General features: G+C 56.3%; 1 protein-coding gene across 2 annotated transcripts; it reads right to left on the reverse strand.

Moving 5' to 3' along the window:
* Positions 1 to 3,379: 3,379 nt before the first annotated feature.
* Positions 3,380 to 111,583, reverse strand: IQCA1 (IQ motif containing with AAA domain 1). Of its 2 annotated transcripts, XM_053919246.1 has the most exons (19): positions 111,314 to 111,583; positions 103,913 to 104,237; positions 100,320 to 100,439; positions 98,713 to 98,907; positions 96,577 to 96,648; positions 84,593 to 84,798; positions 66,777 to 66,861; positions 57,909 to 58,031; positions 52,042 to 52,117; positions 47,740 to 47,846; positions 47,476 to 47,577; positions 43,566 to 43,627; positions 41,819 to 41,901; positions 34,333 to 34,440; positions 30,577 to 30,776; positions 21,130 to 21,216; positions 13,340 to 13,517; positions 8,041 to 8,279; positions 3,380 to 3,660 (listed from the first exon to the last, which is right to left on the reverse strand). In XM_053919246.1, exons 1-19 carry the CDS (start codon positions 111,322 to 111,324, stop codon positions 3,535 to 3,537), a joined length of 2,505 nt encoding a protein of 834 aa, XP_053775221.1. In that variant the 5' UTR covers positions 111,325 to 111,583; the 3' UTR covers positions 3,380 to 3,534. The 2 variants fall into 2 exon arrangements, with proteins under 2 accessions (XP_053775221.1, XP_053775222.1); XM_053919247.1 differs by lacking the exon at positions 100,320 to 100,439.
* Between the last annotated feature and the right edge of the window lie 20,793 nt (positions 111,584 to 132,376).

Below are 132,376 nucleotides of genomic sequence, written 5' to 3' on the forward strand. Positions count from 1 at the left end.
CCCACCCCATGGGTGGCAGCCAAAGGGGTGGCCCTCCTGCTGCAAGGCAGCTGTGATGAGCCCCTCCTCCAGGATGTCAGACACCATGTCCCTCAGCAGTCTGGGTCCCCTAGTGGGGTTCCTGGGGAAGAGCCCTGTGACACCCTGCACACTCGCTGCTCTGCGTTAACTGTTAACTGCGGACCGGTGTTTGGGGAGAGTCTCCGAAGCCAACTTCAGCCCTGGGTGTTCTAACGCCGCTGGTTTGACCGCAGAGGTTTAAGCCCTGAGGGTCTTGTCTCTCAGGAGCATCACGCCGTCACCCAGGGCTCTGGGGCTACAACCCGCTCGCCCTCGGGGTGGGCCAAGGGCAGAGCCTCCAGCTCCAATTCCATCTAATCGGGTTTCATTCCATCCAACGCTTCCTTAATGAGGGCTAACGACATTAATTACTGTCCTCTTCACTACAGACGTGCTGGAGAGGAGCTAATTATCGCATGATGGCTCAAGAATAGCCCATACTTAGGCAGAACTCCCGGATGAGGGTGTCATCCCTTCTTTCCGCTGGTCCCCCACACCCCCTCCCTCCGCCATGCCAGCCCCTCACTTCCCTTCTCTCACCCCGGGGCTGGCATCTTTCCTGTCTCCGCATCAGTGACAACAGGAGGTACAGACCGCTGTCCCATCCCCTGTCCAGGGGGTCCTGCCCTGCGGGTGGTGACACAAGGGGCAGCCATCCCCCCGTATGGTGGCTGGGACGAGCTCCTCCTTGGAGGCCATTCCGGCCAGAGCTGCTGACCAAATGGAAAATCCACGGGTAACTTGACCCAGTAATGTCTCTTCCGGGAACGGATCCCACAGACTCTGTCCCCTGGCCACGGCCCGGAAAGAACGGAGGCAGGAATTTACGGCAGCATGGGCGGCGGGAGAGCCAAGGGCGGGCACAGTCTGCGTGTCTATCCCCGAGGGGATGGGAGAAATCAGGGGTGCTCCCTCCGTAAAGCGGGGTGTTGCACAGCGAGCACAGCGTGAGGCCACGCGCACAGCACTCAGTGAAACAGCGGAACGTGTCTCTGTGCCGCACATCTGGCCACACGCAGCGCAGGAGGCCGTGTGGCGGTGCTGTGGGTGCTGGGCCGCGGCCTGTCGGCTCTCGTGGACTCTGTGCCCACACAAGAGGGGTCCACTCCGCGTGCAGAGCAGGGGTCGTCCATGAGCAGGGCAGAGCCCGCTGGCGAGGAAGGAGAAGTTTCGTTCTTGGTAAGCGGAGGGCGGGCGGGCAGGCGGGCGGGCGGGCGGGCTGGCGTGAGCCCCGTGGCCCCGGGAGAAGGCGTAGCGAGAGAACAGAGTGAGCGGCGGAGGTCGGTCCCAGGGTGCGTGCGTGTGAGAGCGAGCGCGTGGGGACTGCGTTCGGGCCTCACGGGTTCTTAGGCTCGGCCTGCTCTCAGCGCACCATTTTGCACCCCAGCCACGTGGGCCCCACACGGCTACTGAAACGTAAACTACCCGAAAATAAGAAAGAGTCCAGTCGCACCAGCCATGTGTGACTCGGGGCCACCCCCAGGGGACAGCACAGGTCAGACCGTTCCCAGCGCCACAGGAAGTTGATCGGACGGGGCTGCCGGAAAGCTCGTGGACTGGTTGAGCTTCTGTCATTAGCTGTTGTTTATTACTGTTGTTTACTATTGTACGAGTCCCGATAAAGCTTGCTTGTCATTAAACGGAGACCAAGTTCAATGGCCTTGTCTTTTATGACAGAGTTCATAATGTCCATGTTTTTACAATCCTACTATTCGTTTTTTACTCTCCAGGTCCTATTATTTTGCAAAAGACATCAAATCCTAGCATCTTGAAGTTCTGTTCTTGGGTCCTAAGCGAGGGTCTGTTTCCCGTGAAGTATGAGAGAAAGGGCCTCGGCTCAGCTGGCCTGGAGCTCTAGAGTACGCTGCTGTCTGGGGCTAGGGCGGGGGGTCTGTCCGCCCCTCGGGTCCCTCTGGGCCTCGGCAGGCGCAGTGTGAAGCGGGTAAGGGGAGGCCAGGCCCACCACCTGGACACTCCTTTGGCCTAAGGTGAGTCGTGGCAGGGCCCTCAGACAGCAGTTTGTCTGGGGCCCGGGCTCGGGGGGACAGCTTCCTGGGGGGCTCTGAACGTGTCCGGAGCTCGCAGAGCTGCAGCCGTCTCCCTCCGTCCTGGCTTGCGCTGGTCTCCTGCACAGACGCCGGCGGCGGGTATGTGCTGGCCACTGGGAGACACTGGGAACCCCTGGTGGTTCTGGGCATTGGAGGCCCAGCCTGCTGGGGATCCCAGGAAAACCTTGACCTCCACTGTGGCCCACAGCGTAGGGGGCTGGCCACGTTCTGTCAGGGAGGGTACTCGTGAGTCCCAAATCAAGCACACACCGGCCTCCACTTAAGTCCCCTCCCCCACCCCGGGGTTCTCACCACGATGACGCCTTTCAGAGTCCCACACAATCTCGATTTCCCTTTGAGTCCCTAGTCTTCTCTTCTTTAACCGGTTTCTTAGCATTTTTTTTACCTCTTGTTTCAGGCCTTCTCTTCCCCTCTTTACCCTATTTTTATGTTTCGTTTCCGGCAGCTGCTGGCCCACCACGTTCCGGGTGCTTCTCGGGAACGAAAGGCGGCCACGGAGGCCCAGGGTTGCAGAGTCCGAGAGCCCATGCCTTTCATTCCGGAAGGTCCTCGGCAAGCTTGTCTCCCAACTACCGTTCCTTTGCTGTTTCTTCTTTTCTTCTAGACTTCTGTCTTTAAAGGGTCCTCCCTGTAGGTTGTAGATTTGATCTTTTTGTCTTCTGGGCTGCCCTGTGGGGCGGCGGGGGGTGTGTGTCCCCAAGGACCACCTCCAGTTCACTAACCTGTTCTTTGACTGTGTCTAGTCCGGAGTTCATACCTCTTTTATTTTTCCCATTTCATGTAAATCACTGTATTTTTAATGTCTGAGTTTTCTTCTTATGACTTTTTCCCCACAACTCTCTCTTCTTATTCTATTTCTGTATGACCCCCGGGCCTCGGCGTCCCCCCCTCCAGCGTCAAAAGGTTGACAGATCATTTTCAAGTTTGTTTGTTTGTTTTTTAGCTCAAGCAATCAAATTACTGAGTCAGTTCAAGGACAAGAGAATTTTATTCCATTATACAAAGTCTGTGCCTTAGTGCAAAGAATCAATTCACTAAAGTGTGTGCAAGAGAACATACTGCACACGTGGACGAGTCAGAAGCTGGGGCGCTGATGACAGACTGCAGGGTGCTACCTGTTGTCAAATGAGAGTGCGTCCTGACTGCCACACGCGACACTTGGCAACTGGTACCGATGAGCTGACGTGTCCGATCACGGAGACTGTGAGTGAGTTTCGGTTACGTACAAACTTCTGGAGGCTAAGGGACAATCGCGGTGGGCCGCCGACACGGTGGGCGGCCCAGCGAAGTCGAACTGCGAGGATTCGGAGGCGGCGGGGCTGGCGGCGTGGGCGCGGGTCTTCTTCAGACTGGAGTGGGGGCCGCCATCGCTGAGCGGGACCCAGGATGGCTCCTCAGAAAGGTGTTACTTATTCTTCTTCTCCTTTTTCCCTTTCTTTCCATTCTTCCCTTTATCCTTGGCCTTGCCTGCATTCCCTCCCTGCAAGGCCAAGCTGCGCCTTTTACCCAGAGGGGTTTTGGCATACCAGTTCTGAAAGAAAACAGATGTTCAGGAAAATGTCAGAAGGTCACGAATTAACGGGAGTGCTCTTAGAAACACAGAAGACCTTGCTAAGACGGAAGGGGCAGGCAGGCACTGAACTGTGGGCATCCCCCGTGTGTCCCAGTCTGACCCATGGCCCCTCCCAGTGAAGCCGCCTGTTGCCCCGGGGGTCCTACTCTGCCCCAAGGGCGTGGGTTTCCTTGGTAACGTGCATGGCCCCGGAGGTGCCTTCTGGCAGGGCTGGTGGCATCGAGGGGGCCATACACACACACGCTGGGGGAGGCTGCCGGAACCACAGCAGACACGGTGAAGCCACAAAACCCACCCCGCACTTGGCCGTTGCCAGCCGGCCCCGACGGCGTTTTCTCAGCCTTCCCATTTTAGCTGGAACCTGCGAAGCATTTTGGTTTACAAATGTCAAGGTGGGACCCCTCACTGCTGAATATACTACACATTCTTTACCGTTCTCTTATTAGTGACGGAGAGGCCATTTCCACTTTCTTATCCCTGTGAACGATGCCGCGATTCACGATTTTGACGCCTCTCCTTCCACACGCACGAGAAAACTTCTCCCGGACGCACGCACGGAGGGAGCGTTCCGGGGTGTGGGCGAGGCAGGGCATCTGCGATTTTGCTGTTTTCAACTTGCCCTGTGTCAGTGGCTGTGAGGGGACCGTCTCAGGCTGGGCGTGTCTTGAAGTGCCTTTATTTTCTCAGGTCTCGGGGTGCCGGCTTGGCTGGGTGCAATTTTAGGCAGACAGTTAGCTTTCCTCAGCACTTCGCAGGCGGGGCCGCCCTGAATTCTGGCGTCTGCGGCGGTCCCAGCGCTGTCTGATTTCCTAGCCGTTGCTTCTCCGCAGGTGGTCTGGTGTCTTCTGAGACTGGCCCGTGGCCTTGTTCTCAGGTTCGCCGTGGTGGACGCGGGGGGGCTTATCGTTACTTGGCCTGCTGGTCCCTCGGAGAGCGTTTTTCACCTGAGAACTCGTGCCTGTAATTCAGGAAGATCCTCAGCAAGTGTCTCCTCAAATTATTGTCCCTCTGATGTTCCTTCTGGTCCTTTCTTCAAGGTCATCTCTTGGTGGGATGAAATGTCTTTAAAGGCTCTTAATTACAGTTCATAGACTTTACCTTTTTGTTTTGCTGGGCTGCCTTTTTGGGGTCCCCCCAGAACCACCCCCCGGTTCACCAATTTGCTCTTCGAGGCTACAGTTCATACCTCTTTTGTTTTTTCCTGTTTTAAGTTAGTAACTGTATTTTTAATCTCTAAGCTTTCTTTTTTATGATTCTTAAAATAAGTATCTCTTCTTATTCTATTTCTGCCGGTCCGTGTTCCCAAACTTTGAGCACACCTCTCGTGGAAAGTCGTGCCTTCATTTGTTACCTGCATTAGATTAATTTCAACATTTTGTCAGATTTCACTTAATACTGCATTCCCTAAACTGGAATTTTGATTTTATTTTTAGATTCGTTTTGGGTAGGGGCTGTGTTTGGGTCTCTCTCCCCCTTCTTCCCGCTCCCCCAGCGGTACTGCAGTTGCCTCTCAGCCGCACCTGGGACTCGATGTGTGGAAGTGAGGCCGCCCCAGCTATGGGAGACCCGGCGGCCGTGGAGCAGCGGGCTCGCTGTTTCGTCCTGCGTGACTCAGTCTTCCTTTGAGTCTGTCCCTCTTCTCTCTGCTGTGCGCCAGGCACAGGACTGTCGCCGGGTTCGAGGGTCTGTTTCCGGCACTCGGGGATTTTCTCAGCTTTCTGTAGCTTCGGCTCTGTTTTCCCTGGGAGGTGTGGTGGCCAAGTCCTCAGGGGGTGAACTCCTTGTTTATGGGGACCCAGGATGGAACACGGTTAATAAAATCGGCTTTTAGCTCCAGAGTAAGGCTTGAATTCAGCTGTCCATTTTAGCCGTGTGACCTGGAACAGAAGTCACTTTGCCTCTTGGCTTTTTTTTTTTTTCTCCTGCAATAGCAAAGTACCACAAACTTGTGGTTTAACCAAAATGTGATGTCACATTCCTGCAGGTCAGACACCCAGTCTGCAGGCCGTGCTGCCTTCTGAAGGGGCCGGGGTGGGCAGGGCCCGGCTTTCCCGGACCGCAGCCCCTCCTGCGTCCTCCCGCTGGCTGGCGGTGTTGGGTGCCCACGTCCTTCTCACGCCGAGCTCTCTCTCTCTTCGTTCTTCTGATCCCCTCTTTCCTGTCTTCCGGCTCCACTGGACTCACAAGGATAATCCAGGACAGCCTGCCTATTTCAAGGTCAACTAATTAGCAACCTTAATCCCACCAGCATCTGGAACCCTCTTTCCCCTGGAAACTCACATACTGGCCCGTTCCAGGGACTCGGGTGTAGCTGTCGTTGGGGCCGTTATTCTGCCTCCCACCTCCCTAGAGCTCCATTTCCTCCTTCCTAAGATGGGGGCTGAGGGAGCTAATAGGGTGCCTGGCACATACCTGGTCAGTATGCACCAGCCAATGGTATGCGGATTACTACCACCGTCATCATTAAATATGTTCCCCGTCATGCCCACGGAGCGCTTGCCGACTCCGTGAGGCCTTAGTCTGACACGTTGTCAGAGGCACAGTTAGGTCAAATTTCTCAGGACAAACGTGATCGGGCTGATTACAAGCAAGGACAGCCGCAGCGGCACCCAGGCAGGAGTGTGACACGGCCGTGCCCTCCGTGTGCCTGCGCAGCGATTTGCCACTGCGCAAGCTTATTGAACACGCAGGTGGGGCGGGCGCCCGCCCTGCAGCTACGAGAGGGCAGCAGGACGGGTGGGGCGGGCTGGTGGGGACTGGTGAAAGGGTCCGGTTTCCTTAGGGAACCACGTGACCAAACACGCCCAGAACGAGAGGGAGAATCCGGCGTTCTCGCCGCAGGTGGTAGTTGGTAGCGTCTCCTTCTCCTGCATCGCGCGGTCGGCTCCTGGACCACCAGCGCCTAAAACGCACAGAAGGACTTGCAGAGAACGTGGAGAGACTTTAAAGTGAAAAACACGGCCAAGAGAAAGCATAGGAGTCATCACCCTCCACATAGCTCCTCAAAACAAGGAAGAATATTGTCTTTTTAGAAAAAAGGAGAAGAAAAACGGGAATTTCAGAAAAAAATGATTTATCACGTGAAGAAGATAAATATTTACAATTAATACTACCAAGATTTAAACAGTGACAAGAATATTAATGCAAATGCTTGGCACAAAGTTGGAAATGTTTTTCTCAGCTCTGCTGGAGTCAGCAAGGCGTGGCCTCAGCCTAAGCCGGCCTGCTTCTGCCAGCGAAGTTTCCCGGGACGCAGCCACGCGCGCCGTTCCTGTGCCGGGCGCGTGTGCACCACGATGAAAAGTCGGACAGTTGTGACTGTGAGTCCGTGCCAGCTCACCACCGCAGGTCTCAGCGTAGCGACTGTTTTCCAGCTTCCCCTGAAGCGCAGGCAGCAAAGCCGGAGCCCAGGAGTTTTGGAGGGGGTGGGAAAGGTGCCATGGTGGAGCGAGCTTCCTCGCCCCAAGCTGGCCTCTGGAGGCCCGAGCTGGAAGGAGGACTCGGCTCCTCTTTCTGACGCTGGCACGGCCGACGCCGCGGTGGGCGTAATTGCGTGGGTGTGACTCTCCTCCCTTGCCTTCCCAGCTGGGTGAGAGCACTCTGCCCAGGTCCTGAAATCGCACCCACTGCACTCCGTTGGAGGAGAGGGGTTTTGAGGAATGCCCGCTGGCCCGGCCTTGGGGTCAGGGCGCTAAGCTCGTGCTTGGGTGAGGAGGACGTGAGTCCCTGCCATTTCTTCTCCTCCCATAAAAGACGGGGTTGGAGGAGTTGATTCCCGAAGTTTCCTCCAGATTGAGAACGTTCTGTGACCATCTCAGAACATATTCAAAAATTAGAAAACAGCATTCTGGCGTGTTCTCCTAACAGGCGTGATTTCCTCTGGTGAGTGCCCTGGCGGGGAAGCAGACCACGGCAACGGTGGCCCAACCAGCACTGGCCTGCGGTACATCACTCGGGGGCGCTCTTCTCCAAGTGAGACTCGCTCCAACACGTGAAACACGAAGTGAAGACGAGAGAGAAGCAGGGCAAGGGGGTGCACATGTGTGTACATGTGTGCACATATACCTGTGCACACACAGGCATGTGCACACCCGTGTGCATGTGTGAACCCAGGGGGTTTGAAGCTGCTGCTCAATTCTGTAATCTGGCTGTTAATTTATAAGGTCACGGGCCATGATTTTCTTAAAATTTGGAAGACACATTTTATAGCTAAGCCTGAAAAGATTTTATAATCCCAAAATTTCGAGTTTCCAAATTTCATCACATATGGCAGAGTTCAAATCCCTGAAGCTCGGGAGCCCCGGGGGATGGGGGACAGAGACCGCACGCTCCCCTCACCTTAAAGCTGTCTTCCTCCTCCTGGTAGACGGGGCTCTGGCTGCTCAGGGCCGCCACGAACTCCACGGCGACGAGCGGCTTGCGCGGCTGCTGCCGCAGCCTGCGGTCCGTGAGCACGCTTCTCACCGCCTGCACGACGTGGCCCTGGGTGAAGCCGTCGCTGACCTTCGCCAGGCAGCTTATGTTCAGGGTGTTCGTGATGACCCCTCCGTGGCGCTGAATGATGTGTCTCCACAGGACTGTTGTGTCGGAGATGGCGGAAAAGACAGAGAGGACAGGGTCACTCAGGGAAGGCGGCCTGACCCGCGTCCCCGCACCAAGGGGCCTCTCGTGGAGAAAGGAGGGCCTGGGGCGCCTGCTCTGTAACTCTGACGGGCAGGGTGCCGCGCACCGAAACACTTTCCTCCACTGACCTTTTCTCAGCCCACGACACGCACGTCGAGGTCTGCAGATGCACAGACGCGTTGCGAAGGGACAAGGAAAACGGAACCGCGGGCAGTGCGGTTTCAGTGCAGGGCCTTTACCGATGTTCAGAACCCTTCAGAACGGAAATGCTCCCCGGTGGGTACGGGTCCCTGCTCCTCGGAACATTCTGTTTTCCAGAATGTGGGCAAGGAAGAGCGTGGTTTTTTAACAAGTACTTATTTTTATACACAGATTCTACTGTCCCTCAGCGCTCGCCACCGGGCTCGGCTCCCTTGGGGTGTGAGGCACTGGGTGGGACCCCATGTTAGATAGAACGGCCTGCCCCTTTGTCCCCCCACCCCAGCAACTGCGCACGCATCGCCTGGCTGATCTGCTTGCTGCCTGGGTGCCTGGTCGTTCGCTGGGCGAGTGGGGCGTGGGGAAACCGAGGCTCTCGGGGCACAGGGGCGGGGTGAACATGAACGACGGCACAACCCTTGAGGCTTACTGAACGCTGGAGACAGGACGGACTCCCGCACGGCGCCCGGGACAGCATCCCGTTAGAGAGCCACGCCCGTGCTGCACAGAGCGGGAGGGGGCTGTACCCCCACGGCGAGGCCGCCGGGCTCCGAGCCGGGCAAGACCGGGTCAGCCGTCTCTGAAGCCTTCGACCTTGTGTGGGGAATGTCTGAAGCGCTTGCTTAAATGGCGACCATTAATTACCACCCGCACCGCGCACAGTTGGGTTTCTTACGAAGCTACCTCACCCAAGTACATAGGTTCAAGGCCGACATCCCAACAGTTAACCCCCCGCCCGTCCTCTTTGGCGGGGCCCCGGGCCCTGCAGAGAGCTGGGGCGCTGGGAAGGGCACGTGTGCACGGGGCCCGTGGTGGCCCCACAGTGCAGAAGGCAGGGGCCGAGTTACAGGAAGGAGGCCAGCCAGGGCTGCGAGGGCCTCAGCCAGACCCCTAAAGCCACATTGGAGCCCCTGGATCCACTTCTGGGTGGGCTTAGTTCGGCTTGAGGCCAGCTTCGTCCCGCCTGCAAACGGGAGGGAAGACTGGACCCCCGGCCGTGGTGAGGGTCTGAGTGGGCACCAGGCGCTGCGGAGGGCACTGCGCGCACACATGGCCCACACTTCACTTCGCTGCTGCGTGGCTGTTGTCTCTGATAACAATTATTACCAGCTTTTCATTTTTGTGCCGGGGTTCCCTGCTGCTCATCAACACATCAGCTCCAGAGGAGCACACAGAACAGGCCACAGAACACGTGAAACCCATCCGTGTGAAGACGGGCCGTATCGGGTGCGAGGCATCCTTGTCCCGACGCCGCTGCTGCAGGGTTAGAGGTCAGGCGCTGCAGCCCATGGTGAGAATAAACCGCCGCCACTACCACCAGATGACAGCGTCCCCCGGGACGGAGTGTGTCTCCTGCCCACACCTGTGGCATCCCAAAAAGGCACGACAGGCCTGAGAGGTGCCCGTGGAGGCTGAGATGGGAACACGTGCCGTGGGGGAGGCTCAGGGGACAGTCCCGACAGCTGAGGGCCCGGTAGGCACCCCAGGCTGGGAACCCAGAACAACGTTAGCTGTGGGCACCGTGGGCCAATTCCCACCCGCAGCACAGAGCGGGCCCGCCAGTGGGCCATAGTGAGGGCCAAGGGCGCCCAGCCACACACGCTCCGCGCTCTCCCCGCCTCGCTGTTAAGCTACGGCAGTCCCTGCCATCCCACCTCCTGACACGAGGGGACTCCACAAGCAAACACGCATGACCAGTGGGGTAAAAAACGTCAGGCCCTCCGGGCTGGCGTGTCCATATGCACGCACCACTGCCCATTGAAGCGTGGGATCCCTGGGATTCATGTGGAGTGCTGGGCAGGCCTCCTCCAGACACCTGAGCCGGTGGTCACTCCCAAAGCTCACCCACCAGTGCTTCATGGAGGTGAGCACGGGCTCTGTGGCTGTATCACGGCCACCGCGGGATGTCACGGGACATCACAGCCACTGTGGGACATCATGGCCACCGCGGGACTTGCCCACTTGCCCAGAGCCACCTCCAGCTCTGGAGAACGGGAAGGCAACCAGACTTGACTTCCTTTCTGTGTCAGGGGCAGAGTGAGCCATAGGCTGGCGGCTCGGGCTGCCGAGGCCTCAGCCCAGTTGTGTGCACTGAGAACTCAGGCCCTGAGCAGGCTCTGGGCCACAGCGCTGCGGCCGTGAGGCCTGGGGGCCAGGGAAACGAGGGGCTGAGGGCAGCAGAGGTGCCCTCCCCACTGAGTGACGTATTTTACTTTCCTCTCTTGGATTGAAAAGGCACCCCAGTTCTCCAGACTAATCTAATTATCCCCCCTCCTTTAGAGCGGAGGGACCCGCACTCCGGGTCACCTTCCCTGCTTTGGCGTCCCAGACTGATTCTGTCCAGGCGAGTGCTCCAGGTGACACGGTATCTTAAAGTCCGATTTTACTTGGGATTTTGCAAAAGCACAGAGGTGAATATGATATGGATGAGCTTCTGGCCTCTGGAGCCTGGAATTCCAGAAAAATCAGAAGACACGGCTTGACTCACCCGAGCGCACACTGGGTCCTGGGTGGGGCCGTGATGAATGGGGTTTTAGCGAAGCAGACCCCAGGGGAGGAGAGGCCAGAGGAGGCAGCGTCGGGAAAGTGGAGAGAAGGAAGCACGAAGGGGTTTCTGGGGACCAGACAGGCATTAATCACCCTTGGGGGTGGATTTTCTTCGCTGAGACATTTTGAAGGCAATTGCTTGATGTGTTGGGGGGGAGAAAGATAGCTGCTGAATTATATTTGGCAGTCCTCGGGCGGATCCACCCTTCTCCTCTCCCGCCAGCCCCTGCCTGAGGCTGCCTGGAGGAACCTGGCAGGGGGGCTGCAACCCCACCCCCGCCCCTTCCGCTCGGCTGCCGGCAGATGGACAGAGAAGCAGAGCCCCACGCCGTGACTCGCAGCCCACGCTTCATGGGCTGGGAGAGACCGCTTCTGGTCACTGCAAAGACAGGAACAGGCTCCCTTTAAGACGGATGCCCCAGCCACCGTGGCCACCAGAGCTTCTGGCTCATGGGGGGAAACGCGGCCAGCATTTATGACGGCGGCAAACGTGGCAGCCCACACAGACCGCCCCCCGAGAGGAACATGTGTGAGAGCATGTGCATTAGTGGCCAGAGCCCTGGGGCCAGGACAACAGCTGTGCACAGGTTCGTCATCTGCCCACAGGTGCGGGATGCTCCCTCCTTCCTCTCCCTCAACACTGCCTGAGGGGACACAGGCTGGGACTCGTGACATGATCTAGTCCTTAGAGGTGATTGGCAAGTTGTCAAAAAACAGGACTGCCTTTGCTAGGCATCAGTAGCCATGGTTTTGCCAAACTACAGACACTATTCAACCTGAAGTCAAGGACAATGCTCTAGCCCTTTAAATTACTAACACCCTCCCGTATTCCAGAAGATAACATTGTGAAGGAGAAGGGGGGGGAGGAGGAGGAGGAGGAAGAGGAGGAGGAACAGAAGGAGGAGGAGGAGCGGGATGGATGAGAAGGACCTGGGACCGCAGCCGTCCCATGCTTTGGGTGTAGCTTTGGGTGTAGTGGGGTCCGCGAAGCCGGGACCACAGTTTAGTGGGACAGGAACGAGCACACACTGCAAACGGGGCGGCTGAGCGAGGAGCTCACAGGACGTGGGGGGGTGTCGCCCTCGTAGCTGACGGGAGCCGAAGACCCACCCGAAGGGCGTACAGCCCCTCTGTCTCCGCGGTGCTGTGGCGATGGGCTAAGGATGAGCGGGAGCGACGCCAGCTGGGTCACCCCTGTGGCCACCTCCTCTGCCTCTACCGCCACTGTGGTCCTGGCACCTCCGTCACAGCCACGCTGCCACCCCCATCACCACGGGAGGCGAAGGCGGCCCCGCAAGGAGCCTCATCTGTGGTGTTCGCGCCCTGGGGAGCCCACTGCCCGTGGATCTGGGCTGGCCTTGGGGCTGGCCACACACAGTGACAGTGAGTCTCTGTGACTCTGATGCGGGGTCACAAGACTCCTTCCTGCTTCTGCCTGGACCTCTGGAGATGTCTGCCCTTAGGGTGCTCCCCTCGGGACCAGGTGCTGGGCAGAGCCATGGGCAGGGGGCGGGGGCGGGTGTCTGCTAACCACCCCCCAGTCGGCTCACAGCAGGCCCGCGGACGAGCCCTTCTCCCCCGCTGCAGAGGAGGGAGTGCCGCCTCAGACGGTCATCCGAGTGGCCGAGTCACCCAGCTGCCGCGCCCTGGCAGGGGCGGGGGTCAGAGCCGGGTCAGTCAGAGCCCAGGTCTGGCGGCTCTTCCCCATGTCATGGTGCCACCCCTCAGGGCCTCCTACTGTACGGTCCCCATCCAAAAATGGTTCTACAGCGGTGCTGTTTGAATCGTCTGTTCAAGAACAAAAAGTTGAAGAAAGTGAGCTTCTGCTGTGTTCCATGTTTATCTGAAGTGAGTGAACATGTCCCTGCACTCACACTTGTGGAGACTGGAAAAGCGACAAACCCACCCCGGCGAACAGAAACGGTTTTGTGCGAGAAAGACACTGTCACCACCGGTGCGACCCGGGTGGTCCCAATCCGCCGGTCCGAAGGGAAACCCGCACGCACGAGGGCTCGTGTCCCCTCCGGGGCGCAGAACCTCGTCCCCGTCTAGTTCCCCTCGGTCTCGGGGGAAGGAGTGTGTTGACCACGGAACAGAGGTGTGCGCTCTGCCCTTGCAGCCCGGTGGCCTGGCCGTGGTGCTGGGCCCGGCCGCCGTCCGGGTGTGCGTGCCGCCGCAGTGACATCACCTGGTGCCGACTGGGTGACGAGGGCCAGCCCTCTCCCCCACAACGCCCGACAGCCCGGATTCGGGGCCCAGGGGTACTTGCCGTATCTGGACGCGTAGTCTGGCCTGGGGACCAAGATAATTTTCTGGTACACCCTGCAGAAAGACTGCAGCTCGGCATCGAAAGGGCGGCGGGTGGTCCCCACAATCAGAATCCTGTCGTTTGGTCTCAGGAGTTTCAGGATTTTGGGAAGCTGTTTCTTCAGGCGTTTCGGTTCCATCTGGGGGCAGGAGAGAGGGGAATGAATGAGCCCCCCGGAAAGAAAAGAGTTAAGAGGAGAAGGCTCTGCGGCACGGTGGGAGGGACTGCCGCCCCACAGGCAGTTCTTGAAGGGCCTGCTCCCTCGTTTCGGTGAGTGTGATGGCAGGAGCTTCCTGTCCTCAGTCTCTGGAATGCAGATTTGGAAGGGGGAAGGAAGGAAGCACCTGCAGAACATTCTAGCACCTTGGCCCTGAGAACGGGAAAGAGTGGCAGGTTTCCAAGCGCAGGGGAGCTGTCTGGGATTGAGTCAGCGTGTGGGGCTCCAAGTCCCTCTGAGCTGCTCTGGGGGTGAGCCCGACATTCCCTTGCCAACCGGAGCGGCACGCAGGGACCGAGGCGCTCGGTCCCAAGTCTGGAAAACCCCCGGTCACATGAAGGGGAAGCTGCCTTCTCTGGGGAGCTGTTAGCTGAGTCTAATCCAAGCACTAACGAGGGACAGACGCATGACACAGGGACCTTGAGCCAAGGGGGTCAGATGTGGCCACATCACCATGGAAACACCTGACTTCCAGTGAACCTTGCCCAGGGAGGAGGAGGCCTCGGGGTGATGGGGACACCCAGGCGCGGCCTTGGCCGATTCTGCTCTCAGCTGGTTCAGGGGTGTGTGGGAGGGTCGCAGTGTGAGCGTTGAGCTGAGGATGCCGCTGCCGGCTTCCCTGGAGCAGCCTGCAGGGCAGACCAGGGCCTCTGTGTCCCTGCCTGTCCTGGGGTGGGGGGGGTGGCAGCGAGCCTGCCCACAGGACAGGCTGGGGCACCTAGGGGAGGGCAGGGGCGTGTGACGAATTCTACCCTCAGGAATAAAAGTGGACAGCAGGGTGTCAGGGTCACAGTTGGTGCCGGGGTGACAGAGCTGCGTACGGCTTGCAGGCCTTTCGGATGGGGGACAGGGATGGCCTGTGCTCTGGAACCGTGCTCCCCGGGAGGCCCTGGGGTCGGCCCAGAGTCTGTCTCTCCAAGTCCGGCCCACAAGGCTGGGCGTCAGGGCCTCGGCGGCCAAACTGCTCCAGGTGCACCCTGGAGGGCAGGGGTGCCGAGCGCGGCTGGTGACAGAGGAGGCTTTCCAGGGCCGTGGCAGGGAGGCGCAACGGGACTGGCAGAAACCCAGGGGAGCCGTGGCCCTGACAAGCCGTGAGATGGGGCGGCCCTGACCCCCAAGGGCAGGCCGGGGAGTCAGCTCTCCCTTGCGTCCACCTGGCGCTCATCACGCCTCTCACCCGCCTGCGCATAAATCTTCAACCTAACGCTGCCAGTGAGCAGGCCAACTGGGCGCCGGTGGCCCTGATGTGGCCTGTCTCTCAGTCCCAACCAGCTCCTGGGGGACTGACCAGTCCCCACCCTCACTCGGGAGATGACGACCTGAGACCCAGAGAGGCCCAGTGATGCCCCCAGGTCCCGGAGTTCGTGAGCAGGACCCCAGCCTCAGGCACAGTGGCAGTGACCCCCGAATGTCTCCCTCCTCTATGCTGGAGCCCCCCCTCACAGCAGGGATGTGCCGGGGGGCTTGTTCTCCCCAATCTCCTCCCTGGGTTAGGGCCCACCCCAACTGAAGGCTGCAAAGGAGACCTAAATATGTGTTATTATTATATCACATGATGATGTGTCCGCTTGATTGAGATGGGACCCACATACCCACCATTCACCCACGTAAGGGTATTATTCGATGTTTTAGCACCATCGCCGAGATGTACGACCATCGGCACACTCAAGCGAGAATGCTTCACCCCTGCCCCCCCAGCCCGTATCTGTTGGCGTCACGGCCCCTGTCCCCGCCCCTTCCTTAGACCCACATGAGCACTGACCTACTCTCTCCCCCCAACAGGTGTGTATACTCTGCGTGGTCCATACACACAGAACCACACGGTATGTGCCGGGTGTGCGTGTGCAGCTCCTTTCCTCTAGCTAATGTTTCCGGGGCGCGCCGTGCCGTCACGAGCGGCGCCCTGCATTGCGGCCGAGAGTGACACGCAGCGGGCCACAGCTCGCTCACCCACTCATCGGCTGATGGACGTCCGGGTGTCTCCGCTGTGTGGCCGCCGTGAATGGCGCCACTATGAAACCCACGTAGGCACGTCTTTATTTCTCCTGGGGACACGCACGGGAATTGAACCGCTGGGCCGTGCGGCGATGCCAGGCTCACCCTTTGTCAGAATGTCAGGCTGCTCTCCCAAGTGGCTGCCCGGTTCCCAGCCCAGGGCCCGAGGGTCTCTGCATCCTTGCCCTTGCCGGGTGTGGTCTGTTTCCTTTTCCCTTCTCTTCAGCCATCCTAGCGGGCCGACGTGGCCTGCACTGTGGTTTCGATTTGTGTGTCTCTGCTGGCTAATGACCTTTGGCATCTTTTCAAGTGCCTATTGACGATTCACTGTCTTCTTTGGGAAGACGTGCATGCAGACCCCTCACCTGCTTTTTCAGGGGGCTACTTGTCCTTTTACCGTTGAGTCGTGAGAGCCTTTCACATGCTCCCATGCAAGTCAACTTAGCGGACGGAGCGTTCCGCAAAGATTTCCTCCCGTCTGAGTTGTCTTTGCACTTGTGTGACATTTGTACAGCAGTTTTTTTAGTTTTGATGAGACACAATGTAACTTTTCTGTTGTCACTTGTGCTTTCGGTGTCATATCTGAGACACCATCGCTGCTATCGTTTTTCCGAGGGTTTTACAGTTTTAGTTCTCACATCTAGGTCTCTGGGGCACGATGGATTGGGTTTTGCGCCCTGTGCGAGGCAGGGGTCCGACTTCGTTCTTCTGCAGGTGGCCATCCAATTGTCCCAGCGCCATTTGTTCAAAAGACTGTTCTTTCTCCGTTACATTGCCATGGCATCTTTATGAAAAAATCAATTGATTGCAAACAGAAGGGTTGGCCCCTGGAGTCTCGATTCCATTCCATTGATCTGTACGTCTCTCCTTATCCAGCATCACACTTGCCTGGTCGCTCGGCGTTGGGGCGAGCTTTGAACCTGGGAGGTGTGAGTCCCTGACTCTGCTGTTTCCTAAGTGCTTTGGCTGCTCTGAGTCCCTCGACTGTCCATGTGGATTTTAGGGTCAGCTTGTCAGTCTGTTCAAAGCAGCCAGCTGGGATTTTGATGGGGACTGTGCTGAATCTGTAGATGGGTCAGGGGATTCCGGCCGTGCTGACAGCAGTACGGTTTTCAATCCGGGAACGTGATGGCGTGTCCTTCCACTTGTCTAGGTCTTTGACTGGTCAACACTGTTTTGTCCTCTTTACAGCAGAAGTCTTGCACTCATTTGTTAAATTCATGCCTAAATATTTCATTCTTTTTGATGTCATTACAAATGGAGTTATTTTCTTAACTTCAATCTTTGATTTCCCACTGCAGGTGTGTGAATCCTTCTTTACGCATCTTGTGTCCTGAAACCTTGCTGCTCTTAGCTGTGGATTCCAATACTTTCTAGTGGACTCCTTAGGATTTCTGATACACAAGCTCACGTCCTCTGCAGCAGAGAGTCTTACTTCTTCCTTCCCGACGACACGGTGACTTTCACTTCATGTCCTGGTGAGAACTCCCCCGAACGCCGGGAGCAGAGATCCGAAGGGCGAAGCGCCCAGGCTTTTACATTAGCTGGTGGGTTTTCTGTAGGTGCCCTTCTCACGGTGAAGCTCCCTTCTCTTCCTACTTGGTTCGTTTTTTTAAAATCATAGAGGGGTGTTAGATTTTGTCAGATGGTTTTCTGTACCTATTGAGATGCTGACGTGGCTCTGTCCCGTATTCTACTGACACAGGATATTGCCTTAGCTGATTTGGGGCGTTACACCTGGGATCAGTCCCACCTGGTCGGGGGGACAGTCCTCCTTCTCAGTTGGTGGATTCAGCCCAGGGGGGGGCCTTCGTCACGTTGTCTTGGCAGAGACGGAGATGGGATTCCCACAGCGGCATGAACCTCACGCGCCGGCCCGAGGCCAGACCGCGAGGCATCTTCCTGTCCTGTCCTCTCCTGCGCCCACGGGGTCCATCCGGCTCTGGTCCTCTGGCCCCCACACCAACCACTCCAGCAGCTCCAGGTCCGGGCGCAGGAGAACAGAGGGGCCTGCAAGGGGGCGGAGTGCGGGAGAGGGACCATCCAGAAGGAGACTTCCTGAAATCCTAGGAGCGGGCAGCCCTGCTCCTGAGCGGGCTGCTCCCCGACCCCCACCGCACCCCAGGTCTTTGCAGAAACCTGCTGTTGCTCAGAGCCACCTCTCAGGACTGGCTGGGACAGGGAAGAGTTTGCTGGGCCTGAACTCTGATGACTGAACTTCCCCTGGGGGCAGGCTGTGTGTCAAAACGGAAAAGCCCAGGGGAAAACCCCACAGTGACAGGCAGAGGGCAGAGCAAATGGTGGACGGCACAGGCTTTGCTGCAGACAGATTGGTTCTCGGTCTTGGCTCTGCTCCTAACGGCTGTGCGACTTTGGGCAGGTCGCTCAGCGTCTCTGAACTTTAGTCCCTGGCCCTGAGAGATGGGACAATCACAGACCACGAGGCACAGCATGTCTGACGGAGCCCTTGATGAGGAGCCGTTGTTCTGAAACGCGGGTGCTGGTGGGAAGCTGACGCCAGGTCTGCTCTGTGGAGGAGGAAGGTTTACGCAGGGGAGAGGCAGAGAACGGGGGCTTTGGGATTTGGAGGAAACCAGTAATATTGCCCAAAATGGGTGCATAAAAGCCTTCCACCAGTTCCCCTGCACTAGGTGAGCCTTCAACTGAGAAGCCACCTCTGAGCATCCAGCCCCGGGGGTACCTCCTGCTGGGATTCTGAGGGAGGCCCCTCACAGGAGTGCCCTCGTCGGTGCGGGGACCCGGCACGCTGCACCTGGACAGGGCTGAAGGGCGTGGCTATCCTTGAAGTTTATCCCACCAGGCGGATCCAAAGCCCTCTTACAGAAGGTGGTCCTATTACAAAAACGAAACAACTCTTAGGAATGAAGAAGGAGCGGGAGCTTGGGGTGGGGGTCGTGATGGAGGAGGACATTGTGGGTGGGCCCTGCTTGGGTCTGCAGCATTGTGGGGGAGGGGTCCTGGGTGATCCGGGTGATTTCGAGTGATTGCATCGGGGTCCCAGGGGAGAACCTGGGTTGGGGACAGGCTAGGGCAGGCACTAGTTTAGGGGTGACTTTGAAGCCAAGAGAGGGTGAAGGCAAGGAGAGAGAAAAGGGATCCCCGACATCCTTCAGGGGTGGGTGGGGGTGGGTGCAGGAGACCCAGCAGGTAGGGCTGGTGGGGCAGCAGGTTAAGGGTGTCGAGGACGAGGGCAGGGGACAGAGGCGTGGTCGGGCTGCGGGGGTCTGGAGCCTGTGCCTTGGCTATGAGACGAGAAGGCCCACAGGTGTGTAGTTTCAGGACGTGGTCTACAGTGGCCCCAGGCTGAGGAAGGGTGGCTGGTGGACAGACGGAAAGCCAGGCACTGGGGCTCAGATGTCACCGCAGTGGGGAGGAAGGTGTGGCCTCGGCACCCGGGTGTACCTGTGTCTGGGTCCCAGGGCAGCTCTGGGCAGCTCTGCGCCCTGTGGAGCCCTTTCCCCTCCTGCAGCCCAGGGAGGCCGCTTCCCTGACACGTGTGCCGGGCCGAGGGGCTCGGCTTCCGCTGGGGCTCTGCAGCTAGCACGCTGCCTGGCTTTCTCCCTCGCCTCCCTGCTCAGCGCTGCGTGAGCCTCGCGCATGCACTTCACCGCTGAGTGACCTTCACTGAGGTCGTGGCTTCCAGGGTGCAGGTGGTCACTGGGGGTGAGACTTCTTCCGAGTGTGATTCCGGAATCGCTCCAATCCAGCAGGCGGTCGCCCGGGGTGCCGCTTGTGCCGTGGCTGGGGAGGGCGGAGGCCCCGCTGCCTCCTGGCTCCTTTGCAGGTGCAATTCTTCTCTGTGGCTCAGTGCCTTTGGGGTCAAGGGACCTTAGGGACAGAGGCTGGGACGGTGGGTTCCCGGGGTGGCTGAGTGATGCAGGAGCCTCCTGGTTCCTCTCGTCGGAAGATGCAGCTAGGCGTTTGGTGTCCCTTCAGAATGTGCGTGGAGGGTGGGTGCTCACTGCAGCCCCAGGCCCTGCAGACTTGGCCGAGGGTAGAAGCCAGAGGCTGGGGGAGCTGGAGAGCGGAGCTGGCCCAGCCTGGTCCCCAAGTCCCAGGAAGGCGGCAGGAACCAGCAGCCCTGCTCTCCAAGGGGCGGGTCCAGGACGTGGGGGTGAGGGGACCGTGTTCCCGTGTGCAGCTGGAGGAAACGCACACAGTGGTTCCCTCCCCACGGTGTTCTCGCCTGCGGGGTGAGGCGCGCATGCATCCTGCAGCCCAGGGTGTGTCTGGGATCGCTCAGGTCCCCCGCTGGCCTTGCGGATGATGGGGACCCTGTGTTCATCAGGCTGTCCGGGATGCCCCCCAGGACACGATCCACGGGCTTCAGTGTTGCGAGTCCCCCAGTGGACGGCAGACTCTTCTCATGCGGAGGCGGACAGAATAAACGTCCGCCACGGCTGCTGACAGCGTGGGGGCTCATGCCCCTGGGGGGCTTCACGAACTGTGGGGCTGTTCACTCTGAAACCCTTCAGGCTCAGAGAGGTTAAGTTCCTTAGTCAAGGACACACAGCCAGCTAAGGTGAACGGCAGAGCAGGCCAGGTGTCCTGAGTCCCCACGGCCCACGGTCTTCCTCCTGCCCAGGCTGCCGTCCAGGGACCATCAAGGACCCCTTGCCCACGAATGAGACGAAGCTTCCGATGACATCGGGGTGGATTAAGCAGCGCCCTGCACTCCCCTTAGGTCTGTGATCTGGTTCGTGTTTTAACGAACTCCAGCCCTCCGGGCTGCATCTTCACCAGCAGAGGGAGCTAACGACCCGCTCCGCAGACGAAATAATAAATGAGTCCTCTAAGTTTCTACTGTGACAAGCAATCAGGGCTCGTGGGGGGAAGAAAAGATGGAGCTTTCATTCTTTATCCAAGTCATCCTACCTGCTCACGGTGATGTTTAATACATAAGGATCCAAAGTGATTAAAACCCTTGCGGATTTAATCAGAAAGTCACAGTTAACCACTATTTGCTTTGGTGCAAATTGATGTGGAATAACAATCACGTGTATCTGCAAATTTTTTTTAACTTGTGGGAAATTTGCTGGTGATTTGTGGGGGGAAGTGTGGGGGACGGGCCGAGGAGAGGAGAGAAAAGGAGGAAGGAAGCAATTGCAGGGGGCCCCCAGCTCCGCTGAGGGACGGCCTTTGTGTGTGAACTTCGGGCCTCCTGCTGTTCATTAGTATGAACAATAGGAAGTCCTAATAATAACTCCTGTGTGGGCCATTTCTTTTTAAACAGATCCGAGTTCTCTCAGTGCTTCTCACCTCTGAATCAGGTGTCTGGGCTTCCCACTCCCCTCCCCCTTCTTCTACACTGTCCTTCTTTTTCTAAATTATGCCCCAGAAAAGCAGCCCACCGGTCCCTTCCCACACAGACAAGCCCTGGGGATGGAGGGAGAGGCTGCCCCTCGGTACCTTCCTCCCGTGGAAAAGCGGGACCTTCTCGAAAAGCAGAGGCAGCCCTGGCAAGGGCCCCCCTGGAGAAAAGGAAGGCCCCGACCAAGACAGGGCGGAGGGTCCTCACCATCCTTTCCGTGTTGGGGACTTTCTTGTAGAAGGTTTTCTCCGTGTCTCCGATCCACACCACGGACGGCTGGAGCTGCCGGGCCACCTGCAAGGAGAGGGAAGAGCCTCGGCTGTAAGTGTGTCTCGGCCCAGGGTGCACGGTGGGGCCCCAAGGGACAGCAGGACGCGAGAGCTCTCCGTGTTTGCTCTCAGGGTGGCGGGGCCTGGTGGTCGCTGCTGCGTTTGAGTAGCCGAACCCTCCTTCACTGCCTCCTGCCACTCCCACCCCCTGGGCAGGGCACAGGGGGCGCTTGCATGGTCTGCTCTGGGTCCCCAGGCCTTGACTCCAACTCCATTTGGCTTCAAGTCAGCCAATGAATAATTTTCTGCTGCCGATGAATGGGGGCCTGAGCCTCGAGCTTGAATGACAGGTGGCCCGGTGCACCCGGGTTCCTGCAGGTCTGCTCACCAGGAGAAAAGCGGTTTCAGCACAAGGCTCCCCGCGCTTTCCCAGTGTGGCCTGCTCCCTGCCACTGAGGGACTGGGACCGGCTCAGTGCCCGAGGGCGCAGCTCCAAGGAGTCATTGTTCCCTAGAAGCTATTTTGAGTTTAAATCTATAGCTTCCCTACTTCCTGCCCTGAAGGAATATAAGAAAATGAGGTTCTGTGGGGTAAAGGTCCTCAGCTTCTTAGGAAAAAAGACACTTTACTATAACAGAGGCAAGACCTTATTCTTTTCAGCCCCTCTTAAAAATCTCGGTTTTAGCACCAAAACCCTTGGACAATTTTCACGTGACCCGCTGTCCCGGTCATGGGCACACTCCCGTGCTGGTGGCAGGCCCCTCCTCTTCCATGTCCACTTGTGAGAGACGGGATTTCGGAGCCTCTACCTGTGAGCTTCTGCTCGTTCAGTCCAGCTCGTCCTGATGGGGGTGGGGACGGCGGGTGGGCGTTCCGGGGACTTCAGTGTGGCTTCTCTTCCTGCTCCTCACAGACCGAGCCACACGGACGGGCTGGAAACAGGCGTCTCACCAGCTCAGGGCCGGCCACACCACGCCACGCAACCCGAAGGTGACCGCTCGTTCCCTGGACGGCCCGCTCTTTCCACGCTTCCTGCGCCCCAGCTGCAGCTGTGCCGGGACTCCTCCCACGACGGTCGGTCACCTGCTTCGGGCACCCGGTGCCGTGGGGAGGACGGCGCTTTGGAAAGGCGCAGTTGTTGTCGAGTGAAACGAGTGAGTTCTGAGGCGTCAACAGTAGAGAACAACACAGGGAACGACCCTTTGCCAAGGGCCCTGATGTCCAGGACACCCCTCACTCGTCATGTGCCATATGCTATGCTGAGCGCATCCACACGTTGTCCCCTTTTACAGAGGAGGTCACTGAGGCAGAGAGAGGGGTCAGCAATGTGCCCGGCAGCACTGCAGAGGCGGTGGAGCCAGAGTCGGACCTGCGTCTGCCTGGCACCCGGGCCGGCGCCCCACACACCCAGGCGGCCTGCACGTCACCGTGATAGACAGATGCCTGTTCCATACCCTTCGTCACCCTGGAGCCGCATCCTCCTGGTCACCTTTCGTCCAGGGGAAGAGCTCCAAAACCACCACTGTCCAGCCCCCCGAGCAAGGGTCTCTGACCTTCCTGACCGTCCTCCATGGCGGGCTGGCCAGGGAGCACATGATGAGCATGCTCAGTCCCAGGCAGATAGGGAAGGCCTGGAAACCCGGGCCCTTGAGGAGGAGCCCTCTCCCGCCAGGAGGGGTCTGAGGGACGGAGGCTCCTTCCTTGGAGAAAAGGAGTCTCGGCGGGGAGTTGGCTGTTTCCAACGAGACTGTTGTGGGAGGGAACCCGGTTTTACCATGTGGAGCCCAGTATGCACGCAGGGAACCGGTCCCTCCTTTCGTCACTCGTGAAATGTTTCTGGAGGGGCTGGGATGCACCGGACAGGGTGCCAGGCTGGGCCTTGTCCTCAAGGAGCCTGCCAATGGCGGGGCAGGCAGACCTGAGGCCGTGAGGGTGACCCAGGGAGAGAGGGCATCAGAGTGCTGGGGAGGGCCAGGCCTACCCTCCGGGGGCTGCTCGGTCACTCTGGGAGGCTCACAAAGGCCTTGGCCAGCCTGCCAGGTTTGCTCTTACCCGGGAAGCGGTGGGGAGTCTGTCAGGGACTTTAACAATCGGCCCTTGGATGCTGGCTGTGTGTGTGGAGCACCAGGCAGCGGGCGGCGGTGCCTCCAGGCACTGGGAAATCGAGGGCAAGTGTGTGCAGAGGGCGTGAGGTGAGGCTGAAAGTGAGGGGGCGAAATGACGCTGCGGTGCCCACCTGACCCTGGATTTGCAAAAACGAGACGGCCCCTCCAGCGCTGACGTCACACGTACTCACCCAGCGTCACCCTGTGACGGGGTCCCCGTAACCTACTGACCCGGCCCCCGGGTTTCTGATCGTCTGGGCGGGTTCCGCCTTCTGACTCAAGCAAACAGCGCTTGGGGGAGGAGCCCTTCCGGCACAAGTGGTCCATTCCCGGGAATGGTGGTGGCCGTGACGCCAATGGGATGCGGGCCCATGTGTCCTTCACGCTCCCACAGGCGTCGCCAACCTGCTGGCCGGGAGGTTCCGTTTCCCTCCCCCGCCCTAAGGAAGTGGGACTGTTTCTCCACTCTTCTCAGTGAGTGTTAACAGTAAAAAAACTCTTTGCCAATTTGTTAATGAAAAATGGCATCCTTTGCTCTTTTAATTTTCATGTGGCAGTGACGAGGCTTTGCTGAAATTACCCACAGACAGTTTGAGGTCACGGACAATTAAATGTAATTAATGCGTAATTGGACCTCACAGGTTCCATGGGAGCGTTCACTTCAACAGCCACTAGGGGGCTCTTCAGTCCCATCAAATGTCACTGTAGGTTTCAATTTTTGTCAATTCTGGAATGGAGACCAATTTCCACCAACACGTGCCTTTTCAGATTCCGGGAAGTTCTGTCAAAGACTTAAAGACTCTCCACCCTTGTCAATTTTACAAGTTTGAACTTTGGCGTTCTCCAAACAAACACTATTAAACGCTCAGCACCAGAACTGGGCTCCCAGGGTTGGGCGTGGTGGCTTCACGGTGAAAACCTGCGTCTGGCCGGTCAGATCTGCCCAAAGACCCCAGAAGCTCTGGAGGTTCTTTCTGAAAGGGTCCTACTTTGCTCGCCATAGAAAACCCGGGAGAAAAGTGGCTACTTTTCTCAGTACTTGCGTATCAGTTCACCAAACTGAAAAGGACCACCCGTCCACCCGTCCAGCCCCCCGCGCACCCGCGCACCCACACACTCTCCCACACGTATCTGCTGGGCATCAGTGAGGGGTCAGGCTCCGTGGTGGGAGGCAGGGGACATCTGGGAACAGAGAGAGGGGTCACGGCCTGCAGAGGGCGGAGCCCCCATGTCTGCTCGGGGTCGCTTGGGCGTGGGGCACCACCGGGGCGGTGCTGCCGCTCTGGGGAGGGGCGGGGGGGCGGTGATGGGAGGGCAATTCTGTTCAAATACTATATGTGGGACACTTTATACTTCTACTGTTATTTTAAACTATTTTAAACTTCTCTTCCTTGCGTTGCCTTCTGTGAGACCGTGGGGCTGAGACCTCGAGTCCTGACTGGCTGTCAGCTGGGACAGACTGCAAGCGACTAAGAGTCAGGAGCGCGCTGGGCTGACCCCGTGTGGAAAGGGAGGTAAACTGAGGCAGCGGAGAGGAGAAGGCTGGGGACGAGGTGCTGTGGACAGACTCCGACAGGCGACATGGTGGGGGAGCAGACTGGTAACAGGACACGTTAGGGCTACTGCTAAGGACCAGGCTGGGTTCACAGGGGAGGGGCCTGGAGGGCAGCCGGCCTGCACAGCACCCGGGTTTCCCTCTGAACCACCTCTCCTTCCCGACCCACCCCTCTCCTGGTGCCAACTTCAACTTTGAGAGGCAGGGGCGTTCTCGCCTGCGTGCGGGGCCACACCCAACTGCTCCCGGCACATTTTAGCCTCATTTAAGGCCTCCCCCCGCCCCCCCCCCCCCCCCCCCCGGGCCCAAGTGTTTCCAAACCAGCTAAAAACTCTTCAATGGCTGCAGCATCGACCCCGGTCCCAGCTCGTCCCTGTGACCCCAGCCCCGAACAAACACCGAGGTGCCCTGTACTGACGGAGATTCACAGCCCCCGAGCGCCCTCCCACACCTTCCCAATGCCGGTGCCTTGGGCACCCCGGCCTGGTGCCCCCACCTCCCCGCGGAGCCCACCTGCACTGCTCGTCGGCTTTCCCGTGAACCCAAGCTGCCCTGCAATGTGATGTCTGGGTTTAAAGAAAACAAGCAGAAGCGGGAACGCCGGCGTGCGCTCCGGGCCTCAGCCCGGCACAGCGCAGGTGACCTGGCTTTCTGACAGCGGCCCCCTCTATTTTCACACCTGAGGCTGCACCCCCTCTGCTCCCTCTCCTGCTCTCGCTCACTGGAGAAGCTCTGTTTTGTGGGTCAGGTACAGGTCTTTGCTCTCTCTGTATTGAATTTCACCTTGTAAAGGTGGGACTAACATATTTATTACATTTGTTACACATCTGTGTCTGTGTTGTTTTAAATCACTCCCGAACAGCAACGCGGCCTTTGTTTGGGTTGCCAGCTTGGAGGGGAAGCCTCCACACCCGACTCCAGCCCAGCTGTTGACTCCGGCACATCTGGACAGGGTCCCCTGGTGCGCGGCTCTGGCTTCTGGCTCCGAGCCCAGCGATAAGCTGGGGCGGCACCAAGGCAGGGGCAGCATTGTGGCCTCCCTTTGTCCAGGCCCGCGGGCCATGTGGCCCAGGCCTCACCCTGGCTGGGCGGCCTCCTTAGCCCGTTCTCCCAGGCCTCAGCCCGATTTGTACGAAGAAAGAAAGGGAGGACCCGAGGACCACAGGGCAGGAGAGGACACCCTTCGAGATCTGACACCCAGGACAGAGCTCTCTGCTCCGGCCTCGCTCCCTGGGCCCTCGGGTCTGCCCTGGCCTGCTCTTGGGTGGCCTGGAGGGCTGGGGAAGATGGGGTGCTGGGGAAGCGGGACCCTGCTGGAGGGTGCCAGCAGGACCCAAAGGCTCCCGGGTCCTTCTCCGTCTACATGGAGAAGCCCCCAGCTGACACTGACCGAGGCGTGGCCTTGCTCTTGGGTCACCATGAGAACACAGGTCCCCAGGGCAGGGTGCGAGGGAGCCTTCTGTGCCCTGGAGGCCAGCTGGGGCCAGGAGCAGCTATGGGGACAGACCTTAAACCCAGAGGCCAGGCCCTAAATTCCTTTGCGTTGTTTGCTGAATGAAGCTTTTCTGTGTAAATGGGGACGTCAATTCTTGCCTCATGAGGGGTGTGGGCCAACAGAAAGGGAGGGTGCGTGTAAAACCCCTCAGCGTGTGCCGCCTTCCCGGCCGGGGTCGAAGCAATCCTTCCTGCACGCCCACCCCAACGTACTGTCATGAAAACCCAAGGAGGCCGAGGCTTGTTGAGTGACGGTCTCGCCTCGGTGCCTTCTTTTGTGCAGGAGACACGCATTAAATAGTCATCGTTTGCCACATTTCTCAGTTGGTTAGCTGACTATGTTTCTCATATTTCCGCACTGAAGAGATGCATATTGTTTTCCACATGTAGCTTTAGTAGAAGAAAGACTTTTACGTGAGTTGTTCGGTAGAAGAGGACATTCTAAATAACAGTAACACACTTCTTGAAGGAACCCAAATTGCTATTCCATTGGAGTTCCTGGGCGTAAAATGGAAGAACCCTCCGGAAATGCAGGAGCAGAGGGGACTCGAATGTGTGGCCGTGAAACAAATCAGAGGCTTGCCTTCTCAGCGTGTCGTCCACGTGCGGGTGCAGCGGGGGAGGCAAGGCCACCGGCCGGACCTGACCTTGTGGGCGCGTCCCTGGCTGTGGCAGCCTTTGCTCTCCAGGGACTAGCTCGGTAACAGGGACGCTTTCTAAGAAGACATGACGAGTAACCGGGCCTTCTGTTACTTCACCTCCTCAGCAAATGCCACAGGCCCACCTCTGCGGCCCCCGAGCTGCGGCCCACGGGCACAGGACGCGCGCAGGGTGCCTCCCTGCCCGTGCTTCACCAGCTCTCTTTCGCTTAATTAAAAGCAAATAGCTCTCTGCCATGCAGACAGCTGCGCTGTCACGCATGCCAGGATGCGGCGTCCTCACGGCACGTGCCTTTTAATTGAATGACTCCCACGCCCGGGCCTCTGGGCCTCTGGTTAATCAGTTACACACAGTGGAGGTGCGGCGTGACCAGGTGTGCGTCAGGCGCTCTCACACAGAGCGGCCTCAGTGGGCAAGGGCGCTGCCCCGCCCCGAAGTCCGACACTTTGACACGTAGTATTCTGTGGGCCGTGTGAAGTCAGGTTGCAGTGATTCCAAAAAATGCCAGCGTAGCTTATCCGATATGAAGAAAACTACCTCTCTGCAGCAGAGACAGTTTCCCGAGTACAGCATGGGCGTGCCCTGCTGTCCCAGAGTCCCACCAGGAGCGCCAAGCCACATGGTGCGTGGGAGCAGCCAGGCTGAAATCAGCCAGGCTGAAATCAGTGAGAGGCTGGTAATGCCCTTAAACCTGGAGGCTCCGGATGCAGAAGGGCGCTCACGTGGCAACATTGTAACCTAGGGAGTGACTTAAATGCCCTGCGCCTCAGACAACAGAATAGGAATAACGTCTTTAAAGGGCTGAGAGGAGCATACGTCAGCCCAGAACTCTATACCCAGTAAAACTACCCTTCAGAAATGGAGGTGATGTAAAGACATTTTGAACTAAGTAAAATGAAAGCTAAGGGAATTTGTTGCCAGCAGACCTAAAGTAAATATGAAAGGAAGTTCTTCAGCTAAAAAGGAAATTACACCAAGTGGGAAGTTGGATCAACAGCAGGGAATAAAAAGTACTGAAGATGGGAAAGATGTAACTAAGGGTAAAATACTAATTTTTCCCTCTTATTTTCTTTAAAAGGCAAATGACTCATGCAAAAATAACAACTCTATTGTGGTGTTTGTCACATTTCTAGATGTAAAACGTATGATAAAATCATGAAAGATTATGCTGCTGTGAGTTCTCGCATTTTATGTAAAACCGCACCGCGTTAACCCCGTGCAGACTGTGATAAATTAAAAATGGCTACTTCGATCTGGAGAGCAACCATTAAAAAGTAAGACGGAGGCACCGCTACAGTACGTGACCGTCCAAACTGACACGAATTCAAAACAGAGTTGAGTGCAAACGGTCCCTGAAAAATAACATTTAAAAGAGAAAGTGACGTTGCTGCAAAGACGCGGAGGAATTCGAGTGACACGGCGGACCTGACGCAGCCATGCGAGTGGCTGCCCTCCCTGGGACGGGCGGACACTCCAGCGCCACAGCACATGCATGAGATGGTGCGGGGAAGCCGGACCCACCGGGTGCCGCCCACAGAGGCGCACCTTCACTGCCAAGACACTGAGCATGGAGGAGGGTCAAGGAGGTGGCTGTGGCTGTGTTCAGGCGGTTCTTCAAGGCAAGGAGTGTCACTAGAGACAAAGGGGACATCGCATCGGGACCAGACCACCGATCGGGAAGACCGAACAGTCCAGAGCGTGGGACATCTCGTAAGGGCGCTTCCACATCCGCAGGGCAAAAACCGACCGCTCCAGGGAGAAAGGGAGAATCCCACAGTCCTGGCTGGAGTGTAACATCCCCTTTCGGCGGTCAGCTGGTCACGTAAACAATAAAAAGGGACAGAGAGACAGCGAAGGAGCAGGTGACGGGGAACATCCGTAATGCGCGTGTCCGACCCGGGACTCTGGTAAATCGTGAGACCCACGGTCCAGTGAAAACTGGCAACGGACTTGAACAGATACTTTACAAAATGAGTAAAAGGGACCAAAAAGCGCATGAAAGTGAAGGTTCCACAGTGTGTACCTTTTTCAAAGCCCACACTTAAAGTGTATGCTTAAGATCTGCGCAGGGTCTCGGATGCAAATTCTCCCGCATGTAAATTTTACTGTGCTACCGAGAGCAGGAGGACGAGGGAAAGAAGGACCTCGGTTTGAATCTCACTCAGCCACCTGACCTGGGTGGCCTCGGGTAAACTGTGACGCCTCTCAGACCCCGTTTCTCTCTGTAAAAGTGGGGCAAGGGTGAACCTCACCTAATGGTGCAAAGGTGTGGGACACCTCCCCCGTGCGGGGCGCTGTGGTGAACACCTCAGCGCTCTTTCTTCATTCCCCCCCTCCTCTTCTCCGCACCCCCAGCCCTTCAGAATCCTCTGTGCACAGACCCCTCCGGACCAGCAGGGAGGGAAGGGGAGCGGACCATCCTGCCTTGCCGCAGTGTTGGGTCCACGTGGCCAAGGAAGAACCCCCCTGCTCTCACTTCCTCGCTGGGGCCACTGGGACAACAGGGACAAGGAGCCGTCCCTGTGAGCCACCGTCTGCGGTGCCATCGCTGGTGCTCGAGGCCCCCGGGAAAGCCCACGCTCGGCTAAGGCCCAGACCCGAGCACAGACAGTTCTTGCTGTGCGGCTGCGATGCGGTGGGAGCTGCCTCATCGGCCGCTCCGGCCGCTCCGGTGAACTGAACGGCACACAGTCTGCCTTGCGGGATTCAACCCGTAACAATGGAATCGCGCGAGTTTTAGTATTGTGTACAGATACTCTGTATCAAAACGCTTCAAACCTGAATAATCCTGGTGTGCACACACGTGTCCATCCGCCCGTCTATCGATCGTCTGTATCTATCATCTGTCTGTCCTCTGTCTCTCTGTCCATCACCACCCCCATCTGCAGACAGACCGTCTCAGAGAACCGTCACTTCGGGGCTGACAGAGCCCCTCCCGCCATCTAGTCTGGCTCGTTCACCGGGACAGTGACAGCGAGAGCCCGGGAAGTGCAGAGCTTATCTAAGGTCGCAGAGCTGGTGGCACACGGACCTCTCAGGACACTGTCCGCTGGCCTGAGACACAACCCAGCATTTGCATCGCTGTGGTCGGCGTGGCTGCCTTCGGGCGCCCCCTTGCTCCCCGTGTGAGGCCCTATGTGCAGAAGGCACCAGCCCGCGACAGCTCCGGCGTGTGGTGTGAGAAGGGACCACAGCATGCAGGTGCGGATGCTGCTACTGGAGGGAAGTGGGCTGAAGAAGAAACCAGATTCAATTTCCAATGAGAGGCGGGAGTGATTCAGAGAGCGTGCCTGAGGTCCTGGCAAGGAGGCCGCTCTGGGAGGCAGAGCGAGTGATCACGCAAAGGGAGAAGCTGTTTCTAACTGCTGGGTACCCAGCCTGACGCAGCAACTACGAACTCTGCAGGAAGATGCCAGGGTAACCTTGAGGAAGGAGGCTCACCCGGCCTGGCCTGTGGAGCTGATCAGCAGGGCCAGCCCCAGTCGGCTCAAGGAGACCACCCGCACGGTCTGACGTGCAAACTGGAAGAGGGACGAGAGCGGGGCCCAGAAGCGGGAGGCGCAGCGCGTACCTTGAGGACCAGGTGCACCATCATCTGCAGGCCGCTCTTGCCGGGGTACTTCCCTGCGATGTTGTCTGCGGACAAGTTGAAGAGGTTGGCCCCCGTCTCGCTGCAGATGGCGTGGACCAGCATTTTCTTCCCGACCCCCGAGGGCCCGGCCAGCAGCAGGGACTTCACCAGAGGCGCCTTCTCGTGCACCTCCGCGGAGCCTGAAAGAGGCGGGGCCGAGGCTGTAAGTCCCGCCAGCGAGTGAGCGGTCCTCGACTCGAGGCCCCGACTCCACGGCAGGACCCCGTTTCTGCCACCGCGATGGACGCGTCGGAAGCACTGCAGACCAGAGGCCTGCCGTCCGGCTCAGCTGGCTCTGTGGCGCTGATCTGTGGTCAGGGCTGGAGGCGGAGCCCTGGGGTCTCCTTGGGTGGTCCGCACATCGTTTCCCCTCCACCCCCACCCCAGACTTCCCCCACACTCATAGTTTTAAAGAACGTCCCTGCATTAACTTACCTCTGACAACTGTGGGGGTGTAGAGGGGGGTTTCCTGCTTGTCAGCAGCATCTCATCCTTTGAGAGCTTGGGAAGGGGGCGTGGAGGTGGCCAGGAGCGGGGCTGACCCATGCCCATCAGTGATTCTTAGGGGACAAGGGGGAACCTGAGATCCAGTGGCTGGAGCCGGATTTGTTCTCCTGCCGGCTTCCAGCCCGCCGGCCGGGCGAATCCACCTGACCCTTGACAGGGAGTGACTCGAGTTATTGTGCCATCGCTCAGGGTCCACGCCTCGTGCACTCAACCACGCAGCCCCGGTGTCTTCCACTGTCCTCACCGCCAGTGGCACCCACGGTACACCGTGTCATTCTACAGCGAGTGGAGTCACGGCCCAGGAAGGGCCGTCACCAAGATGGCCGTCCCTCTGCTTTGCTTTTGCGCCACTCCGGGGCACTTTCTGAGCAGCCGTAAATATGTCAACGTTGTGATTAGCGTGGTGCTTTTTTTTTTTTTCTTTTCTCGTGCACTTGAAAAGGTGTTGTGAATTTACCATACGCTTAGAAACAGTTTCTGTGGTTACCTAACGTGCCCCTCATACACTTGGAAATAACTTGGAGCAGGTTCTCTGTAAGATGAAATTAAACAGGCAAGCTTTATCTGTGGTGAGCGGCAGATCAAGGAGACCGTTTTCCATGCAGGAGAGAGACGCCTGTTCATTGGGCCTTCTCGGCACCTGGGTGCCAAGGGCCGCTCAGCTCCTGGTCCGGCTGGTGGCCTTCGGGTTCCAAGGCGCAGGGCGTCTGGCAGTGCTGTAAAGCACTTATTCACCCTGAGTGGGCGTGGCCAGAATGGACGGCAGGTAATGCTGGGATCCTCGAGCACCCCCGGAGAGTTCAGAGAAGCTGCTACAGTGAGTGTGGAGGGCGCTGGGTGGGGGCGGGGCTCAGGCGGACTTCCAGGAGGAGGTGGCGTCTGGGCCAGCTCTACAGCACAGGCAGAATTGGAGCCTGCAGGGAAGGGGTCCTGTGGGAAGACTCCAAGAGAGGGGCCGCAGGCCTGGCCTGGGGAGTCAGGCGGTGCCAGGAGAGGCAGATGTCTGATGGGTGAAGTGGCGGGGGCAGCAGGGGTGGCGGGAGACAGGAAATGGTGCCTGCCGCCGGCCGCAGGGGTCCCTGCAAGGCGGTCAGGGCTGCAGACTAGCCAAGGTGTTGGCTGAGGCTGGGGTGGAGAGTGCTGGGGACAGAATCTGGGGCAGTGCGGGGGTGGGGGGACAATTGGAGGGAGGAGCGGGGGTGGGGGAGACTCAGGAGAAGGTGCATATTTGTTCCAGGGAAATGACTTTGCTGGAAGGAAGAGGGTGTTCGCCAAGGTCTCTCAGGCAGGTAAAGGAGGGGGCTGGGAAGGCCTCTGCACCTGGGGCCTTGCTGACCTCTGAACCGCTGATCGGCGGCGACTGGCATAGGTAGTTGAGGGGGACATGCCTGCCACAGCATCCAGGGCTCTTTCTGCCCATCTCAACTTTCAGGGGCAGTTTTGAAAAATGACAGAGGATTGCTAAGAGACAGACTAAATCCCCAGGCTCGCCGGTGTTCTGAGGGTCAAGGTCACGAGGGGCTGTGTCCATGTCTGGAGCCAACACTGGGCTCTGTGAGGCTCACTTGTCTGGAAAAGCAGGTTTGGCGCTGACACACTGGGAGCAGCAGGCCACTCTGCTCCGTGGGCTCCCCCCTCCGCCCTCTGCCCTCCCTGTGCGGGGACAGCAGCATTTCCGGGAGGGAGGCGGCTGCTGGGCAGGGGCCTGCCGGGCATTCCTTTATCTGCCCAGGGGCTCAGAGAGCTCGGACCCCATCCCAGAAGCCCAGGCAGCGGCCAGCAGAGCCTGTGGGGTGGGGCCATGCGTGGGCAGTGGCTTTGGCCCGTGGCCTCGGTACCTTCTGCCCAGCGGCTCAGTCCTGGCAGCGGTGACCGGAACCACCGGGGCAACAAACACATTCCTTTTTGTAACTCAACACTGGTTTCAACGGCTGACATTTAAATTGAGCACTTGAAAGGCAGGCGTGGACACGTTCTCTGTGTGTCCCGGTTGTGCCGGGCACGCACACGGGCCACGAGGGCGAAGGCCTGCCAGCCTGCGGCCTGGGGAGGCAGCAGCCAGAAGCAACCTCAGGTTCCTTGCTGACGAAAGAGGGTCCGGGCAGACGCTTCCTGAGCATCCTCCTCCTCACGCTCTCAAGGCGGCTTGGAAACGGCATCTGTCCCCGCACCCAGGAGCAGAGGGTGCAGGCACTTGCCTGCCCGTCTGTGAGGAGTTCCCTTAAAACCTTGCCAGCTCCTGGCCTCTCGGCTCCAGAGCCTTCCGGTCCACTGGGACGGCCTGGGGGGACTAAGCTCTCTACCTTACTTACACGGACCTGTAGGTGTCATACATTATTGTGCTGACCCCACATTGTGTGGGCCCCCCAGGACCACCTGTTTGTTTACGGTGTTTGTTTTATCAGTGCCAAACCCAAGTTCCATGTACGGCCTCCGACATTAAGTTAAAGGAGGAACAAACTATTTCTTGCCAATAGGTTGAAGTTCCTACTTAAGTCCGAGTGCCCAAACTATTCCCATCTCGTTTCAAAGCAAATGAAACAAAAGAAAAGCGATTCCTAGTTCAGAATGGTCATCGGAGCTGCACCTGGCCGGGCTCCTGCCCCGGCCCCGGCCAACTCCGGCCATGTGCAGATTCAAGTGGTGGAAGCAGAAGTGAACAAGAGCAGTGGTGCTCTGTCCCAGAGAGCCTGCCAGCCCAGCCCCGGGCATGCCGAGGGGCTTGCCTCCGTGGTCTGAACGGTCGGTCGTGACCGTGCCTCCCTCCACAGTGAGAGTGGACCTCAGGGAAGCCGGCAGAGCCTCGCTACCGGAGAGCCAGGAAAGACCCTGTCAGTGACTCTGGGAGGGGCCGAGGGACAGCGGCCTGGGTGTGAAGGCGCGCCATAACCCCCGCCCTGGTCTAATGTGATGCGTTCTCATCACAGGTGCTTGCTTTGGCTGTTCTCGCTCCAGATGGCGGCCACAGGACCTTCCATCCGTGGTGTGAAGCAGGTGCTCAGCTGCACCCCCTGGGGTGCCTCTTGGGGTGCTCTGAAGGCACCATCGTGATGGGACTGCCCCCACTCAAAACTCGGGAGGGAGGGGGAAGCCACCGTGCACGACGATGACACCCAGGATGACAAGGTCAAAGCTGGCGCGCGGTGCACCCGGCTTCTGGAAAGGGCACGCAGGGCGCGGGGTCCTTACCTAGCGGCAGGATCCCATACAGGGCGACGAGCTGCCTGACATCCAGGAGGGAAGGCATGGGCTCCACCAACACCTGGCGGAGCGTGGTCCCCAGGTAGCTGTACTCCCCTGGGGAGGAGAAACGGGGGACAGATGAGTGCACACTCCGGTCTGAGCTGCCTGCTTGGGCACCTGCAAACCTAACACGGGACACAAGTTCAGCCGTTCCGAGCAAAGTCAACCGTGGGGCGGAGGGTCAGGGTGGAGGGCACATCTGTTCTCAGAGGAAGGCTTCAGGAAGGACTTCAGGAAGGCTCCCGGTGCAGGAGCCAGCTGGTGTGGTCACCGGGCCTTGGGCCGACTGCTTCGCCTTTCAGAAAATACCCTTTGAACACTGGGCTTGCGGCGAGGAGCAGAGCTCTAGAACGAGGGGCGTGCAGGGAAGACTGCAGTCCAGCGGGCCACGCTTCATTTACATCCCGAGAGACCGTCTAACACACACATGGACTTCAGAACTGAGTTATTCCAGGCCGCCCCGTGGAACCTGTATCGGGGCGGTGAACCCGGGTCTACAAGGCCGTCGTGAGAGGGGAGGGACGTGGGCCTCATTCGGGATAAATAGAAACATCTCCTTTTCAGGGTGATATTCATTTACATTTTTAAAGGCTCGCCACAGGAATAATAAAGAAATAAATCTTCACAGATTTAATTAGAAGGCATCAGAGGGCTTAATTGTAACTAGTCATAATTCTAAAGCGCTATTTTCGAAGTACTTCAGATAAGGTCACCATGGAAAGTAGCCCGGCTGTCTTCATCCGTCAGGAGGAGGGACCCTGACGCGCTCCCAACACCCTCTCTTGATTCGCACCGGAATCTGAAGGAACGATACCAAATGGTCTCTTTTCCTGACTCTGTAACGAGTGCAGTTCTGGCCGAGTTTGATGGTACGTATGTAACACAAATAGATTTGCGTGTGCGTGTAAAAACACTGAAAAACACACTTTGCGTGTATGAAATACTGCAAGCACCAAACGCTTTAAAGCCCGTGCAGATGCTAAGAAAGCTGGAGGTGAAAGCCGCCAGGTGATGCTTGCTGTTTGGCAGTGGGGGGCGGCCTTTCAAAGCCGCTGTGTGGCTGAGTGAAGCCAATGTCAAGGGCGGCGCTGGCAGCAGTGTGAGTGATAGCACAGTGTCTGTCGTGGCTGCCGGTCCCACACTCTCTGCCCAGCAGTCGATAAACCAGACGGTGGCTCATTTTGGCATCGCTAAGCCGGGAGAGGCCCCACGCCGGTGTCAAACCCAGAGCTCACTGCTGCACACACGGCATTGGAGGCGGGGAAAGGGACCCCCATTGCCCTGCGTAACTACAGCCACGTTTGCACCCGATGCACCCTGTCTTCTAGCACCAAACAGACTTTATCTGGACAGATTATGTGAGGCTGAAGAGTGGGGGGTGGTTCGGACGGAGTGGGGGACACACTGGCCGGGGCGTCGGCCAGGTGGCCCGACATCCTGAAAGCCCGGGAGGGCATTCGCCGTCGTCCAGCATGGACGCCACACGCCTGAGCCATCTCCTCAGCCAGAACCCGGGACCCCTCCCTGCGTGAGACCAGCTGCCCCCCAGGGAGGGAGAGGGACACGGAGGGCGAAAGGGTGCTGAGACGGGGGCAGGCAAAGAACCGGGGAGTGTGTTGGGGGTCGGACTGTGTCCCCGTACCCTTCCTCTGCTGAAGTCTTCACCCCCAGCATCTCAGAATGTCACCGGACTGGGAAACGGTGACGCTGCCCTTGTAGTTAGCTAAGACGAGGTCGGTGGGGTGGGTCCTAATCCAATCGGACTGGCGTCCTTTGGGGGAAGGACACAGACACACACAGACAGGGAGAAGGCCCCAGTAGGAGGGACAGAGATCCAGTGACGCGGCAGATGCCAAGGAACGCCAGGGCTGCCAGCAGACCACCAGGGACCAGAGGAGGGAAGTCCTGTGAGGTCAGTTCTGGCCGCGGAGCCCGAGGGCAGCTGGGCACGCAGGCTGGCGGGACCGGGGGTCCGGGCTACAGGGGAGAGAGGGTGCAGCCAAGGAGCTGCTTCTGCCTCGGCCTCTGCGGAAGGAACAGCCCTGCCGACACCTTGACCTTGGACCTGTGGCCTCCAAACCGAGAGGCCCCAAATTTCTGCTGTGTGGGCCCCTCGGCGTGTGGCTGTAACGGCAGCCCCAGCCAACCAATGAAGACGGAGTCGGGTGACTGAGGGGAGCAGGGGCACAAAGGCATGGTCACAGATAATGAGCATGGTAGAGACACATGAGAAAGAAAGGTGGAATCCGCCTCTAATGTTCCCGTCTACCCCACACAGCATTAAAGAGAGAATGCAGATTGGAGCGATTTATTAAAAAAAACCCAACAAAACCCAAAACCTAACTTAAATAAGTCACCCAAAGAAAAGGGGCTGTGAGAGCACAGGAGGCCCCCAGCAGACAGACGGTGCCTGCTGGTCTGTGGCTCCCGTCCCCGCCCCCCTACAAGGACGCCCCCCACCCAAACTGCAGGGACTGCACAAAGCATCATGGGACTCATGCAAGCTGGTTAAAACCCAGGGGTACTGACTTGTTTATAAAAATTTTTTTGACATTAAAAAAATGTTGTTTGCCCTTGAGATTGACTGCCAGTTGATCGATGATGAGCTATGATTTGACCCCTGACTTTTTTCTTCACCCTAGGACATTTTTTAAATTGCTTTTAGAGAGAGAGGAAGGGAGAGCGAGAAACAGCAATGTGAGAAAACTCCTGTTTGCACCCTGACCGGGGATGGAACCTGTGCCCTGACCAGGAGTCGAACCCACTAGCTTTCGGTCACAGGAGGACGCTCCGACCAGCTGGGCCCCACCGGCCAGGACTGCAACACCTGTGCTGAACACAGCTGCCCGGCCTCCAGAACGAGTCAGCAGAGATCCGCTGCAGGCTGACTTTGGTGCCCGGCGCTGCCGCGGCACATGTTCCGGAGCCGCTCGGGGGAGCTGGCCACTCGGGGGAGCTCCGACAGCGACCAACAGGGACGCTGCGGGGTGGCCACGGGCAGACCCACCGGACTCTGGCCCGGGCCGACAACTGTACTGCTGGGGGAAACTGAGGTCAGTGATGCCGCCGCCACTGCCAGGGCAGGGACTCGGGGACCTGTCACCACGCAGGCGGGTGGGGGTGCGCTTACAGGTGTGTAGGACGAACCGCCTCAGGGGTGAGGATCACATCGCTGCACTTGTACCACATCTGTACCTCCTTCCTCCACACACAGGGAGCATTAGCCCCCGAGGACACAAGATCCCACACCGCTCCGGCGTTTCCCATTCGCTCCATCCCGCGTGACACCCTGTGGCATGTCACAGCAAAGCCGGTGCTGTCAGTGCCCCCATGGCGACCGAAATGTGGCTGCTGAAGAGTGTGATGGGAGCCTCATCTTCCCCCACTGTAAGCCACGGGGTCTCCCCACCCCATTACTCTAAAGTCTGGCGTGTTTGTTAAAACGTCTGGCTGTTGGTTAGTTGGAGGGATGGTCTCAGACACAGTGAGGTCTTTCACTGCACGGCTTGCGTCTATGCTCCAGGCAGCGTCTCAGGAACAGCAGTTCTTAGTGTCTGTCTGTCCTTCCTTCTGCCTCCTTTCTCAGGGGCCCGCCGTCTGTAGGGGGCTCTTCTTTGCCGACCCTCAGTCGGAGTCCATTCACGCTTGCTCTTCCTCAACAGTTTCACCTCCTAAAGTTTCCTTCACACTTTATTTCTCTTAAAGCATTATCTGTGGACTTTATCATTATAATTCAGTTTTTTAAAAAATAATTTCCCCTATTACTGACATTCCTTAAGTTTTGCCAACTCATACCTGAATTGCTCTAATTCTATTTTATATATTCTCACATACAAAGTCAATATTCAGAAATCAAAGGCATTTTTGTACACCAACAACAAAATATCAGGAAAAAAATCCCATTTAATATAACAATAAGAAAAATAAAGTACCTAGGAATAAACCTAACCAAGGAGGTAAAAGACCTGTACTCAGAAAACTACACAACACTGAAGAAAGAAATTAAGGAAGACACAAACAAATGGAAGCATGTACCGTGTTCATGGATTGGAAGAATTAACATCATTAAAATGGCCATACTACCCAAAGCGATTTATAGATTCAATGCAATCCCTATTAGAGTACCAATGACATATTCCACAGATATAGAACAAACACTTCAAAAATTTATATGGAACCACAAACGACCCTGAATAGCTGCAGCAACTTTGAGAAAGAGGAACAATGTAGGAGGGATCACAACACCTGATATCAAACTGTATTACGAGGCCACGGTAATCAAAACGGTCTGGTACTGGCATAAAAACAGGCACATGGACCAATGGAACAGAACAGAGAGCCCAGGAATAAACCCAAGTCTCTGTGGTCAATTAATATTTGATGAAGGGGGCAGGAGCATAAAATGGAGCAAAAATAGCCTCTTCAACAAATGGTGTTGGGAGATCTGGACAGCTACGTGCAAAAAAATGAAACTCGATCACCAGCTTACACCATACACAAAAATAAATTCAAGGTGGGAAAAAGACTTAAATATAAGTCGTGGCACCATGAAAGTCCTAGAGGAAAACATAGGCAGGAAAAGCTCAGATATTCTAAATAGCAATATTTTCGCTGATATGTCCCCTAAAGCAAGGGACATAAAGGAAAGAATAACCAAATGGGAGCTCATCAAAGTAAAAATCTCCTGCACGGCTAAAGAAAACATCAGCAAAATGAAAAGGGAACCAACCGTATGGGAAAATGTATTTGCCAATGGTACCTCGGACAAGGGCCTGATCTCCAAAATATATAAGAACTCACACGAGCCCACCCCAGGAAGACAGACAGCCCAATAAACAACGGGCAACGGACAACTTCTGTGACGTTCTCCAGGCACGTTAGCATGGCGTGAAAGTGTGGGCTCCGGTTCTGCCTGCTGTACGGGCGTGTCTTGCTGGGATGTAGATTTCTCCCTACTCTTTCTTTTTCACCGATGAACATTCTCCCTGGCGGAAAGTTATGTGCGATGGCATGCCTTATTTTTAGAAGTTCAGGGTAGCTTTTAAAATGCCAGCGCCTCCTTTCTGTTGTTTTCGTTTCTGTTCGACGCATGCTGGTGGCTTGCGTCCTCAGACGTCCTGGCTCTGTGCCCCTTCCCCAGTCCCCCTGGACCTGCTCTTTGATCTCTAGCGTCCTCGTCCTGTGCGATGGTGACTCTGATCCCGAGAGTGTCCTCCCCGAGTCGGGCCTTCTTGTAAGGGGCCGTGGTCACAGGTCACAGGGGCCGACTGCCCCCCGCCGCCACGTGCGCTCCTATATTACCCCTCGGCGCTCATCTGCGAGTTAGGTGGGCAACCCCCTCCCTGTCCCGCTGTACTTTCCAGGGAGTGCCCCTTCTGTCCCCTGTCCCCGTGGCCTGTACTTTCAGACCTGGGGGCAAACCCTGCCACACAGTCTGGTTTCTGTATTTGCGACCTAGTCGGGCCGCCTTTTCAATGGGGGGATCGGGAAGACCCACCATCACCTTTCAAGCTAAGGGTCTCACCTGGAAAAGGTGAGGGACCATGGGAGAGACCAAAGGGCGTCAGCCCTTGTGGCAGTGTGAATGGTGTCGGCAGACGGGGCCGTTTCCACTGACAGCCACTCTTTGGCGTTGGCCCTGCTCACTGGGGCCTCAGGCAGCTCAAGGGAACTGACCGAGCGATCGCTGAGAAAGTCCAGATGGGCAAGGAATTAAGAAGAAGGTGAGGCATGGGTCCATGAGTTTGCGAGACCGCCGGGTGCCAGGCGCCGCACTAAACAAACACAAGGAGTCCGGTGGCAGACGAGACCTACCCAACGTGGAAGGAGAGCGCAGGCTGGGAGGCGGGGACTCGTCCCACCCACGCGTGCAGAGACAGGGTTCTGTTAAAGACGTTATTTTGTTCATGTTAACAGAATCAACAGTATAATCAAGGGGATCTGGGCAAAAACCCCAGGGCACTTGGACAAGAAACACATAAAATAAACAGAAACCTGAAAAAAGGTCCAATATCTACCCCGGTAAAATTCTTACGCTCTCAGGAAATATGGAGGCCCTTCCGAGGCCTCGAGAAGAAGACGTGCCTTCAGGGGAGTGGCCAAGTGGTCGTTTCTGACCAGAGGGCGGCATCGGCCTTTTCGCTCCCACAGACCTGGCCGGGGAATGTAAACTGAGGAAGAATAAGGTGGAACTGAATCGTAACATAATCACAAACAAAAAGAGACAGGAGTGCCAGAGCCCACGATGAAACCACCAATCCACAGGGAGGGCGGGGAACGTCTCTCCCAGACAAATGGGGTGAACGAATGCAGAAGTGGGGCTGGAAACAGAGGGTCCCCTTCTGACACCCGCCACGCAATGCCCGATGCAGCGAAACCCACCCGCGGGCGCCCACCCCGTCAAGACGGCTGCGCACAGAGCCTCCAGGGTCTCCCAGCGACCCCACCCTCATTACCCACAATTAAAGAGTGGACAATGAAGCTTCACACGTGGGCGAGCTGGGGAACAGCTCCCTCGCGACTAAACTTGTCCCCAGAGACGGGACGAGTGTCACTGTGCGTCCCCAGCATGAAAGGCGGAGGACACGGCATCACCCATGTGGCTCTCCTGGTGCCACTCCGATGCTTGCTGTGAGTCACGTCCTAAGAAAGCCATCGGGCCAAGGCAGCTGAAGCGTGGTCTGCGAGAACTCAGACTGTGTGAAAGGCCAGTACCGGGGAGGACGGAAAGGCCAGCCGTTGTCCTGGGGAGGAGGACGGAAAGGAGGCGGAAAAGATGCGGTCGTCTCGCCTGAGGTTCTCGACGGGATTTGGGTTGGAAAACACCAACAGTGACACCGGACACTGTGAGGACCCCTGGTGAAACCGATTAGCGACTTTGAGTTACCCAGGCGTGACTGCCGTCCTGCGGCTGCACCGGAGAAGGTCCTCGTCCTCTGAGGACGCGCCAGTGAAAACGACACCTGCATTAGGTCGGGGGATGGTGCCGAGTTTCAAGCTTTAACTGGGTTTTCGGGGCATCGTGTTGAGGATGGTGACAACCAGTGTTCCCACTGCCCCCCTCCCAACCACTTCTGCAGCGGCCCCTCCGGAAGGACCCACCCAGAAGGGTCAAGCTGTGGCAGGGCCTACTGCGGTCCCCTCGGCGTGCGTGCGCACACACAACCAAGTCCTTCACTCGGCGCAGACCAGAGAGAACACCCCGGGGACCTGGCCAGGAGGTTCCAAAACCTGCTGCTGGACCCCCGGGCTCACAGCACAGAACGTGTCACGTCAATTCAGACCCAGCAAACACTACCAGCCGCTCTGGGCTGGGTCGGGGGGTGGTCCCAAACACTCATGGGGCACAGTTCCAGCTTCGGGGAACTCTAAGCCCATGGGAGGCCGCACGGGCCACATGCATGCACGGTTCACGGTTCCCCGTGTACCTTACCGATGTAATCCGAGAGGTTGACCTTCAGGGCCTGGACCAGCAGCCCCTCTTCCACCAGCTCCTTGTACAGAGACTCGATGGTTCTGGAAAGGGAGCGGACCGTCAGTGGCGTTGGGGCCAGCCGCCACGTCTGCAGGGTGCCGTCAGCAGCCCGGGCTCGAAGGGCCTCTGCACACAGGCAATGGAATGGGCCGCTGGGGCGTTTCTACAATTGGGGGATAAACTAGGCTTTTCAGGGATAATGCTTCCACGCATCCGTGTGTCCAGCTGACGTCCCCATTAGTAAGTGACGTCTTTGGGCAGCGGAGAGCAGCGGTCACGCCTGCAGCCTGCCCTTCCGTCAGCCTTCACCATGGCACGGACGTGAATCAGCAATTACCCACTAACAGTACCACAAGGAGCCCGCGATTACATATTCAGTCGGCGTCTGCAAGCCGAGGTAGCTCATTAATCCTTCGTGAAATTGCTCTTTCCTTGCAGGCCACCAGCATAAGAGTTTAAGAGCACCATCTATAAAGAACAAAGACTTACGGGGGAAATAATTCTAGAATGAGAGACAGCATCTGAGGCTCTGAGTCTGAGGATCTTCTGGGAGGGCGCTGGGCTTCTCCACAGCGTTTACAGATGTCAGAACCGCTTCTCTAAGAGGCCCTTGGGCGCGCAGCCAGCGCACGGGTAATTGATGGCGACCCAGGTAACACATGGAGACGCTGCCCCGCTGGGGGAGCGGGACCCCCGGTGAAGCTGACTGGGGCTTGGCTTGCAGGAATTCAGACGGGCCAAGTTCACATGTTGTTTGGCACAATCCTATGACATGTTTTGTCTTTTTACCCACTTTTTTTCCTAAGGGCCTTTTTCCTTGGTCCTGCCTGAGTCTTTCTCTCCACTGAAGAATTGTAAATATGACTGTATCTAAAGAGCTCTTTGGCAGTTCCAGGGTCTACGTTAGCATGATTAAAAGACTCTAGAATATCAGATTTGAGCCAAATACCACTGGGATAAATGTTAATTCAATGACCCCGGTCTTTGAGTGCCTGGAATTTTATTCTACCAAAGATATTTGAAGTAGCGCGCTCTCTGCTGAGCATTAAGGAGGTCTTGATTGTGACGGAATTGGGGATAACAGCATCTGACCTTTGTCGAGGAACTCTCAACTGTAGTAGATTAACTTGAATAATTTCTTTAATACAAACACAGAGCATGCACAAAACATTAACATAAAACTGAATATTCTCTAAAATAATCAAAACAGTGTATTAAGAAGCCCCACACACAAACTCCTATTTGGAATCTTTCCAGTGAAATGAACTTTCATATAGGATACATTTTCAACTTTAAAACTACCTTCAACTATTATAGAAATACCGGTTTAAGGTTTCTATTAATTCGATGAAACAGATGTTGTCTCACAGTGTCTCAGTATTTCCTCAAAAGTTGGATCAGGATGATATATTTTAAACAATTTCTTAAGAACCTCATGGGTTTCAAAACCTAAAAAAAGTCACATGAGCTCAGGAGCAGCGGGGCCCCAGTCTGCCCCAGGCTCATCTTCCGGGCGCACCTTCCCCGGAGGGCGCTGCCCTTTGAACAGGCCTGTGCTACCCGCCCCCCCACGACACCCATGGAGGACAGTGGGGGTGCAGCACCGACAGGGCCCCTGCCGGACCAAGGCTGGGGACTCAGGCTGCATCTCCTCTCCTCTCGGGGTGCCCCCCACGCTTCACAGCAGCACAGGCACACTCCTCACCTGTCGGCCGTCAGGTCCCTATCCTCCTTCCTCCCTTTTCTGCCTCTCTTCCCCTTCTTTTTCTGGAAGAAAACAGAAACATCCAACAATTCAGGAAACACTAGGAAGCAAATGAACTGCAGAGGGCGCTGGTGTCTGGTTGCGGTGCAGGGAGCCCGAGGGGGAAGCCGGCTGGGGCGTGTGGACGTGGAGCGGATGGAAACCTGCTTCCATGAATGGAGGCCGTGTCCCCGGGTGGGCCGCGGGTAGGGTCACCAGTGTGGAAGCCGCATGGGCTGCATCCCCGGTGGGCCGGAGCGTTGGGATCCTCCTCCTCTGGCCCCTGCGCCAGGCAGGGCGGAGGGTGAGTGCCGTGCGCTCGGCGGTCAGCCACGCTGGTCCCTGGTGCCCCGTGCCCTCTCGGGAGCATCCGGTCTGAAATCAGGATCCCACAGGGCCAGGCAGCAGCCCACCTCTGCTTCCCAAAGGGCTCTGCCTTCCGAGACTCGGGCAGCTGGGGGAAGGGCTGAGCACATTGCCTTTGCCACCGTGCAGGCTGCCTCTCCACTCTGACGCCACCGTGCACGGCCCACAGGCCCGGTGGAGATTCCTCAGCACCAGCAAGAAGCCCTCCAGCCTGGCCTCTCTCTTCCTTTCTGGGTTCATCTTCTGTGTCAGGTCTCCTCAGGTGGCCCAGGACCCGGGCCCACGGGACAGGCCAGCGGGCCCTTCCCTGACGCTCCACTGTGTCTATCTCTCCTCCGCGTCTTCTACTTCCCCGTTCACTCGTTCTCTCATTTGTCTGCAGTGTCAGTCGTGAACAGTCACGTGTGCCCCATACACGTTAAGGTCTACACAGGACTGCACTGACTTTTACGCGACCACATGCCCACGCCCAGTGAAACTCCCGAACTCCCTCCGCTGCCACCACTCCCCCAGTCCCCGGAGACTCGGCCCACCCACTCTCCCGCACGGAATCGCACCCTGGGGACCCCCTTACCCCTGGCTCCTTTCAGTCGGAATTCGAATGTGGGGTTACGGGTGTGGTCGCACACAGCTATACTTCCCTCATGTTGCTCCACTTTTTACAAACTAGTTTCAAATTCTGAGAGGACGGGGGATGCCCACGCAGCTGTCGGACGCAGTGCGGAGCGGCCCTGGGGGCCTTTGCCGGGCTGCCCCCCAAGGTCGCCGCCTGGACACGCACAGCAGTACTGACCCAGTGCCCCCCCGCCCCCGGGGCCTTCTGTGGTTGCACTCACCTCCCTGCCTCGACCAGCACATCTCCGACCCCTGCACACCCCGTCCTGTGCCAGCGCACTGGCTAAACCTCCCTGGCACAGCTGCCTTGCTCCAGACTCAGGGGAAGGCGGCCTCCTCCCCTGTGGGGTGGACGGTTAGCTGCCGGCATGCGGTGGGTGCTCCTTATTGCGCTCGGCCCCTTGCCCAGTTCTCAGAGACCTGCCGTGAGAGGGCCCTGAGTCACAGCAACCGCGTTCATCTGCGTCGGTGATACAACCATGTGATGTTCTTCTTCTGTAGCCTGTGGACGGAGTTGACGGTGACGGTTTGTTTTCAGATACGGAACTAAGCGTGCCTTCCCGGAACAAGTCCACCTGGCCACAGGTTGTAATTCTCTACGTACGTTGCTGAATTCTACTTGGTACAGTTTCGGAAAGGGCATTGGCATCTGCCTTCACGAAGGACGGTGGCCTTTAGTTCCTTTTTTTGGTGCTGTCTCTGGTCTCTGAACCAGGGTGATGCTAGCTTCGTGGAGTGAGTCAGGAAGGGTTTCCTTCTCTTCTGTCTTCCGGAAGCAACTGTGCAGAAGCGGTGTTAACTACCCTTTAAACACTCGGTAGCAGCCACCAGTGAAACCATCTCGGCCTGGAAATTCTACGGGGGGGGGGGGGGGCTTGTTTCAAAGACACAGTCAAGTTCCTCCGCCGCTCCAGGGCTGCTGGGACGGCCCCTCCCACGATGGGCAGGTTGGTGGTGCGGACAGGAGTGTCACTTGTCACTCTTTCGACGTCTGTAGTGAGCAGTGACTCCCCCGTTCCGTTGCTGATGCCGGTCATTTGTGTCTTCTCCCTTTTTTCTCTGTCAGCCTTACTGGAGGTTTGTTAATTTTATGGATTATTTTCAAAGAGACAGCTCCATTTCATCACCTTTTCTCCATTGCTCTTCGTTTTTTGTTTCACTGGTCTTTGCTTTATTTGTATTGTTTTCTTCTCTCTGCTCTCTTCATTTTTGCTCTTGTTTTTCTAGGTCTTCAAGGTGGGAGCTTGGATGCTTGACCTGGGACGTCCCCTCTTTCTCCGCGGTTGTGGGTGAAGTCCACGCAGGGGCTGCCTGTGGCCCCCCGGCGAGGGGCACAGGAGGGCTCTGCGCCAGTCAGCCAGCTGAGTCACGCCCTCTCCGTGCTGCCTTTGCGCTCTCTGTTCTTTCTCCGCTGTGGTTGGGCGTTCTCGCTGACCTGTCTTCGAGTCCCGCCTGCCGCTGCTGTGCGCATTTCTGACACTGTGTTTTCCACGACAGTGTTCATTTGTTTCCTCAGGTTCTCAGTTTCTGTGGAAATGGGGCAATTTCCCACCTGGACACACTAGCGCTTGGGGAGACTCTGGCTCTCAGGGGCACTGCTGTCCCCGGAACGTTGGGGACCTGAAGGCTCCGTGGTCACAGCGGGAGAGCAGCTCAGGGGAGGCGGCCTCCGAGAGGCAGGGCCGTAGACGCCGTCATGGGGGCACCGGCTGGCGCGTGTGAGTGGGTTAACTTAGGAAGAGGGGTGACCATCGGGAGTCCTACAGACGTCCCCCCGATGGGAAAATCAGCACGGAGCCGCAGTGACTCATTACGCGGTGGCTGGGCGGGCCTGCGGTCAGCACAGGAGCGGCTGGATGCCGTGGGCCGCTACCGATGCCGTCCCGTGCACACAACGGGTGCCTCGGACCCACCGGCCGCAGAGCGGAGGCCCCATTCACGTGCTGGAGTGGCCCACGGCCCTCAGGGGAGCACGTCCACCGGTTTACTCAAGGACATTGTGAGGAGCACAGACGACAGCCAGAGGAAGCGAGACGCAGGGCGGGGTCTGGGAAAGTCCTGACCGCAGGAGCTTCTGTCCCCGGAAAGTTGGGCCACATCACCCTCCTGGCGCGTGGGTGTGCGCACCATCCCGAAAACGCTCCGAAGCCCACCCTGGGGCTTTCTGTGGAGGCTTCCCCACGGCGGTGAGCGCGGTGGCGAAGTCCAGCCCCAGCCAGTCTTCCTCACTAGAGAATGGGAGGCGGGGCTTATAGTCCTGAGCTTCGCACCTCGGCTGGTCTTCCTGGGGCACCGGGCACCCGGGAGCCACCCAGAGTCGCCTCGTCAGGACAACTGGGGCTCAGGTGCTCTTATCACTTAGAGTCTGCGAGGGTTTCTGCAGCTCTGTGCCAGGAGCGGGGGCAGAGACAGCTTCCGTGTTTTCCACGATCTCACAGGGCCTCGCGGGGGGACTGGGGTCCCGCTGGCCACTCCACGGCTCTGTGACATGGATCGGTGGCAATTTAACATTCAAGTCATCCCCCAAGGACCTTGCTCACTGCCAGCGGCCCCATGCCCCCTACCTAGGGGGGCAGATGCGTGAGCATTCGGGGCACCGGCCCTGGCCCCTCTGACAGTCCCCCCCCCCCCCCCGCTGCCCCAGTAGGGCCCGGGTGATACGGATCTGCAAGGGCGAGGGGTTGACTTTATCCCGGCTGTGAGCCCGTCGCCCCAGGGGCCACGTGGTGAGACAGGGACCCTGAGGAAGGGAAGGTGTGTTCCTGTGTTTATGGGCCCGGGGACAGTGGGGGTCAGTCGGGGCAGCGCTGCTGGCCATGCTGCGGGAGCTCGGGCGTGGGTCTGAATCTGTCCTCGGCCTCATCCCTCCCCGAGCTTGCTCACTACTCACATTTTTACCTCCTTTCTTCTTTCTCGCCTTGGCTGGGAGCTCCTTTTCTCTGTTCACAGCTAGCTTTAAGTTTTTCAGCTCCTGTCTCATGAGCTCATCGACCTAGGTGAACACAAGACATGCCTCTTTGAAGTGACTGCATGCCTCGTGTTTTCCACGCGGAGTGTGAACTCGGCTTCTGTTCTGGGTCGGTCACGGGGGGAAACACGAGGCACAGTGACAGCCAGGGGCGGCGGGGTGTCAGCGTGCCAGGGCCGGCCCTACCTGCACCCGGATCTCCGACTCCAGCTCCTTCCGCTTCTCCTCTTTGATCATTTCCGGGTCGTAGTCCTGGACGAAATTCCACGACTCGTCTAGGTTCTTCCAGAAGTCTACGCACGGAAAGGACAAGGAGAAGGAAAATGAACCCCTCCTTCAACAGGGAGCCCAACGAGAGCAGCTACCGCAGCGTGAGGTGTTTGCCGCTCTCTCCCGTCGCTGGGACGCAGCCCAAGTCTGACACAGACGGACGAGCAGGAGGTGACGAGACCCAGGCGGCCTTCTCTCCCGCTGCCCAGATAGGAGAAACGTGCTTGTGTAACATCGAGAAGTAGCGCAAACTGCTGACGTGGAAACAGCAAGTAGAAAAGCTCGGTACCAGCGGCACTTCCCTGCACAACCACAACCACAACCACAACCACAACCACGTAAAAATGGACTCACTGTGGGCTGATACAACCGTGGGGTGACTTTCCGTAAAATGTTTGACATTCATTACTCACATGATTCCCTGAACCAGGAAGGACTTTGCTGCCAGTTCAACCCACCAGCACGTGACCCTGCAGTAGACAGATTCACCAGACTTTGGGGCACAACGCATTCAATGATGAAAGGAACGCATGAACCAGCAGCAAGTGCCGGCGAGGCTACGGAGAAAGGGACCCGGTGCACTGTGGGTGGGGATGCAGATGGCGCGGCCACTGTGGGAAGCATCTGGAGGGTCCTCATAAAACTAATACTGGGACTACCGTGTGGCCCAGCGATTCCACTTCTGGCTAGGTATCCAGAGAAACACAAAACGCTAAGAATATAAGCACCCCATGTTCATTGCAGCGTTATTTACAACAGCCAAGCAGTGAAAGCAACCCAAGTGCCCATCAATAGACGAGTGGATAAAAAAGCTGTGGTCCGTTCACACGGTGGAATACTACTCGGCCACGAAGAAGAATGAGGTCTCATCATTTGCAACAATATGGATGCACCTGGAGGGGATCACGCTGAGCGAAATCAGTGGGTCAGAGAAAGACAAATGCCGTAGGATTTCCCTTATACATGGGTCTAAAGAATAATCTGAACAAGCAACACAGGGTCAGACTCCCGGGCACAGAGAACAGACTGGCGGCTGCCAGAGGGAAGCAGGGTGGGGGCTGGAGGAGAGGTGAAGGGACTGGGAAGCACAGATTGGTAGTTACAGAACAGTCACGGGGATACAAAGTATAACAGAGAACACAGGCAGTAATACTGCGGTAACTACGTCTGTGCCAGGTGGGGAAAAAAAAAGTCAAAAAATAAATGAAAAGAAGAAAAGAACCCGGGCTTGCAGGGCAGGGCGCCACGGCGTGGGTGCCGATGTAACAGCCCCCGCCCTGGCGCCCGGCTCTCCCTGCGCCGCCCGGGGTCACACGCATGGAGCCCTGCCGCCCTCACCTACGGTCATTCTCACGGACCGTTTTCCACCAAGACCGCGCCTTTCTCACGACACCTCTGCACAGGGCACTGCCAATCCCTTCAGGAATGTCATGGGCATTTGTAAATGCGGGAGCCATTCATGGCCCTCGAGGGCGCGCTCTCCACAGACCCGGGAGAATGAGCCTTTATCCGGGCCCTGAAAAGCAGGCCCGGCACTTCCACACATCCAAGCAACAAGGGAGGGGCCTCCATCTCAGTGATTAAAATGCTAATGTTTATGTGAAAAGGGAAACCTTTGATTTTGCAGAAGAGAGGTCTGAGACGACATTTCATTTCTTTACATTGCGGACGACCTGGCAGATAATCCTCACGCTGCCCCAGCATCCAACGGGGCGATGGCACTGTCGGCTCCGGAAGGACGCCGAGGGGGGCTTTTTATTTTAATTTTTCAGCCTTAATGGGAACGGACATTACACAAAAGGCGTGCACAGTCTCGAGAGCTTTCCTGGATGGGTCGGTGGGGTTAGAAGACTTGGCTTCCCATGAAAACACGAGATTTCCCCCAAATTAACATTTGCTTTTACCAGAATCCTGCGTGCACATTGTATCGAATGACGCCGGGGGCATCAAAGACCCTAAAGGAGAGCGGCCCCGCCCTGTCCGATGACACCCACTCCCACGTCACTCACTCACTCACAAGTGCACGTCCACTCACTCACTCACAAGTGCACGTCCACGCACTCTGACGCAGCCACCAGTCTGACTTGCTCACATCTTACCGAATTCATAAAGAACTCATTCACACACAGTTAAATCCGTGACGTCACTGAGCCCACTTGCCAGCCAGGCGCTGCTGCCCCCGGGGACCTGGTGTCCCCTTGCAGGAAGACAGTGGACATGCGCACCCAGGTCAGACGGAGACAATTCAAGGTGGGTCAGGGTGGGGCACAGGGTGGGCCGGCGGGGGGCAAGGGGGAGGCTGCAGGGACCAGCAGTCCAGGCAAGGGGAACAGAAGGTGCAGGCGCCCTGAGGTGGGAGGAGGCTGGCCGGTGGGAGGAAGAGCCACGCCCGCCGGTGCAGGGTGGAGTGGTGCCTTCTCGTGTGAGCTCCAGCTCCGGTCTTCTCCTGGGTCTCAGTACGTGCCTGCACCACTCCCTGCTGACTTAATTTCAGCCACGAGCCCCCAACTTCCCAGGAAAGTTGGTCCACGAGGATTTTGCTCCCGCCCACTTTCTGTCTGTCTCCCTCATTTTCTCCACGGGGGGCCACCAGAGGAGAGGGGAGGAGAGCCAGGCCTTCCCGACGCCGGAGAGACAGTCGCCGAGTGGGAGTGCAGGACGGTGTCTAGATGGACATGGTGCCCGAGCTCCCCTGCCCAGGACGCCCTAGAGGACAGGCTCCACCGCAGTGCAGGGGAACAAGAGGATGAGGGGACAGGCGGGCAGGCACCCGAAGGCCGGGAAACCGAGTGAGGGCTCCCGAGGAAGACGAGCTGGAGAGTGTCCTGAGGCGTCTGCGCCTACAGCGGTGTCCTCGCAAACACTGTCCGTGAGGACGCACACCTGAGCGCTGGCGGCCGACCACCCCCTGCCCACCCTGCCCGGCCTGTGCCCCGACACCGTGATTCCCGGCCGGGCCTGTGGGGCATTGCTGCTGCCGGCCCGGCTTGCACAAGCCACCTCTCTCGCCACAGCGCCCACCACCACACCCACAGGCATGTGGATGGCACTTTCGTCTCTGCATCCCCAGCCTGCGTGGCCCCGCACACCGGAGACAGCCGACGGCTGCTGAGTGTGAGAGGGAACAGGTGTCGCCGATAGTGACTGCCACCCAGGTGCTGGATAAAGAGCGGATGGACCCTCGCACCTGAATGATGGCAGGCCTGTCAGTGCCTGCCGGCCAGGGGACAGTGACGCTTGCCTGTCCTGGTGGTTGTGACGAACTGGAACTGGCGCGGGGGACACAAAGCTCTATGTGTTGGGGGCACCGCACAGTAGGAATTTGCCCCTCCCACCTCCTTCCTCCCTGATGAAAGCGGCTGCCTGACTGCCCACAGTGTCCCCTCCTCTGAGCCTCTCCCGCGGGTCGCCGTCCCGGGAGCGGGCAGCCTTACTGTGTAAGAATGGCACGCCGAGCCCTAGAGGACACCAAGGCCATGGCCGAGGCTCAACGTGTGGGGAGAAACTGGAAGCCGACCGGACACAGGCCATCGCAGCTACGAGAGCGCCCCTGCAGGCTGGCAGGACTGGGCGGGGGGCAGGGGGGAAGCACACGCCTTCCCGAGCCGGACGCTCAGCCTCGCGTCCTGCTGCGTTTCCAGGAGTTCCCGGCCAGCATGGAGGACTATCGTCATCTTGGCCAGTCCCTCTGTGCTGGGGTTTATCCTGTGGGTGGAGTGGACCCAGAGGCATTGGGCAATTGTTCCCATAAGTCATATTGGAAATATCTGGAGGGCCAGTTCACGCACGGGCCGCTCCCGCTGGCTGGGGGCTGGGCTGCGTGTGCTGAGTGAGGGGCAAAGGACCACGTCAGTGCTGGGGTGCAGGTGTGTCCCACAGGATCAAAGTGTTTCTGTCCACCCTGCGTCGGTCTTCCGGGGCGTGGCCCCCCCTTCCTCACCAGCACGAGGATGCGGAGGGCGAGGGGTTGAACGGAACAGAGGTTCAGATCATGTTCCCGTCTTATTTGTATGTTGCTTTTTCACCCATGCTGCGCCTGGAAGGCACCCAGGGGATTTTTAAATAGAGACGGACGGAGGCCTGAGCCCTGGGGGGCAAGTCCGCAGCCTCTCCTGCCTGGGCACTGAGCTTCCTGATGGAGGCCGGGTGATGGGGCCGGGGGGCCTGTGGGGCCGGCGGGGGACAGCGCTGTCGTCACACTCATGCTCCTAAACTGACCTTTGTACACGCTGTTTCCTTCCTCAATCGCGGGAAGGAAAACACTCGGTGACATCTTCCACGCCTCGTCTTCCTCCTGTCAAAGCAGAATGACGTTTTTGTGAATTGCAGGCACAGGGCGTCTGACTGAGGGGGCTGGACAGCGGCAGGCACATCCGCTGTCGCTGCCGTCACTGGCCAAGCTCACAGGCCCTTCCCTGGGTGTGGAGCGTTGCCCGGCCCCGCCTGCCCCCCCAGACAGTGCCCGCAGGCCAGTCCGACACCGGGGCGTACCCGGCCCTGGAGACGCAGCTCCGTCTGCTGTCTCATGAGGGGCCCCTGAAACCGACTCTCCCTCTCAGTCCCTCCACTGAGGTCCCCTGTGGTCCCCCACGCCCTGAGTTTGGTCCCTCACCGTGTTCTGTGAGTCCGCTTTGACGCTGCTCCTGTTTCCTCTGCCATGTGCCAATCTGCGCCTGGCTACTCCTTCCTCTTGCTTGCCTGTCCCCTCCCTGGGCTAAGACGCTGCCCCAAGCCCCAGCCTGGAGCTGGAGGCCCAGCTTCCTTCCTGGAGCCCAGGTCCTGCAGCCTCCCTGCCCTGGGTCCCCGCCGTGGAACACCCCCCACCCCCACCGTCCTTGGTCCCTGATGCTGCCTCTGCCTAGCTAGGCCCAACCCGTACCCCCAGCAGCAGCAGCCTCTCTGCCCCCATGCTGCAGGGCCCCGCTGCTCCCAGCGGGGACGGCCAGGCCTCGCAAACCCTGAGGTTTCTGGGCAGTGGCGTTTCTGCCCTTTCAAGCGTCAGGGGCCTGATGACTCTACCACAGTGGCTGTCCCCTCACCAGCGGCAGGGGGACACTGCGTCTGTGTTACGTCCACGGGGAGCTTTCCAAAGCATGCAGCGCTCTCTCCACAGCGGAGAGGAGGTGCGGCCACCAGACAGTGGGCCCCTCCCCTGGGCTGCTTCAGGAGCAGCCCCCGACGGCGCTGTCCCTCCTCCCTGGGACACTGAGCGCCCACACATCGCAGGGGCCATGCAGTGCCCCTGGGCTGGCTCCCTCCTCTGTCCTTCCCTCTCACCCCCTATGGCAGGAGGGGAAACAGGTTCCTGCAGAGTGGGAGAGCCACAAGGGGGTGGGGGCCAGGGGCCAAAGGACTCAGCCAGGGAGGGCACACCGGGAACCACAGCTCACACCTCACACAGGGGCCCCCGCAGCCGGGAGGGGGGGCCGCCTGCCTTGCAGAACCTGGGAGAGAACGTGAACCCAGGGACATCAGGGGCTCAGGGCTGGGCAGCACCTGCCCACTTCCCTGGAGCCACCAAGCTCGCTGTGAAGCCGGCCCCTGCAGGGCCCAGGGCTGGCCACCGGCGCCAGGCCCGGCCGTTTGAGAGAAACCGGCGAGAGCAGCAGGAAGACCAGCATCACAGAAAGTGTGACCGTGGAGGCAGGAGCTCGATCCTGGAGTTTTCCGTAACTCTGATTAGTACTCTCTGAGATGACGTTTATCCCCGTGTCCTCAGGTGCCCCTGAGGACTCGTGGGTCTTGGTCCCCTTCAGTCAGTGTGGGGCCAACCGTGGCACCATTTGTGTTCTGGACGCTTGGAGTGTCCTCTACGTGGCCTTGGGGGCCCCGCAGGTGTGCGTGTGTGCCTTTGTGCGGGGGGTGGGGGGTGCCCCAGGCCGGGGAGCCAGTGGGGGAAATGCTTCAGCAGGGGGCACACGTGTGATGTCTGGGTGGGACGGCCACGTTCCATTTGCGTCACTGGAAGCTGAGCGTGGCAGGGGTGTGCTCAGCAGGTCGAGCAGACAGACCTGAGGCTGGAGAGGGAGGGGACAGGGCGTGGCCTCGGGGGGCCTCTGAGCGATGTTCTTCGGAGCTTGAACTTGGTTTGAGGGCAAAGCAGCTGCCGCAGGGCCCCCGAGCAGGAGCCGGCATGACCTGGTCTGCCGGTGGGGACAGCTCTGCGGCTGGAGAGTGGGAAAAGGCCGGAGGGGTGGGGGTGGCCTGCCTTCTCTCTGGCCAGACTTCCTTTTCCCTTCTTCCTCTGTGGAAAATTCCTCGTAGGCCTGAGGCACATGTCCCCTCCTCCTGGACTCCCCCAGGTCAAAACGGCCTTCCCCTGGCTCAGTGACTTGCTTAAGCTTCCTGGCATCTGCGTCTCTGCGTGTACACAGACCACTGGCCGCGTACGCATGTCCTCACTGCTCTCCTGGGCTGGGGGACCCCAGGGGCAGCGTCCCATCTCACTGACCTTCTGCACCCGACACGCACCCAGCCCCACGCCAGGTCCCTAAGCAGGCGCTCAAGGCACGTCAGTAAGAACGAGGTGATCGGGCTGTTTGTACAGCTTTGCTTCTATGGTAAATGTTACGTTCTCCAGGGAACAAGGCGCGTGTGGCCAGGTCGGGGGGCATCTGATCCACACAGCCCAGAGCGCCGCCACATGCCGACACTCCCCTGACGTCGCGGCACAGCTCACCACGCGGTGCCGATGTAAGGGGCAGTCACGGGAGGCGCCTTTTAACGGCAGGAGAAAGCACGATGGAAGCGTTTGCTTTCTCTCCACAGCCATCTCCTCCCTGGGTCCGCAGCCCCGAAGGCTACCAGACGCACGCCTTCCTTTGGTTGCTGCTTTAAACATCGAGTTTTTTGCTCATGTTGACAGATCCTGGGAGAGGAAAATTCCGCAAGAAGGTTTCAGTCCACCATCTCAACCCCAGTTGAGACCCATCCCCAGGAAGCGGCGGGGACACGACCCGTCATCCCCAGGAAGCAGCGCAAGATCCAGCTGGAGATGCGCTAACACGACGTGAGACTGTGGCCGCCCCTTCCGTCCACCACGAAGCACCTCCCTGGGCCAGGGGGTTGGGGCGCAGGCGCCGTAGTCAGAGAGGCCGCTGGGTGACCGCGCAGACAGCCCTCAGCTTGTAAACCAATCGTGCCGTAAGCAGGTACAAGGATCTTCCCAGAGGAACTCAGCACGAGGTCAAGGCATTGTATGGCTGGAGTAAACTCAGGGAAGGCGCTGCAGTAGTCACATGGTCATGTGGTATTGGACAGGTCAAATCCGGTTAAAAGAGTGCCCAGTGGTTTGACAGGGGGCTCGAGAAACGGCGAATTGAAAAGAGCTGTGAGACCAGGTTGCACAAAGCTGCTTTCCTGGGTTTTGTCTCTCGTGCTGACGCCCGGTGCACGGCCGGCCGGGGGGCAAAGGAGAGCACGCTGGTGTTGAGAGCGCCTCCAGACAAATCCGGATGAGAAACGGAAGACTTTGATATTTAAGTGTTAGCTTGCTTGTACAGCTCCTTATCAAAGGGGTGCCAGACAGGCAGCCACAGCTATTTCTCTCCAGCATGTTCTCGTGCACAATCACGGAGACCCGCCACCACGGCCCTACCTTTCCTCACGCCCCTGGCCTCATGGCAAAAACCCAGGGGGGCACTGAGGCCTGCAACCTCACCCCCCAGACTTCTCCCAGGTTCAACCTCTCAAAGATCAGGGGATCCTCAGTCCTCAGACTCCGGATGGACAGGGTGCCCGGGCAATCGCTCCCCGCTGCTCTGAGGCCTGGCTAGGCCGCTGGGCAGGCCGCTGCCCCCGCCCACCGGACTCACTCTCCTGTCTCTCAACCTCCTGACGGACGTTTGATTGCAGATGCTTTCCCCGTGAGCAAACTCCTGAACGGCTCTGACCCCGGCCCACACTTGTCGCTGGGTTGGACTGCGCCCTGCCCTGCCCCCGCCCCTGGTCTCACTGTCTACCCCTCACGCCCTCGGTCACGTCCGCACCCCGCCGCCCATCCCGTAACCCTGCCACACAGCACAGAGCTAAGGCCACAACCCACGATTGCAGGTCTGCTCACGTCACTGCCCAGAGGTGACGCTTCTCTCTGGACACCCAAAACTCCATCTGAACCCCACAGCCCCACCCCTCACCTGTGCCAACCTCTGCAGGGCCCCCACCGCACAGCCTTCCTCTCTGAAGGGGTCCTCTGCTCATCTGGCTGGGAGGCTGCCTCGAACCCCGCCCCCCACCCAAGGGAATCCCTCACCCCTGCCTCTGACTCACTCACGCTCCAGCTCCCTCTCACAGCCGCCCCGGCTCCCTGTGCTCCGTGGTCACGGCTCACAGAGCACTCGCCCGTACACCTGTGGGGTGCAGAGCGCGGTGGAAATACTCCAGTAATCCTGCTGCTGTTTTTAAACGTGAGGTCTCCCCTCAGTTTTCTGACTCTGCATATGGGGCCAGCAGTTGATAAACGACTGTGTCATAAACACCTGAAGAACAGTCACAGCTGTGCCACCTGGGGTCAGGACCTTGGACACAGTCTCCCCTCTCCCCGCTGACCCTCCAGCCGGGAGTGACAGTCCTCTTTTTTTTGAAACACCAATTCTCACACGCGAATTTGGCTGGCTGGTCTCAGGAACGCTTCCAGACTCTTCAGGGTTGAACGGAAAAGATAACGTGATCTCTGAGAAGCATACCTCCATAATTTAAATATCCCAACTTGTACCACTGATACTACCACTTATCCTTTCAGTAATCTCGCTGTCCCCTTGTAGCCCTGTACTTCTCAGGAACAGTCGTTTCTAAGTAATCCGGCAGCGCCTCACCCGGCCCGGGCAACTCCACCAGAAATGCCGGTCTGCTCAGGGTCTGCATTTTGTCCAAACTGCTCACCCTTAGGGGCCCTTTAACGGCTGGTTGACAGAAAGCCCTCTCTCACACAGCCGATCGCTTCCTGCTTGCAGGGAGCAAGGCTCACTAACAGTGAGTTTTAATTTGTAAGTGTTAAAACACCCTTGTGCCTCTTGAGAAGAAGAGAAGCTTAGAATAAAACAGAAATTCTTCTCTTTGTCCTTATTCTGGGGCACTGTTTAAAAATCATCTTACCGAGTGAGAGAGGGTCACAAAAACTCCCTTCATCCAGAGAGCTGTCTTTTAGGGAGGGTGAGGGAACGACTTAGAACTTTTGGGGCACAGGCAGGTTAGTAGGGCAGCAGGTGGTCTCCTGAGTCGGGTTCCCCAGGGATGCTCAGTGGGTGTACCAGGAGCAGCGCCCACAGGAGCGGGAGGGACGACTCTGTCCTGGGCAGCAGGAGCCCAGGAGCTGGGGAAACCCTTCAGAGTTGTCCCGGTGAGGAGAGGGGCTAGGTCTCTGTCCCCTAACGAGACGTCTCCTTGGGTGCGGCTGCCCTGGGGATGGGGAGTAACCTCCTGTGGGTCAGCTCTCTTAGACCCGGAGGTCAGAGCGCCCTTCTGGGTAGTTGGGGATGGGAGCCGGGGTCCCCACCTTGGCATCCACTGCAGTGAGTGGTGCCAAAAATGAGCAGTAAGGAGTCTTCTCTCACCCCCAACCCCACGGCCGCCCCCAAACCCCCTGTACAAGGCAAGACCTGGCCCAAAGCCACTGTGTGAGCCCTGACTTGCTTTGGACAGTGAGAAACGAACCCCCCGTGAAAATATGCCCAGCGTGTCAGCATTAAGTGATAAATCCGAAGGGCCTCATGTGGGCTGAAGTAGATACAATTATCTGACTTTGCGGTGGTCACATGGTTCACCAAGCAATTTTCCTTATCTCCACCCCGAGGAAAGACGCGGGGGACCGTTTATCCCGAGGAATGAAAACGCAAAGCGGTCCCATATGCGACTTAACACGGAAAGCATCTGAGTTGCTGAAACCACTTGTCATCCTAATAGGTATTTATAGATCGGAGAAGAGATGGCAACCGACTGTCAGTCAACATAAAAAACCCTGAAACCTGTTGATGGCGGCGTGGTTTCCTAGGAAACGAGGGCCTGCGGTCTCAGCAGATCCAACGTTTTCCCCACTGGTTCAAAGCCAAGGAGCCAAGCCTCAAATTTCTAAAATGCCAAATCCTTACCTTATCTTTTTCTTTTTTCCCTTTCTTTTCTTCCTTTCTTTTGGCTTTCTTTTCCTGTGTCTTGTTTTTCTTCTTTTTGTTTTTTTCTTCTTCTTCTTGGCTCGCAATAATGTCATCAATAACCTGTTAAAAAACCGAAACAGCAGCCTTTGAATAGAGCCCTATTGAGGTGAGTGGCTGTTCCCGGTCTGAAGGGTGTACCAGTGCTGGTTGGTCCCCCGTCCCCGCCCTGCTCTGGGTCTTGGACGCTGACCCTTGCTGGGGGCATCTTGGGGCCCCGCCTGCCCCTGTCCTCGGGCAGATTCATCATGGGAGGCAGCACGCGGGTCTCCGAGGACCGATGGAGAGAGAAGGTGGCACTTCAGGCCCAGCTCCTCCCTGAGGCAGAGCTGCCCTGCCTCCTAGGGGCCCCACGGACAGGAGGGGGGCCCGAGGCCCCTCCACACCACAGCCATGGCCTCCGCGGCAGGCCTGTCCGCACGGCGTCCCCAAATCCCAGCTGGGGACACTTTGGTTTCCTGCTGGACTCCAGTGGGGACAGGTGCTCCCGTCACCACATCGCCTGCCCGTGAAAGACCACGCATCTCTTCTCGGAGTTTTCTTTCCCCTGCAGTTTAACTCAGGTTTCCTACAGTGGCCCAAACCCATTTATTCCTCTAAGGTTTAGAATATTTGTTAAGTAGTACTTGGTCCACATGGGATCAGCATCACTGAAGAATCAGTAAAGGTTTGTAGAAAGTCACACAACTCGGTTCAATACAACAGGTGTCTTGCTGTGACGGAGAGCTCTGAATTCTGGGGGTGAGGAGGGTGCTGGCAATGGGACACATATCCTGTCTGACCCTCAGGCTCTCTGCTCATCACCGGCTGTGGGACCGAGACACAACTGATTGGAGACTCAGTGTCCTCATCTCTAAAACAAAGTCCCCACATCCGTCCGTGTGTCCATGGTGCTGGTGACCTGCTGGGTGCGTTTCCTTTACCCCCACACGCAGCCCATGGGAGGAGCTGTCCTCAGCTGTTTCACTGACCAGGGACTGAGGCACGGAGAGCTCAGTGACCCGGCCAAGGACGCACGGCTAGCGAGTGGCCAAGCTGCGGTTCAGACGGGGCTCAGCAGGGCGCATTTCACAGTGGAGGAGCAAGGAGGTTGGATGAGACACAGCCCGTGAGCACTCGTCTGGCCGTGTGAACTGTGTGGGCTTAAAGGAGGCCCGTAAAGGAGTGACAGACACCCAGCTCAGGACGCAGCCGCAGCTGCCCAGCAGGGCAGCGACACCTCGCCGCTCGCATGCTGTGCAAAACCACCCCAGGAGCGAGGCTCCCTGATTACGTCTCGTCAGTTTTTACTGAAATGCGTGCATTTATTTTTTAGTATTGTATTTTTGAGCTTTATACCTGTGTTGTTCTTACGAGCTTCGTCCACACCTTTGAAAGGATGAGAAGCAGCAGCTTCATCGTGAACGAAGCAGGCTACTCTGGGACGACCCGGACTTAAAGCAAAGCCGCAACAAAACGGAGGTCACGTGTGCAGTTTCACACGCGGGGAGGCCCACCAGGCCCGGCTCTAGGAGGTCTGTGTGGGGTGAGGCTTGAGAAGGGCACGGGGAGGTGAGGGGTGACGTATGCGTCGTGCACGTTTTTTGGTCATAAAACGGCGTCTTTGGGCAGGATTAACCGTCCCCTGTCAAAAGAGCGATGCTTCCTCGGGGACCGGTTCGCCTCGCCTCCTGGAAGCGGATCGCGGCCGCCCAGAGGTGTCACATCCTGAAGCCCTTAGGAGGCGCGGATGCTTTTGGATCTTGAAGGTTTGGAAACTTTTGGAAATGCCAAGATTTTTTACAAAAGAAAACCCCTTTTTAAAAACATTTTATTTATTTATTTTTAGAGAGAGAGGAAGGGAGGGAGAAAGAGAGAGAGAGAAACATCAGTGTGTGGTTGCTTCTCATGCACACCTTGTTGGGGACCTGGCCCACAACCCAGCATGTGCCCTGACTGGGAATTGAACTGGCGACCCTTTGGTTCCCAGGCCGGCACTCAATCCACCGAGCCACACCAGCCAGGGCAGGGGTGCTGAGACATTTAAAAACATATACAAAGACAAGCAGTTGGAAAACGGATGGCATCTTCATCCAGGGAGGATGCGGTTCAGCGTGCCTTTTAGAGTCTCATCAGTCGGTTACTCCCTCTGTACTAACTTCATTTTCTGATCAGATGACAGATTTACACGGTTCGCAGTTCAGAAACAGTGAGAGCGTGCGGTGCGACGCTTCCTGCCCAGGCTGTGAGCCAGCCTGCGAGGTCCCCTTCCTGAAGCCAACTCAGGTCCCGCAGTCGCATGCCGAAGCAGGAGCGCCTGTGCGCGCAGCCACACACACAGAGTGCGGGAACGTCATTCGCCAGTCACGTCCCTGAAAGACGTCCGAGACTGTGCTTGTCCCTTTTGTAAACTAAACCCCTGCGTTCTTCTTGCTTGCTCTTCCACTCTGCCCAAATCTCCCCGAGTGCTCACGTATGTGCACACGTGTAGGTATCACAGGCACCCCCGTGCTGTCTCGTAGAGAAGTCGGGCACACGGTGCACCCGCTCTTGTTCTGCACTTTTCTCCTAATTATACAGCTCGGCCGCGCCTCCTCGGCCGTACACAAACGGCTTTCTCGCCATTTTGAGACAGAGGCTCCGTAACTTATCTGACAATGTTCCCCCCAATGCGGAGGCAGGTTATTCCTGATCTTTTCCTGTCAGCAGCCACGCAGCCGTGGATAAACACACGCAAACACCGCCGTGCAGGGGTGTGAGCCCGTCTGAGGATAAACTCCTAACAGGAGACATTCTGGGTCAAGTCCATGCTGCCCTCTCGTCAAACGAGCTCCCGCCGGGCAGCTGGGCAGGGGCTGCTCGTTTGCCCCCCAACGTTTGCCCCCGTGTGCACCGACGGGGCGCTGTGCTCACCTGGCCGAGGGGCTGGAAAACAGCACGTCACTGTAGTTGTCCTGGGTGGGGTTTTTTTTTTAAATGCTATACTGACTTTTTTGCTTGTTCTCTTCAACTATAGCAAAACCTCCCGAAGTGAGAAGGGCGCTTTATTGCCCATTACATCAGCCAGCATTATTTCTGGTAAATCATGGGGCCTGACGGCCACATCTGGCCCGTCACCTGTTTTGTTTGTTTTTTAAAAATATATTGAATTTTACCGAGGCCCATTTTACACACCATACATTTACCATTCCAGTGCACCGTTCGTTTTTTAGTAAATTTACCGCCACCGGAAACTGAGTTGAGAACATTCCCACGAGCATTAAGGTCCCCCCATGCACGGGAGTCGTTCACCCCCTCTCCCTCTCCTCCCCTCCTTCCCGGGCAAGTGCCAGTCTGCCTTCTGCCTCTGCAGACCGACTCTCTCTGGACGTTTCCCGTCAGAGGGATCCTAGTCTCCCGTGTCCAGCCACCTCCACGCAGCACCGTGTCTTTGAGACTCACCCACGCTGCACGTGAGCCAGTGGTTGGCGCCTTTATTTAGGCTGGAGAAGGCTCCACTGGGTGGCCGCACCGCCGCCCCTCCGTCCACCAGGGGAGGGGCACACAGGCGGTGTCGAACGGTTGGCGTGTGACGGGCAATGCTGCTGTGAATGCTCATGCACAGTTGTTTTCACGTGTGCACACGTGTTTTCATTTCTGTTGCACGGAGTCCGAGGTGTGGGCCTGGCGGGCCGTGTGGGGCATCTCTGTGTGGCGACGAAGAAAGTGACACACCTCTGCGGCGTCTCACATTCCTGCCGGCAACGTGCGGGGGCTGCCTTTCCTCTGCCTCCCCAGCATTTGCCAGCGGCGGCAAGTGTTCCAGCCTGCGAGAATCTTTTTCCAAACAGCCATCCCCGCGGGTATAGATTGGCTTCTCTTTGTGGTTTGAATTTCCATTTTCCTAATGACGAATGATGCTGAGCACATTTTCACATGTTTATTAGCTGTTCGTGTATCTTTTTTTAGGGGGAATTGTCTATTCGAGTCTTCTGCCAAGTTTCTGACTGGCGTGCTCACCCCATCATTGAGGTCAGGGCTCTTTGTCTGTTCTGGACGCAAGCCCTTCACCAGGTACGTGTTTTGAAGTATCTCTTCCTCGTCTGTTCTTGTTCTTGCCTTTGCATTTTCTTAATGTCTTTGAAGTGCAAAAGTTCTGAATTTTGATGAGCTTCCATTTATCAGTGTTGTCTGCAGCTGTCACTTTACTTTGCACTTCTGTGTGTGCGAGCTGGGTCCCCTTCTCGTAGGCTCCGATCTTTTATTAGGCTTCACATGCCTCCAGATTTTCTTCGCTGGGAACCGTCTGTTCGTACCCCTCGCCTGTTTTTTATATCGGATTACTGATCTTTCTCTTATAGAGCGGCAGGAGCTCTTTGTGTCATTAGGAGAATGATCTCTCATCTGTGACACTTGTTACAAATGACTCTCCCCGTGCGTTGCCTGGCATTGGACTTTCCGTGGGGTTGGTTTTGCCGTGCAGGTTAGAACTACTTTGTGTGTGTAGTTTAATTTATCACTTTTCCTGGCAGGAACCCGGGCGTTGCAGCAGAGGGGGAGGTCGCGCCCACCACGAGGCTGCGGCTTATTTCTTCCTCGGCGTCTCCAGGTGCTCCTGTCTTTGTCTCGTTTGGTGTGGAAGTCTCTGATCCGGCTGACACCATGCTGGCACAAAGAGATAGAGATTTAATTTTCTTTCCAGATGACAACCTGGTTATTCCAGTGCCACATATTAAACAGTCTTTTTTCTTCTTACACAAGAGAAGTGAGATGCCACATCCGCCGTGTTTTGCCATGTGTGACGCACACCCGTGTCTGTGCGCATTGTACACGGGTTTATCCGACCCATTGCTGCACCCATGGTGTGTAGCCCTCATGTCCACACATAATGCGCATTTCTTCCGCAAAGACTTGGGCAAAAAGTGCGCGTTATACACAGCAAAATACGGTAGTACGTACTACACTCTACATGTATTTGGGTAGACTTCTTGATTTCCCATTCTCTTCCACTAATGGGTCTTTCTAGTCATTTGTTGGTGCTAATGGGCCCTAATAACGGGTTGTAACGCCTGGCAGGCCTAATTACTCTTCATCGCACTTTGTTTCCAGAATCCTACTGGTTCCTCTTGGTTACTTACTTTGTAACTAAAGTTTAGAACTGGGTTGGTCCCCCGGCCTGCGCCCCCTCCCTGCGTGCCCCGCCACAATGCTGTCGGCATTTTTGTTGGGCCCTGGGACCCTTGTCGAAGAGGCTGGGGAGAGCCGAGGTATTTATGACGCTGAGCATCCCTACCTGAGGACACAGCGTGCTTTTTCATCTTTCTGCTTGCATCCCTCGGACTGTCGTAAACGTCTCCTCACATAAACACACACGTATTACCAGGTTTATTCCTGGGTGTTTTACCTTCGTGTTGCTGGGCTGCTGTAAACGGATCCCTTTGCTGCGTTTTCGGTCTTCCCGCCGTCTGTACCCTCTGCAGCTCCTGCCGTCTGCGCGTTAGTTCGGTAACTCCCCCAGCTGCTTCTCCTGTGTTTGAAGGTAGCTTCTCAGTTTATCGGCTTTGCTTTTCTAAGTACAGGACCCTCTGAAACGTCACGCTCACAAAGCGACCGTGTGGCCTCTTCCATTCCAATCGGTACCTCTCTACGTCCTTTCTTCGAACGTGCTCAACCGTCAGATGAGGTTGAGAGTGCCGCCCTTGTATTTTTCCTGACATCAGAGAAAATGTCCCCAGTGAATTTCATTAAGCGTGACACTGGCTTCGATCTAAAATGGAGCCCTTCTGTCATGTTAAAGAAGTAGCCACTTATTCCAACTGTTTTGCTTTTTAATATCAAGGATGGATGTTGAGTTTGTCAAACGCTCTTCCAGCATCCACGGTGATGAGCTCAAGGGTCTTGCGTGTGGATCTCTCCACACGGCCCACAGCATTCACACACGCCCTGGGCTTGGAGCGCTCCTCCCTTCTGGAATCGCTGGTGCTGCGCTGCGGTGTTTCGCTTCTGCAGCGTGCTGCCGGTGCGCAGTGTGCAAATGCTTCGGTTAGACATTGGCGTTAAGACTCACAGCAAAGACCATCCGCGGCTCGATTTGTATCCCATCATTCTGGGGGCTTCGTATCAACAGGATTATGGTCATTCATAAAAAAATCATCTGTACTATTTTTATTTTTTACAAATATGAACTTGACTCTTTATGTACATCATTATAATGATTAGGCTTGGCCTACCTCTTTATCCTACGACGACTAACATTTGTAGCAGCTGCTAAAGCTTTCTGGGAGCTCTGTTTTCATGCACGAATCATCTCTAATTAGTACATCAGACCGGGGAGCTGGGCGTGGCTTGGGCATCCAGGTGCGGATGAGAGACCAGGGAGGCAGGGGACCAGCTGGCCTCAGCCTGCAAGCCTCCAACGCCGGGACCACTCAGCCGGGCCGACCCACCCGTCATCTGCCCTGGGGCCCCTTTGCGTTACTTTAATTATTAACCAGACATCCTCGGCTCTCTTTTGTGTTTAGTTCAACAAGATGTCAACTCTGCCGTTGGAGGTTTCTCTCCACAATTTAGACATTCCGCTGACGTTCTTAATCCTGTAATTGCTACCTTTCCACGCTAACATGAAACGCTTCTGGCTGCCGGCCACAGACTTTCAAGTCAGGATTTGTGCCTGACAATGGAGCTGGAGGGACAAGACCTAAGCTTCAGAAGTGAAGCAACACCAAGTCCACCTGAGAGTCACCCAGCCAGGGCTCAGTGACCTGCCAAGCAAGAGGGTGGACAGTAGGTGTCCACCGAGAGCCGAGGAGTCTCCTGGGGGTGGAGGGAAGGCTCTGGAGGTGGGATGGCTTTGACAGGGAGGTGGGGGAAGAGCAGGGCCGTTGACAAGAGCAAGCCTGGAGCTTGACTCTGCGCGTTCCTGCAGCGGCGCACGGGGGACTGCCAGGGATACGGGGACGCCACAGTGCAGGCCTGACCGCCACCTAGGGCTTCAGGTTGCTTTGCTCGTTCCCTCCCGAAGAACAGTGGCCTCTGTTCTGCTCTGTCAACACTATAAACGATGCAGGCGCAGGTGGTGTTTTCAGCGTCTGCAGCGGGGGTCAGTGGTTGGCGACGCACGGGCCACATCTGGCCCGAGGCCCATGTTTATGGATAAAGTTTTATCGGATGCACGCCCGTTCACTTACACAGGGTCCGGTTCTGCCTTCACACCGCCATGGCAAAGTCGAGTCGCCGCGGCGGCGAGTGCATGCTCCCCGGACTCATATACTTACTGTTCGGCCCTTTACAGAAAACACGTGTTGATTCCAGCTCACGGCAACCTGTCTCCTTGCTTCCTTAGTGTGAATTCCTTAAATAGCGCTTACAGGTCAGAGGGCGTGCAGATGAAGCTTTCTGATATTTACTTAGACCATTTCCCTCAAAAAATGTCACAGTAATTTACGTACCCAGCGGCAATGTGTGAGAGTGTTTTCCCCGCATGTTAGAAACTCCGGTTATTATCACGATTTCAGATTTTTACTACTCCTGTAGGTGAGAGGAGGTAGAGTAACACTGTTTTACATTTAAATTTCTTCGTTAGTGACTTGAATGATTTCTTCTGCTCCCTTCCGTTTGTATTCTCTGTCGTTTGTCCATGGAGGCGTTCGGACTCCTCCTACCGCGTTCTGAGAGCTCTGCGTGCGAAAGGCGTCCACCGTCACACACGAGGCCCGGCTGCCTCCTCCCAGCACCGAGACGGTCAACCGCTTTACCCCTCAGTTTGGTCTGCGGGAGTGGGGCAAGCTCCCGGGAGTACAGTGCTTTCTCGAAACCTTCTTGCGTATTTTCACGTACGTATTCTTCCATAGAAACTGGACAGTACTTTCGTCAATGAAGTTGTTTTGACTCGACTGGAATTGCATTGACTGTGTAGAACAATGAAAAGACACCGTGCATTTGTCCTTTATTGGTCTTTCCAGGGAAATGACCCGTCAGTCTATTTGTTCCAGTCTTCTTCCCAATTCTTCAGAATAACTCTGCCAGTGCACTTCCGTACAATTCTGTACAACAGGCCAGTATGATTTTTGTTGTTTATCGTGTTTTGGGGGGAAGATAATCACATAATCTAAAAACAATGACAAAATGATCCCTTTAAAATATTTATAACTCCTTTTCTTTTTCTTATCGCCTTTGACAGAGTTGGAACTTACAGGAAAATTCTAACCAGTAGTTCGGGTAGCAACTACTTTTTCTTGAGTTCCACTGTTGAGGGCCACGCCTCCAAAGCTTCGCTGTTGAAAACAAAGCCGGTCTTCTCTCGGTTTCTCCGATAAGGAGAGTTTTCCTGTTTCCAGTTTAGTAAGACATCCCTGAAACTAGCTTCCAAGGTCCATCTCACCCAATGCCAGGGAGCATCCACCCAGCTGGTCAAAGGCAAAGAGCGGAGTCTCGCTGGGTGGGAGGACCAGGGGGAGGGCACTGAGTGGGCGGCCCCCTGGGCGCGGACTTGTACAGGGCAGAAAAGCAGCGGCCGCAGGGGAGGGGAGCAGGGCGAGAGGCTGTGGGAGTCACCGGGGCGACGATGGGACAGGAGCTGAGCAGGGACAGGAGCATCGGGGCTCCTGGGGGAGCCGCTGGGCATTTACTGGGAAGAAGAGCACCACGTGCTCTGGCCTCACGATCAGAGGTGAGGCGGGAGAAAGGGCGCGCTCCTTCTGAAACAAATTTGCAAGTACACGCACTGATGAACACCCGAAGCATCTTCGTGCAAACAACTTGTAGAAAAATAGCCGTGACCTATCGACTTCAAACTCTAAGGGAATGCAATCCTGATACGTTTACACTTTCTTTCTCAAGTCATGTTTGTACCTGCTGTGGGGTCTTGTTCGAAAAAATGACAGCGGAACCTCCATCTTCTGCTTCAGGGTACTCGGGAAAGGTGCCGGTTAAGTGCCTGAGGAGGAAAAGGGGCGAGTTAAATAGAAACAATGGCAGGCCTCTCTGTGACAGTCCCCCGAGCCGGCTCTGCCTACGTTCATCTCACTGAGTGGCCGCTCCTGGGCGGGGGCTCCGTGGGGGGGACTCTGGGGGGCTCCCTGCCCATTGCGGGCTGGACACCGGCAGGAATCGTTACTCTCTCTAAAACAGACGGAACGTCTCATCCTGTTTTTTCCTTCAAATCACTGAGGTGCCGTGCGCCTGGGTTGAGGATGAGGACAGAGGCAGCACCAATCACCCCTTCCTGTTCGGAGTGGAGGATGAACCCAGGCGCTCGACTCCGAACACAGGGGTGGTGGTGTCACCGCTGCCCATTCGGGACGGGCGTGGAACACACGCGCGTGCTCCAGGGTTCGGTGGGGCCGAGGCCTGTGTCTCACGGCTCCCGAGTAGTAACGTCCTTTCTCCAAAACCGTGTAATCTCTCCATTGTAAAAAGCAGGCTTTACGATTTAGAGTGGAGGGCTCTCGGAACGGACACGTAGTTACTGCTTCTAGAAGAAACTGACGTTGGCACAAGGCCAGTGCCCCTTCCTCCCGCAGGAAGAGAGGGCGACCACGGTGGGTCCACTGACACCCCGAACTGCCGAGCCTCTGTGCCCAGGGCGGCCACGTTTCCAAGGACTCTCCTACCACGGCGGTTCTCAAACTTTCGGCACTAGGAACCCCTTACACTCAGAACGATTGTTCGGGATCCCAGAGAGCCTTTAAACAGCTCTGTGTTACTGCTATTGATATTTACTGAATTGGACAGTAAAACTGAGAAATTTCTAAAACTTGCATTTTTAATTCATTAAAAATCACAATAATGAACCCATTATATGTTAACATAAGTATCACTTTCAATGAATAATGTATGTCCCCAATCAAAAACAATTAGTGAGAACTTCCTGCTTTGCATCTTTGAGTCACTTGAAGGTTTGGCTCAACAGAGGTTAGCGGGCTGCTCGGACCTGCTGCTCCGCGGGAACTGCGGCCACGGGCTGCTTCGCTGGAAGCAGTAGGAAGGACATCTGGCCCCACGCAGACACGTAAGTGGACAAGGCAGGACAACTTTAACAGCCTCTTGGGTCACAGAATATTCTGCGTTGACTCCACCCCACAACTCGACCAGGGGAGCTTCCCGAAGGCTGGCTGTGATGTGGAATCTGAAACCGCCTCCGCCACGTGGAACCCCACTGGTCCGCCCTGCCCGTGGGGCACACATGGTTTTGTCGCACCAGGTACTGGCCACTCGGTTCTCTGAGCCATGTGGACGTCCACAGTGCCGACACATCGCCTCACAGGAAAATCGCAGCTCCGCCCGCCTTCCCACCGCAGGCCAGGTGCCGGGAAGCTCTCACACTCACAGAGGCACTATGAGGCTTCCAGCATTTCAATTTCCGCCAGAACGCTCAGCTCTTACTGTTGGCAACACTCACTCTTGGTTGTTTTCCTTCTGGCTCGTTGGGTTCATTTTTGAGAAAATGTCTCCTTAAAACCCAACTCTGAATAGCCAGTGTTTGTCACTTGTTTTTTTCCAAATAAAAGTGACATTCCGTACAAGGTGGACAGTTTGGCTCGACAAGGGACAGCCCTCCCACCCCCCGCCCCTTCCTCAGAGGGCGGCCACGCGTTGCTGGCACTCGCGGTCCTGCCTCGCAGAACACTGAAAAGCTGTGTCCGAGGGGCCAGACCCTCCACGTTAATGATCTCTTGCTGCATCCCCGAGGGCGCTGTTAAATGAAACCTTTTCTCTGGCAGGTGCGTGATGGCGAGCACTACACTGACTCCAAACGGGGCGTCTGCCTTGCTCGCCGCTGCTCCCCCCACCCCCCACGGCGTTTGGGCGCAAATGTCAGGCACCATGGCAAATCCTGGCTTAGCAGTGACAGGGAAAGAGCTTGACTTTTGGGTCCGAAAGGGTCCTGGAGACCCCCGAGGTCACAGACACACTGAGAAGCAGCGCTCAGATGCCCCGAAGACAGGCGGCTCGCCCTGCCCCGGGCGGTCGCTCCGTTGCCAGACCCTCGGCAGGTGTGAGGTCCTTTCCAACACCCGACCGACTGCAACCTGACTCCCGGGTTCTTGTTTCGCCGCCGGGGGACAGAGAGAACTTGATCCTGTTCTTGCTGGTCCACGTGACTGCCCCTCAGACATTTCCAGGCAGTTAGGTCACTGTCTGGAGGGACGGCACAGGTCTGTTGGTCTCGCCTGTGGGCTCGTTCTGGGGGCGGTGACTCATCCTCCGCGCTGCTCTGAGAGGAGCCGGACACAGTGCAGTGTGTGCGTGCGAGTGTCTGGGAGGGGGGACAAGTGCACTAGCAGCGGGGGTGGCGGGCGAGCACACGCGGTGTGTGACATCTTGTCCATGGAGCTGCTGTCCTCACAGCTACTTTGGTGGCTTTACACACTCATCCATCCGCCCATCCATTCGTTTATCCACCCACCCGTTCATTGTTTTCATTAATCCATCTACCCATCCATTTGTTCATATAGTCAATCAACAAACCCCTCCTTAGTACCACCTCGGGCCTGGATGCAGCGATGGGAGGCAGTGATCTGAACACCAAAGGGTGCTGACCTTGACCTCAGGGAGCTCACGTCCCACAGTTGTGCTGCACAAGACCTGGCTGACACGGACACTTGGCCCCAGACACTGCCTGTCCACAAGGCTGCGTCTATCGCAAACCCTGAGGACCAGCCGGCCAGGTCCCGGATGAAGACTGCCAAGGCCCAGGCTTCAGGCCCAGTCGCCCCACCCCTTCGACGGCACCCTCCACAGCAACGCCCCGTACCACTGCGTTTCCACAGGTGGAAGCCGGAATGGTTCTGAGGACTCACAGCTAACCTGCAATTGATGGAAACTACAAACTAAGAGGATTTACACATTCCATTTATACAGTGAAATTCCTAATTACGTCCCGCATCACTTGTCATAGTGAGATTTAATAACATACACTTTTCGTAGTACTTTTTCCAAAAGTAGTATGGAATATATTTAGTTTTCGTCGATAAGTGAAGATATGCAGTTCTTCTTAGTCATAACAGTTCAAACAATTACTAAGCTGACACTGAATTAGCCTCATCCTTGAAGAATGTAGAGACTGAGGTAGGGCACATACTTAAAAGATAAATTTTAAAATCCGTGTCCAGAAAATGATAGTGTCCCCTGACAGCTTTTATCTTGAGCGTGGACGCACACACACACACACACACACACGTTCTCCTGTGCTCGTGCCCTGCCGCTCTGCGCTGTCCCCCAAGGCCAGGGGCTGGCAGCATTTCGAGGGCACCCTGGCTTTGTTCTGGTCGGGACTGTCCCCGTGACTGGGGCACGGGGAGCATGTGAAGAGAACATAGTTTCGAATTTTGTTTGATGTGTCTTTGGCTGCTGCATGTCACCCCGTGTTTGCAGTGCGTGCTACAGCGGAGGAGCGGACACCGCCTGCCCCTCCACGGTCAGTGTGCGCAGGACTGAGGCACAGCTGACCTGTCACTGTGCGCTGTCAGGCAGCTGCACGGGGACAAGGATCTTAGTGCCGTGGACCAGCACACCTAGAGGTGGAAATCTGCAGGGAGAGGCGCTCACGCCAGAGATGACTGAACAGGGACGTCATTTGGGCTTCCCCGGTGTTTCTGGCACAGACTTCTGGGGCTGCCAGCACTGCAGAGGGTGACGGCCCCTCTGGGGACTTCCAGGGGTGTCACCGAGGACCCCCGATTACGTGGCGTCAGGAGAAAGGAACACTGAGGGCAGTGCCCTACCAAGAAGCCCAGATAACTTCTGACATATCACAAAGGGCCGGGGCCGCAGGGCCCAGGCCCCTCCCGCCGGAGAGCTGCCCTTGCAGGGGGGGCAGCCCGGGGGTCCAGGCTGATAGGTCCAGGATGTGACACACCCCCCGGCACCCACTGGGCACCCCAGTTCCTTCCGTGTCCTCTCATTTTAGGGTCTGAGTATCCTGTTAACTCTGTAATTGTCATAGTGGAATTAGCTCAATTTTCCTTCAAAATTTCCTGTTTCTGTAGTTGAAAAATCCGGGCCTCTCTCTCAGAGAGTTGGTCTCCATTCTGCTACGGACGCTCGTCGGCTTCCACAATTAGGCAGCCTAGTTACGGCAACCACGTTTTCCCGTTCTTAGTACTTTTCACTTGATTTACGAAGACTGCCTGCTTCCATCTCTGCCTGTCAGCTCCCGGGCCCCGTGCTTTGCTTCGCTGACCTACGTTTGTGCCTGTACATTAGCACCACGCACTCACCTTATTTTTCTTTGTAACATATTCGGAAATACAGTGCCATCTGTCCTTCCTCATTGTCCTTACACTAGTTGCAATGCCTTCAATGACTGTGTTTCAGGTTCGATAACTAATCCTGCTGGGGTTTAATTGAAACGGTGTCCTCTCTCTGAATTACCTCGAGCACACGCGTCGGCTCCGCAGAAGGCAGAAGCCTGTGCGCCCTGCACTTGCCGCCCGAGTGCTTCCTCATTTCTTCCTCTAACGTTGCAGCCCGCACGGCTTCACGTCTTCCTCTTCCCCAGTAACCGTATCATTGACTTAAATCACAGATTTTAATTCTTTTAAAAAGTATTTATTCCCCTTCCTCGCTTTGATGTCATCATATTACCAGTAATTTACATGACGGCACTAAGTGTTGTGAGGAGCAAAGGCCATTCACGTGGTTCTGCTCCTCCACGGGAAGGACGGCAGTAGTGCCTCGTTAGGCGTACGGCTCTCTTTCGTTTTGAAAAACACTCAGCGTTTCCCTCATTCATTCGCGTACTCATTTAAAGTGTGTTTACTGAGGCTCTGCTAAGCGGCAGGCACTGCCATGGGCCCAGGGAAAGCAGGAAGCAGAAGACGTAAAAATCTGTCTTTATTCAGCTTACGGTTCATTATGCTAGGAATTCACCTTGTCTTTCTGTTTTGAAGTTTTAAAAATAAGAAGCGGGGACCTGATTTCATCAAATGATTTTTCTACGTGAACCAAAATGGTCATATTGCTTTTAATGAGGTGTGAATGCCCCTACCGATTGGCCTTTTGTGTGTCCGGGAACAAACACCTGCAATCTCGTGTGGCACCACTTGGAAGTCTCCGTGTTCCCTGAACCACAGTGGAGCGGAAGTGAGCACACGCCTGCAGCCTCCCTTCTCCCAGGTCCCCAGAAGGGAAACAGGACGCACACAGGGACCGTGCTGGGAGTGAAGCTGTGGAGGTGGGTCTCCCGAAGGCTGGGCTCCCTGTGGAGGATGCACCCAGGGCGGGGTCCCAGCACCTGCTGTGGCCAGGGAGGTGTCCCCAGTGATCGAGCCCAAGGCCCGCCCATGGTCACGGGACAGCGGGCCCAGACTCGCCTCCCAGACCTGCCTCGGGCGTTTGCAGGAAGGCTCTTGCTCTCTGTATTTTGGACTGTGAGGCAGCTGGTTCTCTGCTCCTGGTATTCACAGTAGCCTGGATCTCCGCTCCCTGGATGGGGGCAGGACCTGTATCTTGTCTGTCACCCACAGAATACAGCAGGACAAGGGGCTGCCGCTCGTCTGATTCTGTTTTGTACAGCTGTAGCTTGCACCTGCTCCTAGACTCCCTGGCTGGCTTGGATGAAGCCAGCTGCCACAGTGAGAAGCCCACCTGGAGGGGGCGGGAGGAGCCCTGGCCAATGCCAGCAAGGCGCTGAGGTCTCAGGGACTGCACGCAGCCGTCAGCCGTGGGAGTGTGGGAGCAGCGGAGTCCCAGCCCTGGCCCACACCTGTGTAGCCGGGGAACTCTCATTGGAGGACCCGTTGGGAGGCGCTCCCCCCCTGCCCACGGAAACTGTGTAGTCACCAGTGGGTGTTGTCTGAAGCCACCAGCTTGGTGGTGATGCTGTTACTCAGCAACAGGTAGCAAATACTCTGCCCTCGCCCTGAAAGCAGACTTTGGGGAGCAGGGTGGGACAGGGCGAGGAGTTAGGTGGCCACAGGGCCCAGGCCGGGGCTGCGGAGGCTCCCAGCCAGACCCAGGCATAGGTGAAGACGCCGCAGGAAAAGAGGGCGGCTGTGGGGTATATTTTGAAGGTGGAGCTAATGGCATTTTCTCACAGACTGGGGGCTGGGCTGAGACCGGGAGGGTGGGCTCACCGTTCACGGGGGAGCGAAAGGCTGTGTGTGGAGCAGTGGGAGGGGCCGAGATGCCAGCTCAGTGCTGGCCCCGGGGAGCCCGAGATGTGCCCCAGACACCTGAAAGGGGACACTAACTGCACGGCTGGGGATCCAGCGGTCTGGACTGGGGGTTCACCTTGGGGAGTCAACGGTGTGATGGCGTTGGCAGCGTGCGCCCCCGTGAGATTACCATGGCGACAGAGGAGGCCTGGGAGGTAGGAGAGATGCGCCTCAGCTGAGTCGAGCTCTGAGCAGCTGGCGGCCTCGAGGCCGGCTCCACCACCCGCAGCCCACCTGGGACTTGGCACGGCTAAGCTCACAGCCCGGCAAGCACACTGTCCACTGGGGGTCCAGTGATAAAACCTTCCAATAAGGCTATAGGTGCAGCATGGAAGCATTAGGGAGGCTACATGTGTAATACAAATAGTATTTTGCTGGAAATGAAGCAACCTGGGGCTCCTGCCGCTAAGTAGTGGTGCAATTTGAATAAACTGCTCCCTGCAGTGGGGACCTGGCTAGTTCCCCTCTGCCACGTGGTGCAGGGGAACAAGGCTGACTCACCCAGTTATTAAAAAGCACGTATTGTGTGCCCACCAACCAATTTCCAGGGTGCTTTCAGCTCCAGGAACTCCATGATTTCACGTGACAAAGGCCCGAGGGGAGGGGCGGTGCCCATGTCTCAGAATCCATTCAACGATTCGTGTTCCCGCACCTCCTTATGAAAGTGCAGGCAACTCAGCCACCTGCCTTTCGGTCTTCTCCTTGAGGAAGCTCGAGGGGAAAAACCCGGCGCTCCCTGCTTTCGGTGAGCACACGGGAGACAGAGAGCATTTGGCCAAGTTGGGGCCTATTAAAAATTTATGCATATTGTCCCAAATTCTCGCGCCAGCACGAGAATGAGCAGCTCTGGTCTGCAGTGATTTAGGAGGCGGAACCGCTAACACGATCCATTTCCCCCCCGAGATCTGACACTGAGCTTCGACAGGTCCCACCGTTTCAGATGCGCGGGACGGAGATTTATCTGCGTTTCATCAAGTATGAAAAATATACGGTCGGAGGGGTTTCCGGCCGGTACCCCCCAAGTCACCCAGTCACCTCTGTGCATGTCAGCGGGCTCATAAATTTCTCTGGCGTTCTAAAGCAAGCAGCTCGTGCCATGCACAGAAGCCGCCAGAAGTGTCACTTGCTGCCTATAAATTCACTGACACCCCATGAAGGCAATTGGCTGCACATGGCCCTCGTTACCAGAGCCCGCGCTCCTCAGAGCAGACGGGAGCGAGGGGCGTGCAGCGCGGGGCGCTTCCCAGTGCCTCTCACAAAGTCTGACGGAACCGGGGGCGTCCCTACTTGGTAGCCGGGCAGGGCGTGCAGCTATCACTCAAGACAGGGGCCTCCTCCTTGATGTGAAGGCACGGTCTCTGCTCCTGCTGAGTCCTCAGGACCCCCCTGCCCACCCCTCTCCGCTTTTATCTTATTGAAAGGGACAGCAGATTACCGAGGACACAGTCGACGGTTTTGATTTTGGGTACCCTTCTGCTGAGAAAATGGTACACCTTCCTTGTTTTTCACCTTTCTGTCTTAAACCTGTATTGGAATAGGAAAGTGAGGGCCCAGGCAAGGGCATCGCTTTGGGAAGGAATGGGAAGATTTTCCCATGCAAGCCACTGCCAGCCGTTTCTCCGTGCGTATTCAGTTCAAAACTCCAGGGACGACTCATCCAGCAGCCTTCCCGATTGGGGGAGGGGCCACACCCCTTCCTGACCCAAGAATCCAGCGAGCTTAGGAAAGAGAAGGGAACATGTGAGCTGGCAACATGTTCAGAGAGGTGCTACTTTAAAAAATAAATCACCTTTTATAAACTGCAACACAGTGAAGTGTAGAAAAGGGCAGTTACAGGCATAAAGCTGACCTCAAAGATCCTCGGACCTCACTCGCTCAAGCCGCAAATATGTATTTCTGAGACACCAAGACTCCGCAATTTCTGCTGGACACAACACATACGTGTCGACATATGTCACCACATGACACAGAAATTCAGAGTGTCCTAAAATAAACTGGAAGGCTTCACACACAAAGAAGAATCTATCCTCTGTCACAGCCCATTCAGTACCGCACCGGCGACAGCTGCGAGGTCTGCCGACTCTCCCCGCTACGGCGGCTGCAGCCGAGGCAGCAGGGTGACATGGGGTTTCATTCTCCCGCGGTGATCGCCACTCCGGAGGGTGACTCCCTGCACGTGCCGCGCCCTGGGAGGCGTGCACAGGGCGGCGGCCTCTAGCCCACGGACGCTGCAAGGGCGATCCCAGGCCTGGCACCTGCCCCTGCCCGGAGCTCCCCAGAATTCACGCTCCACTGCCATCGCGCTGGCAAAAAAGCAAGCGTGGACAAGCAGGACTCCGTCAACTAGAAAGCTTCTCACTCACCAAGGAAACAACGGAATAAAAAGGCAATCTACAGAACGGGAGATGGTATTTGCAAACCAGACATGTGATAAAGGGTTAACATCCACAATAAAGGAGGAACCCCTACAACTGGATGCCAAAACAAAATAACCTGAAAAAATAACCTGATTTAAAGAACAGGCAAAGTAACCAAATAGACACTTCTCTAAAGAAGACACCCGGGGGGCCAGCGGGTACATGAACAGGCACTCACCACCACTAACCGTCAGGGAAATGCACGCCAACCCACCGCGAGACACCGCCTCTCCGCTGCTGACACGGCCGTCGCCGCAGACAGGAGTCAGCAGGTGCTGGTGAGGACGTGGCCGCTGGAGCCGTGGATGGGCGCAGACGGGCCCAGTTATTATGGAGACGGCACAAAGGCGCCTCGTAAAAGCGATCACTGAACTACTGTAAGGTCCAGCAACCCCCCCGCTGGGCGTCCACCCAAAGGAAATAAAATCAGGGTTGCGAAGAGTTAAACGCCCACTGTAACATCACAGAAACAGTATCTGGTGGCCTCGGCGCCTGCTCCTGGCCCAGAGCTCCCGAAACCCCGGGAATTCCCTAAGTGGCAGGAGCACAAGGAGCTCCTCTTGGTCCTTGACCCTGGTTCCTGACACAGGGCTCCGGAATGCCCTGGAATTTCCTGAGGACAGGAGTGCCATTTGCTCTGTGATGCCAGGCTTGGGGGGCTCCTGCGTGGGGGCTGGTCGCAGGAAGACTGAGCCAGCATTAGAATCTGGAAATCCCGGCCTCACCCTCTGTTCTCCAGAAAGGCGAGAAGGGGTGGAAATTGAGTTAATGACCAATCACGGCTCCATGAGGGAGCCTCCATATGAACTCCCGAAGTACGGGAGTGGAGAGGTCGTGGGTGGGCGAGCATGTGGAGGTGCTGGGCAAGGGGTGTGCCCAAGTGGGCGTGCCAGCTCCACCCCCCCCCCCCCACCCCCGGGCCTTGCCCTCCGCATCTCTTCCATCTGCCTGTTCATCCGCATCCTTTCTCACACCTTGTATAACAGACCAGTGAACGCGTTTCCCCAGTTCTGTGAGACATTTTAGCAAATCATCAAACCTGAGGGGGTTGGAGAAGCCCTGACTTGGAAAGCCAGCCAATCCGAAGCTCAGGAGACAGACGGAATCTGTGCTGGCGTCTGGAGTGGGGGCCGTCTTGTGGGACGGAGCCCTTACCTGTGGGGCTCTGAAGCCATCTCCGAGTAGCACGAGAGCTCTGGTGCCTTACGGGCACCTAGCTGGCGTCACAGAGCTGCTGGACATGTGAGTGTGACAGTAGTGTGTGCGGGTTGAGGAGAAGCAAAGGAAAGTGAGTGTTTTCTGCGACACACCCCATGTTCACTGACACATGAGTCACAGCGGCGAGACACGGAAAGCCCCTAAGCACTGGAGGACAGATACAGGGACGTGGTATACATGCAGTATACACACGCAACAGAATGCCATTGGCCACAGAAAGGAGGAAATCTCGCCTTTGCGACAACATGGGTGAACCCGGAGGACATCATGTGGAGAGAAAGAAGCCGGGCCCAGAAGGACAGACGTGAGGGACCTAAGACACCCAGACTCACAGTGGCAGAGCGCACAGGGTCACTGCCGGGGCGAGCAGGGCAGCCGGTCTCAGCCGTCCAGAGGGCCGAGTCCACACGGCGCGGGCCCGCCGCCAGGAATACCGTGGTGCGCACGTGAGCATGTGCCGAGCGGCAGACCCCGGGGTGGGGGCTCTTTAGGGTGCACACAAAACAGTAACTGGGAAAGGCAGCAGCAGGTAATTAGACTCATGCAGCCTCTCAGGTCCCCTGAGACTGCCGAAAGTGAACTCGTGGGGCCGGGGCCGGGCCGGAACTCGGTGTCTCCCGGGCTTTCCAGCGGCTCCTGTTTGCGCTCCTGGCTGAGACGCTCAAGGCCGGGCTCTTCGGTGGCTCTCCACCTGCTGTACCTCGGAGCCCAGGCCCGGTACAGGGCTCAGAGAGGACCAGAGGGGGAATCCCTGCCCGGCCCCCCAAAGGCTTGCCGTTGCAAGGGAAGGACAGAGGCCCAGGGTGGGGACCGGCAGAGGCCAGTGTCGCCTGGAGCGTTCACGGGCCACAGAAGGGGAATGTGTCCACTGCGTCTGCAGATGAGCCCCCGGGCCTGTCCGTCAACAGGACCTGGCGCCTGGATAAATAAACCCCCAGAGCCCAGAGCTGCTGGGTGTTCTTAACTCGATTGACCGTGACGACTGACATCAAACCACTCGATTTCACGGGGGTCCGCACCTGTCCCTGAGGCTGCGGTGGCAATGCCGGGGCCTTGGGTTCTCACCCCCCCCACCTTATGCCCCCCATTCATTCCCCACCAAGGCGCCGGGCAGAAAAAAGTGATTCGCCTTCTCAGCTGAGTGACCTGCACGCGTTCGTGTCTCCGCCACAGCCCACAGCTGCTTCTGAGAGCGGACTGGAAACATCGTTACGCGAGGGGTTCGAAATAATGAGCCCCTCACGTGCCCCCCAGGTGTGCCCACCCCCTCTCCCCACCCTCTGAAACTTTCTTCATCCTGAAAGTAATTCGCAGAAAACTTGGAACATGAAAGAAACGAACAAACAGAGCCATGGCCCCACTACCCGGAGACGGCTATTGTGAACCTTCCGCGGGCTCCTTTTGATGTCCTTACAAGTCCTCCGAGAGAACAATTCTGAGCCTTCCCCCGAGACCCAATTCCGGTTTCACACAATGCTCACGTTTCAGAAAGTCTCCAGTCCCCCGTGAGGCTTTATTTCTGCTGGTAACTACCCAAGTTTTTAGCCAAGTTACCTGACTTCCCTCAGTCCACCTTGTCGTCTATAAAATAATTGGGCAAGCCCGTGCTCTCAACTCCCATCATCCTCCTGTCTCCCTTCCTTTCATCTGCGCAGAACCATCCCCCAGCTCTGCGTGCAGGGCTCGGAAGCAGGAAGAGAGGAGGAGTCGGGGACAAGGAGAGCCCCAGGTTCCCGGGTCACAGCTAAGGAGCCTTGGCCTTGGCAACCGCCCCCTTTCCCCACAGCATGACCGGAATCACTCACTGCACCCTGGGGCCAGGGACCCACGGGACAAGGTTTCTGCGGCTGCCACGCTGAGAACGAGATGTGCTGTGTGAGCATTGTGGCTTTGGGAACCGAGACCCGCGTCTGCTTCCCAGCCCTGCCTCTCGTGAGCCACGCACCCGAGAAAACCTTACTCAACCCTTCTAAGCCTTGGCACCCCCGCAGGGCATCCGAGGGAGGCGCCTGGCACAGTTTCCCCTGTGGCAGCAGCGGGGAGGGACACAGCATCGGAAGACAGGCCGTGTCTGAAGAGCGGACAGCAATGGAGGCCGGGCAGGCCCGGGGTCCAGGAGAGACCGGCGCAGCACCCCCCGCGTGCGCAGGAGACTGGCACTTCCCCAGGACAGCAGGAAACCCTGGCGCTGTTCCTCACTCCACACGCACCACTCACCTTCGCCAACTGCTGCCCCGCGCCCGGGGCCTGCTGGGCACCCCCGCCCCCCGGACCAGCTCTTGAGGCCCTCCCCAGAAGTCCTGGGGAGGCCAGACTGGCCTAACCTGGGGGCAGGGGTGAGACAGGGAGTCTGTAGCCCCCCCGGGCCAACCTACCCTGAGATGAAAAGGCTCGACTTGCAGAACTGTACACAAAGGGTACATGTGACTGCACTTAAATTACGTCTTCATTTCAAAAATGAAGAAACAAAATAAAACACGACATTCCAAGACCTCCTCCAGGAAGAATGTCCGCTTGCAGGCGATCTGCGGGCGTGTCGCCGCCTGCCCTGGGGCCGGAGCACATTCCAGCAGTCTGTATTCCTCTGCCTGCCCCGCTGTTATCCCACAGCCCCGCCCTGCCCCCAGCCAGCCCGTCCTCCGCAGCATTTTCAAGAGACACTCGCAGTTGTGAAGGGAAGGGCCCCAGAGCCAGGACTGACCTGCAGGTTGCACGTGGCCTGTGCCGCCCCTTGTTCAGAAGGCTTTGTAAGTATCACTCTGTATCACCCCATGGGAGGTAGGTGCTCCTAATACCTCGTTCTGAGACGAGGCGATGGAGGTGCAGGTGGGTGAAGCAGCTGGTTCCAGGTCCCGCAGCGAGTGCTCCAGCCCGGCCCCCGACCCGGCAGCCTGGCTTCAAGGCCCCTCCGTGTGGGTGAGAGACTCAGTGTCACTTTTCCTCACGGGAAGCAGGACAGACAGCACGAGACGAAAAGGCAGAGCATCTGACCCGCCAGCCAGCGGGCCCCTCACCGCCCTGCTGGTGGGCTGCGTGCTGGCTGAGACGTGGAACGGGGCCCCTTCATCCCCATCACTTCCAACCCTTAGGAGCACACGGTTCAAAGGGGCCTGCTGAAGCAGGGATGCCTCGGGCCAGGCCCCGAGCTCTCGTGCTGTCTGGGGACGGCACTCTCTCTGGGCGGAAGGACGAGCGGGACGTCTGGCATGGGTCCCAAGAGGTAAGTGACAAGACGCAGGTGGGAGAGATGGCCTGTGACATCCCACACAGGACAGCCTGCAAAGGCTGAAGGTCGAGGAGCAACCCTGGTTTTCCGAGCTGACAGCCACCCAGGGGCACTGATGCCTGTGAGGGAACCGAGGAAGAGGCTGGCACCTGCGCAGTGACAAGAGCCCACCCACCGCGCAGCAGACTGGCTGTGGGCAGGGACCTCCGGGGCTTCAGGTTCTCCCCTGTCACCCCAAGGGGTTGGGGAAGTCACTCCTGGTTGATATTTTTTCTTTCCTTTCTTTCTTTCTTTCATTTCTGTCTATCCACCTATCTATTTTTAAATTGTTTTTAATTTATTGGGGTAACATTAAATCCTACATCACCCACATGTTGCATCAACATGCACTGACCCCTCGGCCCTCTTGTCCTCCCCCTCCCCCCTCCCCTTTCCTCACCCCCTTCTGCTGTCTGTGATAATACTTGAAAGCGAAGCTTATCGATGGATCTTGGAACTTAAAGGGCAGTTTATAACGTGTCCCAAGCAACTGAAGCAAGACAAGACATCTCTGAAAACCAAGTGTCCTCTGAGTGAGCTGTCCACCGTGGTCACTGCTGACATGTGGCTCTCTGCACTTCAATTAAATAAAGGAAAATTAAGAACACAATCTTCAGTGTCCCTAAGCACTTTGCAGTGTTCAGCACTACTGGGAAGCGTGACTCGAGGCCGTTTCCACCCCTCCGGAGTCCTGTCCCGGAGCGCTGGCCTGGAGCGACGCGAGCTCCGTGTGTGGTCCTTCACTGCAGACTCCCCGGTGAACGACGGGGAGGGGAGCCGCGCTTGTATCATAGGGCTGTCGAGGGAGGAAGTGGGCTGAATGACTGTCCCCAAATGTTGGGTCCCAGCCTCTGGAGGCTGTCACCATTCTCTTACACGGAGAAGGGGGTCTTTGCCACACACAGGGAGATGATCCTGGGTCATCTGGGTGTCACCGTGAGTGTGACCATGAGTGTCCTCAAATGAGAGGGGCAGAGGGAGGCCGACACACGGGCAGGAGAGGGCCACGTAACCCCCTAGGCTGGAGGGACGTGGCCGCAAGCCAAGGAGGCGGGCCACCTCCCTGAGCTGGAAGGGGTGAGGAACACTCTGCCCTCCGGAGCTTCGGGGGGGTGTACAATCCTGCTGACACCCCCACTGCAGACTTTTGACTTCAGGACGGGGAGGAAATCAGTTTCTCTGGGTTTCAGCCGGCAGGTGTGTGGTATTCGTTACAGCAGCAACAGCAGACTCATGCAAGGGTGAAATGGGCGTGCAGAGCCCCCAGAATTCCTGGCACAGGACAAGTGCTCGATCAACGTTAGCTGTTACGATGACTTTAAATTAGCACACACCTAACACTTCCAATCACCATAGTGGGTTAGTTTCAAGGCAGGCCGGGGATTGGTTACGGGCGACCAGCCCCCACGTTTGCGTTGGTACTCTGTGCAAATGAGGGGGCACTGAGGGTGAGGGACAGGAAGCTGGCGTCTGCCTGATGAACAGAGGCGCCCACAGCTGAAACCATGTCTCCAAGAGCTGACAGAAAGAGCTACTTCAAACAGATGAGCCTGTGGCAGGACAGCAAACCCAGCCGGCACTGTCCTGAGGTGCCAGGCCCTGGGTCACGAGGGCGAAGCACAGGGAGACACAGCAGAGGGTGGGTCTGAAGGTGACCCTCCCTGACAGCCTGCAGTCCCTCTGCTCCACAGCTGTGGGGGCAGGAGACGCCAGAGCGAGACTCCTGGGGCAGGAGAGCCCGTCAGCCCCATGTCCCCGTGCCTGTGGCCCCAGGAAAGTCCCAGGGAATCAACTGGAACTAACCTGAGAGCTGGGTTAGGTAACAGTGCCAACTACATAAAAATACCGAATTAATAGTAACAAAATAACATTTGGAGAAGAATCTCATTTAAACTAGGAAAACACCTACACCACGCATGCCCTCAACGGGAAGCCTACGGGCCCATGTCTCTGTCTGCACCGGCTCCTTTAGTCCCCGAAATGACGTGGCCGCAGGGGGCTGTGGTGGGGCTCAGAGCGGGGACACCCAGGGCACAGGCCGGCCAGGGCACGGGCAGTCGGAGAGCCCGGGCGGCGGGTTCTTAGTAACAGCTGGTGTTTCTCCTTCTGTTTCTTTCTCCCTCTCTCCAGCTTCCCTGCTGGCCAGTTACACAGCAAAGGGCAGTGATTACTGGGAAGCCGTCACGGCGACAATATGTCAGTCAAGCTTTGGTGTCAGCTGCGTGCGCACAAGTCCATGTCAGAGGTCACTTACAAAAAGCAAGCAGGTGAACGGCAGGGACACTCACAGAAGAAGAAATGCTATTAAAAAAAAAAACCCAAAAAACCCAAAGAGATCCTTCAGGCCTCTCCCATCCATAAAACAAATGCAAATTAAGAGTACGGAGAAGATAGCACCTTTGCTCATCAATCAACCGAAGATTAAAAAGACGAGGATTCACTAAGACCCATGCAACAGGGTGTTAACCCATCATTAAAAACTTCTGGAAAATATTTTAAGGACACAGGAAAACTCAATATTAAATTAAAAAAACTAGAAAACGACTTCATAGAACTGGAATTAACATGCACACGTGAGAGAAGACAACCTGAAGGAAATTCACCAAAACCCCACGTCGCCTCCTTTGCACACAAAGCTTAGAGATGGTTTGATGTTCTTTAAACGCCTCTGTGTGCTGAATGCCCTACAAGGTGCATGCGTTACTTGTAACTGGAAAAAAGACTCCCTTTAAAGTAATTTTAAAATCGACTTAAATAAAACAAATCTTAGCGTAACCCTTTTTGGCAAGTGTAAGTATTAATTAAAGGAGCGAAGGCCAAGCACCCCAAACCGTAGGAGAGTGTGTGAATCGTCACTTCTGGTCATTTCTTAGGTTGCCGTTCAGCACCCTGCTGGAATTCAGCCTGAGGGTGGATCGCGTTTCATGTTTTAAAAGACAATATTTGCTTTCTATTTGTTCTTGGTTTAAAAAAGCAAGGAGAAGGATATTATCAAAGTCAGCCAGATAAATGCAATCCCATTGGGAGGAAAAATTCGCCTCCACTTCCATGACTTCAAGAGAAGGGTCGCTGCATCTTCGTGAAAGGCGCCCGGCACGCCCACGGGCGCTGCCCTCTCCGGGCCCCCAGCGCTGGCTCGGGGACACCGCGGTGAGTGTTCTCACGGGTCTGGCCACCCAGGGCTGGATCTTCTTCAAAGGGAGCCCGGAGCCCAGGGCCTGGGGAGGGCGGCTCCCAGCTCCCCGGCCACACCTGGATCTGCCGCAGCCGCACCCCCACGACCCTCCCAGACCCTCAGGGAGAGAACGACGCCTGTCTCCCTGGTCTTTGATCGAAGATGCCTCCCCACCGAGTCACACTGGTAGTGCATTAATCTTTTAAAACATGAGTGTGCTTTAAAACTTTAAATGTTTATTTGGGAGTATCCCCAATTCATTGCTTGTCTTTCTTCTAGTGTGTTTTTAACTAGGCTTTTTGTTATAGAAATAACACTTATTGAAAAAGACTTCTAAGGCACAGAAGGACATAAAATATAGGGTCGCTTCGCTGCTCTCGCGTCCAGAGGTGGCCGTGCTGACGGTGTGTAGTGTCCATGCACACGCAAACATGCAGTCAATAAGGTAAATGGGTATGTGAACACATGTGCACATACGTGTGTGTGTGTACTTTCTGGATTGTAGCTTATTTGGGGTTACAACTGTACATAGTGCTTTCAACCTGGTTTTGTCACCTAAAAATAAATCGGACTTTAAAATGTCTGTGTAAAAGTGAAGAGTCGCTTGGAGCCCGATTTGGGGGACGCCCATCCTCTGAAGTCCCCGGAGAAGGGAGGAGAGCTCCTGACGGCAGAGGTTCGAGGACACAGGGCGTGTCACCCTCACTAACTGTGGAAATGAAGGTTTTAATTCTAGCCCTACAAGATTTAACGAGAAGACGCATTCGTTCAAAACCATGCCTTCCTACCTAAAGGTCCCCGCCTGCATATAACCACCCCGGCACACTTCCTCCGGGCACACTGTGTGATTGGGTAAGCGCCCGTAGCCCGCACGCTTCCCCGCACACACGTGGAGAGCACGCACCACTGTGTGCCCGGGCCGGCCCGTCCTCCGGGGCTTGTCGTTCAGGTGGGGGAGAGGCCACAGGAACAAGCCGACGTCACGCCATGGTAGGGACAACTGCCCGCACGCAGAGGTCTCCGTGCTCTGCATTCCCCAGCACCCTCGAGACATGGGAGGAGTCTCGTCCTCGCGTCCCAGAGGAGGAAACTGACCACAGAAACATGAGCGACTGCGCAGCGACACGGCTGATTCGCCTGACGTGTGCCTGCGGTCCGCCAGTCCATGTGCTTCAGTGCGGCCCACCCTCCCTGGAGGAGGTGTGGGGGCGGGGGCGAGGTCCCAGCCCACGGGGTCACAGAGCATTAAAGAAAAAGATACTAGCAACTTCATTACAAAAAGTTAGTTTCTGAACTCTCAGCCTTTTCCCTTTGCTAAAACGAAGCCCAAAACCCCACGAATATAAATCGATACGCTTCTGTGCTTGAGACACCCGAGTGCCCCGGTCCCTCGGGCGGAGACCGCCAGAGCCGGTCCCCATCTGCTTGCTCACCTGCACTCAATGAACCAGCGCCGGATCTGCTCTTGGAGGTTCTCCTTGATGTCCGCACCTTCTGTTAACTTCAGGTCATCCTTGATCGTGACCAGGGCTTCTCTGTAGTTGTTCTCATGCTTGCTCTGCACCTCGCTCCGCAGGCGGGCCACCCTTTCGGCCTGGATCACCGCGTCACTGACTTCATCAGACAGATGAGGCGGGTTCTGAAAACACGAGCAGAGAGGTTTGAGATCATGGCGGCTGCAAAGCTGGTGAGAGACGTTAGACACGAATGGATCACGGCCACGTCCTCAGTGGTGCCGTAGCAAAGGCCCAGGGCAGCACACACAGAACCCGGAGCTGGGTCGGGCGGGAACGTCTGGAGACGTGCGTCACTGCCTGGGTGAGGGGACACAGGGCCCGCTCCACACCATCTCCTGGGATCTGGGTCGGGGGTGCCAGTTAGCTTGAAAGATGCGTACTCATGCGTATTCAGTAAGCCTTTTCCACACCTTCTTGGTTGATGGGAGGGCCACGACTACGGAACAAGACAGCGTTTGAAGCAAGCCAAGAACTGGGGAAGAGGGTCTGAGGGCCCTGCTGTCAAGAAAAACGAAACCCAAGTCGGCTCTGGAAACATCTATCCCATTGCTAAGACCTCCAAAGACGACAATTCTCTGCTGACTCCAGACATCCCCTGAGATATACATCTCTCTGTTTGCTCTCCCCCCAAATCTGCCCATCAGCAAGTCAACAAACGCCTGGCTACTGAGTGCCAACCAAGCGCTGAGCACGTGCCCGGCACCGGGCAGGCAGCGGTGAGAGCAGATACAGACTGCTGTTGAGATGTGACTGCTGTCGAGAGCCCCGGGGAACGCAGAGGCGGGATGAGAGTGACGCACCGCACAGTCTGCAAGGATGGCCGACGGGTACTCTACAGTACAGCCAGTTGTGGGCGTGACCAGACAGGGCGAGGAGGGGCTTGGGGAGGGAAAACACGCCCAGGGCCCGGGCCGTGGTGCCAGGAATCACAGCTGGAGGGCTGGGAGGCACTGACCCTCGGCAGGCGGAGACCCTCGGCTGCAAGGAGCTCAGAGGTTCAGCCCAGGTCATTCAGCAAACGAGGGGCCACTTCAGGGGCGAGAGGGAGACGGCCCACGGGGGCTCCTGCAGTCCAGTGGGTACATTGTGAGGAATTCCCGAGCTAGTTGTTAAACAGCCATTTTGGGATGCGAAATTATATAAACTTGTAATTATTTGAAAAGTGAAAGTCATCAGCACTAAACACTTCACTTCCCGGTCGTTTTCACTGGATCGTACCGTTAACTAGGCTCTTGACGTCACCCGTGTCCCTCGCTCACCGTGTAACGGCGTGTGAGCACTATCCCCTTCCCCACGTCCATCACACCATGGGCTCAGCAGATGCTGCAAGTCAGGGCTTCACGTACCATTCTGATCATCTAGGCTTCAGTGACAGCAGAACGACAACACAGAGAAACGTGAAAACGTGCCCCGTCTGTATTGGTTACACTGAGCACAAAAAGTTGAGGAAATATCCTTCCAGTTCTGGAAACTGTCATCTGACTCAGCAAAGGAGCCCAACTTTAAAAAATGACGACCAAGGGAAGTCTCGGCAGTTTTCTGCTGCCTCGCTTTTATCTCGCTCATTAGCGTGAGTGGAAACCACCACCCCTGTCCACACTGGAGCTACCTTCGCTCACGAGACGCTCCCACTTATCAGGCAGACAACAGGCACCGGAGCTCAGTAACAACCACGGGGAGCGTCCCGGGAGAACGGGTGGCTGTGCGGAACTCGCGACAAAGAGGAGTGTGCGCTTTGTTAGTAGGAAAGTGCATGCGCCACCCTCACGTCCACGAGACGATACGTGCACACGATTTCCCAGAGCTCCATGGCTAGGCAGCATCAGCACAGCGCCGGGCACGCTGAAGGCTAGAACCTCGCCTCACTGTTCTGGAAGCTTCCCCCTCACTCCTTGGCCCTCTGCATCCTACCCACTGCCCACCTTCTGCCTTCCTTCCCAGAGGCCACATGGTGTGGAAGGGTCCAAGAGCCCACGGAATCCAGGACTGAGCTGACCTCCAAGGGTGTCTGCTGGACTGGAAGGAGCGAAGGAACTTTCTCATCCTGGAACAGGGAACAAAGGAGCAAGGGCCCTGAAGTGGCAAGGGAGCGTGGGCTGTGGGTGGCCGCGAGGTGAGCCAGGCCGGGCGGAAGAACTAGCGACTCCACTCATCCTTCATCCCCATCAGCGGTTCTGAATTTTTGAGGCTCAGAGACCAGACACAGCTCTGTCTGGTGAGAATGGGCTGGGTCCTGGCTCACGGAGAGGAAGAGCACACAGGGGAAGCAACGCCTTCATCCCGTCCTAGCGAGAGGCCAGACTGTTGACCTTGATCACCTGGCTTACGGGGCATCCACCAGGCTCCCCACTCTAACGTCGCCGTCCCCACCTCCCACCTGTACGCTGTCTTTGGATAGAAGTCACCACGCCCCTTCTACTTCCTTGGGGGTGGAGAGCCTGAAAGTATGTGCTTCTGCATCAAAGATTTGTCTCTTCTCCCTCATTTATTAATTGATTCAGTGATTTATTTGTATCAGTATGGACTCATGGATACTTCCTTTATACTTCAGGTTACAATCCAGTAGCACTTTATTCTTTTGTTGTTTAGACTGTCCCAGTTGAATAGCTGTGGTGGAGACTGTATGGCCTGTGAAGCCTAGAGTGATGATGAGGAAGATGAAGGAAGAGGAGGAGGAGGGGAGTAAGGGGAAGACAGGCTGGGGAGAGGGAGAAGCTGGAAAAAGGAATCAAAGACCCCAATGCAGGGACCCCTGCCTGCTGCCCTCCCCCCGCCCCCGTGCTTGCCCCTCCACAGAAATAATCTCCTAGCTCTTCCCACCATCCCGCACGCTCCCACCAGGCAGTGTGACCACCGTGTAAGGACATGGAGCCAGAAAGGCTAAGCCACTTTCCCAAGTGCAGGACACCACCCCCAGCTCATGTGACCCAGAGCCGCGCCCTGGGCTCTCGGGGCAGAAGGCCTGGGGTCAGTCTTGGCTGTGCCCCACACCCCCTATATGACTTCAGACGAGGCACCGGCTCTCTGAGGGCTCAGCTTCCTGCTCAGTAGGAGGGGGCAGCATCAGGCCATGGAAACTGGGGGAGCCTCCCAGGAAAGCCCTGTCTGGGGCCTGGCCCGGGGGAGTGCGCAGTGCCTGCCGGCACGGGGACAGTGTGACAGCGGTCACGGCCCAGTGGCACCAACGTCGATGCGGACGGAGCCCAGGGAAGCTAGGAAGCTGCCTGGTAAAGAAAACTCCAGGATGAGAGGAGAACATCAAAGTCCATTTCACAAGCTGTGAAACTAGCGTACGACCGAATTCAAGGCCTTGTTTACAGGGACCGAACTACACATTTAAATCAATTACTTGGGGAAAACCGAGATAATCTCCAAGACTCGATTCATGTCATATACTCAAATCAGTTCCAAATGGACGGGAGAGTTACACCGAACCAGCTCACACACAATCTCCGAGAAACCACCGGGAGCCCCTGGGGGTAATTTCTCAGCATGAAACCGCAGTCCAGATGCGGCTGGAATCCGGCATCCACTTAGTGACACGAAATCAAGTTAAAAAGATGAAAGAACAGCAGAGGTAAGGCCGTTTATCAAAACACGCCCGAGGAAGGCGAAGGCAGCCAGCCGAGGGTTTCAGGGTGGGGCAGTGAGGGGGCGTGGCCTCCATGACAGGGAAGCCCTCCAACAACTTCAGAAGTGAATCTGGAATGCGGACCACAGCATCATTTGAAGAACAATCTTAAAAACTACATCGCCTCACTGCATAGGTGCTCAAAGGCCTGCATAATTCATATTACGCATTTTGTGTCAAAATGAAGGGACAGGGATTTCTTCACTTAATCATTTAAAGAAGTATCCCGTTCTCCCGTGTCCTGGGTAATGTTTCTCATTCCTAGTGTCTGCGCCCTAAACGTACGAAATAGATGTTTCTAATTCTTGTGGAGATTTCTACCTAATTGCTCCAAGGACCACTTTAAAACGCATCGTTTTTGTGAATGTGTTACAATGGGTCTCTGCTACAAATGACCCAGATTCCTTCCTCTCTGATTAAAGCGTAAACTTGTTTTGAAGTCTTGCCTTAATGTTACGATTCTCTGTCGATGAATCACACGAATTGCTTCCACCCCGCAATTACGTCATTTCTTATGGTGATTTACAGCACATTTCTTCCATCAATGTACATACACAAAGCCTATCTCAGCTGGGCCCGTCCCCGTTTATCCCCGAAACTGAAGTAACGCATCAGTGATGGGCCCGCGTCCCACCGGATGCTCTGTCTACGAAGGGTTCCGCGGGCTTCCTGCTGCTTCCAAGGTCCCCGCGTGGCACTGGGAGACCTCCCAGCTCAAATCGGCCTTCCATCGCAAGCCCTCGGTGCCCACGTTCTTCCACGGGGGTTGTTTGCCCACGTCCACGTCCACCCCGGAGGTAGCAATGAGGCCGCGGCAATCACATCGGACAGCTGAGGCCTCGGAGGGGCATAACTTGCCCGAGGCACTCAGCGTGAGCGATGGAGCCGGCGAGAAGCTTCCCCACTCCTTCGGTTCCAAGTTCCCCCGCTGCCTCACGCTGTGCGGTCGATGTGCATGTGTTTTTCTGATATGGACTCTGTCCCGTTGCTTTTGGATGTCAAGGCCATTATCGGTGCGGGTCCTGTATTAATGGGCAGCTTCTCCTTGGGGCTAAAACATCTTTTCCTCTCTGGCAACTTTGGTCCTACGGAGTTCGAGTTTGGGAATTCGTCGTCGCGTAAACAGCAACCCATTTCAAAGTAAATTACGAATATTAAAGGGAAATAGAGAACATGATAACCTATGGTGTATTGCAATACATTAGCTGCAGAATTATGCATCTTAATGAAGGCTTCCCATGGGAATAAGCCGTTATATTTACAAGCTTCCCGCAGTTAATGACCCGGAGCCAGCAACGGCGCAACCTACGTCGAAGGCTAGGTCCTCTGTCAGCAAAAACATACATTTTAATAACTGATGTTGCTGAAAAACAGGACATAAGAGGACGCTTCCTGGGTTTGCAGGCAAATGGGACTCCATGGCCCATTACCTTCAAATGCTTAGCTAATGTTTCATGGGCTTTGTCTTTAAAAACCCACGTTTAAATTAGCTACATAAAATGGACATTTGTCCAAGTGAAAATCTGTTCATCAGTCGCAGATACACTTGCAAGTAAGTGATTTGATGAGGGCGACTTTCCCGAGGGGCTCATTGTCTTGGGGGGGGGGTCTCGCATCTTTATGATGCTTTGTTGTCCCTGGAGGCGAAGACCGCAGTGAGGGGCAGAGCGGCATCCAGTGGAGCGGACGACCGTCTTGCGGAATCTCTCGCTGTGGTCAACGCAGAGAGGACTGAGCACGGCGCCTCCGGGAACAGCGGGCGTCAGTGACCGTTGGGATGCTCCCAGGGCCCCGCGGTGCCCCTGGCTCTGACCTTGCCCGTGGAAGGCACGTCTCGTGATGCAGAGCGAACAGCTCTGCACTCGGTCCGTTTCAACGTCCCGTGCGTGTTCCTTCCTTTATGGCGACAACCCATTCTGTGTCACCATTTCATTGTAACGCCCGTGTATCTACACACCTGTGTTTACGCCAGCACGCCTCCGCATAGCGCCGCCGCCGGCGGACGTGGAGACGAGAATGCGTGGGGCCCAGAGCCGGGGCTCCTTGGCCCTCCGCTCGTGGAACAGTGAGGTTACAGCCCTATCAGAAGAGGCCACGATTTTAGGGGGTGCCAAACGACTGAAGATGAAAAATTTTCTAGTCCATTAAGCCTCATTTCTAAAAAATCTTCAGCAGTTTTAAAGTTCACGTAATTAGGAGCTTGGCTAGAACGGAGTCTGGTTGAGCTTATAATTAATTCGTGGTGGAAACTTAATCTGCTACTATTGTGTCCTCCTTTCTTTAAAAAGCTTTTTAAATACACACTTTGATGGTACTTGCAGTTTGCAAAGCACTATCCTAAGTGGTTTACTAACATTAACTAGTTTAGTTCTTGTAACAGCCTTACACATAGGCAGTATTATTATTTTTGCTTTAAATATGAGGAAACTGGTGCACAGAGAGGTCACGGAACTCACCCAGGGTCACACCGCCTGGAAGCAGCAGGCTGGGGCTGTGACCGGGGGCATCTGTCTCTAGAATCTCTGCTCGTGCCCTCTCATCTTTGCTGTGCCTCCCCAGTGACAGGTTTTTTACAGCTTAAAGCATCTTGTCGGGAAACGTTATTCCCCCGGTACCACGGATCTCGCTTTCAGAAACCTGTGCCTGTGAGGTCAGTAGTTGGCACCGGTCCGGCTAGCGCGGAGGCCGATGAGTCCCTCCCCCAGACACAGTTCCGCTGGGGCCCGGTTCCCAGACTTGCCAACGTCGTGACGGTAACCTTTCTGCCCTTGGTTAACTTCAGCAGGTCAAAAATGGCAATTTTTAAGTAAGCCTCTTTGGATCGTGAGTGGTGTGAACATCTACACCCACGATTACAAGCCGTTGGAAGAAAACTACCAGCTAACACTTGTGCAGCTCTCACTGCGTACCGAGTGCAAGACGGTTCCGAACGCTCTGCGGAGGTCGGTTTCTCCCACACGCAACACAAACCTGTGAGCCAGGGGCTGGGCCTCGTGGTGGGCTGGGTGGGGTCCAGTCGCCACCCGAGCTCGCCCAGCAGGGAGGTGGTGGGGCCGGACTTCACGGCCCCCACCACTCTGCACGCCGCTTTCCAGGGCTCTGGACTGGGCCCCCATCCGAGATAAACCAGGGCAGATGTCCTGTGTGAGGACGCAGGTATGGGAATCCCGGCATCAGGAGACAAGAGGGAGGGAATACTTTTCATCATTTACTTTCTGAGGACCGGGACACCTGGGACAAGAATGAAGCAAGATAACAGTAATAATAAAAAGAACTAATCAAACTAAAGTTCCTACATCACTAGATTGTAAAATTCCAATTAACAGAAAAGAAAAAAACAAACCAACCTGTGAATCTTCCTTTTTTCCCAAAACCTCTTGAGGTGGCCTTTTGAGTTCACAAAGACGGCTCAGTCCTCCCTGGAGCTCGGAGCCCCTGCTCAGCCCGTCTGAGGCCTGCACACCTGGCCAGGCTCACCGCCTGGCGCCGTCTGCGCACATTCCTGCTGCGGCACGCGGTGTGTGTGGTGTGTGGCCGGCACCCACGGCCCCCGGGACCCGCCGGGTCTCCCCCGGCAGCTGCACCAGGGATGCAGGCGGTGGGCTGCTCCAGCCCCCTGCTGATGGATCCGAATGGCAAAGGCCAAGATATTTTCTGTCTTGAAACCAGTGGCCGGCTTTGAAGTATTTCATGTTTTGTTACACAGAAAAGTTATCACACTTCTTGATAGCTTGCCATTGTAGGAAATCATTCAGTTGTCATGACAACACGCTGTAATCTTCCAAGATGATGAACTCAGCCACCATTCCTCAAAGGCATGTCATGCCTCCTGCTTTTTTAACGCTCTTCAAAATAGGCAGCACTAGCTGCTTTTGACAGGAGAAGCTGAGACTCAGAGGGTGGGAGGGTGTGTCGCTCCGAGTTCCCGAAGTGGCCCCCACGGCGGAGCCCAGCCGGGCCCCTCAGTCCTGGTTCTTCATGGATGTGGAGAGCAAACACCTCATTGCTGGGGGTGCAGAAGCACCCTCATTTCCAGGACACTGCCTCCCTCTGGGACAACTGGTGAATGGCTCTTTGGTATTTAAAATATAAAACAAATCTAAAACAAAGCAAAACAAAAAAACCCCAAATTATGGCAGCCCTTTTATTGAGAATAAATTTAGTTATAGAGACAACCACACATTTTGGAGCGGAGAGTAACAGCGAACACACACGGCTGGGCTGGACCATGTGGCTTTTGGTCGATATTCGTGTGGCCACATAGGGGCGCTCTGTTTGGGTTCTTCGCTCATCTTGGCTCTGGCAGCCCTTTCCAAGGGAGAGCCTGTGGGGGCTGAGGGTGCAGGAAGCCACCTTGGAGGGAGCCCTCCGGGGTGCCCAAGCTCCTACTGGGGTTATTTGTTAATAAGGAAGAAGTCTAATTTATTGACCAAAAATAATCTAGCGTACATCTTGTCTCCTGCTCGGGTCTGGGTGTGAGCAAGCAGGGTCTTGCCGTGCTTCGAGGGTTCTGTCGATGCGTTTCAAAGTGACAGCTCCTTCTCTGTAATAAGCATCCGGTGTTTATTACAATGCAAACACCGATGGCTTCAGGGTAACTCAGAATGTGCGATGGTGGGGACTGCGGGACAGCTGACTTCAAAGGGACCCACAGCACGACATGCACGGCATCCATTAGATTTCCTTCGGCCGGCCCGCCCCACTGGCGCCGCCAATTAAGACGGCCGTTCGTGGGTTTTCCAAGTGCTGTTTACTTTCCTCGGTCGGTTTTAGAATGTCAATAGTGAAGATGGCCACAGCAGAAAAACGGCGCGACAACAGTGAGAAAACATTCGGCCGGGAATTGAAGGCACAGTGAGGCCTCCTGCTCTAGTTCTGCTTTCAGTCGCTAAGCAGTCGCCCCCGGGAACACGCCGAGCTCCTCAAGCAGATTCGAAGACAGTTCTGGTCAGCCGTTTCCACAATGGCACGATAAACCAGAGGAGAGGATGGAAGACGACATTTCAAAACGAGGAGACAGTCTCTTAATTAGAGATAGAGGGGAAAATGCATTCAATTGGAAACACTTCTTGGATTTGGGGTAATGGGTTTTTATGGTTATCAGCCAGTGAACAGAAGATACCATTCTTTATAAATTGAATCCATACATCTCACGATGGTGTAAAATTTCAATAGGCCATGAATACTGAGAGAAAGTCACATTTAATAGAAAACAGACAAGTCACTCTATACTATCCAAACTCAGCATTGCTGAAAAATTAGTAGGCATATTTTTTATTAGAGCTGAGCAGAGAGAAATGACAAAGTAAAACAGAAAAGTCAAAATAAAAAACATGTAATTCTATCTTTATGTGTGGTATCAATGTAAGCTATTAAGACTTCAAGATAAAAAAATACTGTTTGGCCGTCCCCTAGGTTCCTGGCGTGTGAACACAGCAGACGGCCAGTAGACGCGGGCTGGGTTCAAGTACGTGGAGGTTGTTGAATTAAAGCAGCTGCTAACACCGGACTCCAAGTTCAATCTTTAAAGGAGAGACTTGGAGACAGCCACTGTTTTTACCATCACGTCTCACACCTGTGTGCTGCGCAAGGGCGGCGCGGAGAAGCAGCGCCGAGTGGCTCCCCGGCTGCCTCTGCGCAGACCCCGCACGGCGTGGAGGTCTTAGGAGAACACACCCATCGTATGCTATGGCCACTTACTTTTATCTTTAAATGTGTCGGGTTTTCCAGCTAATGAAGCAAAATTCAAACACTTTGGAAAACACAGACAATTAAGGACAAAAGAAAAAGATCTTCCCACGTCCCTACACTAAAAAATGAGCGCAGAACTGGGCGTGTTTCCTCCTTTGTTTGCACATGAGCGGATGTGTGCGTGTGTTTGGTTGACATATTTGACGTACAATTCTAAATTGTGTTTTCACTTAGCTGGGCATGTCATCGAGAGTGAGTCATGAGCACGTGTCCCTGACAGCGGCACGTTGCCAGGTGGATGGAGGCCCCACCGTGAGTCAGTTACCTGCATCGCTACTCTGAACAGGAGGCTTGCTCATCTCCAGCTTTCACTGTTAAAAAGAACACTCGGAAACTTCTGCGAACCTCCCACAGATCTCTATTTCTGACGACAGAGTCGGGGGTGACGGCTATGAAGACGGTAACGGCCTCGCGGCAGCTAGCTAGCCGTCGGGCAGAACGGCTGACCCATCCAGCGCACGGTGTGTGAGAGCGGGCGTGCGCCACGCGCCTGTCGGTGATCGGAACTGGGAAACGGGTGCAGCCTGCCCTCGCTCACCAGTTCCAACATGCTCCTTTTTCGGTTTAACGTGTCCGAAATGAGGGATGGATGCTTATTACCATCAAGGGTGGGTTTTGGCTTCTTTGACCCAGTGTTTTCTTTCTTCAGTGGTAAATAAAGATCACAATGTATCTTACAATTGGTAACATCTCAGATTCCAGGAAATAGTGTATCTCAATTGTTAAATTGCATTTTTGGGCCATTAGTGAACAGCGTGATTTATACAGGAATCATCTCAGTACACAGGTGAGGGTCCCGGTGAATTAAAAAACATTGATTGTGGTACAAACACAAAACAAAATTTATTAGCCACTTTTAAGTCCATAGCTCAGTCATGTTAAGTGTATTCACAACGTTGCGCAACAGGCTGTAGAGATTTTCCATTTTGCAGATCTGAAACTCTGTACCTGAGCAACACAGCCGCCCACCCCCTGCCCTCCAACCCCAGCGACCACCATTCCACTCTCTGTTTCTATAAGTTTGACTCCTTTAGAGTCACACAGCCTTTGTCTTTTTGTGACTGGCTTATTCCACCTGGCAGAACACTCTACAAGTTCATCCGTGTTGTAGCCTGTGTCAGGACTGCCTCCCTTTTCATGACTGAATAATATTCCACACCATGAATGAATGAATGAATAAATAAATAAATATATATATATATATATATATATATATATATATATATATATATATATATATATATATTTTAAATCCTAAAGACCCGTGACAACAGGCAGGGTTGTGACCCGTTTGGCTGTCCCAGCAGGCCCGAACTGGAAAACAAGAGGTGGGCCTGGTTCACGCCCACGTGCCTCGACTCACAGCTGTAACAGGCTCCATAGGCTTTCTTTCCTTTTCTTTCTAAATTGCTCTGTCCCTTAATGAGAGCTGAGCAGGTTGCCCAACTAGCCCCCCGAGGGGCCCTCTCGGACGGTGACGGGCATTGAAGAGTTGGCGGAGAAGACTCGAAAGCTGCCTTCCAGCGCCTGCAGGGCTGTCATGAGACAGGGGGACCAGACACACTCCGAGTTCCCACGGGGACAGAAGCCCAGCCAGTCTGTGGGAACTGTAGGGAGGCAACTGCGGGTGAATGACAGGCAGAAGCATCCACGGTGCTGCCCTGGGAAGGCAAAGGAGGGGTGCAGAGGGAGGGGACAGAGAACACACCCCAGCACACACAGAAACTCTAAGGTAGCCCCCAATTACTGCCACCTCCTGGTGCCCACACCCTCTGCCGCCTGGTGTGGGTGACCCTGTGACCCGCGTCTAACCAGCCAGTGAACAGGGCAAAGGTGAGGTGCGCCTCTTTTGTGGCCCTTCGCAGGACCTGGTAGGATGGCTCCTTGGCTGGCTTTGGTGGACAAGTTTGCACGTGGAGAGGCTCCCATGCTAACAATGGGCCAAAACCGAGGCCTCCACCCAATAGCCCCTGGGAGCTGAGCCCTGCCAATGACTGCACAAGCCTGGGAGTGGACCCTTCCCCTGCTGAGCTGAGGACGGGACCCCATGCCGGCCCACCCCTTATCTGTCAGACGCTGGGCAGAGGGCCCAGCCAAGCACAGCCTCCTGAGCTCGGCAACATGTGATCACAGGTACCAGCTGCCAAGTCGGTGGTGATTTGTTCCACGGCGGTGCCCAACTAATACACCCTTTCCACTCTGATTCGGTCACCGCCCCCCACACGGCAGCTCTGCCAGGGCGGCCTGTTCTCGTGACCACCGCCGACGGCCAACAGGGCAGCGAATCGTGAGCAGCTTGGGCCGTCCCCACCTTTGGGGGTGGGTCATGAGCACAGCGCTGCTCTCTCCGGTCCCCACCAGGCTTCCGCGCAGCAGAGCTGATGTCTCCCTGTGAGTCACCGGCCAGGCATTTTTCCCTCCTCCTTCCCTCCAGAACTGTCCAAGGAAGACTCAGGCCCTGCGGGGTCTACTGTCCTGGAGAAAAGCAGTCGCACATGGTGTGTAGACGAACACTCACCATCCCCAGGAACACCATCTCCTCTTCTCTCTCCAGCTCGGTTTTCCTGGATTGATGGAAACCTCGCCAAACCTGCAGACGAAGAAACGGTTACTTGTTTTGTACATAAGGAAGTAAACGCAAACATCGCCGTGACCACACTCTAACACATGAACTGTGCGCACCACCTGGCGTACCGCCTGTGTGGGCCAGGCTGATGGAGTCGTCTCCTTCTGGGGTCAGAGGCAACATTTCTGCAGGAAGAACGAATCCCAGCAATGGCCCATCCCGCTGTCTGAGGACGACATGCTTGGGGACACGGAAGTGGACCCTTGTCCCAGTGCCCCCATAGTGAACTGGGAGTCCTGGAGGCAGCCCTCCACCCAGGGACCAGACGGGACACACACTTGCCCAAGACCCTGGAGCAAACCTGCTGACCTGAACCCCACCACTGGCCCAGCGACAGCCTCACCCCCGTCAGGATGGCTGTCATCAAAAAGACAGGAGGTGACAAGGGCCGGCGAGGACGCAGAGAAAGAGGAACTCTTGTCACTGCCGGTGGGGATGGAAGTGGGTGCAGCCTCTATGGAAAACAGCACAGAGGTCACTAAAAACTTTTAAAAAAATAAACAGAATGATCACAGGGTCCAGGTTTTGGTCATTTATCCCACTTTTGGGTATTTATCAAAAGGAAATAAAATATCTCAAAGAGACAGCTGCACCCCATCTTCGCAGCAGTGCTCGGCCAAGGCGTGGGAGCACCCTCATGCTGTTGGCAGATGAGAGGAGAGAGCGGCCTCCACGGCAAGGAAATACCACTCAGCGTAAACAGGAGGAAACCCCGCCACTGGAGACCGCACGGGTGCACCCTGGGGCACTGTGCTCAGGGAAGTGAGTTGGAGCAGACGGACAGACAGACATGGTGTGATCCCACCAGTACGTCAGCTCTGAAGAGACCGGCCTACACGAACAGAGTAGATGGGCAGCTGCCAGGGGCCAGGGGCCAGGGACCAGGGAAACGGTGAAGATGGGCAAAGGGACTGACCCCAGGACGAGGCGGGGAAGTTCTGGGGGGCTAACAGGCAGCAGAGCGACTACAGTTCACGCCATTGCGTCGGATCCTTACACTCTGCCAGGAGAGGTCATCTGCAGGGAAAAACGGTAACTACGCCTACGTTACCGCGATACGTGTTTTACAATATATTCATGTGTCACATTAGGACACACCTTAAAACGTACACGACGTCACGCATCAAAGAAGTCTCAGTAAAGCTGGATGGAGGAAAAAAAAGAGGTGGCCTCTAATTCTCGTTAGTGAGATTCCCCTGCCTGGGTTTCTCCGAAAGAAACTTCCAGACTGCAAGGAGCACGGCGGTAGATGTAAGGGTGTCAAATCGCGGTTATAAAAGAAAAACTCCTGCAGTCGTGTGGGGAAACAGAACAAACCGGACCGCACAGCTCAGCTGGGACCTCCAGCGCTTGTGTCCAACCTCCTCTCTACGAAAAGACCCGTCTCGGGTCGGCCCCGCCCCCAGCCCCGCCCCGCCCCGCTGTATGCCCCGCCCCCTCGCTGCTGTTCAGACACAGCGAGCGACCGGCATCCTGACCTCCCTGCTCCACTTCACGTCCTTGTGCTTCCGCTCCAGCCTAATTCTAGTTTGTCACAAGCCACGCTCCGCACTTTCCTGTGAGCGACATGGCCTTTACTTGAAAAAAGTGGAGAGTAAACCAACGGTGCGGGTCTGATGCGGTTCCGCCCACTGGCGGTGGTCGTGGCGATTTTGGTCGGTGCACACACGTCGGCAGACTAGCAGGCGCTAACGCTTCTGTAACTGCATGCCTGTGTAAATGGCTTTTTAAAAACTCATTGAGGATGCATAGCCTCTCTGAGTCGTTAGCAGCATTCTTTCCAATAGTTACCAATGATTTAAAAAGCATTTGAAGAAAAGGCCGTGTGTTTCATACCTATTTACAATAAAGGTTAAAAGACATGGCTGAGCTGAGTTATCAGCTTCCCCAGGGTGAGAAAATCGATCCCGTCCTCCTGGAGGCAGGATTCTGGAATTCTGAGCAGCGAGCTGACCACACCCTGGGATACGCATCCGGGCTGCGTCAGACGCCTGGGCCCCCAAGCCAGAGGTCCCCTTCCCATCTCACCTTCTGGATGCGCAGGGCAGCGGTCCCCACATCCGCTACTTTCTCGCCAAGGATACGGGCTTGCCTGGCTTTGAACTCTTGAAGGAAGATGTGCTTCATGAACAGCGCCCTCAGGCGGCCTTGCCTCGCCCGCTCCGCCGTCTGGATCGCTTTCACGGCCTCCTCTAGGGGCATAGTCCTGACAGGGGATTTTTGCTAGAAAATTGAGATGAATCAACGTTTGCACACTTCCCTCCATCAGCGGACCCCAGAAACATCACACGCTTCCTTCCAACCCAAATTCGCAGTTCCCAGGTGCCAATGAAGAGGGTGCTGGCTGCTTAGCGCCCGTTGTTCCCCTGTGAGTGGTGTGCGTTTTGATAGGACTTCCTGGCGCTCCCCCGTCTAGGGACCCCTGCGGGGCTCTGCTACCAGGCCCAACAAGACACTAATTAGCTCCACATTTTAGGCTGGCAGCAAACTGTACGGGGCTGCCAACGGAATGGATTCAGTGAAACTCGAAATGGCTATCCACGTTTCATTAACGCAACAGAAGCGGATAAACATAAATTAAAAGCGTATCTTCAATGTGAGAATTTAGAACGTAAAACACATGTGAAGTAAAATGCTGACTTCAACATGCCCGACAGGATGACCTGCCCAAATCGGAGTTCTGTATTCAGGGAGCCCTCGACCCTCGAATTTGCGGCACGCATGTGTTTCAACAGTGCACATCGCGTGTCAGAGTAGAATGAACGCTGTTCGGGTGTCAGGTCAGCTCGCGTGTGCAACGGCACTTAGGCAGAGCGCAGGGGGCCAGTGAGCGTGAGCCATCCCTGTATCTACTTCCTGCCGATTCCGCACTGTCGCTCTGAAAATAATCGCAGTCCTTCCTGACTCCCCTGAGAGGACCTGGAGATTTCTCGGCACTCAGGGGGTCGCCAGAGGAAATGTTAGGCACCACAAATGTAGGGGTAGATGCTGGGGTACATACTGCAGGTGTTTTCAAGAAATAAGCAGCTAAGATGACAGTGGGGTCCAGCGAGAACCCAAAGAGCACGGAGAAGTCACCCAGATGCCCAGGGCTGCTGCCCAGAAGCCAGGGGTCACACTGACCAGGAGCCCCGGTGACACCCGGGCAGCTGCACAGGGCCGGAGGGCCCGATGCTCTTCGCTTTCCCGAGGGATCTTTGAGGATTTTTCTTTCCTCACTCAAGACAGTCCGCTTGAGGTGACTCATGTGTCACTAACACTGACGTCATGAAATGTCAGTTGGCCTTCTAAGAAAGTGTCAGTCATCTTGGAGCTCTGAGCAAACCCTCGACTGTCTCCTACGAGCAGTGCTGGGCTTCTCAGGCAAGGCAAATCTGAGACGCAGAATGAAACGGACCCGGTAATCTACAGAGTCTAGAGCTGTCGGCCGACCCAGCGGAGTGCTACGGTTTGCTCTCGGTTTCCAAGTTCTTGACAAATAGTGGACATGAGTCACCGAGAGCCTCTATACTGAGGAACAAGGGGGAAAGCGCTGCTCTCTCACACTGAGAGTAGCCCAGTGTCTTCTCATTCGGGAGCAGAGAGCGCAGATTTTATGGACTACAGCACTGCATTTGTTGAAATGCTATACAAACCACTTCAGGCAGGCCCACTCCAGTGTCGGCCAGTATCTGAGCAAGGATTTTCTCTCTTCCTTTTATGACTTCCAGCTTCTCCTTCAAAAAATACTTGGGTATGGGAATATCTAATTGTTGCTAGAGAAAGAGAAAAGACAAGCAAAAGAGCATTTTTGTCACAATTCCAGGACTCAAACCCAATTAAAACACAGTGAGATCACGACAGACTTTACTCCCCATTTAAGTGATGGCAGGGCCGCAGATAAGTTTATTCATAGAAATAAAGTCGAAAGGAAAAACTGTGGCCACTTCCTCTGTTTTAATGGTTACAGTAACACTTTGATAACTCACAGCAGTTAGGCTTCCAGTAACTAATGGTAACTTAATGAATTTCTTTAAAGAAATATAATATCATCTCAGTCTACCTATATAATGCCAATTAGAATAGCGAAGTATTGAGCTACAGAGACCGTTGAATGAAACCTAGTAATTTATCATTTAGCACCATCAAATTTTGTTTACAATGGTCATATTTTTTCTAATAATTGGCTTATTTTTACCTAAATTACCCCATTACAAAAATTATTTACAAAACAATTTGTTTTATTAGGAAACTTGTTTTTTATACAATAAATATAAATTTCTATTCTTCACTGTATATATTACCGAACAGTTCAAATTAGTAGATGTCAGATGACTACCGGCCAGTGCACAAGGGCTGGTGAAGGTCAGAGGCGGGCTCCTGGCCAGCCACCGGGACACCCTGCCCTGGGTGCTCTCAGGCCCTCCTGGCCGCCTGCTGGTAGACCAGCTGACTGGTGTCCAGGGTCAGCTGTCCTTTCCCCATTCTGATGTGACTCCCCGCACCCTCCTCCCCAACCAGGAATTTTGAAAGGAAATTATTCCCCTACATGAACATTACAGCATAAAGGGATATCTTCGTGAGGACTCGGTGGGGTGGCACCCCCAGGACTTCTGGGAGGCGGCAATAGTTTTGAAAACCAAGCCGTCCTCAGGCTGACGGAGTGCTCGGGGTGGACTGGGCGCGAGCTTCCTCGGTGGGTGACGACGGGCGGCCTGGGGGACGGCCACACTTGCAGTTTAAGCTGTGATCTCACTTACGGGTTAGCGTGTTCAGGTGCTGCACCAAACTTTAAGACAAGACTTTCGACGTGGCTCCATCGGCCCACTTGGGAGCATAAAACTGCAGTGAGGGTTTGGAGCCAGCCGGGCGAGTGAGCATGGAAGAGGGAGGAAGACAGGTGCCCAGCACTCCGGGCTGCCACAGGGCCTCCGTCCACAGCACGCTTCACACCTACCCCAGACACCGGGGTTCCGGTCTCTGTGTGTGGGACTGAGGAGACTCCTGGGGGCGGAGAAACCCTCCCCCCTACATGATTCTCTGGGTCAGGGGGCCTATCCAGGAAGGCTCCTGATGTGGCAGCTTCCAGAAATGGTCCTCTGGCTGTTTAGCCACGAGAGAACCCTGATGGCAGGGTCCGGAACCTTATGGAACCAGGGCAGGGACACAGCCAGGTGTCCATCTGCAGCGGGACATGTCCAGGATGCAGATGCCTTCGGGGCTCTGCCAATTATTTCCGCTCCTTCTCTCCGAAAAGCAGCTTCCTCCATTGTCCTGAGAATCTGCCGAATAAGGCGTCCCCCTACTGACGAGGGGCTTGGGAGATGAGAGTCCAGACCCCAAGAGAGAAGCTGGTCTCCCTCTCTGTCCGGGGTCAGACCTCTCAGGGAAGCACCGGGTGACGCAGTGGCCCGGGTGCCCGTCCCTGAACTGCCAGCTGCGGTCAGTGGTGCTGGTCACATGGTACGAATAGCTGGGTGCTGGCCCCGGGGAGCCACAGGCTGCGCAGGAGACGGAGCAACTGAAGCCCAGACGCAGAGGGTGCTGGCTGGTCGGGGCTCCACCCCGAAATGCAGGCCGAGCCCGCACAGAAGTGTCTGAAGCTCAGTGTGTCTCCCAGGCGGGACGCTGTCCGTGGAGTCCACGCTGCTGCTGCTCCTGCTGCTGCTGCCGGAGGCACCCTGGGGCCAGCTGGCCCTCAGAGCCGCCACACGGCTCAGTCTGCACCTTCCAGGACCCACGGGAAACACTGTTGACAGTGTCCTGCCGCGAAGGCTTCCTGGAGGATGTCACTCATTCTTTGTCCCTCCCGGCGCTCGCCCGGTGGCTCTGTGGTGCCCCCAGTGCCCTGGCCTTAGAGAAGAGAGACCGGCTGAAGCAGTAAGAAAAGCAGGGAGGAGCCGAGCAAACCTGCCCCACAAATCCCATAAACTCACTCCTTAGATTTAGGAATATCGTTTAATATTCTTAAAATTAAACTGATGAGTTTAATCCAGACCTGAGGGTATGTCTATTGATTTTAGAGAGAGAGGAAGGGAGGGGAGGAGGGAAGAAGGGAGGGAAGGATGATGGGAGGGAGGGAGGAAGGGAAATGTGAGAGAGAAGCACCGACTGGCTGTCTCCCGTGCACACCCGGACTGGCGAGCGAACCCACAACCTGGACATGTGCCCGGACTGGGAATCGAACCCACGACGTTTTCGTGCACAGGACGACGATGCAACCAAATGAGCCGCCAGGCCAGGTCTAAACTAATTTAGTATTAAGTAAGTCATTAAATTTAGGAAGACGATTGAAGGACTGTTTCTTTCATCTTTATCCTAAGTTGTTCCTGATGTTTTCACACAGGTGAGTAAAGTGCACAAACTAAAAAACTTTAGTGTGAAAAACACAAAAGGTTTCAAATGACCTTCAACACCTTCACTTGTTTTGGTTGTGTTCTCTTCAGTCCCTTCTGAGAAAGGTGCGGCTCACGCTGGGAAAGTCTGTCCCAGGAGGAAACACAAGCTTTAAGGCAGCCCAAATATTTCAAGAGGACGAAACATTAATCCCCATGTAGAAAATTAAACATTTCCTCCTTCTAACTTTACTTTAAGGAAACGCTCCTTCCAAAGTGAAGCCTGAGCTCCCGGGACCGCGACCCGAGTGTGGTGCCCGCTGCCCCCCGGAGACCCACTGGACAGGCTGTCAGACGAGACCCTGGAGAGCTCCAGGGCCTTGGAGAGGGAGAGGGAGCTGTCGCGGTGTCTGGGGCTCGGAGGCCACACGCCCTCGGGGTCGCTGTGGACCCCAAACGATGGAGGAGACGCGTCCGCCTGGGAGCAGGGAAGCGGCAGCCAAAGGCCCCACATCCAGAGGGGCCGGGAGAAAGGAGCCAGACAGAGGGTTCCTTGGGAAACGAAGTAGAGACTCTGCTCATGGAAACTGGGAGGGTTCGCGCCCCCGGGTCTTCGGGGAGGGGTCACCGGGTCTCCCTTCCAAGCGGCCTGGACAGACGCCATGCTGACCAGCAAAATCAGAGTGACCTCAGTGTCCAGCAGACCCAAAGACTGTAAGGATTCGTGTGTGCCCAACATGGGGGCCCCCCGAGCCGTGGCCCCAGCAGTACAGCCTGCCGAAGGGCTGTGCTTCACCTTCCAATACAGAAACAACTGGTAACCGTGTCTACACCGCCCGCGGAGCAGGGCTTACGGCTCTACCCGTCTCCTTTACCACGAAGACACTCCCAGGAAAAGGAAACCAGGCACTCACGGGAGTCAGCTTTAGGTCCTGTAAGATGTTGTCAAAGTAGTGAAACTCGGCTAACTCCAGCTCCACCATCTCATTCTTCAGCTCCAGGATGCGGCCCATCACCCCGTCCAGGACCCTCCGGACGAGGATGCGCTTCTGCGGGTGCACCAGCTGGTCGTAGGCGTCCTCCAGGTTTCTGAAGATCTGCACATACTTGGTGTAGAAGGTGGCTAGCATCTGGAAGACGAGCACTTCACTTCTGGGAGGCTCCGCCCGCTTCTGCGACTCTTTATCAAGCAAAGAATTGAGGGTTTCCTGGGTCTGACGCCACATCTTGTCGTACATTCTGGAAAAGAGAGTTCGGACAACGCGATGAGCAGAAACTACTTCGCAGGCACGCGGGCTGGCGTCCCGGGCGACCAGCCGTGACTCATCGTTAAAAGGGAGCTAAGAACGCTGCGTGCTGTCCCAGGGCAGGGATTTCTGTGTGACCGCCGCCGCTACCACTGAATACAGAGTTGAGAGCCTTTCACCTAACGACACAAAGGGGACCCGGCTATACCCGTAAAGCCAGTACCGAAGCCGGTAAGCAGACGCGTCAGCTGGCCCGTCCACCCATAGAGCGGGTGAGGACTAGCTGGATCAACCACCTTGGGAAGCGATTCAGGGCGATCCTATAAGGTCGGACACACGTACACCCCCCGAGGAACGGCTACTCCCCGGAGAAACACTTGTAAACCTGCGCCAAGAAGAGCCGCAGAAACATGTCTTTACGACAGCAGAACCCGGAGGCGACCCAGGTGTCCATCCACAAGGGGATGAGCAAGTAGAGTGCAATGAGGTCACCGACACTGCCCGGCGGTGACTGGGAGTGACCACAGCTGTAACCGCCACCACGGACCTCACAGACGTAATGGAGGGAGGCGAGCGCGGTGCAGTGGGCAGTGGAAGGCTGCCCTCCGAGGACTCCCTCAGCGGCTCTGGGCACTCCAGGTGGCCGAGACAGTGGGCGGGAGGTGACAGAAAGTAGCAGAGGGGGCTGGGGGGGTCTGCCCTCTCGACTCCCCGTGCGCCGGCACGCGGTTGGCCGCCTCCTTCCACCAAAGGCTCAGACTGGCCACGGCCCGGCCTCGCCAAGCCCAGGACACCCCACCACCCCAGGCGGTTCCCCTGCACTCAGCTTGCATCTTTGTCACTGGTCCCTTCATCAGGGCCCGCTGCTGGGTGTGCCGTTCTTTCCTGTCAGAACTCTGCCGTGAATGGCAGAGACTTTTTATAAAAAATACTGGGTGATTTTTGGCTCTTTCACAATATGTAAGAGCCGGGACTGACTGAGAAAAAGCTTAACTGCAGTTCACCGTGTCTGGTGTCTGGGGAGGGGCTTATCCACCAGTGGGCATCATCAGGGCATGAGGGGGTGGGCAGGACCCCAGCTACCGCCAGGGGACCAGGGCCACCAGAGAATGTCAGCCTCCATCTGCTGGGGCTCCCTGAGGCTGTGTGGGCAGCTCCAACCCCCTGCCAGCAAAGGGCCGAGGGCTCTCACTTCCTCTTCTCAGGCAGCCTCTCCTTGTCCCCCTCCCCTGTGCCTGGTGTCCCCAGGACGCCTGCACGTGCCTCCTTGCCTGGATCCTGGGGTGGACGGGTCCCCATTACAGATCTACAGCCAGTCCTCACCCTTCCAGCCCAGGCCAGAAGGACCAGACCTCCCCGCCCTCTTCCCAGGGTTGTGCCCTCCCCTCCCCACCCCCCAGGCCCCGGCACCAAGGTCTCTGACCTGCCTCTTCCTCCTCCTTGGGTCTCCTTTCCCTCCTCCATTTTCATGACATCCCTTGTCAAATGCTCCAGTGTCCTCTTGGCCCTCGGGTGTTTATGGCCTCTTAAACCCTTTACTGGCGTGCTGGAGGTGATCCGGGAGGAGGGGGCAGTAAACATGTTCGTTTGATCCACCTGTTGCCACGGGGCGCCCCTCGCCTCCCTCCCCGAGGTCATTCCCAGGCATCCCCTCTCCACACTCTGCTCTGGCCCCGTCGGCCCTTCCTCCTTCCCACGCCACACCTTCCCAGGAGCGAGAAGTTGTGAGCCTCCCTGAGCCACTGACCACACGTCACCTCTGTCCTACAGGTGTCCCAGTGACAGTCCACAAAAAGGGGTTCCTATCAACCCCCCCAGGTGGGGGGAAGGGGACTTGCCCCTGAGTGAGGGGGGGGGCAGTGCTTGACCCCAGGTTTGTGCGATTTAAGCCCAGACCACTATTCAACACTGAGCCACCTCCGCCTCTACCGAAAATAGAAGAACCCCCGGCACCCCAGAGCATACAAGTGCAGCTGTCGCCAAGGCGATGGGAGAGAAAACACACTGGTGGCCCCGATGCATCCAACACAGAGCCTTGTAGCCCCACCTGGCCCACCTTTCCTCCCCTGCCCGCCCCCACAGCCCGGGGGTTCGGGCACTGACGCCCGCCCCGGCGCTCCGCCCGCTGGGTTCAAGAACCAGATTTCTCCAAACTGAGCTGCATTTGAACAAGAGTGCTAGACAGGAGCCCTGTGCTAGCCACGCCCATCAGAAGAGAGAAGGTGATCGTCAGAAAGTTAGACTGTCGTTTACCCAGGGCACCCCGCTCCGGGCCTACGAATGACTCTCAACCAGGGGTCTTTACCAGGAACAGCCCCAGAGAAGAGCGACAAATCACCTCCTGGTCAAAGTGCCGGGGGCATTTCGGCAACTCCGCTGGTCACGGCTCAAAAAGACAAGCAAACCGCAAACTGAGGAGGAGAGGAGGCAGCAGAGAGGAGCAGGGGCCGGATACACGATGGAGCAAAAGACACACAGGCTTAGCAAACGTCCGCCTGGAGAATGTAAAACTCTGTAGGGTCCAGACAGGCCCAGGCTTCCAGCATCTGGGAGGGGGCAGCGGCCCGAGGCGCCCGCTGACCCGCCGGGGCCGCAGGTCGCGCATTCCAACAGGCTCAACAAATGTTCACATAAAACAGAAGGACCGGCGTTCGCTCTGTGCACTAAATCGGGTTTAGGGACTAAACCTGTCAGGACAACATTACAGAAGAAAATTACAGGCTCATTTTGTTTAAACTTGGATCTGAAATTCCACTCAGCAAACAGAACACGGCGCCAGATCAAAAGAACCGTTCCCTGTGACCAAGGAGGGGGTCGTCGCAGGAATTCAGGAGAGTTCAACATATCGCCGAACTAAACACAGCGACGGAACAGTAAAAACCGGAGATTGTTTCCGCAGATACCAAGAAGATGCTCAATAAATTTTAATTTACGACGCGTGCCTGATAAGAGTATCATCTGCACGCTCCAAAGGACAGAGGGTGACGATGCTTCAGCATGCTGAAATCCACAGACCAAAGATCCTTCCAGCAGGGAAGCCCTGGAAACGCCCCCAGAAAAACAGAAGTAGAATGGGATACAGGACTGATACAAAAGAATTTAGAAACTGCTTGTCAGTGACTCCACCGCGAGACCCAAGGACACTGTTCACAAAATGTAAGAAGTCAGTCAGTGCAGCAGAGGAGCAAGACAGAGATAAAACCCACGGCAAAGCTGAAGAAAATTCCAGAATGCTAGTGGCAGAAGTTCAGAGTAGGCAGAAGGCAATATCCGCTCCTGCCTGCAGAGACGAGATGTAAAGAAAGCAGACTCCCGAGGCTGACGTGCAGATTTAATATTACCAGGAATTCGGTAATAATGCAGTGCAGACTCTATAAATAATTTCAGTCACGTCTCTCCGCGTGGGGGTGGAGCTGCTACTAAAAGATAAAGGGCATCTTGTCAGACATCAAAGCGTTTCGCACGCCCACCGGCATCAAGGTTGTGCAACCGCTGAGCGTGTTGCCTCCATAGGGGGCTGGTGGGGTGACCTGAACCCCACAGAGCTGCAAACCCATCAACAGCACGGGGCCTGGGGTAGAAGAGGCTTCCCCGGGGAGCGCCAGCCAGAGACCGGAGTGGAACACACCTAGAACCAAGGCCCCCTCAGCCCAGGGCCTGTGCGGCTCCCACCCGGGCTCGGAGGCGCAGAAGCCCCTTCAGGCCCTGGAGGAGCGGGCCCCTCACTGGAACTGCTGGCCAGAGACCTTTCTGGTGGCCTGAGCCTTCCGGGCCCTGACATGTGGGCTGTGGCCTGTGCTCCCTCACCCGCTGTCCCTCCGGGGACCCTTCTTGGAGAGACCTGACGAAGCTTGTTGGCTGATGGGAAAATATTAGTATTAGGGGCTATTCAAGCACCCTGGTACCCGCATCATGCCCCTTACCCTGGAGGCTGACTGTCTTCAGCACTTTCCATGTGTGCCCACTGGCCACAACCCCTCCATTCCTGGGGCTGCCAGGCGCCTGGACGCTGGGCCTCAGCCAGGCCAGCCCGTGGAGCCCCCACCTCCCTCCAAGCCCCCCTCTGGCTGAAGCCCCACCCCACCCGCTGTCCTGAGGTCTCCTGGAGCATCCTCGAGACCTGCAAAGGTCATGCTGGACAAGGGATGTGGCAAGGTAACTTTTTAACAAGAGCGTTATTGAAAGACAATCCCCAAATCGTAAATTTGCCCTTTTAAAGGGGGCACCTCGCTGGTTTTCAGCACATTGCCAGAGTTGTGCAACTCTCCTGCGGGTCTGATTTCAGAACGTTTTCTCCACTCCGGAAAGAAACCCCGCCCCCATCTGCAGTCTCCACTCGCCCTGTGCGCCCCTGAGCAGGCCCCCCACCCCGGCCCCGGCCCCGGCAACCACCAGCCGATCTGTCTCTGTCCGTCTGCTGCGGACCTGACACCTACATGCTGAATCATACGACAGCTGGTCCCTGTGCCCACCCTCGCCTTCGGCTCGTGCGTTCGGGGCTCGCCCGCGGCGCGGCAGGCGTCGGCACTTCGCTCCTTTTCGTTGCCGACCACCGTTCCGCTGCCCGCAGAGCCGCACTTTGGGTGCCCGTGCCTCCGTGGCTGGACACGTGGGGTGTCCTGCCTCTTGGCTGTTGTGCACGACGCTGCCGCGAGCATCTCTGTACGGCGTTCGTGTGGACACGTGTTTTTATTCCTCTTGGGTACGGCAAGGCGGTTTCAAAGGCAAAACGCGCCTAGTGTAACATCAGAACCTGCCTCCTGAGGTAGCTGGTCTCAGGCAGCGCACTCAACCCCGTGCCTCGCCTTCCTCAAGCTGGATGCTGGCGCCTGCCCCGGACACCCCACAGGATTATTGCGGCAGGGGATAACAGATGTGGAAGTGTTCTGGACATTTTAAATGTGCCTTGTAAAGAGAAGGTACTATTTTATCCATGAGACTACTTAGCATTTTTTAAGCACATGATTGGTTTCAGACTTGAGCATATGACCTAGAAATGTTACAGAGACTGAAGTCAGGAGGATTGTGGGTGGAGGAGACTGAATACGACAGTTGAGAAAGACCAGATTCTTACATGTGCAGCCTGGCAGCTTTCCTAAACGGCAGTGGGGGTGGGGAGGCATGAGTATTCAGACGTAGCGTGGACTTCGACAGAAAACCTAAATGCTGCAAGGTGGGAACTCTCACCGACTTATACCATACACGCTAGACCTTCCATTTTCCCCATATTATCCTGGGCGTTCATTCTTTCTGGAATGTTCCCTCAGCCCGTTTGTTTGGAGGGAGGCCTGGCTGTCACCTGAGGACGCAGCAGTCCTCACAGGGAGGCCCCCTTTCTCCCACCGGTGGGGGGCGGGGTCAAGGGCCTGCCTGGCTCCTATTGTCCCTTCCAGACCATTCTCCCACCCTGCCCCCAACACCTCCTGGCTTTGAACTTCACCTCATCAGGAGGTATAGCCCACGCCCCTCAGTGCTGCCTTCCTCTGCACCATCTTTCCCACCCCGCCCACCCCGCACCCACCCTCGGAACTGCCTGTTTATGCAGAGCCTCTACTCTGCCGTTTCCTGGAGCCTGGTAATCGCTCCTCTATCTGCAGCCAAGGCCTGGAGCTGGGTCCCCTGCCCTCTCCAACAAGGACTTCACCAGCGACTCCCTCCTCCGGCCAGAGCATCCCATTTCCTTGACCATGGGCCATTCCCCCCAAATAACAAATAGGCCATTGTCTCCTGTCTTTAAAAAAAGTCTGTCTCCAGTCCCGTTTCCCTGCCACCAGCTACAGCAAAACTCCTTCAGAAAGTTAGCTGCACTCCCTGTCTACGGTTTCTCTCCTATTCTCTCCTGTGCTCACTCGACTCAATCTTTCCGTTCCATCGCTCCACTGAGGGTCAAGGTCACCGCCGGACTCCACACTGCCAAGTCGACGGGCAGTTCCCAGTTCTCCCCGACTTCTCTCGGCAGCGTTTCACAGAGTCTGTCACTCCCTCCTCCAAGGAACGTTTTTTTTTTAACCTGGCTTCCAGGACACTGCGGTTTTGCTTCTTCCCCACCGATCATGCCTGTAACCTCTTTGTTATTTTCTGCTTTTGTCCCCATCCTCTTACTGTCAGAGGAGCCAAGGCCGAGCCCTTGGACCCCTTCCCCCTCCTGTGTACACTCATTCTGTGCCTCATGAAGACCACCCACACACCAACAGCTCTCGGTTTCTGTTTCACACGCAGGCCTCCCTTGCGAACTCAAGACCGGACCGGAACATTCAGCTGCCCCCCCCCCGCCCCCCCCCCCCCCCCCCCCGCTCTCCATCTCATGGCCGATTGGCGCTTCCAACCCAACACCTCCAACACTGAACGCCTTGTCTCGCCCACCTGCCAACCTCGCCAGGCCCTTAACCTCTCCGCTCCCATTTCCTTGCCCAGTGAAGGGGTTAGTTAACAGCGCAGGCTGAGCTGCAGCGCCTGCGTTGCCACTAGTGAGCTGCTTGGCCTCCCGGTGCCTAAGTTTCCTCATCTGTAAAATGGACATGATATTGCAGCTCCCGCATTACAGGGGTGTCGTGAAGATTGCAAGTCATTCTATTTCAAGGCAGCGAAATCGCTGCCGTGCAAGTGCGGGGTGCAGGGCGGGGTCAATGCCCTTGTCACTGCCACCTGCTGGCGTCGCCTGGTGCAAAGCAGGGGGTACGATAAAGCTTCTTCAAGACCCTTCTTGATGTAATATTGGAACCTGGGTGCTTTCACAAAGCAAGCATATATTACAGTGAAATGCTAACATAAAAGCAGGCAACGTCGTGCTGTGCTTCCTCCAAAATACATGAGCAGGGGTCAGGGGGCACAGCAGGGGGCCTGAGGAGGCAGTGTGAGGGGGAGGAGGAAGATCTGAGTGTCTGACATTCCTTGTCCACGAGAAGCTGACACTCTAGGCTGCGAAGTATCTTTATTTGTTATAATGTATAAAGAAAGAAAGGGACGAGGTAGGAGAAGAAAAGAGAAGAAAAAAGCAAAGCGCAGCAAGCCATCTTTCGGTTTGGAGAAGACCACCCTATGGCTGCGGCCCAGCAGCCCATCACTTACATGTTCGACATGGCTGGCTACTTTCCTTCTTTCCCTCGCCCGCCAGGAACCTCTTCTGTCGCCCTCCAAAAGGCCTGCAGGGCTGCAGGGCTCAGGACCCCCACCAGAGGCGCTTAGGAAGTGGTCCTTCCAGAGGGAGCAGCAGGTGTCTAGGAGATCCTCGCACTGTGGCCCAGGAAAGGTGCCAGCCAGGGATGCGCAAGCACAGAGAGTGGGATGCGCAAGCACAGAGAGTGGGATGAGATGGATCTCGGCGCTATGCCGAGGCTCTGGAACGTGACTGTGGCCGCGAGCCGGAACCTAGCAACGGAGGCGCTACGCCTGCGCAGTGCCCTTCCTCTCGGCTCCGGCCAGATGCGCGCCCCGCCCCCGCTGAGCACTACGAGTCTGCGCCTCAGTCTGCTGTTTCCGTGGCAACCACGCCTGACGCCGGAAGCCGGGGCAGCCCCCGCTGGTGCTGGCGGTTAGCTGTTGGAGCCGCAGCCTCTCCCGAGCCGGAGGGAGGGGCCGATCTCCCGCAGGACCCGCCCCGGGAGAGTTCTCCCGAGGCTCCAGGTCCCCTCCATTGCTGGGTCCCGTTTGCCCCGTTTTCATCATCTTCCGAAATGTAGTCCTGGACAAAGCCTCGAGTGCTGTGGCCTCAGTCTCCCCCTCTGTAAAGCGAGGTAACAGTCGTTCCTTCGTCCAAACGTCACCGGCCCTCTGCTCTGGGCCCGGGGCCGACTTAGGCTGGGGGTACAGGACAAACGCAGACACTGCCCTTCTGGGGCGAAATGAAAGTGAAGCCGCCAGTGCCTTGTGAATGAGCCAGTCGCGCCCATTGTTTCCTCTGCCCTTTTTCCTTCATATTGTGGCGGGCAGGACCAATAAAATGGCATTGGTCCGATTGAGATAGTATGAAGACTGTAAAACAAAGTGGAGTCACTCCCGTCAACTAAAATGGCTGCCAGTCAGCCGTGACACTTCGCTCCAAGAAGGAAGCTCCGTTAAGTCAGAGCAGACACACTAGCAAGGAGAGGCACTTAAAGGTGCCTGCACACAGGATCGGAGCAGGGGTGTCTGGCAGAACAGCCATGCACACCCATCGGGTGCTGGGCAACGTCCACACTTGGCATCAGAGGCGCCAAGACACTTACCAAGAGCCCCCGAAGGGTGGAGGACATCACTCTCAAGGTGTAACTGAGGCAGGCTGCAGACCACTGCTGAGACAGCTGAGCTCCCCACCCCAGAGCGCTGCTCCAGGCCACGCTGGTCTCCCTTGGCTTCGGCCACCGGGGGCTCTGCCCTGATGGACGGAGGACTTCACCTACCCTGCCACCCACCTGGCTCCAGAGATCCTTCCTTGCAAGATGCTGACAACTCCCTTGCCCGCTGTGCTGACTCCCGGACCCACAGACCGAGACTCTGGGACTCGGGTTCCCTATCCCCCACTGACGCGTGTGGGTGGGTGTGATACTTCTCTTAGACTGTTAGAGTGTGAGTAGCATAGTAATGTACGTTGATATTCTACTCTGAGTGACCCTGCATTCAATAAACGCTGAGTGAACAGCACAGTTACTGTGTGTGACTCTTGTCTAGTCCTTGGCGCTGGGCTGCTCAGCAGGCAGCGAGCCGAGCAGTTGCCCGGCTGACTTATAGGAAGGACTGTATCACAAACATACGTTCGTGACACATGTAGTAACTCTTGAGGTTCACTTGCAAATTGTATACCCTGCGGTTCATACAGGAACACATCCAGAACGAATGCAGTCCAGAGAGCAAGGACAGCCACACAGAAGGGGCGCGGTCTGGGTCACAGAGCCTCTGTCCCGCAGTTAGTAATGCAATGGACAGAAGAGTAAAAACCAGCCAAGACTAAAGGGGCGACCGGACAAGCAATCAAGCAGAACTTCATTCCGCAGACTGGACAAGCTGTACTGCGTTGCAGAACGGTCTCCATGTCATCCCTACCCCTTCCGGCAAATCCCTACTGGGGACAGAGACAAGCAGGCAGCATACCAGGAATTCCCGCTGATAATTCTACTGCCAAGAGGACACCAACCTACGAAGTGAGCCGAAAGGGTAGAGTAAGCAAGTAAGCAAGTGTAAAGCAGAGTACACCAGCCACCTGGGAAACCCCAGGGAGATAAAACCATCGTCAGTAGGGACCGGTCCCTGCTGCCCGCAGGCCCTGACCAGAGCCAGGGAAATCACCAGGGTTTGCCGTTGTCCAGGGCCTCGCGGTGAGTGGAGGCAAAGCGTCAAAGTCACCGGGCGTTTTGGCTGAGGAACAGGATGCGTGCTTAGCAAGGGCAAGGGCATGGTGGTAAAGGGTCTGCCAGACTTTCAGAAGAGAAGGCAGAGCTCGGACCTGGCACAGGCCCAGCGGATCAGTTCTTAGGCTCACGGGGTGCAAGGCTACCGACAAGCAGATAAAAATGCAATCGCCCAGCTCGCACCCCCTTTGAGATACAAGGAGAACTCGCTCACATTACATTTCACATGTAGAAAATTTGCAAAGAGCAACCCATGTTAAAGATTACTAAGCGATGGGGAGAAAAGGCATACAACTGTAATTGAATAACAATAAAAATTTTAAAAAAAGATTTCTAGGCGAAAAGCAGAACATTTAGCATTCAAATCCGAGACTTCAGTAAAAGAGGGGAATGAGGACAGTAGCGTGGTTGAGACGGGTGAGGAGCCTGGAGGGAAACGTGACCGGATAGAAGAGAACTTTACATGGGTGTTTCGTGTAGTGGACTAAGGTAATAAAAATAATAGACTAAGAGCCGGGAGAGGCTATGAAACAGTATAGTGAGATGTGGCAGAAGATTCTGTAACGAAGGAAACCAGGCGAAAATTGGAAACAGTCCGATACGGAAGCCAGAGCAGGAACGCCAAGAAGTAGACCGGACACGGTCTGAATTGCTGACTCGGGAGGGAGAGCTTGGCTGATCCTAATGCCTGTAGAGAACAAGACCGAGGCATTTAAGCCATGAGAAAAAGGTAAGTTGGTATTCCTGAAAGCGAGGCCTCTAACATTGATTTTTTCAAAGATGGAAGGGCTCACTTTCGAATTAAAAGAGCTCTACCTGCAGATGCTAAGTTCTCATTCTGGTCCAGGAAACACTGATAGAGAACAACGACGTCCAGGATGTGTCGATCAGCTTCAAGGAGAAAGGGCAAGACGTCCCCACAGTGGCTTTCCGTGTCAGATGAAGAAGTAGCGACCTTTACAAAGTTCTGAGGGGAAAACGTGACCCAAGCTATTCCTGCTCACTCAAGTTAACGTTCCCAAATGCGAAAGCCCTCAGGAAGCAGAGCACTCTCTATACATACATTGGCCTGTTTTCAAATGCAAGTAACAGAAAACCCAATGTCCAAGGGCTTAAACAACAGGAAGTGTTCTAACCTCCCTCAAGAGCAGGGATGGTGGCGAGGCCATCTCACAACTGAGTACTGCCGTGGCTTGGTGACAGCGTCACTCTTCCGTGGTCCCTCCACCTTTTGGAGCCATCTTCCGTAGGGTGCTGGAGGACTCCGCTGATACTCGAAAATAGGTTACTTTGTCATTAGGCAGATGAAAAGCCCATAGTGTGTTTGAAAACGACTGGGTGCTTTACTAGGATGGATGGGCTCGGGGCCAATTGGAGCTGTCAGACACCTAGTCCCGACCCTCCCATTCCCTAACAGTGTGACCTGAAGCAGCTCCGGTGACATTTCTGCACCAGGGTCCAACTCTACACGTCGCTCACAGCGTGGGGCGTGCTAGAACCCCGGAGGGTGTGACCCTGGGTGCTTACAAGAAGGGCAGTTCAGTTCCTGAAATGTTTTCCTGGAAACTCAGTGCCCGAGTGTTGCTAGTGGTTTCCTCCTACCCCTCCCCGCCCGTCGCAAGGCTGCGGCAGAGCTCGCCCACGACCGTGGGGACTGGACTTGGAGATGTGACTGCTGTGGTCCCGCCTCAGTTTCAGGGGACTCAAAGGCACTCGAAAAGGACCGGCGTGGGCCTTGAGGCGGTTCCCCGCGTTGCCCGGCCGGCCTGCGGCCCAGCAGCCAGCGAAGGCGGGCCCCATCCACATCGAGTGGGTACAGTTTGAGTCGAGTCGGAAGGTCAGCTCAGATGTGGGAGGCGTTTTCTGTGCTTCTGAGTATGAAGCGTCGTTCTCCGTAAGCGGTGTGTTTGGAAATGCCCGATATTAAACTTCCCGCTGTAACAGGCCACCTGGTAGGTCTGACGTCTGTCTGTACAGCAGCAGCTTGATGAGGTGCTGCTTCCCCCATTGTCCCACGGAACTGGGAGTAAGTAAAACATGTGTTTTGTCCATTCGTGATTATTAAAGTGAAACGGGCAGAGCTCCGGATGTTCGGAGACACGCATCCGCACTCGCCACTCCTTGTAGCCAGCCCCCAAGGCCCAGGACACGTCATACTCGGAATGGGGACAGTGCCACTGGCCTCCGGGGACCGACACAGGGATTCGATGCCTAATGCATGCAGAGCCCTGGGCACAAGCCAGGGGCTGCACTCCACCTTTCAGCAGCCGGTCCTCTCAGCTGCGGGGGCCGCCTGGGGTCTGCTCGAAATCCGCACCTCAGTGAGCAGAATTCCTAGTTTGGGGGTTCGAAGGAGTCTCGGGGGATGTCCCAGATGTCAAAGATCTGCTCCTTCCAGGTTGTGCAGCTGAGGCTTGTAACACAGCCATCGGCCTAACGGCAGTGACCGCCGACAGCTGACGGCGTGCCCCCACTCGGAGTGTGGCCGGGAGGCCTGGCTTCCGTCCAGGCTGTTACAGCAACACAGCAAAGGAGATTTTGGCCGGGAAATGAGTCTTACGTGACAGACGTTCTGGAGACTATGCTAGTGAAGTGGCTTAAAGGGATGTGAGCCATCGGTCCATCACGTTCTGGATGGAGTTCCAGAGAGAACAGATGATACGAAGACAGAGGCCTTACTACGTCAAATAAACATCACTTCCACTGGGAAGTGAGTGTGTGTGCTTCTGATAGGCTGCCTTATTATCTATAAATAAAACTGCCCAGTGTGAGAACAAAACAAAAAGGAACTAGCCAGAGGCAGGATGTTTTTTATTTTTATTATTATCCTGTTTTTTTCCCCACAAACACAGAGAGAGCTTTTGTAGTCCAGGTGCAAAAGGAGGTCACTTCTCATTGTTTTAGCACCTGCTGTCTTTCCAAACGAACACGGTTTCCACCAGCCATTGACAAAGTCCGTGTTAACCCTACCTCAAGAAGGACCGTCTCCTATATTTTGATAATGTGTGTGAATAACTAACACGTTCTGCCCAATTTCTGTTTTGCTTTGTTTTGCCAAGCCACTTCCCTCCCCTTTTGCTGTTTTCTCATCGCTTCTAATAACACAATAGCCCCGGGTACTGGGGCAGAATGCTAGCAGCAGCTGCATTGTGCATAAAACAAAAGTGGCCCCTTAATGCGACCTGGAGACTTGAACTGTCCTCGGCCCTGATTCGATCAGGGACATGCAGTTTAACAGCAGAGAAAAAAACTACTTAGTCTATTAATTTACCATAGTACGGCCAGACGTAACAGAAACATAATCTTGGTTTTAAGGAAACAGGCACGAGGCTAGTAAGGGTTTTCACACGAACTTGTTTCCTCGTCTGCCTTCCAGCTGAATCTCTGCGTGTCCTTCCCTCTTTACCCTTCTGCCTCCAAGTGCAGGGCCTCTGGGAACTGCGCGGCCCCGCAGGGGGCTGCATGCGGGAGGGGCTCCGCTGGCGCTATGCAGGGCTTAGGTTTTGAGTCCTTGTGCGTGTGCGTCTGCCTTAGGCGTCCCCACGCAGCTGCTTGCATCGTTCTTTTGCGCTGAGAAAATTGGTTCACACTTGTTAGTTGTCCTAACACATAAAATACAGACACCCACAATGATAGCTACAACTTTTTAAATACTTTTCATTAAAATATAAGTTCAGGAAGTGCGCGACTCATAAGCATCCAACTCGATGACTTTTCCCAGGTTGCAGACAAGCGCGTAATCGGCGCATGGATCGAGACGCAGGAGAGTCCCGGCAGCTCCCCTGTGCCCGTTCAGCCCGTCCAAGCTCAGCCCGGTCTCCTTCCCCACGGCGGACACGCCTGCCTGACCCCAAAGGTTATCTTCCCGTTGTAAAGGAAGAACGATGTAAACTCCGTAGGCTTTGCGGGAAAGGAACAACACAGTGTGTGCTCCTTTGCGGCTAGCTGGGGCCAGCTTACGGCCGCTGCACGTAGATGACGTTGGTGTTCGTTGCAGGTTGGGGGGCGGGATTCCGTTGCAGGAACGAACCTCGGTGCATTTGCCCTTTCCACCGTTGAGCGGAGCCGCTCTCAGCCTGGGGTCCTTCTGAACAGCGCTGCTGCGGCCCATCTCCTACGGGCTCTCGTCCGTGTGCATGCCCGACGCCGCTGGGCCAGAGGGTATGTGTACGGGCGTGTTTTCACCACCAGCAGACACGGCCAAAAAGTTTCCGAAAGTCATCGTGCCAGTATTTTCTTCAATTTTACCAATAAGTGACGGGGTAGCTCCACATGCTTACTGACACTTGGTATGTTCTGCCTTTCTCTTTTTCTATGAAACTGTGGCATTATCATGTCGTTGGCGTTTTAATTTTTATTTCTGTGACGAGTAATCAGCACTGAGAACTTTTCACGTGCCTCTGTGGCCATTCGGATGTCGTGTGTGTGTGTGTGTGTGTGTGTGTGTGTGTGTGTGTGTGAAGTGTCCATGGGCATCCTTGACCGACTTCTGTTGGCCTTTCTGTGTCTTCCTTATTCACCGGTGGCAGGTACGTGCGCACTCGGTCGCAAGTCTGTGTCGAGCATGTTTAGAGAAAATATCTCCTCCTGCCACGGTTTGCCTTTTCTCCCTCATCATGCTGTCTTCTCGTGAACAGAATCTCCGAATTTTAATGAAATCTAACATAGCCACCTATTTCTTTATGATTAGTGCTTTCTCTGCATCCCTTTCCCGTTGGGGCCTAGAATCTATCGGGAATTAGGTTTCCTAGAGAGCGAAGCCGGGGTCAAACCTATGTGAATGTGGAAATCAACCAGCCGCGCGGAAATCAAGGGCCGCCCTTCCCCGCCCGCCGCTCTGCGGGGCTCCTCTCTCTCAGTCACCTGTCCCTGCGTGGGTGGTGAGCTCTCTCTGAGTGCCGTCGCGGGTGGTTGAATGCTTTTCTGCGTCTTTGGTGTGACCACAGGATGTTCTCCTCTATCCTGTGTTGCTGTGGCGAAGTGCATTGACTTTGAAGGCCTGTCTGGGGCACACCCCGCTGGACGGGTTACCGTCACCGCGCGCTGCTAAGTCTCCGTGTGAGGTGCTCTGGAGGGACCTGTGTCTCTGTTCACGGAGGATACTCGTCCGTAATTTACTTTTGACATCTGCGTCAGGTTTTCCTCTCAGCGCTACCAGAGTCACCTCAGGAGATAAGGTGAGAGGCCCTCCTCATTCCCGTGTGCGCTGACTTTATGTAAGGTTACCGTTGTTTCTTCCTGAAATGTGTGCTAGAAGCTAGACGCCTGACATTTTCTGTGCACAAGTTTTCTTTCAAATTAAGATCTGACTGTCTTGAGTAGATACCACACTATTTGGGCTTCCCACTTCTTCTTCGTTTGGGTAAGTTGTGCGGCTCAGGCGCTCTGGTCATTCACGAAAGCTGTGGGATTTATTATATTAAATCGTCTCTAACATTTCTCTAACACTCCTCTTGAGATCTGTGGGTTTTGTGGCGATACCCTACCTGTCACTCCTCATGTATGCAGCTTGCGTTTTTTCTCCTTTCCTTGATTAGTCTTGTTATTGGTTAGTATTAACTGATTATATTTTATTAATATATTCAAAGAGGAAACCTCGGTTTCATCAATTTTCTTGCACAGCAAACCATCCAGAGGGAGTGGCTTCCAACAACCTACATTCCCTCTCTCCGGCCTCTGTGGCTCGGAAACACCAGCCAGAACCATGGCCCCCCCGCCCCGCCTTCTCACGGCTCGGCTGCCACCGAGGTGTCCGCAGGGCTGCGGTCTCACCGGAAGGCTCCGGAGGTGGTTGGCAGGGTCCGGTGCCTCGGGAGCTGCTGGACTGCGGAAGGCCGCTCCGAGCTGTCTGCTGGCCAGAGGCCTCCCTTGGTTCTCGTCCACATGGGCCTTTCCACCGGGCGGCTAATGAGCTGAGAGCTGGATGCTGTCAGAGGGAGCGAGCAGGAGGGGCGGGCGAGCGAGATGGGAGCCAGGGTCTTTCCCCCGCCGCATCTGGGACGTGATTCCGGTCACGTCTGCCCTTCTCTTCTCCTGGGTTCTGTGCTACCTGTTGCCTGACTCCGGTGAGCTCACAACGTACCCACCTGAACTGTTGTTTACGGCAGGATGTCTGGCCCGGGACCAGTTAATTCACCAGGGGCGCCTCGAATTATTTCTATTTTACTAAATAAGGGTCTGCAGCTCTCAGGCCCCTCGTCTCCGAGCACTGGTGGACGGTGCCTTGCAGAATGGTCTGTCTTTACACTTTCTGCTTCAGGGCTTTGGGCATCTGTTTTTAACACCTCAGCAACCTGTAGATTTAATGACACAGGCAAGAATCGTAGCACGAAGTTAGGAGACAGCGCAGCACCCCATTCGTAGTGCTGAGAGCCTTCCTGTGACTGCCGCCAACGGAGCCAACAGTCGCCGAGGAAGCAGTGGATCGTGAGCCAGGACTCTCCGGAGTCGTCAGCATCATCCGGGAGTTAAATGAAGGACAGGCAGTCGGAATCATTCCGGGTCATTTCACTGCACTTCCTCCTGCTTCCTCCAACCATCCCCGAGCTGTTCGCAAATACTCATTTCAGTCCCCACGACCGATCTGCGGTCTCTGCAGCACGGGCCTCTGTCCCGTTTCCTCGTGCAGAAGCTCGGGGGCAAGGATACCTACGCGCCTCTCCTTGGGCTGCCCACGGACAGGGCTGCCGTGCCTGAGACCCCTGGCTGGGCAGCCTCCGTCCGTATCCCCCTGAAGGGCAGCAGGGGGGATGAGAGAGAACAAACATGCTAGGGGGCCCGAAGGTGGCTCAGAGGGCAGGAGGCCAGGGTGGCCAGGGTGGCTGGCACACGGCTGCTATCTGCATGCTGCTGATCCAGATTGAGAGACCGCGCTTCCCCCACTGCCGCCGGGCGCTGACTGTCTTCAGGCTCGGGAACAAGCTCCGGTTTCCTCCCAGTCAGGGCCCAGCACAGAGGCCTCGCCCCCGGCCCCCAGCCCTGGCCAACGGGCCAGCCGAGGACAAGCACTGGCCGAAGCAGGGCGTCCCACAGAAGCAGAGGTCAGAGGGGCTGGCCTTCACGTCTGCATGTTTCAAAGCCGGGGCGCACTGGCCAGGGTCACCTTCTATTGTGTCTGTGTGCGATTTGGAGGGTGTGTTACCACCAAACAGTGAAACGGCCGCAGAATTCAGGCAGAGGCAAACGGAGAGAAGAAATGATCAGATAGGAAGAAAATGGAGACGTGGGTAAAAATCAGAGTCGATGTCCTGTGCGTTCACTTTCTGTCGTGTGTGACCCGTGAGCACAGACTCAGTGGCTTCGGGCACCACCCGGTCAGCATCTCACAGCTCGTTGGTCAGAAGCCGGAGCACAGCTCCCGTGGGCCCCGTGCTCAGGGCCCCACCAGGCTGACACGGAGGGGGCCCTGCGTGCTCTGGCCAGCTCGTGCAGGTGGTTGACAGAATTCGGTGTCCTGCAGCGTGGCCTGGCCCCGGGACTCAGCTCCTGGAAGCTGCCCTGAGGCCCCAGCCCTGTGGCTCTGTCACAGCACGCCACGGCCGGCTTCTGCACAGCCAGCTGGAGCAACACTCTCTCCCGCGAGCATGAGACAGAGTCTTGCGGGTTGTTGTAACCCGATCAAAGGAGCCACTGACCCACCCCAGGCACCGGCTGTCTGCCTCCACTCAAGGGGAGGGGGTGATAGGGGCCTCCCGCCAGGGGTGGGAGTCTCAGGGGCCTTCTTAGAATTCTTCCTGCCACAGGCCATAAAATCAGGTGGTTTAAAAAAACCACTTTGGCTAGTAAAGAAAACGACGAATAGGCATTATTTGGGAGAAAGGTCTCCGTGTCCAGCCCCTCTAAGGCGGAGAAGCAAACCAAACCTTGTCCTCCGTGGGCGAGCAGGCCCATGCCTGTGTAAAGCTTCTGCAGAATGAACCCTGCTCCACAATCAAGAACATCAGAGACGGTGTCTGCGCACGCCTGCGTGTGTGGGGGTGTGTGCGCCTGTGCGTGTCTGTGTGTGCACTGCACATGTGCATTGCACGCCCACGTGTGCAGCAGGACACGCTACATCACACACTCCCTCCTCCCCTCCACAGGGGAGGCCCCACCTTTCCCAGCCCCCATGCACCTTTGCTGCCTTCAGGAACCTGACACACCCCACTCATCCTGGGCTTCTTTTGTACTTTGCATCTGCTCCCCCTCAACATAGAGTTTGCACCTTAGTCACGTTTGCGACCACTTCCGTGTCATCAAAAATAAAGTGAAAATAATTCCACCGTCAGTGCGGCACAGCGCAGGGGCGAGCGTGGTCACCACGCAGCGGGGAGGGGCCTCCTGAGCAGACGTCGCCGACCCCTCCATCCTGTGTGCGCTGAGTGCCCGCAGCCAGCCAGGACATCTGTCCCCCTGGCGGGCCCCTCTCCGAGGTCTCTGCCTGCTCAGAGCCACGTCTGTGTTAGAACGGCGTCGTCCCGACGGCCGTGCGCTGGGCGTCAGCGTGCTCAGAGCGCCCCTCTGAGCTCCGCTGGCCTCACAAAGGAGAAGCAGCTGGGCACAGACGCACTTTCAAAGCGCACAGTCACGGCCAGTGGCCTCCAGGGCGGCTGCACTAGCCGCGAGCTGCTGGCTTTCCTGGGTAGGGGGGTAAAGCTAGCTGGCAGGAAGACCTAGCGGTGCGGGGTCTTCTGACCGCGTCGAGGGGCGTGGGGTGAGGGTACCATCGGCAGAGCAAAGGCTGCAAGAAAGCTTATCACTCCAAGATAAAATCAATAGCTGCAGCAGGCACCATAAATAGTCCGGGCGAGGGAATTATTGGGGACCCAGCGACCTGGTCTGAGCCTGGAACAAGGTGATAGTGTTTCCCTTTTCCAGGCTCAGGGAGGGCTGCCTCGTTCGACATGTGTGCACACTAGGCCTGCCTCCCACAGCACCGTCAGCCCCCTGTCAGCTGAGCCGGAGAGTCCTGCTCGGTCGGAGTTCTGCTCCAGGGTGAGTGGGCACCATGAGTTCCGAGCATGCTGGGCGCATGGCATCTCAGGCTGCCTGTCTGCCGGAGCCGGGCCGTTTCTTCTCTCCCCGGGGAAAGCGTACAAGGCATGAAACCAGAATCACCACGTGTTCCTTCTGTGTCTTGAAGCCTTCTTCCCAGAGAGCCAGGCTGGAGCCCGGTTTCCGCTTCTCCAAGCCAAGATCTCTCGCAGACAGACACGTTCCCGACGAGGGCCATGCCTGGCACCTTCTGGTGTTGCTGCCGAGAAAGCTCCATCGTCTGCTGCCTGCCTGTGTTCAGGTAGCTGGTTTTCTGTGACCTTCACAGACCCGAGGAGCCCACGTCTGCCCGCCCCCAGCCTCTCCTAGCTGGCCGCTGCCCCCAGGCCCCTCTCCCCCTCGTCTAAACTCCTGCAGGGCTGTTGTTTATTTTTTTAGGTTGTAAAAGGCAGAGAAGCCCCCTCAAATTGGATTAACAAAGGGGATGTTTATTGGCTTCTGGCCCTGGCGAGCCGAGGGGTTAACACTGTCTACCTGCAAGGCTCAGTTGGCTTCACTCTCTGTTCCGCGGACACTAGGTCTGTTCCCCGTGACCAGTGTCATCCCCGCCAGGTGGCTGGGCGCAGAGCATTCTCCTAGCTTAGCGCAGGGAGGCGTGTCCCGGCCAAACTGAGAGTTACAGGACCTGCAGCACTTTACTTTGGGTCGCTGCTGCATTCATTTGCGCCTATGAGCGAGCGGATCTTGCCCACGTGGGACCAGAAGGCCCGGGTGTTGGGAAGTTCACGGGTGATTTCTGTTATTAATGACTGGAAGCGGTATGAGCCGATGGGTGATGAGCCCTTTTTTCTCTGAGGACTTACAGCAAAGGAACCCACGTTACTTTAAGGCGGTTGCACTTCGTGAGAAGGCTCTGGTGGAGCTGACTCCCTGGAGGGAGGAGCGTTCGCCCCGCCCCCTCCCCTGTGACTCATCCCGCCCCGCCTCCGCACACACGTGGGATGCGAGGGACCTGCCCACACCCTGCAGCGCGCGCAGCAGCCCGCTGCAGCGCTGAACCGCTTGGCGCCGGCCTCGTCCCAGACCTGAGACGTGGGATGTTTTCCTGCCAGCACCTGCTCTGTGCGGTGGCGGCCGGGTCTTTCCGGTTTACAAGGAGGAAAGACTTCATTTTGCTGAATTTCTAGAATATTTAGTTTGATGAAATGAGTTCAAAGCGTGTGCCCGAATAACACTTTTCCACGCAACCAGAAAAACGGAGCGGACAGCCACAGTTCCAATGACTAAAACCACACGTTATTACAGTGAAGCTCTCTGTACTACGTTTGCCTTGAAAAGTGGTAACCCGAGGGGCATGCACCTTCATGCTGTCCGGTCTTCGGACGGGCCTCCTTCACGCCGCTCCTCCGGGGAGGAGCCTGTCTGCCTTTGGCCTTCGGACCCTCCGCGAAGAGAGGAAAGGGCCACAGGGAGGAAGTGGAGGAAGCAGCAGGCGAGGCACCAGGCGGCACACCGGACCCAGCCATGCCCGTAATGCGCTGATGCGACCAGTCTGAGCCCTTGAAGCGCCCTGGGCCCCTCCCCGAAAGGGTCCGATGGGCCCGCCTGCCACCAACCGTTTAGACTTGTGTTTTCTCCCGAACGAAAGCCCCAGATTCCCGCAGCCCTACCCCTGGTCTGCATCGCCCTCCGACCCCTCCAGCGTGGGCCTGTGGAAGTAGCCCGGGCCTGGGCTTGGCTTGGGCTATGCTCCCGACCCTGCCACCCCCGGCAGGCCGAGCTCCCCGCTGGCGTCCCTGCTTCGCGCCATCTGAGTCCTCATCCGGAAAACAGCTGAGGGGATATTTTCCTTATAAGACGCTCGGGGGCGTTTTCGGGACAGAATTACACCAAACGGTTATACGTGGGATTTTGTCCTTGACACGCACTTCTGTTACTTACCTCATTCAGTCCTCATGCCGATGAGCAAGCCTTATTATTATTATTATTGTGTAAATCTGAGCATGAGGGCCACACAGCCTCCTCAAGGGCAGGCAGCTCGGGAGCAGCAAGCCGGGACCTACCCCACGACGTTCACGGGACGAGAGAGAATTTGAGAAAACTTCGGCTGGAACTTCCCGCTGGAACCGCGAGGTAAGAGGAAATGAATTGCACGTCGACTAATCAACCCAAAAGCGGCATTTCTTCAGAAGATTCTAGGACATGCCCAGAAACCAAGCTTAGCGAGACCTCACAAGAAGAGCCAGGGCTCCAGAAAAACGCCAGGAACAAGCCGCCCTCCCCGCCTGGCTGTGCCTGCCCCGGATCCGTTCAGTCCTCCACTCGCGGCTCTGGGTCCGACTCCAGATCTTAAACCCGGCCTCGCAAGCCACCGCTTTTCACGAATAGTAAACACGTAGGGATAAAAACAGCACCCACGGCACTGCATTATCCGCTGGAGAAAAATGCAAGGCTGCGAAAGGGGGATCAGTATTCGTTAAGTTGTGACGGCCGACCGTCTTTAACAAGGGACGTTTTCACAAGGCGTTTTTCACTCGGTGTCTCACACTACAGGTCAGAGACACGTCGCCGTGAGTTTTACTCAGAAATTCCCAGCTCCCTCGTTTCTCCAACAGACTCTACCCAGGACGGGGGTTTTATACGGAATAGTCACCGATCCTCAACGTCGGCTATTAAACTTAACCTGCACGTCAGAAGTGGGTGGGTTAACGGGGGTGGGGCTTGTGAGAAAGATGTAACTAGTAAATGAAAAGCAGGCAACAGAAGAATAACGGTGTTATGGAGAAAGTCCCCGAAAGGGCATCCGAGAAGACGGCGACGTGGACAGCAGTTCCCGGAGCCGTCACCCCTGGACTTCTCTGTTCTGTGGGCAACGACATTCGAACTCCATGGAGGAACGGTGCGTCGGACCGGCTCCCGGCCTTCACGGGACGCTCACACGCAGCGCACGGCGGGGAGATGGAGCCCTAAGCAGCCTCAAGGCGGAGGTCTAGCAGGCCTCGCAGCACAGCCAGCACTAGGGACAGGATTACACACACACAAAAGAACCACATCCGATAGTGAACACCTGGGCAGAACGGTGAGTAGACACTTCACAAGAACAAATGCCTTTAGTAAGTAAGGCAGAAAACCGTCCACTCCCACGAGCAATCAGAGGACACAATGAGAGCGTCCAGCCCGGCAGGAAGTGACTTAGGATGCTCTCCTCTGTTTACTTGCCCCTTGAGAATTTCCTAAGAGGAGGGAATCTGTCTACCAATTATTTTCAGTAACAGAGCGACACTCCATGTTAGGAAAACAGCCAGAAAAACCACACTGTCAGCCCTAATACAGCCATCACACGGTGAATTTTGGAGAGGATTGGCAACATGAAAATATTCCTATCAGAATTTCCCGTGAAAGTGCAAAGAGCGACGAGAAGCTCAGAGGTGCACGGGTCGCTGGGCAGCAGGACGTCCCCCGTCTTCCACGTGAAAGGGAGCGAGGACCGCCGTGGGAAATGTGGCCAGTCTTCCTGCCACCAGTCCTCGGCCCAGGGTCTGGGACGACACGGACGTGGGCACCTCAGCTGAAAGGGGCCACGGGGACGTCGTTTAGAAGAGAGGCACCACTAGAGGAAGACCCAGCGAGGACCGTGGAGGGCGCAGAACCTCTGTGGGAGGGAAGGCAGAGGTTCACACCCGACCAGGTGGTCGACACGGGGTGCAGATGAACCAAACTCCTGCGGGCTTCCGTGCTCACACCCGGAACCTTTGTGTTCACTCACGTGCTGGCTCCACCGATGCAGGCATATCCTTTAATCCAACAGAACCAGGAGAAAGGCCTCCTTGCTCCATTGTCTCTGACTTGTGTCCCGGCGCTGGCTGCGTAAGGAGGGGTAACCAGGAGACAGGACCAGCCGCTGCCCAGGCTGGGGCCAGGGGTCACCCGTCAGCACTCCCAGATCACACCGGGGCCTCTTATCGCCCCGCATCCTGTTCATGGTCCCCCTTCTTTGAAGTCAAAGAGGTCTTCTCCCCTCTCCTCCTCCCCTTCCGAAACCTTCCAAGGCCTAGCCCCGAGGCCCAGATGTTGTCCATGGACAGGACTGTGGCAGCTGCCACCCCGTTCTTCCGAGCAAAGGGGCTGGGGTCCTAAAGATGAAAGGAAAGGAAGCTTCGAGGCCAACGCTGCCTGGGTCTCCTGGAAAACCCTCTCCCGAGGTTGTGGTGAAGGATCTCTCTCCGTCATGGCTCAGCTCCTTCCTGGGCAGGGACCCCAGGCGCTGCGTTCAAGGTGAACAGGTAGGTGGACACCCCTGAGTCCGCAGATCAGGCCCCACAAAGGTCGATCACGCCGTGAGGTGGCTCCCAGGGAAGGGGGTGGCACATCAGGGGACGAGGGTCCACGTGTTTGGCCTGCTGGTCCACGCCAGTGTCTGATGTCCTTTTCAACAGTAACCCGTCGGTTCGTCTTCTGTTGCCAGCACACCTCTTTGACTTCAGAGAAGGGGGACCGTGAATGGGACACGGGGTGGTAAGAGGCCCCGGTGTGATCCGGGAGTGCTCACGGGTGACCCCTGTTCCTAGCCTGGGCAGCAGCTGGCCCTGTCTCCTGGTTACCCCAAAATCAGTCCCTGAGTGGGACTGTCTTATCTTGTCACTCCCATCTTTATTCTTTAATCCTCACCAGAGGATGTGTTTACTGATTTTTAGAGAGAGAGGAAGAGAGAGAGAAACCTCCATCAGTCACCTCCTGTATGCACCCCGACGGGGGACCAAACCCAAAACCGGGGTATGTGCCCCACGACCTTCGGTGTACGGGTCAACACTCCGGCCACCTGAGCCGCCCGGCCAGGGTTATCGGTTCTGCCTCTGCCCTTCAAGAATTGTCCACTTCAGTTAACGTCCCGGTGCCGCTCTGCCCCAGACCGAGCCCCCGAAGCAGACCCGAGACCAGGCATTCGTGCCCGCCGGCTGTCTGAGAGGCGGCCCGGACAGCAGTGACGAGAGGTGGAGGTGAGACCGAGAAGACGCAGCTCTCGGGGACGCCTGCCCCGTGCCGGCACTTCCACACGCATGACAGCACGTAGTCCTTCCTGCAGCCCCGAGGTGGCACCTCTCACCGGCCCCATTTATAGGTGAGGACACAGGAACTCAGAGACCATGGGCCCTTCCCCGGGTCAGGTGGGAGGTGGTGCAGCGGGACCCCTCACTGCCTGCCCTCTGATGGCAGAGATGCCAGCGATCCTGCCCCCAAACGCCCACTGCAGGCTGGGTAAAGCCCGCTGTCACCTGGCCGGCGGACTCGTGGTCCGATTCTAGAAACTCGGAGGTGGGATCCCCGCCGCTGATCGGGAGATGGGCGAGTTCTGGGTGCGAGAGGCCACGTGTGGATCAGCCACGAGGGAGCAGGGATGGTAAACTGTGGTTTTGCTTCGCACAAGGGTTCTGAACCCCGGCTCCAGGAACAGATCTGGGGGGCAGTGTGCGACCCTCTTGAGACGGCCTGGAAAGTTGTGCGCACTTTTCTGGGAAGCAGGCTCATAATTTGTCTCAGCGTCTTAAGGATCCGTGACCCAGATGCTTCCCAACCACTCCAGTGGGGCGTCCCAGCTCACACACAGGAGGAGCCGGCCCCCAGGACTCCTCTGGAGAAACAGCGAGACCCGTCCAACCCGTTCTTCGGAATGGCGTGAATTCCTTGAGTTTTTGTTTTTTGGGTTTTTTTTTAACTGCAGTCTGCTTTTAATTTCACGTTTTTGTCTTTTTGCTACCGGTATTCATGAGCCGGCCTGAGTGACTTTCTGAGGAGAACACCAGGGTGGGAAACGCTTTGCGAGCACACCCTTCCCTCCAGCTCCTCATTGCTTTTTGCACTTTCCCCGAAAGGTATAATTTCCTTATCACATTTTCTTTCTTTCTTTCACTGACTCATATTCATGCTCTTTCAAGCAAAGGAATGTGCTTCTTTCAGGGAACCAGCGCTTGCAAATTGCAGCTCTTCAGTTGTCAGGTTAGAAAGAAAAACCTATTAAGAAAGTGTTTATGTTCAAAGTAGGTATTCTAAAAAAAGGGCTCCTTTTAAAAATAATTCCCCAAACAACTCTTAACAGGTCTTGATTAAAAGGCTCTTTTTGTGCCTGGTGTGAAAAGCAACACGAGCCGCCCGCCCCACCCTCCCTGCTGGTCAGGGGCCGCACACCTGGAGTCTGAGTCCCAGAACCGGCCACAGCCGGAGGGGCCGCAGTCCCTAACCTGGCCGACCGTGACCGAGTGTGCTCCGCACAGCCTCGGCTCCCGACGGCTCCCGGAGGGGAAAGCGGACCAGCCGGAACGAAACGGCAGCTAGCTGGTGACACAATTTCCCAATTTGAAATGATGACAACGTGGTCAAAAGGGTCTGTTCGAACCAGAGTGCTCTCCGAGGGGCACCCCTCCCCAACTTAGAGGGGCAGCAAGACTTGTGCCCCTCCCCTCTTTGAGGGGCCCAGGGAAGACCTGCCTCTGAGCAGCAGAGAGGGGCCGCAGTGCCGGGCGGGGCCGTCTTTATCTTCTCCCTTCTCCGAGAATCGGCTGCGGGTTTAGGACCAGGCCTGGTCGGCTTCTTGGTCAGTAGGCATCCGCCTCAGAGAAGGGACAGGTGAAACACAGGATGCTTCGTTAAATCTGAATTTCAAAGGAACAATGGATGCCTTCTGGCGTAAGTATGTCCCATGCAGGTATGGGCCGTGCGTGTCCCAAATATTGTATGGGACATGAAAAAATACTGGTGGTTTTTCTGAATCTACAACTTAACTGAATGTCCTGTATTTTTGTCCTGTGAACCTGGCACCCCTAGCCCAGGGTGAAGGGGGCCCAGACAGGCCACGGTGGACTTAGCCCCAAACAGCCTTAGAGCCCATGTCCAGAGAGGCGGCTAGTGAGTGGGCGTGGCCAGGGGTGGGCCGCTTTGGGGCTGCGCGTCCTCCCGGGTGCCCGCCAGCACGCCACTCACTCGCTCCAGCCATCACCAAACACACAGGTCCCGCTTTCCAAATTGCTCCGCCCCTTTACGCAGGGGCACAGTGCCTGAGAGTGTTGGGAAACTTCCCAACGAGCGCTAATGCAGTAATTACCCTAGAGCACTTGGACTATCTCTTGGGTCTTTTATGCCATCCAAGCAAATTGGCAGCGAGAAGCCCGTAATCCCATTTACATGTGTTTCGGGTTAGGAAGGAGCGGCCAGATTTTGTTCGGAGCAGCCCTGTGGTATTGCCAGGAGAGCTGCGTTTCAGCTGGAATTAAGTTTCCATGTAAGCGAGAAAGCATGTGACGTGTCTGGTCGGCAGGGTAAACCCCCCAGGAGAGCCGTGTCGCTCCGGGGCACCCCTCCTGGACGCGCATGCAGCAGGGAATCCCCCCAGCGTTTTGAAGGCGTCTTGCATACTCGGGCTACGCCCTGCCTCTAGGGCTCCCTGTCATGCTTTCTGTCCCCTCAGGCCGGACGCCATTCACTCATCCACTAGGGATTGTTTGTCCCGAATCCACTATGCAGGCCCCCCACGTAGACGTGGTAGAGAATGTGGTTCTTGCCCTCCAGGGGTATGTGTGGATTGTGGGAAACAGAGAAAATAGCAATTCGGGACAGTGTGATACATGTGTTACTCCACCTAAAAAGAAATCAGGGAGGCCTTCTGGAGGAGGTGCTATTTGGAGTGTAAAACTATGCGTGGGAACTACTCTAGCGGATAGGAGAAGGAGGGAAGAGAGAGCACCCACGAAGAGTCTCGGGCCCTTGGGGGTCTCGCTGGGGCAGAGCAGGAGCAGGGGCAGGCTCCAAGGACAGGGCTCGTGTGCTGGGGACCCTCGAAATGGAATGAAAAGGGGTGTGCGAGAGGAATCACTGAGACCCCAAGAAATGGATGTCGTAGTCCAGAGTGGGGTTTGAGGTTGCCATGCGGAAGGCGGCGAAGACAACACGGTTGCGTTCTTCTCTTCTCGGCCTGAGTCGGGGTTACAGGAGAAGGGCTGCAGGGGACTAGAGAAGAGTGGCAGACACTGGGGACACCCGGGGGTGGCTGAGGGAACACTGTGGGGGACAGAGGCGGCCCCCAGCCTGCGGAGGCGGGGCTGCCGAGGGGAGCAGGCATCGCACGTTCTGACGAAGCCGTTACACTGACACCCACGTGTTAACCGCCGACTGGTTGGGGCACGCGTGCTGGTCGAAAGTGACCAGGACAGTGACCGGACGAGATGTAAATCCCATCCGGGGGCGGGGGGAGAGTCAGCCTCCCACAGTCCACCGAAGAGACAGCGGAACCCAAAGTAAAACTGACGTGTCATATCCATGAATCGTGTTCCCCCCGGGCGGCGGTCACAGACCGGTGAGCGCCCGCCCCCCCCCCCCCCCCCCCCCCCCCCCCCCCCCCGCCCAGGGAAAGGGAATGGAGCTTCACTAGGAAACAGCGAGGGGTTCGGGGAGGTCTGAACTGCAGCCTGGTGGTTTCCAGGGCTTCCTCTGCTGGCAGGGTGGCCCCCGGCCTGGAGGCAGGGAGGTGAGCGAAGGGGCTCCATTGTGCTGAGAGCTTGGAACTGGGAAGGCGGGACTGAGGGCAGATTCTGGAAATCTCCAGAAGAAGATGGGTCAGTGGGAGCAGGGAGGGTGCAGGCGCTGACTCTGAGGGAGACAGAGGAGTGAAGATGTGTCTCCTTCCTCCAGAGGGAGCAGCGGCCGAGTCCCGAGTCTCGGGCTGTGGCTGAGCTGGGGGACAGGGAGGAGGAGCAGATGCGAGGGGCCCATGCTCGGCCCAACCCCTGAATTCGAGGTGTGGGGGAAGGAGAGACACAGGTCTGAGGCTCAGAAAAGAGGTCTGGGCTGGATTCGGAAGAGTGAAGTGCAGGCAGCTACTTTAAGAATCATAGAAAGCGTGGCAGAAGTCTAGAAGGCGGAATATGGGATTTATTTATATATGTATTTATTTATTTTTACCCTCCACCCAAGGACTTTTTTTCATTGCTTATAGAGAGAGAGAAACAGCAATTGGGCCACTGTTCTTCACCCCAAAGAAGAGGAATCCGGTCCACAGACAGTGATGGCCAAGCAGAGCAGAGTGGAGCAGGGTGGGGGCGGGGACAGGACCCCGAGAAGCCTGGTGTCTCACGGCAGACACTCCTCGTTCACCGCAGGCCCTCAGGATGCCAGTCTCTGCTTCCTTCGGGTTCCATGGGACACCCTTCATCCTTTCTATTCCTTCTTCTTTTCTAGAAGCCTAAGTGAGGCTGAGAAAGCTTCCGTTTTAGCAACTGAAGGATAGAAGACGGGTGCCCTGACCTCCAGGGGCTCTGTCCCTCTGTCCTCAGACAGTGGGAATTTGTGGCTGAGGGTGTCACTCACAGCTCTGGCACGCCCACTCTGCTGGGTACTCACGGCCCCTCCTCTTGCCACCTGCCTGAGAACCCTCCGTACTTCCTGCCCCGTCACCATCTCAGGGCACGTCCATACTCAGCACTTCCAGCCGACCTTTCTGTAGCTTGTGTGCACGTCCAGGGGTCCCTGGGCCCCTCCCTCGGTGCTGTGTTTGAAGAGGAGACACGGCTGCTTAGCACAGCAGGGAGCCGGGGGGCCAGTGGCGTGTGATAACTGTTTCAAGAATCACGTTGGAGACACGGCCGTGAGGATGGACTCAATGGGAGGGTGCCAGGGAGGAGTGAGTGCAGACAAACGGTCGGGCAGAGAAACCGTCAAGCCGAGGCCACCCAGTTCTCTCTGAGTGTAGTTCAAACCAGTGAAGGCCAGGAGTCCAGCTGGGCCTGGGGGTCTGCTCCCCTCCCCCATGGAGACTCTCGGCTCCAGCGGTGAGTGGGGTCGGGTGGGG

The sequence above is a fragment of the Desmodus rotundus genome, chromosome 2, assembly GCF_022682495.2.
Source record: "Desmodus rotundus isolate HL8 chromosome 2, HLdesRot8A.1, whole genome shotgun sequence".
Taxonomy (NCBI): domain Eukaryota; kingdom Metazoa; phylum Chordata; class Mammalia; order Chiroptera; family Phyllostomidae; genus Desmodus; species Desmodus rotundus.

What these genes read in the sequence shown, in the direction of transcription:
- IQCA1 (XM_053919246.1), bottom strand. An exon ending in AGATGGTGTTCCTGGGGATG is followed by an intron (nt 84,799 to 96,576) that starts GTGAGTGTTCGT and finishes TCGTGTTTTCAG; the next exon opens with AACCCGCCTCATCTGTCTGA. An exon ending in AGACTACGCGTCCAGATACG is followed by an intron (nt 8,280 to 13,339) that starts GCAAGTACCCCT and finishes CCGACACAACAG; the next exon opens with TCCTGTGGAGACACATCATT.